Source organism: Sarcophilus harrisii, chromosome 3 (assembly GCF_902635505.1).
Source record: "Sarcophilus harrisii chromosome 3, mSarHar1.11, whole genome shotgun sequence".
Classification (NCBI taxonomy): domain Eukaryota; kingdom Metazoa; phylum Chordata; class Mammalia; order Dasyuromorphia; family Dasyuridae; genus Sarcophilus; species Sarcophilus harrisii.
The window spans coordinates 434,838,197-434,982,375 of record NC_045428.1 but is presented as its reverse complement, the minus strand read 5'-3'; the positions used below and the strand labels follow the sequence as shown (position 1 = coordinate 434,982,375).

Genomic DNA, 144,179 nt, shown 5'->3' with positions numbered 1-144,179 from the left:
TATATATTATATATAGTAACATCAATATTATGTTATGATCAACTATGATAGACTTAGCTCTTCTCAGCAATATGGTGATCCAAGGCAATTTCAAATAGACTTGTGGAAAATGCCATCCACATCCAGAAAGAGAACTATGGAGATAAATGAGGATCAAAGCATACGACTATAACCATTTTTGTTTGCTTTTTCTTGCTCAGATTTCCCCCTTTTGTTCTGATTTTTCTTTCACAACATGACAACTATGGAATTATTCTTAAAATACTATTGAGAAAAATAAAAGACTATATTGTGAGGGATGTTCCCTGAACTCAGTCTCCAAAAAGAGATTTGAATTCCTTCCAGGAAGAGAAACAACAAATTAGGGTCAGAGATCACCAATCTACTCATACTGGATTAGAATTGTATTGCTCTGATTTCTTAAATATTGTTAGTGTGGGGGATATGATTTTCAGGTTCTCCCTAACTTCTAATCATCATTTTCTGAATTGGGGGAAACCAAGACATTATGCTTTTGATATATCAAATCCTAATGTTTGACCTTTATTCTACCAAATTCAATTTTCACAATGAATCCACATAGAAGTAGCAAAAAACACATTTATTCAAATTGAATAGCAAAAACAGAAATCAGAATATGTATGAGAATATATAACAGGCAAAAGAGAGAGAAAGAGCTCTTCCATTGGGATTGAGGGAACTCAGCTCAACCAGGAGAAAGTCCTACATTGGATGCAAATATTCCCTGAAGAGTATTTATTGTAGTAAATTGAGAAGGGGACATGGTAGCTTCTTCCCAAAGTCTTTTCCTCCAGCAATCTGGAGTGGAATTACATTTTCAGTCTTCTTTATTGAAGTTGGAAGCCAGAAGTGCCCCAAATAACTACGGAGCCTGAAGAGACTCATCTTTAAACAAAACTTGAAGACAACTCAAAGCCAGACCAAAGATGGAAGACTTCTTATTTCTTATATGATTATCTTATATGATATCATATATTTCTTATATGATATAGAGAAAAAATGTTTTTTGACACTATCTAATACTCATTCCTATTAAAGCAATAAATGAAGTTTTCCTTCTCTATCTAAAATCATCAGCAAGTATTATCTGTATTGGGGATAAGCTTGAAGTCTTCCCAGTTAGAACAGGGATAAAGCAAGGATGCCCACTGTCACTACCATATGTACAATCCTTTTTATAGCTGCCCTTTTGTGGTGGCAAAAAACTGGAAATTGAAAGTATGCCCATCAATTGGGGAATGGCTGAACTAATTGAGGTATATGATCAGGATGGAATACTATTGTTTTTTAAGAAATGATCATAAGGATGATTTCAGGGAAAAAAAACAGAAAGATTTGCATAAATTGATGCAAAACAAAAACAGAATCAGGAGAACTTTGTATAAAGTAATAGCAATATTATACACAATAATCATTTGTGAAAGATAGAAACTCTAAGAAAAACAATGATCTAAGACAATTTCAAGAGACTTGTGATGAAAAATGTTATCTACCTGAAATCTAATTGAAGCATAATTTTTTTCACTTTCTTAATTTTCTTGTTATTTTCTGCAGCATGACTAATATAAAAATATGTTTTATGTTATTTCACCTGTATAATTAATATCACTTTTCTTGCCCTCTCCTTGGATGAGTGAGGGGGCAGGAAGGAAGGAGAGAATTAGGAATTCAATTTTTTAAAAATAAATGTTAAGGTCAGCTAAATAGTGCCGTGGATAGAGTACTGATTCTGAAGTTAAGAGAATCTGAGTTCAAATTCAACCTCAGGTACTTAACACTTACTAAGTATGTGACCCTGGGCAAATCACTTAACCCCAATTACCTTCAAAAAAAATAAAATAGTCTTTAAAATAAATGTTTAAAAAATAAACAATAAGTTCATTTGAAAGAGAGAGAAAGAATAGGGCTATTTTTTCCTATAAAAGAATGTAAAGAAATTCTGAGACCAAAAAAAAAAAAAAAGTGAGAACTGGTTTAGTGCATAGGCACACTGGATTTGAAATTGGGAAGTTGAAATCTCTTTTCAGACATTTATTAGCTAGATGATATTGAGAAAAATCATTTAACTTTTCTTGAGTCTCAGTTTTCTCATCTTTAAAAAGGGAATAATAACTACACCTACCTAAGAAAGCTAAAATATGAAGCTAAATTGTGAAGCTAAAATAAAATATGTGTAAAGCACTTTGCAAGTCTTATACCTCCCTATAAAGTTATTATTAGCATTGTTAGTCAGAATAGCCTTATAAGACAGGGAGTATAGTATTAGATTCAAGAAAAAACTGAAGACCAATGTCACCTAACTAAGAAATGGCAAGCAAGACTTTTGACATTAGGTATACTGTTCTTTAGTCCCATTTTACACATCTATTGGATAAAGTCAAAATATTTCTAACATAGCATGTATATTTGCTGGTTTTATTTGTTGTTGGCAGTCTTTTAAGTTTTGTTCCAACATTTTAAAAGATGGATGCCCATAATCAAATTCCATCATGAAAATATTAAATAGATGTAACTTCACTAGAAAAAGAGTTAATGGGCTTTTGTCTGAAGACAATAAGCATAAGACTGATGATGATGAAAAGACATATGGTTATCTTTGATTACTTTGACATTTTTTCAAGAATATATTTGATACAGAGTAGATCAACTAATCTTATTGTGTTGTATTTAATTCAATAGCAAACATTATGTGGAAAATTCATCCTTGCATCATTCACACTTTGACTTTCTAGTAAGCCCTTAGGAAAATCATTAGGTTGAGTGAGTATTGTCTTGAATTAAGAAAAAAAATTCCTTTTCTCAGTGAGCATTTACTTTTCCCTTTTTTAAAACATTTTTTTTTTACTTTGTTGCTTTTTGATCCTGTATCTTCACCATGACTAAGAAGAAAAAAATCTTCATAACAAATACACAAATACATAATGTCAAGTAAAACCAACTGATCATGTATAAAAATGTGTGTGTGTTACATCTTTAGAGACCACTACCAGGTATATAGGACAAAGAGATGAAAGAGAGAGGCAAAGGAGCTATATGTACAAAAGTAGTTACGCTAAAATGTACTTTAGAATTGAGTTTTCAATTATTCTAGACATTTTGACAGTTTTTAAGTTGCACTAACAAAATTCTAAACATGGTGGTGGTGGGATCCTATTTTCAATCAGAAAGCCAGCTAATATATATGTAGATATATACACACAGCTAATAGATATACATATATACACACAGAGAGCTAGTATATATGTGTATATATTACATAGAACTAGTATATATAAAAATATACACACAGAGCTAATATAAATATACATATATATATACATATATACAATTAGTATACATACAGATATATACACACAGAACTAATAGATATACATATATACACACAGAGAGTGTGTATACATACACACACACACACACACAAAGAGCCAGTATGTATGTATATATACATACACATACACATATACACACACACAGGTAGTATATATGTAGATATATACACACAGCTAATAGATATACATATATACACACAGAGAGCTAGTATATATGTGTATATATACACACAGAACTAGTATATATAAAAATATACACACAGAGCTAATATATATATATATATATATACATATATACAACTAGTATACATACAGATATATACAAACAGGACTAATAGATAAACATATACACACGGAATTAGTATATATGCATATACACACAAAGCTAGTATAATATACATATATACACACAGAACTAGTGTGTGTACATATTTACATACATTTAGATTTTGATGAGATCAAAATTAGATATTTATTTTTAAAATTATATATATTTTATACACAAATAGTATATATATGTACATACACAGAGTGCTTAATACTTAGATTCTGCAGTTACATAGCATGTAGGCACACACACATATACATGTGCACACAGCCCCTGGAATCGTGCTTACAGCTGAATAAGGCCCTGACCAAACGGTCCTCTGGGTTGATTTAGAGGGGCTGGCTGGAATTTGGAATGAAGAAATTAAATCAATAAGGTGTCTATGGAAAAAGAGGGCTTTGATACGCTGAGAAGAAAAGAAGAATGGTGACTTTTGTCCCGAATGCCTGACGTCTCTTTTAACATTAAGTTCTTAAACATCTGTTTCTGGAGCAAAGCAGGAAATCTCGGGGCAGCCTTGGTGCTTGGGTTCTGTCATGCAGCAGCTCCAGGCTGTCTGACTTTGTTTAAAAAAAAAAACCCTACCAGGAAATCTCCCCCCCCAAGCCCACCACCCGACGCCCTGCCCCCTCCCACCTGTAACCAGTTCAAAGCAGGGCACTTAACAGCAGTCTCCGTGGGGAGAATCCTCGCAGCCCCTTCACAAGGGCATCGGGAGATGAGTCATGGTCAAGGAAAGGATGCTGCCTAACGGTGATGAAGGGGGCTGCTGGTTTGTCTGTGCGGGTGAGAGAGTGTGTGCTTAATGAAAAGCGAGGCACCATATGGTGGATCAGCCTGGGAATGCCAGGTGTGCCAGGCCGCCCATCTAATGCGCTGTTACCATAGAGACCAGAAACTCCTTTCACACCGTGGGGCCCCGTGCGGCCCCCTCCCCCATCACGCTCACCGGTCTTCATAGGAGCAGGTGTTGTGTTATAGAGAAGGACTAAATCTTGACGATAGGCCCTTGCATTCCTAATTCTTCTGCTTTAAAGCTGGCATTTTTAGGCAAGATTTTCCCGTTTTCCCCAGAAAATTCTCTATTTCACCTCCTTTGTTTCCCTCTGAGCCAGGGACCACAGTGAAGTATGGTGACAGGTCTGAAAAGTTTCAGGACAACGTATTGTCTTAAATACATTGGTCACAGTCACCACCACCGACCTTTACATTCTGCTTTCAAGTTAGCAGAGGACTTTCCATACATTATCTCATCCGTCCTAAAAGATGGGCACTAGAGGTATAATTATTCCTATTTTTAAAGGGGAGAAACTGAGTCTCAGAGAAGTCTCTACCTATGTCTATGCAGCCAGTAAGAGTTAGAAAAGTGACTGGAATCCAGGTCTCCTCCTTCTAACTGCAAGACAAACAGAAATCAGCTTAAACTAGATGGGAAAAGAATACAGATTACTTCATATTAACAGCATATTAACTTGCTCCAAACCATGGCACTGACTGCTTGGCTATTCCATTCTGGCCATGTCATTAAGGAAGCTTATATATTGGTCAAATAAAAATAGCTAACATTTACAATATAGTAATAATAATAAAATAATGGATTTCATCGAGAAACAAATTTGGGGGTTCTCACATTTAAGGTTTTATCTGTTCTATTCCCTAAATTCCAGATTTGGGGAAGTAGGTAAGTGTATTGATTGATATAATTCAGTTTCCTCAGGGATGGAAAGCTAAAATCTAAAATTCCATTCTTCCTTGTTTTCATTAAGGGAAAGAATAATCAAATTAATGTTCCCTTGAACAGGTGATTTAAAATCCAAATTTTAATATTTTTGCTTATATATGATTCCCTAAATCTACCTAAACATAATATATCAAATTCATATTCTGTGTACGCTTTATAAGCTCAGGGGATTCTTATCTCAACTCAGACTGATAAACTGGGTCCCCACAAACCAAGGCTGGCTGCAACTCTACCCTTAAGATTTTAGAGGATTCTGAGGAATCAGGAGAGAGACAGAGAGGGAAGGAGGTAGGAAGGAAAAGTGGGGTGGGCAGAGTCTTTTTCTTCTTATATTATTAGTGGACCAGAAACAGTTAAAGAATAACCTATACAAGTTCTGAAGTCCATGGGGAAATTCTATTAACTAGCCACACTGCACATACTCATAAGGGCTAGATGTGGCCATCCCTCTTCTCTTCTTTTCCCAACCATCAAAATTGATCTTTGTCCCTATTTTACTGTATCTTACTATGTTTTACTCATCATTTTAACCTGTTGACATCTTTTGGATCCTGATTGCTATCCAGTGTATAAATATACCTAATATTTTTATATTACCTAGAGATTTGATGAGCAAACACATTATAGCTGAGTTGTAAGAGGGATATTCCCAGTTTAGTTCAGGACCCTTTTGAGATCACTAAAAATCTCAAGTAGGCCCCAGAACAACCTGGCCTGCTGAGATACTACATTAAGGCATGCACAGAATACCTATCAAAGTGGTGGCAATGCCATGCTGGGAGGGGGAGCTAATATGTGATTTGAAAGGGTCAGGACTTAAAGATGTCACAATTATTTGTAATCATGGACCAAAATCAACAAGACAAACATGGGGAGGGATAAATGCAAAGTCCTGCATTTGAGTTCAAGAAAATCAATTACATAAATATATGTTGTAAGAAACTCAGGCTTAACAACAGGTCTTATGAAAAACATTTATTTGCAAGCTTGTTTATGAGCCAATGGTGTGACTGTGACATTGCTGCCAAAAACACAATTGCATCTTGAGCAACATTAGTAGAAATAAAAATATAATACTCAGGAAAAGGGGAAGATGCAGGAGGGAGGAAAGCTCTACTGTACTTTCCCATGGCCAGACCACTTGAATACTACTTTAAGAGGGAAATTAACAAGGTCCAGTGTTTTCATGAGAGGGACATTAAAATGGTGGGAAGGACTAAAAAAAATGTCATATGAGAAACAGGATTTTGTTATACTGGAAAAAAAGAAGACTCAGGAAAAAGAAAAGCCCAGAAAAGAAAACTCAGAAGGGAAGATAATAACTATTTTCAAGTATGTGAAGGGTTAGTGTCCAGAAGAGGGAGAGAAAGATATATTTTGTGTTTTGTTGAATAAGATGTTAAAAAATAAGGTGTTGAAACACAAAATAAGGAGATAATAAGAGAATACCCAATAAGAGAGCAGCCTTCAAGGAGTAGCCTAACACAGGCAAACCATATTTCCAAGTACCAAAAGAATTGGAATATGCTGATCGCTGAGCCAGTGTTCGTCATTACTGCACTAATTAAAAATTAGTTAGGAAAAATTAAAGGGAGTGTAGTACTGAAGAACTGAAGCAGAGTAAAGTTTATTTCCATTTTTTTAAATAGGAGGGAAATAAAATCTGCAAGGTCAATGACCTTGACATCAATACTTGATGAAATCCTAGAATGCATTTAGAAACAGAAGTCATGATCACAGAGATCATTGACCTATATAGCTTGTACTGTCTAGAACACGAGAGGGAACGGCCCCACTTATACTCTTCCTTATTGTCTACTATTGGTGCCACATTTTAGGAAGACCATTGGTAAGCTGGAACATGTCCAATAGAAAAAGAATGGTGGCTCAGCAACTGGGAAGAACCCCAAAAGCCATTTGGCGTAGTCCAACTCCCTCACTTTAAAACTGAGGAAACTGATATCTAGGAAAGTACAATTTTTGTCTTAAGGTCACAAAGGTAGTAAGCTTCAGGGTCAGAATTCAAACTTGGGTTCTTTAGAAGACCAGAATAGGTACTGGGTTCCTAGAAAATCTCCCAATTCATGGAAAAATCTGTCTATACTTGCTGTTACCATTTCCTTTCTTCTCCCTAATCTTTCATCAATTCAATACTTCACTTGTAACCTCATAATTCAACTAAAACTTCCCTCTTTCAGAATTTACTTGAAAAATGAAAATTTCAAAAGAGGTCAGAAATAAAATTCTGAGTATTTTGAGTCTCCCATTATTCACCCCTTGGACACATTTCTACATTTTCTAGCAAACTGAATTCCTATATTGGCTATACTTAGAAATGTTTATTTGTGCATTTTAAGTTCATTACCTCTTTATCAGGAGGTGAATGCCAGGTTTCATCTTCATTCTTTTCAACTTCTGATTTACCATTACATTGACTACAACTTCCAAGTTTTCAAAGCTGTTTTTCACTACAATATTGTTAATTCTCCTACTTCTTACTTCACTCTATATCAGTTCATGGAGGGCTTCCCAGTTTCCTCTGAAATTATCCATTACATTATTTCTTAAGACATAATATTCCATGATATTTATATGCAACAATTTGTTTAGCCAAACTCCAACAGATTTATCCTCTTAGTTTCCATTTTTTTTTGGTTACCACAAAAAAAAAAAGAGTTGTTAAAAGTGCTTTTATACATATAAAGCATTTCCTCTTTCTTTAGTTTCTTTAGGGTATAGGCCTAATAAGGATATATAGTTGGATTAAAGGTAACTTTGGTAACTTTCTGGACATAGTTCCAAATTGCTTTTCAGAATTGCTAAACCAATTCATAGTGCCCCTACCAGTGCATTAGTGTGCTTATTTTCCCAAAGGCCCTCCAACAGTCAATGTTTTCCTCTTTTGTCAATGTGGCTAGTTTGATAGGTATAAAATAGAACCTCAGGTTCTTTTAATTTCCATTTCTCTAATTACTGATAATCTAGAACACTTTTTCATATCATTGATAGCTTTGATTTTTTTGAAAATTGCATATAGTACATGGTTGCAAGGGAATACTGCTGTGCTCACGATGAAATGATGAGCTCAATGATTTTAGAAAAATATGGAAAGATTTGCACAAAATAATGAAAAGTGAGATAAGCAGAATAAGTAGAACAGTATATATAGTAACAGCAATATTATTTTAAGACTTTTCATGATTAAGTTATTTTGTCTATTATTAGTACAGATTAATTTTAAGTTATATGAAGATGTTATTTGCATCCAAAGAAAGAATAGATGTGTGTGTATACATACACATATATGTTATTAATGGTAGCCTCAGAAGGGAGAAAAAAAAATTAACCATGATAATTTTGTTGTAATTTGAAAAGAATAAAAATTTGTACATAGTAGGTTTGCAGTTTCATGTACAATCTCTTTATTACACTGTTATGGAATAGCTTTCTTTATTCCATAAATTAAAAAGAAAATTGCATTTTCATGTTCTTTGCCCATCTGGTTAATTTTTTTAATATTTAGATGCTGAAACTTGCTACATTACTGAGTCTTGTATAAGTACTGATAATAAGTCTAATGTGAAAAATATGGGGTTTGCCTCATCAAAATTCTATTGCCTAGAGAAATATTCATTTTTTTCCTTATATAAACAAACCTAGACTGCATGTCTTATTGTGAAGATAACTTTTTAGAGAAAGGACTCCTGTACCTAGAATGTGTAAGAGGTTGACTTTCTTTACTTCTCTATCTAACCCTACTGATCTTGTCTGGTTAGTTAAGGTTACAGTTCTATATGAATTGCCCTGGCAATGACAGGGATCTAACAATGGGTCCCAGCCCAAACCCATAAGGTCATTATTGGGGCCCCTCATGACTCAGTGAATGTAAATAGCACACAATTTTGTTTTGGTCAGAAACCCTGAAGGTCTTCCCCTCCCAGGTTGTTTTTTTTTTTAAACTTGATAAAAGACACCCCACTCTGCCACTTAATTCAGCCTTAATCACTGAGTGGGTGCAGCCTCAGACAAACTGAGACTTGTTGAAAACCTTAATTTAGAAAGACCAAGGTCTCCCATTGCATTCAGGACCACCCCCAGTCCTCCTGATCTGTATCTGGCCACTGGACCCAGCTGGCTCTGGAGGGGACTGTGAGCCAGGTGCCCTTCCCAGCCTCCCTCACTGAAATCCAGTTCACTTGCATTTCATGGCATCATCTCCCTGATGTCAGGGGTCTTAGAGAACAAAGGACAAACAACATATCCAACAAGATATCCTATAGACATCTCAAATTCAACACACCAAAAACAGATCTCATCTTTCCCTCAAAAAATACCTCTCTTCTAAACTCTCCTACTTCTGTTAAGGATGGGGTTCATTCGTGTCCAATATACAGTCCCATTTAAGGTTTCCTTGGCCAAAATACTGGAGGAGTGTCCACCGTTTCCTTCTCCGGCTTATTTTACACATTAGGAAACTGAGGCAAAGAGGGTTGAGTTGAGCAGTGTTACACAGCTAGTAAGTGCCTGAGGCTGGATCTGTACTCAGGCTTCCTGTGTCTGGGCTCAATAAGCTCTCCCTACCTGCCTGAGGAAAAGATGCAATCGTGCTTCTAGATTCAAAACCCCAGTCTTCTGCTTAACTTCACACTCTCCCTTACCCCATATGCCATATCAATTGCCAGAAAGCATCACTTGTACTTCCACAAAACTTCTTGATTCCAATCTTTTCTCATTACTCCTGCAACCTTCACCCTCTCTTAACCTGGCCTCCAGCAATAATAGCATCTTAATGATTCTCCCAACTCAAATCTCTTCCCTCTGCAGTTCATCCACCACATGAATTACAAAAGTAATTATCCTTAAGCACTGGCCCGACCTGAAGCTTCCTTACTCAATAAATTCCGGTGGCTCCCTAGAACTAAATATAAACTCTGTATTCAAAGTACTTCCCAGCTTGGCCCCAATCTACCTTTCCAGGTTCAGTATACATACTAGTTTTCCTTCATACCCTGCATAGTGCCCCAAAAGTGGTCCCACTTCCATATTAGCCTCCGTCCTTTGGCTCTGTCCCTCCTGCATGCTGGGAATTCACTCCTTACCTCCACTTCTCAGAATCCTTCCAAGACTCAGCTCAACTATCACATGAAGCTTTTCCAGATGCTCCCCAAGGTTCTAGGGCTCTCCCTCCCAAAACTACCTTGTAATTATTTTGCATGTAATTTTAATCTGTTTTTATGTTATATGTGTTGTCTTCCCTGATGGAAGGACCGTGAAGATGGAAACTATTTCATTTGTTTTATAGCCCCAATACCTATCACCATGCCTGGTACAAAGTGTTTAATAAATGCTGGTTGATCAATTGGTTGATTGATTTCTTACCTGTACTAATTGTAGCTCCTGCTTGTAATTATAATACTCAAAACACCCCACAGGGATGTTGAGGGATCCCAAAGTTGAGTGAGATTGCTGTTATATGTAGTAATGTTTTCCCATGATTAATTAACCCTTAAACCAAAAGTCTATGGACCCCTTCTCAAGAATCATGGGTCTTTAGGTTTTTGTTTTTTTTCTGAGGCAATTGGGGTTAAGTGACTTGTCCAGGGTCACACAACTAGGAAGTGTTAAGTGTCTGAGGTCACATTTGAACTCAAATCCTCCTGACTTCAGAGCTGGTGCTCTATCCACTGTACCACCCAGCAACTTCCAGAATCATGTTTTTAAATGCATAAATAGATGTAAGACTTCAAAGGAGAGAAATTATTAAAATATTTCTAAAAAACAAGTTCATGGGCTCCCAGCTTAAGAATCTGTGCCTTACACCCTTATTTTATTTTGTATTTCACTCATTACAAGATGCTTTCATATCCATTTCCAAATTTGACCCCCATAATATCCCACTAATTCAATTTTACTAACAAGGAAACAAACAATTTCATTAATTTGCTCAAGATTATACAATCACTTTAGGGTAGCAGAACCAGGCTTGGGGCATATATGGTTTATCTTTATCCCCATTGTTTCCACCATACCAAATGAGAAACCATTCACATAAATGGAAACTTTTATTTTTATTCAACCAGATCTAGTATTTCTGAAGTAAGGACTGACACAGGTTCCCTTTCACTTGTAGACACAAACATTTCTGGCCTTAAACTCTTGTCAAATTCCCTTTCTTTCTATCTGGTTCCACCAAGAGTATTGATCAGGGGCCCAAGAAGGTCACAACTGACCCAGCTCCTCTGTGCCTTGGGATCTGCCCTGGCTGTTGTCACTGAATCAGAAGCAGGGTGGAGGAATGGGGATGGGGAGGCAGGTTCTAGTCCCACCTGTGAGCTCCTCATTGGAAAAAAGGCTACTAATCTCCCCCAGGATCACCTGTGTGCCCACCACACTGATGATGAATGCAGCCACATTTTCAAAATCATTTGAAATCAGATTAAAGGGAGATTAAAAGTACAAACTGTGATCATTAGCCCAGATTCACTCAAGTTTGTTATTAATAGACAGCCAGTTGCTAGCTTCCCAGTTTAAAGGGGATAAATTAAGGTGTCACTTTGTAACTGAAAACCTAAGGCTGTAATTGGGGCACATTACCAGACTGCCTGCCCACCTGCCCTGGGAATGCCTCTCTGCTTTGACTGCATTTTCATGAGGAGCTTATAGAGGAAAGCCCAGCTGGACTTAGGGTTAACCAGTCCAACCCCACCCCCCTTTCTTTTGCTGATAAGAAAACTGAATTGCAAAGATGGTGACTTTTTCAAGTTACACAGATATTAGTCACTATGGCTAAGGGTTGAACATGAGTCCTCCAGTTCCAAATTCAGCAGTTATCCCTTCTACATCAGAGGGGTTAGGGACATGGCATTTCTGAAATCTGGAAAATTCACATAAAATTTTTTGGCCCTCCATATCAGAGGAATCATCTGAATGTTTTCTTTTTCTTTTATGGGATGTTTATATTATAAAATATGGGTTAAGTATCTGGTCAAACACTCTGTGTGTGGCTTCTGCAAAGCTCTCTTAAAAAATCCCATTTGATTTCTTATGCTGACCTGAGATATATTGAAACCTCGACAGTGAAAGTTGCAATGTTGAAGGGTAACTTTTTTATAAAGCAACTTCTGGTCTCTTCCATAGCAAACCCTATCCCCACCCTGTCCTTTCTTAACTCTTCTCACTGACACTCTCTCAAAAAGTTATCTATTATAATCTATTATTTATTCCTCATCTGAAAAATGCATTTAAAGGCGATCTCTGGGGCCATCTGGTATAGCCTCTTCATTTTCTTGTTCAGTCATTTCAGTAATGTGATTCTTCTTGGGCTCTGGAGGAGTGAGGCTGGTGATATTGCACAGTCATCCCTCACTGAAATCCAAATCACTTCCAAGTCCTGCTATCACCTTCGTGAGGTCATAGTCCTCTTCCAAAACAAAGAACAAACAACAATCTATGAGTAGTGGTACCTGCCCCACTGGGGACCCAAATGACCAATCCAATTGGCCAATATTGCTCCTTCCTTCCTCCTTCCTTCCCTTCCCTTTCCTTTCTTCCTTCTCTTTTATTCTTCCTTCCCTCCTCCACTTTTCCTTCCTTCCTTCCTCCCTTCATTTCTTTCCCTCCTTTTTTCCTTCCTTCTTTCCTTCCTTACCTCCCTCTTCTTCTTTTCACATAGGGAATCATTACCTGCTGGAGCTCTACTCAAAGGAATATACATTTTGATTGTTATAACCTCCAGGGATATCTTGGGATTTACAGGCTAGATTTCTTTCTTGAGCACGATGCCTTAAATCCAAATCACTCTGGCTCTCATTGGTCAACAATAACCTCAGTTCATCATTGTTTGGGTCCTGATGGTTCAAAATGAGTGTAAACACCACTTATTTCTGCTTTGGCCAGAAACCCTGAGGAACTTCCTCTCCCAGAATGATTTTTGGTTTTGGTTTTGGATTTGTTTTGGTTTTGTGGGGTTTTTTTTGTTTTTGTTTTTGTTTTTTTGTCTAAGTGAAAGGGCCTCTCTTTGCCTCTTTTGCTACTTGGTCAATCTCTGAATGGATGCTGCTTCAGTCAAACAGACCTGCTGAAGATCTCAGCTTACAAAGGCCAAGGTTTCCCATTTCATCCAGGGCCATCTTCAGTCATCCTGGATCCAAATTTATCTGGAGGGGAAAATGAGGCAGGTGACCTGGACCGTTCTCCCTCATTTAAATCCAACTCATGCATGTCATGACATCACCTTCCAAACATCATCAACCTCTTCAAGAACAAAAGATAAACAACTTCATGACCCCATTCAAAGTTTTCCTGGCACAGACACTGGAGTGGTTTGCCATTTCCTTCTCCAGCTCATTTTTCAGACAAGGAAACTGAGGCAGACAGGGTTAAGTTGACTTGCCCAGGGGTCACATAGATAGTAAGTGTCTGAGGCCGGATTGGAACTCGACATGAAGAAATGGAGGCCCAGAAAGTTAAAAGAAATCTAATTACTCAGAAAACAAGTCTAAGTTTAAATTGTACCCTGATAGATAATAAAACCCAGGATTTATATCATACTTTAAGGTTTGCAAAGTGATAAATAATCCATTTTATCCACACAACTACCCTGAAAGATAAATATTATACACTCCCCAATTTTCAAGATAAGGAAACTGAGGTAGACAGAATTTGCCCAGGGTGACAGAGGTGAGAAGAGAGATGAGCTTGGGTAAGACAAGTCTTTTGACTCTATGCCTTCCCATTCTTCTACGCAACTTCTCAGGATCCTGATCATTTCTTCTCCTGTCCTTCCCCACCTCAGTCTCCTGGCAGTAGGGCTCAGAATTGTAGTAGATTGTAATAGGGATGGAAAAGAAAAGCAGAGGGAAGTCAGTCTCTTAAGGTCAAATGCAGAACCCTTTTTTTTTTTTTGGCTGCCTCCTCATGGGAGGAAACTTTCTCAGTTTTGTTAGTTAGGATCAACTGAGCACCAGAAATAGATTAGGACCAGAAGTGAGGGCAAAGTCACAGTTCCTACCCATCCAAATTACTTCTCTAGTCTGCAAGTTCATATAATTTTTTTTTTTTTCCCAAATGGAGGATGAAAATGAAATATGCTCTATGCCCAATGACTTCACATAGGTTATATTTTAAATCAAATAATACAAAATGTAGATGTATAAAATAGAGATGTAATTTGCTTGGGCAGTGACTTTGACTTCTCTGTAGGATTTAATAGCTCCTGGAGTTCCACTGATGCTACATAATAAAGCCAAACAAGTTCTCACTAATGAGAATGTGGATGAAAATCTGATGTAAATTTGAGGCATCCTTCACTCCAGCACTGTGTACCTCAGACTGGCTTTATATCTCTCTCCCAGGCATGGGACATTCAGGAACAATCAAAGCATGTTCTTTTGTAATTAGAAAAATAGTGATTGTCTTTTCCCATAGGTCCACAAATCTAATAAGACAAATGGAAATAATGGAAAATCAAACCAAATAGCTAAAACTAAACATAGAAAGTAATGAATAAATGTCATTGTGATATTTATAAGTATGCATGAACAGTGTGCTGAGAGTAACCCCATGTTTTCTTATTAGGTCATTTCACTTATGTCTGAATCTGGATGACCCCATTTGGGGTTTTTTTGGCAGAGATACCATTGCTTTTTCTTTCTCCAACTTATTTTACAAATGGGAAAACTGAGGCAAACAGGGTTAAGTGCCCAGGGTCACCTAACTAGTGTCTGAAACCAGATTTGAACTTAGAAAGAATGAGTCTTCCCAATTCCAGGCCCAGAACTCTAACTACTTTGCCACCTGGCCCCTGTTCTAAGAGGGAATATAATATCTGACAGGTGGACATACCAACTCTAGGCAGCAAATTAGTAGAAGAAAAGAGATGTTACACATAAGAAACGATGGGAGAAGTTAAATAAATATAAGTCAAACCTACCCTACTTAGCAGTCCTTGTTCAGAGAGCAGAATGGATGTTATTTCCAGAGCAAGGCTCACAGAACTAATAAGCTTTACAGTCTGTGAAAGGTCAAAATAAAAAAGTCCAAAACTATTTTTTTCATCTCTTTATAACTTGAGGGCACTTGCAAAAAGAAATTGCTATTAAGTATGAGTAATGTAAAATAGAAGGTGTGAATTTCAATCTGAAATGTGTGAACTTAATATACAACTGTAAATTAAGAAGCCCTTTTGATTTACATTGTAGGTTTCGCTCACAAGTGAGAAAAAAAAATTATCCTATAGACAGCTTTGGGATAGGATAACAGGTTGTACTTGGGCATAGAAAAATGAAGATTCCTGAACATGTAAAAAGATATTGTGAGTATCAATATGTAATCATTCATTGTATTTGAGAACAAAAGCTTGGGCAGAAATATCTGCCCCTTAAATGAAAATGGCTACCAGAATGAACAAATATTTTTTAAGTATAAAACATTATACTCAGCATTGGCAATACAGCTAGAAAGAAGGAAAGTTCTTACCCTGAAGAAGCTTGTATTCCAAGGAAAGAGATCCCTCAGCTGCAAATCAGACAAAAAAGTCTAGTGGTTGTTAAAGCAGAAGGGAATGGGAAAGGAAATGCACATTTATACGGTACCTACTATTTGCCAGTCTTCATGCTAAGTGCTTTTTACAAACATTATTTCATTTGATCTTCACAACAGCCCTGAGAATTAGATGCCGTTTCACCATTTTGCAACTGAGAAAACTGAAGCAGACCAAGGTTAAGTGACTTGGCCAGAATCACACAGCTAAGCTACTGAGGCTAAATTTGGACTCAAGTCTTTCTGACTCCACATTCAATCTTCTATCCACTGAGCCAAAAGTGTAATTAGGAAATATTTAACAAAATATAGAGGCTTCATTTCCATTTGACTCTAACCCATTGGTAAGGAGTATAGCAACCCTAAATGATCAGCTGTGTGGGATAATTAGAACAGACTTCCTTCTCAAAATACCTTAGCAGCTTTTGATGGAACCCTTAGGATCACTTTATTTCACTAATATAGGGGAATGCCAGGAAAAAAAATACAAAAATGTTAACTGAGGAGAAATAATATATGAAAATGATGAGATGTGAATGATGAGATTAGTGCTAATTGTGATGAGGTATGAGAAATGGGGTGGGGAATCCCCTCTGGTCAGCAGGTCCAATGCAAAAGAATTTGCAAACCCAAAATCTGTGTGGCAAAAAGGGAGGTATTGGCACAAAAGTCCTGGCAGAGCAACTTTGCCAACACAGCTACCTTGGTGACCATAATAATCCTGTTTAGGACTTCTGCAAAGATTTGGGGTTCAATTCAAAATTGAATGAGATTCCTTCAATGTTTTCATTGTCCCAGGTTTAGATTCCTAATTGAAAAGAGATTATTTTGGGAGTTTTGAGCTACTGGGAGTGGTTTCAGACTAATCTTCAACTGTATTTAATAGAGGGTGTGATCACATCTCTGGCCATATCTCCAACCCAATGAGACCACTTAAGTGGGTGTTGTCAGGGAAAGGTATGCTTTTCCCAGGGGAGAGCCTGAGACCCCAGAATCACCCTTTTTTTACAGATTAAAGAGGACACAATTTCAGGGTTCATCATCCCTCTCAAAACCATTATTAACCATTATCACTTAGAATTGATGACTTTAACAAATCAATGGCCATGAATTGGAACACAGAAAAGATCTTCCATAAGAGAATGGGATAAACAACAAGTTTTGATTCAGAGTAGGCACAAAGAGAAGTATATAGTATGGCCTTTGAAGGGCAAGCTCAGGTTTCTTTCTCTTGTAGGGAAGTCTAAACAATCCGGAAGAGGAAAAAAAACAAAACTTGTACTGACTAAAAGGAAGTGAAAACTATCAGAGACCAGAAGACCTAGAGCAGGGAATGGAGTCTATCCTACTGAAGGTGCAAGAGTACAATCCTGATCTAAAAGAACACATCTAGCCAAAGGATTGAGTGGGAAGACAGATTGCATATAACAAAACTCATTTGTAAACGTGAACCCAACCGGGTCATCTTCATCTACTTGAGTTAAAAAAAAAATGTGTGAATGAAGTCTTACTGGCTTCAGTTAATATAAATGTATTAGGAAGCCTCCACTGTGTCAGGATCTATGCTAAGCCCTGAAGGTACAAATGAAAAAGTCCTTAGCCTCAAAGAGCTTACAATCTAATGAGGAAGACAACTTATATAGAGAAAATGAAAATGGGAGTGGGAAGGGAAGTATAAAGGCCAGTATGTAATAATGAATCTCAAGAGGGAGCATTCATGGTCGCCAAGAGAAATTATTCTAACTCTCATACTTGGATATGTTTAGCATAATGTTTATAGAGGAAGGGAAATCATTGTTTCCTTCTTTCCTTGTGACAACTGAGAAGGCACTCTCAACACTGGACCATCCCCCAGACATTGCTTTGCCCTGGATTTGTTTTCTTTCCCAGAAAAAAAATTAGCTCTTCACCCAGGATGCTATAGCAGTTTAAAAATTCCTTATCTAGTTTTCCCTGTGTTTAATATCTACTATTTAACTGCAGTTTCAGAAAGTCAAAAAGCTAATGGCCTCAAGTAGGGTTATTGATAGCAGCTGATAGCAACTTCCCACACCTACTGAATAGGCTGCCTTAGCTCCAATTTTAGTAATAATTTGAATTTTTACTATTAATAGGGTGGAAATTTAAAGTATATCTCTTAACAAAAACCCTGATTTCTGATTTTGGATAATCAGCTCCTAACCAGAAAGTCTAGTTTAACTCTTCAATCTCTGGGCTCTTAATACTCCTGCTGATATTTTTCCCACTCTTGGGGATGCCTCCATCTTTTTCTCTTCTCTTCTCTGACAATAGAGTGAGTCTCTGATTCAAACCACTATTATGCGGTGCCTAAGACATGCTCACTCCTTGCTCCATTCTTCACTCAGAACTTATACCACCCCAACAGCGGCCTTCCCCCAATACCAGCCACCTCCCCATTCCTCTTTCCAGACTCCTTTTCATGTTATATTTCCCAATGAGAAGGCAAATTCCTTAAGGATAGGGATCATCTTCTTTGTGTATATATTCCCAGCACTTAACACAGTATCTACTATATAGGAAATGCTGGAGAAATGTTTTATCTTCATTCTTGGAAAGTGGCGAGTTGATCAATATAAAACTCAAAAGTTGCTAATTTACTGTAGTTACAGAAGGATGCCAATTACATTTCAATTATTTGAGGATCTAGGATCATCTTGATGTGAACCCTGCGTTTCCACCTTAACTCGTTACTCTATAGCTTGGATCTTAAAAGTTGCTGTTACCCTAAGCCCAACAAGGTCTCAAGATTCTCCCAATCTAGGTAGGCCCAGGATGAATCACGTCCGAACTGTCGCTCAGCTTGCGCCCATGTTCTCTTTTGATTCATCAATATCCATTTCCTTTGTTTTCCCATCGACTTTGTCTCTTTTGCTTTTTAATCTCTTACTAAGTGGAGCCTAGTTACCCACTCTCTTCCTATCTGGCTCCATTTTGGCCAAATGATTTATTCCAGTCACACACTCTCGAAACTTTTGTTGGATGAGTCATCCTTGGCACTGCCTATCTAAGGGAGGGAGCCCTGCTGCCAGTGCTTCGGAATGACCAGAGTGCCAGTCAGAATTAACACGATTAATTGCTTAATTGTGCATGGCACTGTTGGGCGCTAAACCAGAGAACTGAACTGGCTTAGCACTTAACCAAGACACCATGTATACAGACACATAACCATGCAGACCAGAGAATTAAAGCACCAAGCTACTATACACATGGACAAGCAAGCATTCACATCCTATCTAGAGGTAAAGGAGAAGGGCTTGAGGCTGCAGGGGAAGGAAAAATCTAAGTCACAACTGGACTAGGAGTGGGGAAGAGTAATCACACAAGTTCATTTCTTGATTGCTCAAAGTCAGAAAATAACCAAGTGCAATGAGAATTGGGACAAATGAAAAGACAGAGGAAGGGGCCCAAAAGAAACAGCCTTTGCCGTTGAGTTTACAACCCAGCCAAGGAGCTCCATTGGGCGAGGTACAGCAGTGTTATGGAGTTAAGATGCATTCCAGAGAACCCAGAGTACCTCAGCACCTGGGCAATTCCCTGTTGCCCCACCATGCTCTCTGAGAGGTATCACTTCAGGTGTTTCCCCAACTACAAAATAGGGATGGGGTAGGGGATGGAGAGAAGTTGGAGTAGATCATCTCTAAGTTTTAATATTCTATGGCCCACCAGTTAGTTGGTCAGTCAACAAGCACAAGAAAAAGTATCTCGGAAAGTTTTTGTTAGACAAACTAATCTTGTCAAATTTTGTTTACTTGGATTGTGAGTTTCAAGGAGTATTATTCTGAAAGATATAGTAGTATAGTGAAAAGGACACCAAATTTGGAATTTATCGCAGACTCCGTAAAAGTTACCAGCAACATAACTGAACAAGTTACGGCCTCAATATGCTCATCTATAAAATGGTGGTATTATTTGCAATATCTACACTATTCATAATTGTTGTGAATCAATTTCTTTGAACATTATAAAATGTGCCACTAACATTATTACTTTTTGTTACTAACAAATAAAATACAAATTAGCAAATTAACCTTGCTCATAGATCTTTTAAGTATCTTTATCCTTTAGCTATCAGAAGAGTCCTTCTAAATAGAATAGCTACAGAGGCTCATGGATAATCCTGTCGTTATAACCAGATCATTTTATCTCTAGGGGTCAGGTGAAATTTAAGGACTATGTGATTTTAAAAGAAATGTTAGATATGTGTGTGTGTGCATGCTTGTGTGTATACACAGACATATTCACATGTAATATATATATATATATATATATATATATATATATATACATACATATACACAGATATACTATGTACCTCACATATATATGTATATATTATATATGGTACAAGATATACATTCCTTCATAATGTATACAAGACAACTAAAAGAAAGATTTCTTTTGAAGACAAAGAGCAGAAAAATAGGTTTGCTGTGATAGTTTCACACTTGACAAACAGAGGAAAATTTATATTTCTTTAAAGAGAGAGTCTGAGGATTTAATTTTATTGGAAGATATTTATTTTTTACATTACTTACTTCAGGTAGGCATCAAATACAGCACTGTCTTATCTGAAACATTTCTGAACCAGGATCTTCCCAACTCCAAGGAGTCTCTGCTTTTGTTTTTGGATATTTGTAAAGAAAGGCTTCCCTAAGTCACTATGTATGATTCACTACTTTCTGCCCAACTGGATTTTAGCACAGTGCCTTTCACCTTTACTGTGCTTACCTTAGTTTTACTAAGAAGTTAACAGTTTGTTCTATGACATCCATACTGATCCAATGCTATGTAACAAAAACCTATTGAACCATGACTTCCTATAGAAAAAAAACATTATGTCTAATGTGACATAAAAACACTTCAAAATAAATTATAAGCATAAACCAATAATGTATTATTACAATTTGCACATAGGTGGGTAAAAGGAAATAAAATGTTAACCTCCTTTGAAGAATACTTTCTTTTCAGTATTTTATACCAAAATTTTATGATTTAAAAAAATAGCACCTAGCATATTACAGACACATAATAGACAGAAAAATAGTTTTTGGCTTGATTTGTCCATTTCTGAATTTGGTGTCAATCAGTTCCCTTGATATTATCCCCATTTGGGAAAGTGCTATATATTTCAATGTGATATAACAGGAGTCTTGGATTTGGAATCAAAGGCCAGATTCAAACCTTGGTCTGTGGATTCTTGGGCTAACAAATAACCTTTACTTCCATAGTTGTCAAATTAGAGTTGGGGGTAGGGATAGAACAATTTATCTCTAACATCTCATCTAGTTTCAAATCCTATATATTCCATGTTCTCAAAGGGGCAAAATGTTTCTAGCCCAGCCTGCTTTGTCATACTTAGCTTTGAGATTTTCCTTAAGATATAGAGAATTGATTATGCCAAATTCAGTATTCACTCAGGTTTAGAAATATGGACTCTGGGATTTTACCTATGTTCTTTAAGGAGAAAAGTAGTGATTCCAAGGTTTTGTTTTTTTTTTGTTTTTGCAAGGGTGGGTCCTTTTAAAGGCAGACAGAAGTCATGAGAAAGGTTCCTAAAGCTTCTAAATTGTTCTTACAAAACAACTTTGATGAATTAAGTGCCAATGAATTAGAAACATACAGCTTAAATTTCCCTTGAAATACACAAGGGGTTTAAAATAAAGGGAAATGTGTTTGGTAAAGTGTGTTTGAAAAAAAGTTACAAAATATGCTTCAAAATGCTTGAAAAATGTACTGAGGAGATCCACAAATCCCAAATTGTGCGTTGGGTTTGCCCATTTCTAATTGTATTACAATAACAGAGAATCATTAGCAGTGTAGTACAGGATTTATGCTATGAAACACCAATCATGCCGTGATGAATTATTTGTATAAAAAATGAATTAAGTTCTACCATAATGAAAGACATTTCAAATACTTCAAACAAAGCATGCCAAGGCAAGGCACATAACTGGGTTCTCTGGGTGGGATTTCAAATACTCATTCCTAACCCATACAGAGAGACTCAATAACTATTAACACAGAATAAGACTACATCTAAATAACTAGGAAGAGTTGCCATCTGGTTATTATTGCCTTGCTAACAATTAAACATAAACATGTAAGCAACTATTTGGATGGATCTTTCATATCTATCTAAGGCACTCACAAAAGTTGTCACTTCATTATGCCTTCTTTGGTAAAAAGAAACTCAGTTTCCAATTCTGACTAATTCTGAGTTAGAATAGTAATATTCCCACTTTCCATCTAGCCCTTATTTATAAACAAGTACTATTTGTTTACTGAAGGAGAGAGGTTCATCAAAATTAAGTAGCATGACAAAAGATTTCAGTGATCAAAATAAAATGCATGAGTAATTCTTAAATTCAGAAAATAGCTTATATAGTCAACATATTCCAAAACATTTTCCTATATATTAATCATCTTGTGCACAAAAGTATTATTCTTGGTTCTCAATTATAATTTTATATATATATATGTATATATTCACACACATGTATATACATATATATTCTGCACTGGTCTGTTGAAAAGTTGAATCTTCGATTAATATTAAATACTGGCTGACACTGACTTTTTAAAAACATTGTCTCTAATAGGTCTTAATCTCCACCTCTCATATCCATTTCCTTTTCTCCATTCTAACTAACATCACCAGGATACTGCAGTAGTCTTATGTACCCTTCTGTCTTAATTCCAATTTTGTCTCATCACTTTTCAGTCCAGTCAGTCAGTCAGTTGAACATATACTGTATGAACTGTACTTTCCCATCTACTAGGTTTTGCTTAGGGAATCCTTATGCCTGGAATATCCCTTATTATTCTTCATCTGTTGAATTTGTCACCTCCTATAGGAAGCCTTCCCTGAAGTCATTCTCATTGAGGAGGATTTTCCTATCTCATGTAGCATGTTGTGAAATTCAAATGCATATGTCTTGTGTGTTATAGCAATCTTTATGTTTATATTGCACCTCTCTGCTAAACCACAAACTTCTTGAGAGCAGGGGCTGCATCTCTTCCCAACTTTTTCTCCCCTCCAGTACTCAGCACAATGGGTTTTTAATAAATGCTTTTTTATGATGCAAGACCATTGAACTAAGAGACTTGTGTTCTACTCCTGGCCTTGACATATTAAGGTGCGGTCTCTATAGGTCACAATTTCCTTACCTATAAAATTATACTAGCTCATTCTAGCGTTCCCAATCTCAAATTAACCCCTAAATTAAAATAGGGAAAACATTGTAAGAACCAACACAAGAGAGGTGAAGATTCCTCTGAAAAAGCTCAAGGAAGAAGCCTGAGCACATAGCCAAAGAAGTCCTAGCTGGGCCAAGTTCACCACATGGATACTACCACAGAGGCCTCCGGGTTTAATCCTTCCCCAAGGAGGCGATCCATAGAGCACAGGCAAATGTATCACTGTCACCTTCACAAAATGAGGGATTGTGTTAAGAAGGCAAGGAATGAATTCTTTATCTTGGTTTAAATGGACCACTCTTGTTAGCTAGTCATTTTAGTCCCATTCACTCTTTGTGACCCCATTGGAGTTTTCTTGCAAAGATACCAGCATGGTTTGCCATTTCCTTCCCCAGTTCTTTTTACAAATGAGGAAACTGAGGCAAACAAGATTTGGTAAACTGACCAAAGTCACACAGCTAGTAAAGTGTTTGGGGCCAGATCTGAACTCATTAAGATGAGTCTTTCTGATTCTAAGCCTAGCAGCCCCCCCTTATACTGCCAGAAGTTGTGAAATTATTGTCCTACATAACAGATAAAAGATAGTCTAGAACTCACACCCACGATGGGAACCTTTAAGTCCCAATACTACATCCAAATTATATGGAAGTGGCAGGAACAACTGATGCACTGAAACTGGAGTGAAGCTGTAGGAAAGTGAAAGAAGAAGGCGAAGGACAAAAGAAGAGGTTGGCAAGGAATGGGAAAGGCAGACATCTTCTCCCTTTTGCAACCCAGACTAAAGAGGTATTATTTCATATCCCTTAGGCAACTAGTCAGTTGCCCCAAGGAAGGTACCCGAGTTTGAATTAAGAACCCCTGCATCCCCATCACAGACTACTAAACTTCTAACTACATCTCATCTCCTGAACTCTAAACATCTATCTACATCATTTAAAGAATGCCACAAATGGAATGAGGACCAACCCTATTTAGGCAAAGTGGGAAAATCCCCCTCTATAGATGACTTCGAGGGAACTAGAAAACCACCCTCGGTCATCTTAAAATATCTTCTAACTCTACGACTGCATGATTTCAAAATTCAGCAACTTTAATTACCTGAAATACAAGTGAGAACCAAGAATCAAGCAAATAGTAACACACATCTATATGGCCCTTTTAAGGTTTACAAAGTGCATTTTTCAAGAACCTACAAAGTAGTCAGTGCAAATGTTATCTTCCCCATTTTACAAAAACAGGTTAAGAAAAATGAAGTAATTTGCTCAAGGCCACATAGTGGATGTTAGTCAGGATTAAAATCTGGTTCTCTGGATTCCAAGGTCAGTGTTCCTTCCATTAGATCCCATTCCCAAACAGCTAAAAGATGTCACAAAGTTCAAGCACAGACACTATTAATGTTTACTCATAGAGGAGCCCATGAGGATATCTTTCAATTTCTAATTACTCTTCTCATAAACATAATTCTAATGAATGTGGTTAACTGGTTTCCTAGCCCAAATCAGAAATTATTGCTGCTTGAAAATACCTTATAAATCTTTAGTCCAACCTTCTCATTTTATAGATTAGGAAAGAGAGACACAAAGTTGTTGAAACACAGAGAATTAGTATGAGAGCTGAGACAAGAACTCAGATCCTTCTGTTCTTATTTGGTGTCCTATTCTATTCATCCTCTCTCCCTTAAGCAGCAGCAAATTAGGAGAGAAGTGGGGTAGATGGCTTTCTAGATTGATATTTCCAAGAACTGACAGGTAACAGATAGTATGACAGTTGAAAAATAGGAAAACTATAAAAAGCCAGATAACTCCAAAGATACAGTAGTATGGAACCATTTAGCATAAAAGCAAACAGTCCTTCCTTAAGAGGTCCAGAAGGTATCAGGGGATCATAACACAGTGATATATAAAGTGATATTCATAATGATAACCTTGAGTCATTAAGAAAAAATTTAAATTATATTTGATATGTTCTGTTCAAGAAGGCAAGTAAGTATGTGATATACTTCAAAAAGTGATTAATTTTTTTTAAGATAGCACTTAAAAGGATAAGTTTCAATCATCTGGAAAATTCATTTACCTGGAACAATTCATTCATTCTCAGATGGTGTTATTTAAATAAGGTGTTACTGAATTTCTTTAATGATTTAATGTGATGTAATTGAAAAGTTACTCTTGGCTTACCTGCAATCAATGATGCGAATTGCATGTTTTTTGTCTCCTCAGGAAAAAGTTCCAATAAGAGGAGAGATAAAATGTCAAGTTTAAAATGTATGATTTATACCTGGAGTGAAAATTCTCTAATATTCCTTTCTTATTCTCAAGAGAACTTTGGCAACCTGATTGTACTAGGATTAACCACAAGGAAAAGACAGACAACCAAAGAACACTCTAGAAATTTATTACCAAAATACAACCTGAATGCAAACACAACAAAACTCATGAGACTAGCAAAGTAGCAGCATAGAAATATTAGGAAAGACATTTAATAAATACAATTTGGAGACGTCTTTTCCTTTAAATTAGGTACAAAATACTGAGAGACAAACACTGAAACAAAAATTCTTGGAAATACACTAACAGATTATGTCAGTAGACTACAGCTGCCCCATCACAGAACACATTACATTGTTAATGGAAGGCTGTCCCCAACTGCTGCACCATGAATGAGTCTGAGCAGAGGAGACATGATAATTAGTACTACAGATATACATATATACATATACCTATCTCTGAACTGTTCCTACATAGAGTCTCAGACTAACTGAAATGAGCTGTACCTCCAAGAAAGGGAGCCAACTTATTGCTGACATTCTATATAGGCTTAAGTTGTAGTCTCTGAGCCTATCAGCTGGAAGGAAAGGTAGAATCCAAGGTAAATGGGATGATCTGGATTTTCTTTAAAAAAAAAAAATCAATTGGGGCACAACAGAAAGGGGAAGACCCTATGGAAATAAATCTGCATATATGATGCTATATTTATCTTAGACATTCAATATTCTGTGTTCTACAATTCTTCCATTATTCTCCCTTTAAATTTAGGCCTAGTTTAACTGAGGTAGAATTTGGATATAAAATGTGCAAAAGTTCATGTATTTGTAAGGAGCCATATGTAGTCACTTCAGATTATTTTGGAGGTCTGAAGCAATAAGCAAGCTAGATAGCTGTTGGAGGAATGAATTGCTTTGGGACTGATGGCAACAATGCAAAAGACTTGTATTACCTCACCATCTGTTCTGACAAATTATTAAATGTTACTTGCAAAGAAATCCTGTAAGTATGTGTTTGCTCAAATAACTAATACTCATGGTGAAGAAATATTAGTAATAGAAATTACAGGGCCTGATTCAAGGAAATAGATATACATAAGAAAAGCAACAAATCAATTTTCTACCATCAGGATTTCTTCATTTAGTTGACAAGACACCTAATCATTAAGTAACATTTTTGAAGCCATGGATTATTCTTGAAATTAAGAAAAGGAAAAAAATAATTATAGACTAAGGAGGGGAAAATTTAAAAATAATATCCTGTTTGCTATAAGCAGCACCCCAAAGACGTATTATTCTTACAAAACTCAGATGATATATTTTAGAGAACAAGATGAAAAATATGAAGCTTTAAAAATACATGTAAATCAACTCACAGTAACAAAAACATTTATTTCTTCTTTCTTATTAATATTTACCAGTGATTAGAATCAAACTTTTGTCTGAATATTTTTATCTTCTTGATCTTCAGTCTTAATAACTCAAATATCTTTTTCTACTGTTACAGAATCTCAGTCTCACATAAACATTAATGTGTCATTACCATTCTGTAATTTGCAGAAAATAAATTCTGAACCGCAGAATAAAAACAAACCAAAGTTAAGGAACTTTTAAAAAATGTGTGCACACGCTTATACATATGTGTACATGCATGTGTGCGTGTACACACACACACACACCACGTAAGGCTGGTATATGATAGAAGAGAATCCCATGTTCTTTTCTCTATTCAGGCTTTCTGAATACTCCCTATCATACATAACATCATCTGCAGCACCTTTAACACAGGGCATATTCTAAGGTGACATTGCTAGGATTAAGAGGCAGGAGAAACCATCGCTATACAAAATTACTGGCAATAACAACATCAAATAATGGCAGACAAAGCATACAGAGACAACAAGCAATAAATTACACAGGTCATCTAGGTTACTGTGGGCAAAAATAAAGATATTTCTATTAGCTAGTTTTTCCTTTTTAAGTCTCTTCATTTTCAAACAGTGAAATGACTGAAGACTTATTTGACTTAGTAGATGGGCAATGTCTATTAACTTCACAAAATTATACAAATTGATCCAGATCATTCAGAATATAAAGTTTCAATTACCCTGGAATCAACCAGGTATCCAAGGAGAATAACAATTATTTGTTAAATTTAAGTTTTCTCTGAGTTAAATGATCTGGCCATCTACCACGTTCAACTTTATCAGTTATCTACTAATTCTACCCTTCATTTTATGTAATGTAGAAATAGACAAAGTTTTAAGTTGGTGATCAAAAGCTTCTTAAACAATTAGAAGCCAGAAGTTTACAAAGTGCAAGTGGAAAGAGTGCAAGAAAGGACAAGGACTATCTCTCATATAATTCTGCATTACACACAGTGCCTAATAAAGTGCCTCACAAATTCCTTGTGTTCAATAAATATTATTGAAGGAATAAATAAAAAAATAAAAATAGCTTAGAACTTAAAAAGATAAGCTAATAAAATATAATTCTAATCAATATACTGTAGAACCTGAAAGTTTTAACAGTTTCAGATGAATAAAAGGACCTAAATTCTCATAACTTTTTATTGCATCTACTGCTAAAACATAGTAATAAATGACCCTTATTATTTCATCTGAGGTCAATCTACTGTAGTTTGATACCAGGAAAAATGTAAACCATGATTAGATGAATCCATATGCAATTTGCAACCAACAATAAGGAAAGGTGGTTAGACTTCTATTCCATATCCTGAATGGGGTCAATATAAATGTATAGTCACCTTTCATTGATGAAACAAAATGAGAGGAAATGGTATAAATGAGCACGATTGACTTAGGTAAGATATGAAAGAAAAGCATCTAGGAAGCAAAGAACCAGAGACTCCAAATGCTGCTTTACTTATAAAAATCAGAATTAATAATATTATCCACATAGAATTCTGAGAAAGAATTATAACATGTAAGAAATAACACAGAATTAATCTACAAAGGATAGGGTAGTATAAATTCTAATTAAAACTAATCCTGCCAAGCTATATTGCACAACTTTACATACAGATTTTGAAAATCAAAATACTAACAGGAGTTAGTAATCACCTCAAGTAATCTGAAAAGGAAAAAAGAGAAGTAATTAGTTGGATATCAACACCAGAATACCAAAGGGAGTGTATACAATTCCCTAAGAAAAGATCAATGCCATTAGGAATACATATCAAGACAAAAAAAAAAGTGGTTAAAATTATAATAAAGTCATGATCCTTTGAGATTCTGACTCCTGTAATATTTGTGCCTCATAGAAGCAAAATGAGATCATTCATAGGACCACAGATAGTGGTAAATCAAGGGGGAAAAAATACAAAAATTGAGCATCAAATGATCAGTACTGATGTTCAGAAAGAATATCTGAAAACAACATGTGGACTTTACAGGAGATGGTAAGGAGAAAAAATGAATTCTCTCCTCACCTAGCTTTAGCATTCACACAGAGCTTTGTGTGTGTGTGTGTGTGTGTGTGTGTGTGTGTGTGTGTGTATGTGTGTGTGTCTTTAATTACACATTTTATATATAAACAACTCATATATATATACATATAAATATGTGTGTATATTATATACACATATGTATGTATGTATGTATAAAAATAAGGGCTTTTGAAGTACTGCTTTTTGGTTTTAGCTTTTAACCAAGATGTACCATTCAACATTAAATAAAAGCTCATCATCAGATGTAAATATGAGAAAAGCACTGGTTACCTAATGAAAGCTGAATAAATACACCCAAAAAAGTGTATTATCTATGTATAATTTAGATATGTCTAAGCTAATCCTTCCACTAGGTACTTTCTCTATTTTAGGAACCTTGTTAAACTGATAAAAATTAAGACTTATATTCAATTTCTAATTCAGAAGTTGTAGATTAACTTTTCAAACTTCCTTATGTAGAATTATTACAATATCGAAAAGTAAGCTGTTCTCCCATATTGAGAATAATAATATTCAATAGAATATTCGCTGTAATTCTCCATGGGTATAGTTATCATTCATACCTTCTTATTATGAGATTCTTGTTTGTGGCTTTCCATAAATGATCTATCCCACATGTTAAGGTCTTCCTATAGCTTTTTAAAACCTTATTTATAACAATGCATTACTTAGCCATTCTTTTCTGCTACATGACTGACCCACCTCTTTTTAGCATGAGTACTTAAGTCTTTTTTTCACCAAGTCTTATATATATTATTGTTGGTAATATGCTGTAATCCATTTACATACACAATGCATTTTTTGTTAGCCTTTGCTCACCAATAATTTTTATTCTTCTGAAATCGTAGGGTTTTATGACTTAAAGCCATGTGGCATTACTGTATGAATATTAGTATTTAAAGATGAGCTTTATTAATATCTTGGAATCACTAAAAGCATTGCAAAAATTTCTATATGTAAACCAGCCCAATCAATCCTCCTTTTCAGTTCTGGGTCTAGTATGTATGAATGTATGATCAAAAGAAATAATTTGTGTTCCTTTCTGTTTTTCCAGAAGAGATAGTTAGGCTGATATCGTGGAGTAAAAAATAGATCTCCTCGAAAAGGATCTATTATGACCCAGGGCTCCATTCAATTAGGCCAATGTCAGTGCCAAAAAGGAAAATGGAGAGAACATCTCCAATGAAAGGTATAATTTTTTTATGGGAATTTGTAGGGGACTTACTCCATGATGCCTTTTGTATGCATCTGGCTCCCTCTATTTTGTGCCTCATTTAACACTGATATTTAGCACATCAGTGAACAAAATTATATTTGTGGCCACATCTTAACATATATAAAGAAACTCATTTGAGGAGGCCCTTTAAGATTGTATTTGCTCAAAAAGTAAAAATTTTTATGAGTAACAAGCAACTAACACCATGGGATTTACATTTCCTATATCTGAGTCAATTTTCTAACTGTGAACAGATAATATACGATGAAAAATGTCTACAAAATAGCTTGCCTCTTAATCATTTTCTCTGCAAGAGAATGCTCAATTCAGGCCCAGACCATCAGGCACACTGGAAGCTGCCAGCTGTCTCTTTTTCATGGCAGGACCACCCTGGGAAGCTTTTCCATTCTTTTTGGCACATTCCCCTCTTGAGACATCTTGCTATCTTGCAGATGGATACTGTAGTGCCAACCCTGAAGCACAAACTTTTCTCTGGGTATGTGATCTCTGTAACCTGCTCTCCCCCACCTGATCTTCTTTGGTCTCAGTGCCACTACCACAGGCAGCACCAAGGTGGCAGAACCCAAACGCAGCAGCACCCCCACAGTCACTAAAGAGAATAAACTGAGGCCAGAAACACTAGTGGAGCTCTAAATCTACATCTACTTCTTGTTCTCCTTCCATTTTCATCAACAAATGCTTTTTAAACACAGCTGGGTCTAATGCCATGTTCCCTGTGGGCTCCTTTCTCTTCTCGTGATTTTTGGCATATTTTCAAGCAATACTTATAAACTTGCATCATTGTCTCTATAGTGTTTTACAAATGGGTTCATTATACTAAATTTCCTTTAGTTGCCATATTCCCCCAACTTAACAAAGAGATCAAGTATTTCCGGGCTGAACCTATTTCTGGGTTCCTTTGTCCTTACTCCAATGACTATTTTTTCATCAGTTAATCTTCTGTAATAAGTGGTGACAGAGTAAATGTCTTCAGTTTTTACCATTGTCCTTTTTATTTTCAGACAACAGTCTGTTTAAACAACTCAGGTTGGAGCTACTGGAATTGTAACTTTTAATACTTATTATTTTTTAAATTTGTTAATGATTTTGATCTTTCCTCTAACTAGCTTATATTATTGTTCCTTCACAGACAAGTGATTCTAAAGTGACTGACAAGTAATTAGGCACTTTCTGTCCATTAAGAAATAGTCAATTTTAATTTTCCTAGCTTGTTTGGTGCTCATGTCTGTCATGAGCTCTTCTTTAAAAGTTTTCTCTTTAAACTCTTTTCTTTAAAAAAAATATCCATAAAATAGAAAAACAAAGGCTTCTGATCAGTTATAGATTGTTGGTCTCTCATTTCTTGAGTCTGAATTATATTTTCCAGCAATTTTAATCATCTTCCTCAAAATTCACTTTTGCACAGAAGTTACCAAGAACCAACAGACATTGACTAAATGTGGAGAATCTTGTCAAGTTCTTTATGAAATTTCTCTCTTCATTATTTACAACAGATGTTGACATAAGCTGCCATTACTTTCATGGTGGTCTGATTGCTTATATTTATTCTGAGTATTATAAATCTAAGAAGCTTAAGTATTCCATAAGATTACATCTTACCTTTAGGCACAAGCTAAAGTCAAATCTGTCAACTCCCTTGCAGAACTCTCCAAGGATAATTTAAAAGTTCCTCTTTCATTTAGATACAACTCCTTTCTGCCAGTGAGAATGTCAATATGGATGTGGTTCCATTCGTCCAGGAGTCTAACAACTGCCTTGTCATTAGACAGGGATTGCAGATTAAAACAATTGTTTAGTAAAATGATTATGCATAGACAGTCTAAGAACTACGTGATTCTTGGCACTTTCTGCCCCCTTTCCATTAATCTGACTAGACAGGCAGAAAGGAGCCAGCCACATGGGCTGAACAGCCATTTTGTATGTCAATCTGCTTTGTGATTCACTATGGCCACATAATTCCTATCTCAACCTGGCTGGAATGGCCTTTAACAGCAGGGCAAGCCTCCCACTGAGCCCATACCTGAAGCCTTTCCAGCCTTTAACAGCAGGGCAAGCCTCCCACTGAGCCCATACCTGAAGCCTTTCCAGGTTGGAACAAATTGCTAGAACCTGTACTCTACTAGCATAATCTGGGAGAAGCCAGGGTCATCTCTACAACCTTGATGATTTCAAGGTCAAGGGTTCAAGTCCTATTTCTGACACATAACAAGTCTGTGACCCTAATGACCTCAAACACCCTTTCTAACTATAAACTGGAAAATAGTTGCATATCTATAGATCTCAATTGTTATCATTACCTCCCCCTGAAGCTCCACCAAAAAACAAAACAAAAAAAAAAAAAACAACTCACATTTATATAGAGCATTGAGCCTTAACAAAGTACAAGAACCCTTTGAGGTAGGTATTACTTTTGATTTAGCCACAAATGTGTGTGGACAATTCACGAAAAAGATAGAATAGTTTAGTTTGCCAATAAAATCTATCAGAATTGAAACAATGGTAGGAGTGAGGAAAATAAAGGATCCATTTGTCGAAATAAATGAAAATGAAAATAAATCTAGATATTAAGAACATTTGCACATTTTGTTTGGAGAACACAAAATTTCCTTCATATCCTTTCCATATTCAATTTGATAAGCAAAAAAAGTAGGAATGTGAAATTGTATTCTTGATTTGATGATTCAAAGACCAAGCTATGGAAAGATATTTCTAACTAAAGACCTAAAAGAGACCTAAAAAATGGTTAAGTTGTTTAGGCAAGGACAACCACCAAAGCTATACTCTGGTACTTACAAGCTCTGAGAAAACGGAAATGGAGATTTATTTGTCAAACTCACTACTTCCAACAAAAACTGACTCAGAAACTTCTTTCAGCAACAAAACATAGATTTCCCACCTTGATACAAACCAATTTCTAATTTCAAAAGTTAACTTATTAGATTAGTTCCTGATGTACTTTTAATGTAGTAAAGAGAACTTAGGCAGTTCCATGAGGCATAGAGAAATGGATTAGAGACAGTTCCCTCTACATTAAGTGTAAACAGTTTTCTTCTAAAAGAAGACAGAATACTTTGTTAGTTCCTTTCACTGCTTCAACTTCCTTGACAAGCTGACCAGCAATCTGAAAGCCAAGGAAAAGCTGGGAACATCTGCCCAAGACCCTACTATGCCACAATGAATCTCACTTTCTCCAGAGGCTCTTCTTAGACCTCAAATACATCTTCTATTCTTCATAGTTTGTGTTTCTTGCCTTTAAATGAAAAGATGTTGAAAGAAGAAATCTTCCCTATGAAAAATTCAAATCTTTTAAAAGATTTCTAATACTTTCTTTTGCATTTTACAAACAAAATATAAGTCTCAATATAACAAAGAGAAAACAACATTAAAATTAAGCAGACCCAAATTCAACCATCCACTTTTCATACTTCTCTAGGTCTGCAGCAGACACAGACTTAGAGATTTTCTTCAATGCCAACTCAAAATCCCCTTTTGTAACAGGCATCTGCAGCTCTTCCTTAGAAAGGGCTCGGATCTCTTCTGGGCTTAAGCCATGGATGCGCCGTCTCATTGCCATTAGAGAAGCATCCCTGAGAGTACATAAAAATACATTAAAACAACTGCTACATATGCTAAAAACAAAATGAATGACTACTAAAAGAACATTCAAGAAAGGACCTGTTTTATAATGCTACGAAGCATTTTCCACCTAAGGAGTATGATGGGGTTCATAATAACAACAGTAATAATAATATTCGGTAGCTACAATGAGAAGCAGCAGATGTAATGGAAAGAGCACTGAAATGGCCTTGGAAAGCTGAGACTCAGCTCTGACAGCTGGCACTATCCACCTGTGTGAGATGGGCAGTCACTTCATCTTTGGGGCTTAGTTTCCTGAACAGTAAGAATGCTGAACCAGGTAACTGCTAAGATTCCTTCCACCTTAAAATTTATAACCTGATCTAGAAAGTCTCCCCAAACCTAAATCCTATAATCTTAAAATAATAATGGCATTCATTTATATAGGGAGGCAACCATGGCAAAGTAGATAGAGAGCTGGTCTCCATGCCAGAAGACATGGGTTCAAGTCCTGACTGCTCCTCACTCTGGCTATGTAACCTTGGGCACATCACCTTGTATCTCACTGTGCCATGCGACCCTCTAGGACCCTCTAGGCAGAGAAGGTGCCAACCTGCATTGGTAGAGGGAGTTTCCTCATCCAGGGGCTCCCTAGATCAAAGAACTCACAGGCCCAGTGAGGATCCCTATACCTTTCTTTTATGTAACTATGCAGTTTAAAAATAAATTTACATAATACCTCCTCATTTATTCCAGCAAAGTAATTCATACAAACATGATCCTTACTAATGGATGAGGAGATTAAGGTTCAAAGTGTGGCCTGGCCCTGGGTCACATGAAGAACAGGTGTCAATGGGTTTAAGGCATCAAGTACTCAAGCTCAAGCTCAGGGGCTCCTCTATGTCTAATGCTCTTACAACTCAGTTATGGAGTGTCTTCCCAATCAGCAAAACAGAAATATGATGAGAGCAACCTAAAATTCATGCTGGACAGCCCTACTTTTTAGTATCTACTCTAAGTGGCAGAAATCTTGAGAAATACTCCTTTTCTCATGAGCCAAACTTTGAATCAGATTGGTTTTGGTTTAAGGCCTGGTCTTTAAGAAAGAAATATAGCCAGTAAATCCCAAGGTATATTTAGAGGATTCACAGGTACAAAAGAGGGGGAAAGAATGCCTTAAGAGCATCTGCAGGGAAGAAAGGGGAAGGAAAGGAAGGAGGGGAGGGAAAAAGTAAAGAAAGGGGGGAGAGGGAGAGGAGAAAAGGAGGAAGAAAAGGAAGGAAGGAAGGGAGAAAGAAAGAAGGAAGAAAAGAAGAGAGAGAAAGAGAAGGAAGGAAAAAAGGGAGGGAGAGAGGAATGAAAGGGAAGGAGGGAAGGAAGGGAGGTAAGGAGGGAAAGAAATGAGAAAGGGAGGGAAGGAGAGAAGAAGAGAGATGGAGGGAGGAAGGAGAGAAAGAGGGAAAAGGAAATGGAGGGAGGGAGGGAGAGAAGGAGGAGAGAGGGAGAAAGAAAAGAGGGATGAGGGGAGAAAGGAAGGAAGGATGAAGAGAGGAAAGGAGGAGGGAGAAAAGGAGGAAGCTTCATTTGTTACCTGGTCTTAATCACAGAATGGGTACAGCCTCAGTCAAACAGGGACCTGTTAAAGACCTTAAACAGGCCAAGGTCTCTCAACTGCATCCAGGGCCATCTCCAGTCTGGCCACTGGACCCAGATGGCTCTGGAAGGGAAAGTGAGGCAAGTAACCTCGCACAGCTTCCCTCACTTAAATCCAATCCACTTGTATGTCATGGCTTCACCCCCCTGACAAAGAACAAGAAGCAGCTTTGAATAATCTATACTTAAAAGACACTTAAATAACAGGAACAGTATCTGTCTATGGCTTAATTTAATCAGAGGGGTAAAGCCATCTCTTTCTTTATTTGGAACTTAAATCCAAGCAGGAAAAAAACCACCAAAGCACTCTCCAACCTGTGGATTGTGGAGCCTTGTGACTGAATCTCTAGAACTGAGGAAAAGGTAAAGGTAGAGGGGCCAGCTTCTCTCTCAAGCCTGACTGAATCCCTGCACTGGCTAGTAGACAAAAGGTTACTCTAGGTGCCAAGCACTGTGGACTAAGAAGGTGCACAGAGAAGAGTATGGATCACAACAGATATTCTGAGAAGAAAAAATAGACCTGGCAACAACTGGCTGGAGGGACAAAGAAAACGATACCCTCGAGATGGAAAGTAAGAGCACTGCCTGGGAGGAAAGACCAAATGAAACAGATGCCAGAAGAAATCCTTGGCAACATTATTTCAGAAACATTTATCTCTATTATAACTCTATACCTCCTCTACTTAGAGACTACACAAGTGGACCCAGAAGAAACTAAAGAGGCAGATGAAGAAACTCAAGTCTGTTGAGGTGAAGTGATTGCCTGAAGTCACCCAGTAAGCCAGCAGGTGAAGGGGGTCTCCACATGCAGCTTCTGGTTTCCAAGTCCAGGGCTCTGTCCACTATGCCTTCATGCTGCTGTTTAAACATCTGCACTTTAATGCCACAATATACATACAAAGTAATGATTGTACTGATATTGAAATCAGCTTAGGCACATGATTTAAGATTTTTGGGATTTTAGTTTTTAAACTAATGGGAAAATATAGTGAAGAGAGCTTTATGTCACTTAAAACAATAGAAAAAAATAAATTCATAAAACATAACTCCTGTTTATTTATTTCAAAGTGTTATGCCAGCTTTAATTTCCTCATATAGACATTTAGCCATTAAGATTATTATGTGACATCATTTAAGTGTAAGGAGGAAAGGTGCAAGTGACCAAAATGTAGCAAATACAGATCAGCATGCAGCCCTCACCCCACTCATTCCTCCCTGAAGCCCAGAGTTTACTCAACATTGTGAAAGAGGGCAGGAAACCAAATGACTACCAGAAGAATATTCTAATTATGACCAATGACATTAAATTGTAAACAACTGATACAAAGTATTACCTGAAAAGAGTATTATAATTACGTTGATAATTATGTTTAATTCCTAGACAAACTTTTTTTACTTCAGATTTTCTGGGTTTTTAAAAAATAATTACTAAGTTTTGTTTTGATTTTTTAAAATAAAGAAATACCTGCAAACGTTTGTTATATCAGCACCAGAATAGCCTTCAATCTTCTCTGCTATCTCTTCTAATTGAATGTCAGGATCTAATTCAACTTCACGAAGATTGATCTTAAGTAGCTCTGCTCTACCTTTTGCTGAAAGAAAATTTCTTGTTAAAGATTTTTACAAACTTTTTTTTACTCCAGAGCTATCATAATCACGGACAAAAACCTGGGAAAAGAAAGAAGTACTGTGCAGAGAATAATTAATTCTGTGGCTCTGACTCACTATATCATGACTCAGGAACCCTTATTCACAGCCTTGGCTTTTGTATCTGAAACAAACATTGCTTGACAACTAATGACAAGCAGGTGCAGAGTTCTAATAACAAAGCTTGACATCAAATGAGAACTTAACTAATTCCTGGTGATTGCCTGATTTATAGGCAGGAATTAGGTATACCTATAAATTATCAATTAATTAATCAATAAACATTGTTAAATGCCTATTTGGTACCAGAGGTACTGTGCTCAGGGATGATAAGAGTCAAGAGATAGATCCAAACCTCAAGGAGCTTACAATTTAATAAAGCAGACAACATACAAATGCATACAAAACAAGCTAAATACAGCCTCAGTAGGAGATAATTAAGAGAGGGAAGCACCAGAATGAAGAGAGGCTGAGGAAGGCTTCCTGTAGGAGGTCAGATTTGAAGTGAGACTTGATGGAAGCCAGAGGCAGGAGTGGAAGTAGGCCAGGGAAAGCCTTTTGTGCATTCAGGACAGGCAGAGAATGTGGCTGGAGCTGGGGGGTGGACTATCTTGTTTGTGGAACATTCAGGTGGCCACTGTCACTGGGCTGAGAAGCATGTGTCCAGTCAAGTGTAAGAAGTCTAGAAAGTGGAAAAGAGGCCCAGTGATATGGCCGTTATGCTCGGACCCCAAGCAAAGAGAATTGTGGGTTTGTTCCCAGAGGCCACTGGGCTCACTAGGGAGACTGGTTTCTAGAGCTTATGAGTAGTAGGGCACCATAAGGAAAATCCCTTTTGTGGCTATACAGAGGAGAGGCTGAAATAGAGCAAGGCTGGAGGCGAGCAGGCCCAGCTACTGGTTGTGGTAACGGGGGCATGGGACCGCACCAGGGTGAGATAGTAGCCTCAGAGGAGAGAAGGGGGTAAGAGATGGGACAGAGGTAAAATCAACAGGTCTGGGTGCCGACTGAATGGGGTAGGGATAAGACGGCCTTCAATAACAGGGAAGTTAGGAGCCAGAGAGGGTTGGGGAACACTGATTTGGAGATGTCTCCTGAACACCCTGTTCGAGGAGTATGAAGAACAGCTAGAGATATATGATTACAAGTCAGCAGAAAAACTGGGACAAGAAAGGTCTGGACTGGAGAATTGTCAGTACAGAGACAGTAATTAGAGCACATGAGAGGGCACCAAGCGAAGTCGCACAGAGGAAGAAGAGGGCTCAGGACAGAACTCTGGGGGACACCTACAACCTGGAAGGGGAGACAAGAAAAGAGAAGACAAGCAGATGCAAAGGGAGGAAAACCAGGAAAGCAGGGAGGAGAACCAGGAAAGGGAGGCATCCCCAAAGCCTAGAGAAAAGAAAGCAGCGAGGGGGAGAATAGGCACAACAGGGTCAGAGCCTTCAGGGACTTAAAGGGAAAACTGAGGAAATACCATTGGATAGGGCAACCAAGAGATGCTGGTCACTAGAGTCAGAAGCTTTGTTGGGATGATAGAGAGGAAGCCAGATGGGAAGGGTACAAAAGAGAGTGAGAGGAGCCCTGGAGAGGCATTTCACCCCAAAGGGCACAAGATACACAAGAGGATGGAAGCACAGTGAGAGTTTTCTAAGGGGACACATGGCCAGGTTTCTGGGCAGCACAGAGGAGAACACTGACAATAAGGGACCTCTGTCACTCATCAGGAATGACAGAGAGAGTAATCTGGGGAGGAATGAGGTCACCTGGACAGATAGAAGGTATAAGCTGGCTACAAAGGAAGGCCACTTCTTCATGTGAAACAGGAAAAGGAGGAGATAGTAGCCAAAAGAGTCTGAGTGATTGAAAATGATGAAGAGAAGAAATGAGAGAGTCCATGGTAAATGGTTTCAATATGAGAAAGCACAGGCTTAAAAGGAAATCTTTCTGAAAGAATTTTCAAACTAGTCTATAAAAATGTAAATATTAGTAAACATAAATGCTACTCTGGAAATCAATGAAAATTAAATTTTGCTAAAAACCATTTTGCAAAACTACACAATATAAAATATTTTATTCAGTCTTTATTCTTTTTAATAGATTGGTAATACTATCAACCGTTCTTTCCTCTCTTGGCTTTCATGAAAAGTTCTCCTCTTTCCTGTCTAATATTCCTTCTCAGTCTCATTTGCAGAATATCCCACTCCCTAACTGTGAATGTCCCCAAAATTTCTATCTTAGGACCTCTTCTTTCTCCTAAAATACTCTTTCTGATCCATTATTTCATCCATGTAAAAATCTCCCTCTGCTGATGAAAATCATGACCTCTGTGCTGTTGACAGATGGCTGCATGAGTTGCCATGGCCAAAATAAAACATCATCTGACAGCTAATCTTTTGATGACAAGCTTCTGAGTTTAGTCTGGCCCCTAGATGAGACACACATAGTTCATCAATAGGACTTAGAATCAAACACTTTCAATTTAAAAGGATCGAAAGCATTCTTGGAAATCTAAGTATCCTCTTTTGTACGATTTACTCCAATATACATACACAGCCAAAAGGATGACAATCAGTGGGGTTAAATATTCACTATTGGACAATTAACTCTGCTAAGTCCTGGACATACAAAGAAGGGAAAAAATAGTGTCTCTTCTCAAACAGCTCACAGGCTATTGGAGAAAAATGAGACCTAAACAAACAGGTATAGAATAGAGAAAAATTAATCTGAGAGGGAATGCTCTGGTGCCTAAGAAAAGGCTTTCCTGCAGAGGGTGGCACTGAAACTAAGCCTCTAAGGAACTAGAAGTCAGCTTCATGCCACAATGAGTTTCTGGTATAGGGCTTCACAGGAGGCATAATAGGACATATCAGAAAACTGACGAAGAAACAACTCAGGTTCATACATATTTGTGCCCTGGCCACTGCTTCTCCAGGCACTGCAATTACAACTACTGTAGACAAGAAAACACCAAAATCCTTGGCTCTGACACACTGCTTTATCATTGGAAAAGACACTTTAAAGGATGCACTATCTTTGGCTTTCATGCTCCAGTTAAAGGATCTAGGGCGTTTGCATGTGAATTGAAAATTTCTATTGGCTCCCCCAATAAAATGTGTGCTCCATAAGGGCGGGGTCTGCTTCTACTTTTCTGTTAGCATTCCCAGTGCTGAGCACAATACATTGCACATACTAAGAGTTTAATAAATGCTTTTTCCTATTTAATCCATATTTCTTTTTTTTTCTTTAGAAAAATTAGGTGGATTAAAATTAAGTTTCCTAGGAAAGAAGATTCAGAGGTCTGGGTCTCTGTGTAACGGATTTCTGTTACAGTAACTTACTCTCCTTATGGCTTTATCATAGTCATGGGACACAGCAGCAGAGCCCTCCACAAATTTCACAAGTAGAAAAAAGACTTGTAGCCTTCTTTCTCATGATAACTAGGATCCAAATGTAAAACTATTTCCCAAAATAAAATGTGATCTTGAAAAATGTAATTTAAAAATTCTTAGTTTTCCAAGTTTTACCCTTACCATATCACCTACCTTAAAATTAATTCCACAAACATATGAAGTACCTAACATATTCAATACTGTGCCATCTGCAGAGGACACAGAAATGAAACAAAGAACAAATCTTGTCCTCAAGGAATTCACTAGATAATGAGGGAGGTGATAAGACACACACTTGTCATTATGGTACAAGGCAGAATGTGAGAAGTGTCCAAATTAATGCTATGAAAAATTTGAGGGTTAATAACTACTTTTGTAAATGCTATATTGGTTCAGAAGTGCTCTCCCAGTAAGCAGCCACATCCAGGCAATTCAAAGCACTTTGCATTTTGTGTAAGACCTTTAAGCTGAGAGGCAAATAACTGGATGATAGTAAAATTACATATCTAGTTGAATATAACAATGGTATTTTTTAAAGTTGCATCCACTGGACTAGAGAGAAACTTCAAGGAAAGAATACTATATTTTTTATATCCCTTGATATTTTCTTTCCAAATTGATTCATTCAAAGGCTCAAGTATATATCACTAGGATTCTAAGGCCTTTAATTAAAAGTCATAGTTTTATCAATGATTGTTGGGAGACTGCAAGTAGAGAATCTATCACTTTTATACAAATGGATTAAGTATATTTAACTCACATGTTTGTTCATTTTTTTTTTGTTCATGCATAAAGGCTCTAAATAAACAAGGTGATTTATTTAGCTATTTCAATTACAAAGATACAAAATATTAATTGGCAGATATGCTTATTGATCATTGGTATTCATACAGCATCAATGAATTGATCTATCAATAAAAATAAAACCTCTGCTATTATATTAAGATCTGTTTGACACAATAAGAAAACGTGCAGGTAATTTCAAGGGTTGCTGTTCTCCAGAACCATACAGTTAGGAAGACAAAATTGACATATGAGAATGGGGTAGAAGCAATGCTAAACATACCATCATTATTGTAACAAGAATTCAAATGATATTCCAGTAACACTAAAAAAACTTGTTTTCAGGGAGATGAGATTTAAGCTAAGCTTTGATTTAGTTAGGTAGAGGGGAAGAAAGGATATTCCAAACAATAGGAGAATGAAAGATATGGAGCCAGGAATGCACCTAGTGTGCATTTTACACTACACTACATTAGTGAGATAAAGTGAGGTTGTGAGGGATAGAGGTTGAGGAGTTGTGGGAAAGGCAGGCACAGACAGATACAGTGAGACTATATACAGTGTATATATGCTGTATATATCAGTGAGATCATGTAGAATCTTGAATGCAAAGCAAAAATCCAAATTTGGATCTGATGAAATACAAAACAACACCAGCACAAGTCTTCACACAGGAGAATGTCTCAGTATTTTAGGAGGATCTGTATTTGGACTGGGTAAAGAAGTCAAACTCTTGTAATCGAGACCCACTGTGAGGTAATAAAGGCAAAGAAGTTAGTATCTGTAGAAACAGAGAGGTTTAAAAAGCAAGTAGTCTTAACTTGTAAAGTTAAATTACTGAAAATTAAAAGTTCATTTTACTACTGTGCTTAATATTCTGATTTCTGCTGATTTTTACCATGTTCAAATTTTTTCTTTTCTTCTGGAAATTTCCATTAATTTTTCTGGGTAAAATGGCATTCTTGATGTGGTTCTCTTTGTTTTTCTGGTTCCTTCCAGATTCTTCTCCTTTCCATATTTCTAGTCCTTACTTTTAGAAAATAATACTGTTCCCTTCATTGAGTCTCCTTTTGTTATGGTCCTCTTTCCCATAAGATCATCTCCTAGTCTCTTCTCTCCATCTTTTCCTAACAACTTATCTTCTATGTACTATTTTGTCTTTTAGCTCTTTCTGGTACAAAATCATAAAAGCTCAGGGCTGGAAAGGATATCAGAGGCCAAGTCTAATAAGATCCAGAACAATAGTCCTTTTTTAAATGCCTGACAAGTGTTTTCTTTGATTTAAGCCTCCACTGAAGGAGCACACTGCACATGTGTAAAGCTTTAAGAAATATTTCCTGGTATCAATCCTAAAATTGCCTCAGTACCTTCTACCCACTATAAGCAATTCTTCCCTCCAAGAAGCAGGGAAGACTAATTCCTCTTATCCGTGAAATCCTTTCAGTCACTCAAAGACAGCTATCATCTACCTACTGAGCCTGCTCTTCAACAACACATCCCCAGTATATCTTCACAGTGTATGTGTTCAAGGTCCTTCATCACCCTGGTTACTGTCTTCTAGACTCTATCCAGATGACCTATGTTTTTCCTAATGTGACACCCAACCAAGAATTCTCTACCAGAAATGGTCCAACCACAATACAATAGGACTATTGTCTTTCTCATGCTAAACACTCTTGATACAGCCTAGGACTGTTTCTCTTTCTTAGCTATAATAGCTATAATATAATATTGATTCAAAGTGATATACTGATTCATAGTGAACTTGCAGTCCACTAAGACATCCAGAACCTTTTAAAATAAACTGCTGCCTAATCATGCTTCCCCCATCTTTTGTATTTAGATACTGGATATGGGGTGTGGTTTTTTTAAATCCAAGTGAAAAACTTTCACATTTATTCTCATTTAATTTCATCTATTTTGATTCAATCCAATGTCCCAGAATCACCAGTTCTTTCCAAATACATTCTCTGTATACCAAGGTGTTAGCAATCCCTTCCCAACTTTTTAATATGCAACACATTAACACAATAAAGTTACATAGATTTTTTTTTTTCAAAAAGGCTAACACTGGAAATGAAGATAATTAAAGAAATGTTATAATAACAAAGTTGCAAGAAATAACATAAAAAACTCAAAAGCATAGCAAAAGATAGGAATCATACCTGTTGGTAAAGGTATATAAATTCTTTTCTCTAATCTCCTTCGCAAAGCTTCATCAATGTCCCATGGGAAATTAGTGGCAGCCAACACCATAACCATTTTAGAAGGATCATCATTTTCTAGAGCTCCTCCAACCCCTATTGGATTTTTTTTCGTCAAGAGAAAAATTTTTTAAATTTTAGTAATCTAACAAAAAATATAATATTTTTTATTCTGTCCTTTATCATTTGTACTATAAAATATACTAAGATGGGATTCTCTCACATGTAGTAGAGGGAAGACTATTATATAAGCTGATAACTAAAAAAAAGATAACTTTTTAAACATATTTCCTTATGAATCATTTGGGAAAAAAAAATTATAACAAAAGAGAAAAATCACGAGAAAAAAAAAACAGAAGAAAAAGGAAAAAAGTGAACATAGCTTGTGTTAATTTATATTCAGTCTCTATAATTCTCTATGAATGCAAATGACATTTTCTATCCAATGTTTATTGTGATTGCCTTGGATCACTGAATCCCTAAGAAGAACTAAGTTTTTCATAGCTGATCAACACAAGATTTTGCTACTTCTTACTGTGTACATACAACATATTCCTGGTTCTGCTTATTTTGCTCAGCATTAGTTCATGTAAATCTTTCCAAGTTTTTCTAAAATCAGCTTGTTAATCATTTTTATAGAACAATAATATTCCATTACTTTCATGTACCATAACTTATTCAGCCATTTCCCAACCGATGGCATCTACTCATTTTCCAATTCTTTGCCACCACAAAAAGAGCTGCAAACACTCTCACATTGGAAGGAAAAGTAAAGTAACATTTATATTTTCTCCACAATAAATGTTAATAGAAAAGAAAGAAGTGATGAGTGGAGAGTGATAGATAAGGAAGATATTCTGTTTCTATTTCTTTCTTTCTTTCTTTCTTTGGCCAGGAAGCTTTTTTAATTTCTTAATACTCCTAAAACCTTAAAATATTAAAAATGGACCTAATGGTTATTCATTAATAGAAACATTATGTCATTCATTGGCAAGGTTAAAATAAGTGTAAGATAAAGGTAAGGTAAAATAAATGTTTATGGTGTTTGATTTTCCTGAATGAGTTTTTTTTAAACAAAATATCTTTAGCATAAGCAATGCTGCCCAGAAATTATACAATCAAAACTCAAAATAACTATATGTTATTAAGCTTCTACTTCTCTCAACCTCAAATAGTCAAATAGCACAATAAGGTTCTTAAATTCACCATTCTCCAATTCACCATCTCAATAAAAGACTAAATCAATTTATAGCATGATTTTTTTTAAATTAACAAAATTGTCAATGAGGTTTGAGCTCTACCATTGCACCATCTGCTACCTATATGCAATATACCAGGCCAAAAGAAAACAGCTGTATTGATTTTATATAACATGGGTCTCTATTTCCTTTAACATCTGAACAAGGAGGAAATAGTAAGCTTTTTTGTTGACAAAGACTAAGTCCTAAACTTCTATATACTTTGTAGTGTCCAACAGTGTAAAAGGCATAAAGGATATATAAACAGTACTACCTTGGATAGTTACTTAATAATGTTCTTTGGACAATATTTCAACAAAAGAATAAAAATAAAAGTTATCTTCAACATAAAATCTAAAAAGAAAGCAGCTTAGACTTAAGAAAGTACTTAAACATTTATTACCATCCATCTGAATGAGTAGTTCAGATTTGACTCTTCGACTTGCCTCGTGTTCATCAGAAGTGCCTCTGCGGCTACAGATGGAATCAATCTCATCAATGAAAATTGTTGTAGGTGCATAAAATCTAGCCTTTGAAAAAATATTTTTTAAATTGTTGTAGAAAAGACAGATAAAATATTTTAGAAAAGTTAAAAAATTGGAGGAAGAGGGAAAAGGTTCAGAACCAGCACTTTCATAGTTCTTGTTTTTAACATCATACTGCACAGTTATTAACACTGGGAAACAATGAATTCTGAAACTAAAGTTACGTTGTAAATCTTTAAAATAAAATGTAATTTACTGTTAAAAGATGTCTTTCAAATCTTGTTAGATAAAAAGGATTGTTATAAATTTTTATTTGATTTTATGAATTTCCAAAAATTATTATTGTGATCATGGAAAAGAATCACAAATTTAAAGGTGAAGCACTAAGCCAAGCTGCTTTGCCAACAACAGCATCTCTAAAGCAGGAAAAACAAAAATCTTCAGTCCTCCATGTCCTGGACAAACAACAAGGGCACTTCTCTAGCCCTCACTGGAGGAGAGAGCAGGGAAAAGAGTACTTGTCTGGAGGTCGGAAGAACTGTGTCCAAATCCTACTTTTACTATTTACTCCCTGGGCGTGAACCTGAACTGTCTGAATCCCAGTTTCTTCAGCTATAAAATTAAGAAAATATCCTGGCTCCTTTGCAGTATTGCTAGGGCATCAAAAGGGATAGAGAACGTGAGAGCATTTTTTTTTAACTCTAAAAGGTTACATATATAAAAAGTGGTGGTTGGGTTTTTTGTTTGGTACCATCAAAGCTTTCTTTTAAAACAGAAATTACAGGTTCTGTAACAAAAATACAAAGTATTTCTCTCTACCTCAAATACAATCATTCTAGGGTTTTAAGAATTATTAAAATATTACTTCACTTGATATGTTTTAAAATAATTAATAATAATAATGGGAGTTCACCTTTGAAAATGTTAGGGAACACAAAGGAAGGAAATTTGAGAAGGAAAACAATTGGCTGTCATTCTCTGCAACATAAATGACATAAATCTGAAGGTATCATTCTCTACTTACCATTTCAAACAACAGGCGAACTAACTTCTCAGATTCGCCTCTGTATTTAGATGTCAGAGTAGAGGAGGAAACATTGAAGAATGTTGTGCCACATTCAGTGGCAACTGCTTTTGCGAGCATCGTTTTACCAGTACCGGGGGGTCCAACCATCAATACACCCTAAAGTTCCACAAGAAATATTATTTTTTTATCATACAAGCAGTTTGATCACAGTACTGCCAACAATTCATTTATTTTATACAGGTTTTCACTGCAAGATTAAAATTCAATTTTCATAGCATTATAGATACAATGATTGTCATCATTTATAGAAATGGGAAATGAAGAGATCATAAAATTTCTTCCCAATCCCAAAGAGAATGAAAGATACAGTAACAAGGGATGCGTGTGGTAAGGAACCTGACTATCTCTACTGACTTTGGCAGACCATCTCTGTATCTTTCATCCTGGGGTAGGTAAGTGGCACAATGGAGAGCATACCAGGCCTGGATTCACTAAGATTCTCCTTTCTAAATTCAAATGCAACCTCAGACACTTACTAGTTGTGTGACTGGTCAGTTAGCCCTGTTTGCCTCAATTTCTTCATCTATAAAATGAGCTGGAGAACAAAATGGCAAACCACTCCATTATCTTTGCCTAGAAAACCTCAAGCAGGACCATGAAGACTCAGATATGACTGAAAAACAAAAATAGCTTTTCATTCTTGACTGCTACTTATGTTTGTCATTTAATTTAATGAAAATACTCATTTGACAGCATATTTCAGAATTATGTACTCTTCACTAATATATTGTCTACTCCTTTTAGAAGAAAACCTACTCTCCCACAGAAATGTTCATATTACATAGTTTCTATTAAAATACAAGCTCTTCATGAACTTAGAAAGTATAAACATATATTAAGCTGTATTTCAAACACAACCAAATTAGTTTAAATTTGATTACAATATAATATGCTAGTAAATCAGTAACTTACATGAAATACTACTAGCAATGAAAGAACTATTAAATAGGATCTCCACTGCAAACAACATTTTGATTATGCTTTACCTTTGAAAATTAACAGGCAAAGCTATCTCCTAAAACAAAACACTTAGAAATATAATTGTTTAAAATTTTTGTCTTTCCAGCCTTTTCAAATGACAGCTTGCTGATTCTTTAATTTGATGTTAATGTTCTTATTTCTGTCAGACACTTCTTTATGTGGGTTCAGATATATGTTTATTGTAAGATTTGGCATATAAAATTTCAATGATTTCCAATAAGGAATTTATATGCCTTTTTTTTTAACCACCTAGTTTCTTTCAATGTAGTTTAGATTATGCTTAAAAGTCACATCAAGGTCAAATTCCAATTCAGTTAATTAAGATTGTTCAAATTTTCTCCCCATACTGGAATTTTGCTCAAATAATTGCTGTGCCAATTCTTGACCATTTGCTAGGGCTTAAAAAATACTATTTTTTATATAAAGATTTTTTTTTTTAAAACAATAGAGGCAGTGTGATTTTATTAGAGAAGATTTGAATTCAGGAAAGAACTGAGTTCAAACTCCATTTCTGATTTGAACAGTATGATTCTGGGCAAACAGTTTAACTTCTCTGAATGTCAGTTTCCTTAATGGTAGGAAGTGCCTGAGACACAAGGCTATTTGAAGATCAAAATGATTACAAATGTACAATATTCTGTCAAACTTAAAATGCTATATGAATGTCAGATACGTTATAAGTATAATAAATATAATAAGACAAGTGATTAAGATTTCCTGATTCTGAATATTAATAATGTACTGTATAGTCATAAATAATTAAGGTCATATGCAATCAATGCAACAAATACACAATATATATTTCTACAACTCTCACTTTTGAAAGTTCTTTTAGTTGCTTTTGTCATTTAAATTTTATTTTTAATTATGAATTTAACAAATATCCACAAACATGAACATTTCAATACATAACTCTTCCAATTTTATCTATTGTTATATATCAGGAAGAGACCATATAGAAATGGCTAATTTTCCATTTAACTTGTAAAAGTTTGGCCCTTCTTTTAGAATGTTTCTTCTAGGTACAGTATCACTTTTTATTTATAGTACAGTATTTATGGATTTTTGATATTCAAAGGAAATCCCTAAAACTTATCCCCGATAAACACAACTGAAATTTGTACTTACTATGATAGGATTAAATTTCATAAATTTTTTAATTAGTAAGAAATATATTGGCCCCTCACACTTAATAGCACTTTCTGTGCTATCTTCTGAATACAATTCAAGTGTTGTCTTTCATCAATTATTAATTATTTGGGACCCTTCAATAGTTAAGCAAATTAAAATTAACATATTCCTAGATCCTAAAAGAAAATCAGGACAGACCTAAGAAGAAATGGTAAGATCTTTCTATTACCTATAATAATATAGTCAATGCAAAGATAATTATTCTATTTAGATAACTATTCTATTTAGATATTTAGACCTGACCTATCATCTATTCTATTTAGATAATTCCCCAATCTATCTACTTTGACCTGACCTATCATCTGAATTTCATTCCTACTTTTCCAACAATCTGCCAAGAATGTCCACTTAAATGTCAACAACCCAATTCTCCTACTCAAATCCAATCTATAAAAAACAAAGTCATCATCTTCCTGATCTGGACCCCTTCCAGGTCCCAAACCAATTCTTCCTCTTGAGTACCCAATTTCTATTAATGGAATCATGAGTTTTTTCAGTCTTCCATACTTGAAACATTTTAATTGTCTCTCTTTTTTTCTAAATTCCCTCTTTCTAATCAGCTGCCAAAGAGCAACTGTTTCAAGTCATTCCCTCTGTTATTACCCTATATAGGTGTTTATTACCTCAGTATTCCCAACTGCCCTCCCCAGCTTGCAACATCTTCTCCATGTGATCTATACTTGACACTATCAACAGATCAATCTTCTTAGAACATCCATCTAACTATACTCAAAGATCTCTAATGGCTTTCCACTTCATGGAAAACAGAATTCAAACTTTTTAATGTGAAATTTAAGGATCTCCATGATCTGACTCCCAAATTACTTTTCCAACCTTATCTCCCATAGCTCACCCATATTCTGCAATCAAACATCTACTTGGAGTCCCACAACCTTACCAAGTACTTTTAATACCTCCACACCTTTGCTGAGGGCATTTTTCCTGTCTAAAATATTCTTCCTAACATTAATTCTACCCACTGAATTGCAACTCATTCTTCAAAGCTTAGCTTAAATCATGCTTCCTCTACAAAGATTCCCTAATTAATCAAACTATTTTAGCACTTACTGCCTGATTATCTCATGACACCTAGCACAATGCTTTTTACCAAAGGCATTTGTGTATATGACTTGATTATTCAACTTGACTACAACTTCCCAGACAGCAAACAATCTTATATAATTTCTGTCCCTCTCACTCTGTCTCTCTCTCTGTCTCTCTCTCTCTCTCTCTCTCTCTCTCTCTCTTTCTCTGTCTGTCTTTCTGTCTTTGTCTCTCTTTTCATACTGTTTCCTGGAAAAGATGAATACTGAATGGGAGTAGAATAAAAGAGTGAATCTAGCAAGAATGACAATGACTGATTTAAATATGTTTGATATAATTTTTAATTTGTAGGCATTTAAATTTTCTTTATATAACATTTAATAGAAGATTTTTTTCTTTCTCTTTCCATTAATGCTATTTACTAATAAATATTAAGAAGCACTCTAGGAAATAAATATTTTGGTGAAGTCACTACAGCATTTTATTATAGCATTGTAACCCTGATGTGGGAAGTAATGAAAAACATGAAGACTACTGATTTACTGGCAGAAAAAAAAAAAAAAACTTATTCATAAAATTATCTTAATCTCTTAGAAGTTCAGAAAATTATAAATTTATAATTATAATTATCTGTTATAAAATACATTCTGTGTATCTACTATGAAAGCTACGATAGCCGATGACAGCTAACTAGGGAATTTTACCTTCTGATAGTTTTCAAAGGACATAATCATAATTATCAAATAGTATATCCATAATTTTGACAAATGACCATCAAAACAAGAACATAACTCCCAAATCAAAAACTTGATAACTGACTACAAAAGGCCTCCCTATCCATTTTTTCTTTCTACATGTTAAATAAGAAAAAAAAAATTATAAATGATATTCTGAGGAAATTGCTCCTTTAATCATGCCATGAAAAAGTAACAAATTTATAACCATTAGGCTACATAGTTGGCCAAAAATAGTAAAATTAATTAATCTCAACAATTTTAGGGAAACAGGATAAATCTGAATATCATGGATTAGATGTCACCTCTGAAGAATACTAGATGGTGCACAATGCTTTCCTATCATCTTGTAGTTCAATGAAAAAGTAGAAGATGGTAGATGAAAGAAAATGGAAATTTCCTAAACTATAAGTGATTAGAAGTCAAGTCACATCAATAGACATTTATTAATTGCCTTCTATGTTCAGATACTGTTCAAAGTATAAGAGATTTAAAAAAGGGAAAAAATAGTCCTTGTCCTCAGGCAAAGAAAATCTAATATATTCATTTATCAAGGTAGATAACCTACATATGTCTTTTGTTTTAACCATGTAAAAACAGAAAGGGAAGTCAAGGCAAACCACTGAATAAATAACTTAGCAGAAAACAATACTTTTTTAAAATTATTATTTTAAAACAGCTTGTATAAATAACTAGAAACCTCTGTGGCTCAAAGAAAAACCTCTAATGACTATGAAAAGCTGAAAGGGCTCTTGAAGCCACAATGACTTGATTGTTCAGAATAACTTCAAGATTCAAGAATAATTGGAAAGAAAGTTTAGAGATAAGATGAAGGTTAGATTTCTTTATGATCAGAGTAATTATGGAAAAGTGAGAAAAAGACCATAATATATATATAGATATTTAAAATTAACTCTACTACACTACAAGTAAAAGTTGATATATGTATGGTTCAGAAATGGTGAGGGGTCACCATTTAATAAAAAAGCAAAACAAAGTTTATTATACATTCTCTAGAGAAGGGCATCCTACCCATTGAGCAGACAATGGAAGGGAGGAAGCACCGCAGGGGACAGGGTCAACACTTTTAATCCCTAACACAAATACCCACTCCCACCACTGACTCTCATCCTTATTGGCTGAGGATCTTACATTCTAAACGCAGGAACTACCCAAGAAATTGAACTTGACCATAAGTACATGCCCATATCTGACAGAAACAGGGAGACACTGATGTCATAAGAGGATAGCAGAAAGGATGACTTAAGTATGCTCTTGACTCAATGCTTAAAGTCCTTCAGGCCTACTCAAACTCCAAAGGAGATGAAGCCTTACTCAATTTTCACAACTGTCTTGAAAAATCTCACCTCATCTCCTTCACATACTTACTGTTTAAGGTGAGTTATTTAAAAAAAAAAAACAAAACCAAAAACACTGTGTGAAATGAATGGCCAAAAAAAGCAATTTTCCAATAGATAACTAATCTAAGAAGATCAACAAAAGGTTTATAAAAGAAAAATTGTTAACCATTAACAATCAAATTACATCAAGAAACACTGATCTCAGATATAGATAATATTCATACACACACATACACATTTATGAGAAAACTAAGACATTCAACAAAGGGAAGGGATTAGCATTAAGAGGAAATCAGGAAAGGCTTTTATTCTTGGAAAACATGAGGTTTAAGCGGGACTTGAAAGTAGAAAAGCCAAGAGATAGAAATGAGAAGGAAGAGAATTCCAGGCATGGCAGACAGTGAAAATAAAATAAGTCAAGAAATGTAAAGTCTTCTGCATGTAACTGCAAGGAGGCCAGGGTCAATTCCAGAGTATTTGGAAGGGAGTTAACTTATAAGACAGGAAAGCCAGAAAATGGCTACATTTGTTTTTAAAAGCCAAACAAAAGATTCTGTATTTGACTCTGAAGGTAATTACAGAGCCACTCGAATTTGTTAAATGAAGGCAAGAAGAAAGTAGGAAACATGTCAGATATGAGCTTTAGAAAGATCATTTCAACAGCTGAGTTCAATGGAAAAATTGGAGCAGGGAGAGACAGAACAGGCAGACCCAGCAGCAGACAAAAGTATTCCAGGTATGAAGTTATGAGAGAGCTTATACAAGAGAAATAAGCTTATACATTGGAAATAAGGACTACTCAGAGAATGACCTCAAATTTTTCAGTAAAATATGAAGCAAAGTTCTCAGCTAAGAAGGCAAGGTAAGCAAAAAATCATATGAAATTTTGAGGAAGGATAAATAAAAAGATTTCCCAAAGTCACTACGGTAAATAGAATAGTGAATCAATTAGGACAGTGTAAAAGCATTGCCTTGCCACAATGAGGACCCAGAAAACATTAAATTTGTAATGGACATAACATGTTTCATGATTTTCTTTAGCAAATGTGAATAAAAGTGAAGGCAGCAGATGATGGGTGAATTCAAGACTACTTTGGTAAGAGAAGATCTCAGAAATGATAAAAAAAAAAAAGACAGAAGAGGACAGTGTAGTTCTAAACAAGGTCACTAAGATTCAAAATGGGAAATAGAGGAGTTCATTACATTTGTTGTGAAGGAGATGAGGTGAGATCTTTCAAGACAGTTGTGAAAATTGAGTAAGGCTTCATCTATTTCAGAGTTGGAGTAGGCCTGAAGGACTTTAAGCATCAAGTCAAGGGCATACTTAAGGCCCCTCGCTGCTATCCCCTAAGGGCATACTTAAGTCCCCTTGTTATCCTCCTATGACATCAGTGTCTTTCTGTTTAGGTCAAATATGGGCAACTATGTACTTATTGGCCAAGTTCAATTTCTTGGGTAGTTCTGGAGTTTAGAATGTAAGATCCTCAGCCAATAAGGATGAGGGTCAGTGGTGGGAGGGGGTATTTGCGTTAGGGATAAAAAGTGTTGACCCTGCCGACTACGGTGCTTCCTCCCTTCGATTGTCTGCTCGATGGGTGTGACGCCCGGTTCTCGAGAACGTATAATAAACTTCGCTTTGCTTCTAGATATTTCTCCAGCTTTTTTTATTAAATGCTGTCTGAACCACACAGTTTCAACAAGTTAGAACTGGAAATAAAGTAGGTATCATTATTGAGAAATGGATAAACAAATTGTGGCACATGAATATAATGGAATGTTGTACCGTAAGATTTTATGACCCTAAAAACACAGAAAAGCATGGAAAGACATATTAAATGATGCAGTGAAATAATAGAATAAGAAAAATCATATATACAATGATTTTAAATGAAAAGAACAAAAACCCAGAAACTAAATCTGCATACTTATAATAACCAAGCCTGAATCCAGAAAAAGGTTTAGAAATTCATTACCCTCCTTTCTTTGCAGTAATAAAAATAAAAGGGTTGTGGGATCTTGTGTATGCTCTTATATAGTTCATGTATCTTTTTCAATTTTTGTTACAATAAATGTTTCCCTAAATAGGAAAAGTGAAAAGAGGTGAAAGAATACATTTGGAAATTAGGATACTATCTTCCACTATAATCTCCATTTCCCCTTAGCTTCAAAATTTTGTTCCCTTCTCTAAACAAACATGTCTATATCTCTCCATCCCTAAAAACTTTCAATCAGTTATTGTCATATCATTTTTGTGATTAAAACTTCTTAAGAAAACTGTCTACTTACTTTCAGCTCACCTTCTTCTAAACCAGGAGTTTTTAAACCTAGGATCCATGACCTTTGTAGGCAGTCAGATAGGTATGTAGATAATATTTTTCTTTACAATTCTACATATTTTATGCAGTTAAAAACATTCTGGGAAAGGATGCATATGCTTTACTAGATTGTCAAAAAGATTCAAGGCACAAAACTGGAACTATTCTCTACAAAATTCCTAATGATTGCTTTTTGTGTGTGTGTGAGAGGCAATTAAGTGACTTGGCCAGAGTCACACAACTAGTAAGTTTTAAATGTCTGAGGCCAGAATTGAACTCAGGTTCTCCTCCAACTCCAGGGTTGGTGCTTTATCCACTGCACCATCTAGCTACCTCTCAATGATTATTCTTAATTGCCAAATTAAACAGCTTTTTCTCAGTCCTCAGATCTTTCTGCAATATTTGATCGCCCTTTCCTCTTAGATACTTTGCTCTCTCTGGTTCTCCAACTATATAACTTCTTTAGCCTCATTTGATGGCTAGAGAAGGAAAGAAAAGGATAAGTATCTGGCTAATCTTTCTGGCTTACATTCCATCAGTGCCTCCCAGTGCCCACATCACACCCATTAGCCACATGTATCCACATGAAAAGTTATCTCACCTTCCAAGGCCGTCTAATCCCTTTGAAAAAATCAGGCATCCACATTGGAAGAACAACAGCCTCCCTTAGTAATTTTTTTGCTTCTTCTAAATCTGCTATGTCATCCCTTTGCAAAAAAGAAGAATTTTTCAAAAATTTACAAATGTTTTAATTTTCACAGTTAACATTATTTGTATATATCCTTTCCCTTAGTTATTCAGTTATACACATGTAAATCCATTTTAAAATTTTATTGCCTACACTAATTTTTGGTGGAAGAATAATGAAACTATTTTATAACTAAAGTAAAAAATTATTTAAATATACTCTCATCAATATCAAAGTAATATCTAAAAATGTATTGTTACAGTTATAAGTACTACAAAAATATTTCTAATGGTATATTCTATTTGTTATGGATGAATTTATAATCTGAAGCTTATTAAGCTTATAAAAATTTTTTCTTACAAATACCCAGTCATAATAAGTCATCCATATATAAAAGTGGACGCAAGAGTGGAATTTAAAATAGATAAAAAAAAATCCTCATACCAATGAATGCTAGGATTTCTGGATACTATGTCCCTTTCAAGAGCTTCAACTAGATCTTTATCATATCCAGCACCATCAAACTTTTGAATTTCCCCATCACCTGCACCATCTGGCAGATTCTTCCTTCCCTACAGACATAAATTTAAAAAAAAATTAAGTCAACAATGGAGAATTTGTCGTTACTAAATAATGAGATATACAGTACTGAAAGATAACCTATTTTGAACTCCATTTTTATCATATTATGACAACTTGCTCAACTTCTAAACAGTGCTGAGAAATTAATACAAGAAAAAAACAGAAAAATCTAATCAATCTTATTAAGAATTTCTTCAACCTCATATTCTTATTTTAACTTATTTTTTATTTTATTTTTTATTATAGCTTTTTATTTACAAAACATAAGCATGGGTAAATTTGCAAAACCTTCTGTTCCAAATTTTCCCCTCCTTTCCCCCACCCCCTCCCCTAAATGGCAGGTATTCCAATACATGTTAAAATATATGTCAAATCCAATATATGTATACATATCCACACAGTTATTTTGCTGCACAAGAAAAATCAGATTTAGAAAGAAAAAAAAACCTGAGAACAAAAACAAAAATGCAAGCAAACAACAACAGAAAGAATGAAAATGCTATGTTGTAGTCCACATTCAGTTCCCACAGTGTAGATGGCTCTCTTCATTATTGAACAATTGGAACTGGTCTGAATCAATTCATTGTTGAAGAGAGCTACGTCTATCAGAATTGATCATTGTATACTTTTGTTGTTACCATGTACAATGATCTCCTGGTTCTACTTGTTTCACTTAGCATCAGTTCATGTAAGTCTCTCCAGCCTTCTCTGAAATCATCCTGTTGGTCCTTTCTTACAGAACAATAACACTCCATAACATTCATATACCTACAGTTTATTCAGCCATTCTCCAACTGATGGGCAGCCACTCAGTTTCCAGTTTCTGGCCACTACAAAAAGGGCTGCTACAAACATTTTTGCACATGAGGGTCCCTTTCCCTCCTTTAAGATCTCTTTAGGATACAGGCCCAGGAGAAACACTGCTGGGTCAAAGGGTATGCACAGTTTGATAACATTTTGAGCATAGTTCCAAATTGCTCTCCAGAATCAACCTCATTCTTAAAAGTTATCTGCTTTTAGAGTTAAGAGGTTCTTTCCATTATTCCAGAAATCTTAAGAAGCTAAACTCTGAGCAGGGGATTCTGATCACCCTCATAATTGTAAAAAAAAAACAAAAAAAATAAACAAAAAAAACCCCTCTAAACTTATTCTCTGTCAATTTTGTCATGAAGAAAGCTATCTAAGTTTTAAAGAATAAGTTCAAAATTTAGGAGCTGGTTGCTGCATGTTGAAGAGTGGCCTTACATATATGCCCTATACCATCCCCAGTGTTAAAGGGTCTTTTGAACTTGTCTTTTTGAGTTGCCATATTTCCAGAAACACTGGACCCAGAGTAGGTAGGAGGCCCTAAACGTGTCAAAGATGAAGCCCCCTACCAAGTTGATATAATTTGTTGTTTGCACCCCAAGCTGAACTTCCTTGTGTGTCCTTGGGTATCAAGACAGGCTACCAGTCAGTCTGCACCAGATGAGGAAACTGCTTATGCAGCTAGGAACCTTGTAGATAAACAAACCATTGTATCTTCACAGTATTCTTAATTATTCATGATGTCTTCTCCTTGCCACTCCCATTTAGGTGGTGATTTCTGGTTTTTTTGTCTTCTCTTTTTCACAATTTCATAAATATGCATGCTTCTGTTTCAATTGTGAACTCTTTGCCCTAGCTTAGGATTCCACATGCAGATTCATTTTTTAAATAATATACTCTATACTCAATTTTGCTGAGTTTAGTAAGAAATAACAGTATCCACAAAAAAAAAAAAAAAAAGTTTAAAAGTATTGTACTTCAGTGCCAGAGACAGCTCAAAATTTGGAACCACTGCAGCAGATATAACCAAGTGCTTTGCTGGAACTCTGCTCTTTGCTTATTTTTTGACATTAAAAGGAAATAAAATGTCTAAAGGGACTCAACTCCTTAAAGTTTCAAATCCTACCAGAGAAAGAAAGGGACAGTATGAGCCTACTCCACAAAAAAATCTTCCGAGATAAACAGACTTGATTCTAATTGGTGAAAAAGGAGTAAATTGCTACCTTTGGAGAAGCACTTCAGTGGTTTTTTCAAGCCATTAGGGTTTGATTTAGTAAAATACCTAAATCACTACTAAACAGTACCATAGAGGCTGGTTTCTCTGAAATAATGCAAGAAAATCAAGTCCAACTTCAGTCAAGTTTTTTGTTGTGACAGATGTCAACAGTAACAAAGCTATGCCCAAAGAGCAAACTGTGAAGCCCTTTGATCCAGCAAAGTACTAGGTTTGTATTATCTTAAAGAGATCATAAAAAAACAAAAAGGAACCATATATAAAAATATTTATAATATCTTTTTTTTATGGTGGGAAAGAATTGGAAATTGAGGAAATGTCCTTCAATTAGGAAATGATTAAAAAAGTTGTAGTATACAAATGTAATGGAATACTACTGTGCTATAAGAAATGATGAGCAGGTGGATTTCAGAAAAATCTGTACTTACATGAACTGATACTGAGTGAAATAAGCAGAACCAGGAGAATACTGTACATAGCAACAGTAACATTATGCAATGATTAAATTACTCTTCTCAGCAATACAATGATCCAATACAATTCCAAAAGATTCATGATGGAAAATGCTATCTACATCCAGAGAAAGACTATGGAGTCTGAATGCAGATTGAGATATAGTATTTTCATTTTTTTGTGTCTTTTTTGTGACTTTTTCCTTTTGTTTTGTTTCTTCTTTCATAACATGTCTAAGGTAGAAATGTTTCCATGATTGTACATATATAATCTATAACAGACTGTTTGCCATCTTGATGAGGAAAGAAGGAAGGAACGGAAGGAGGGAAAAAAATTTGCAACTCAAAATCTTATAAAAGTGAATGTTGAAAACTTTTTACATGTAACTGGAAAAAATAAAATGCTATTTAAAAAAAAAAGAGATAGTTCCAGTATGTTTGTCCAGCAAATATATCTAAATGCTACCTAGAATCAGCCTTTGTAATAATGATAACCAGTACAAAGTTGTATACAGTCACACTGAAGCAAAGATACAAAGAATACTCCATAATCATTTAAATAGGTTTTTGGAAAAGGAAGTGAAAAAGACTGGCAACATAAACTGATATAATTTGAGCTTAGGGAATTCAAGTGAGTACAGTATAATAACCTTAAATTTTCAAAAGCTAAACAATAGGAAATATAATCATGGAAGAAGGAATGGAGGAAAAAAGGAAAACTGTGAGAAAAAAGGGAAGAAAAGTGAAATAAAGAAGGAATAAAGAAGGGAAATGGAGAAGTGGCACACCTGGAAAGAAAAGGGTAAGGAAAAGAAGGAAAGAAACTTATTTGTATTTTATTATTAAAACTGAATAGACTTTGTTCCAAGTAGGAAGGCTCCAAACCTGTCAAACTTTTCACTATAACCAATTCCTGAGATAATATACTCTCATCTTCAAAAAAAGAAAAAAGGAAACATTATTACCTCAAAACTATAAACCTTGTTAGTCAGGTGGACATTTCTTAATGACTCTAGTAACATATTTTTTCTCAACAAATTGCATTTCTGAGATCCTCCACTATATGAGGAGTAAGAATATTTTTAAAATAACCACTCTATTAAGTATAACTATAATGTCCTTAATCTCACCAAGAAAATATGTTAAAAATATAAGATTTTCATAGCATCCAGTGTTCTCAGCAACTTTTAAAAAAAATATGAATCAAATTGAATAATTGAATACATATCCTTTCTTCAAAGTCCATCTCAATAAAGCTATCAGCACTTGACAGTAGACTGAATGGTGTTTTGTCAGATGAAATTCTATTTATAAATGGAGTAAAACTGGGCTGTGGAATCACACACCTGCCTTCTTTATAACTTGCATTTAAATAACCTGAGTCAGCCATTAGATAATTAGATGGAATATGCTAACCATAAACAATGGAAAGAGAAGCCTCCTTTTCTATGCTGATAAATACACTTTATCTCAAATAGAAGTAGCAACCTGCTGGCTAATTTGTCAGGAAGAACAGCTTAGTAAAACTTCTAGTAAAATGAAAATTCTTATATATAGCAGACATTTGCCAATATTTAAATAGATATCAAAATCAATCCCATATAATAGATCACTTCATTAAGGGTACATTTTGTGAGTAACTCATCCTAATAGGCAAGTCAGAATGCTCCACAGTGGGGTGAGGTAGAAGGGTTGTAGTTGAAGTAGCTTATCAGTAAAATGTTCCTCTATAATTTTTAAGGGCAATATTTTTTCTTCCATGCTTTATAATGCAGAACTCTGGAGTCCAAATCTGAGTCTTATTTGGAGTCTGAATGCCTGAGCAGATTCAAAGCTCTTTATATACCAGAAGATATCCCTGTCAAACATCCTACCTGTGGAAGATAGATGACACTCAATTCAGACTAGAATGCAAATCAGATTCCTAAACAATCAGAATAAAATGTCAACTTTGTATTCCACATCCAGATTTAAATGATATGAATCCTTCTTTAATCAATAACAAAATATATCAATACTTCAGTTACTCATCAAAGAATTTAACTATAAATGACAGCATTTATTGAAACTTCTTTCAATATGTGATATTTGCCAAAAGCCTAATGGTCATTTTGATGACTTTCCATAACTGTATTATACATGAAATTATCAGAAAGCTATAGATTTAGACATAATATTTTAGTTCTCTATAGGAAAGGTTCCACTAAGTTTAATGTTAATACCCTGGGCTTTTATAAAGAGTCAATATAAGAAATGTCTATATGTTTTCTGTGTGTTTTACAATACTAGTTTAAGACACTGTATATTATGTTAACTATTACTCCTCATATGAGGATTCTCAAAATAAATTCCTCCTAAAATTCAAATGTTGGAATAAATTTGTATTTTCACCTAAACCTGTATGATTCCTTTTATCTGGTAACGAAAACTTTATAACTCAACATAACTTTATTTTTTATTTAGCTGTCAAGAAGCTTAAAGCTAAAATCAATGACCAACTGCAGGAACTAATACAATCCATGTTGTCAGTACATCTCTGCTCCCTTTACTGGGTTTTGGTTTTAGGGTAATTTTTAATGTCTTGTTTTACATATTCCTTAATAAAGCTAAAATACATGGTCATTTAATGGCAAGAAAATTAGACTTGTTATCATTGGCAGTTTCAAGTACTGCTGCCTCCAGCAATTAATAGTTGAGTGACTAAGAACAAATCATAGCATTGTAGATTTAGAAATGAAATGAATCTGATAGATCATGTCTAAATTTAATGCCTTTATTTTACAGAAATGGAAACTAATGCCTAGGCTAGTATTGAATTTTGAGGGTCATATTGTGAAGCAGATAAACTAGAGTTTGTCATATAGAGGAGGGTAACCAATGTGGTAAGGAATTATGAAAACCAGGCCATGTGAGAACCAGTTCAAGAAACTGGAGATACTTAACTTTATATGGAAAAAAAAACTCCTAATGTCTCATCATAACATATGTCCAAATGCTTGAAGAGATTAAAAGTTTTCAAAATTCTGTCCAGGAAAAAAGATAAGGGCTCACCATAAAAACCTCATCATCTCTTCTCAAGTTTTCACTCTATCTCCTTCACAAAGGATCTCAGTTCATACTTCATTGGGGAAAAAAAACAAAACAAACAAACAAAAAAACAGACCATATGTCTTGACCTTCAATCTATCTGATTAATTCCTTAATGCCAAAATATGTCTGTAGCCTTAAAAAAAAAAAACTCTCACTTGAGCCCATCCCCACCAGCTCTCATCTTGTCTTTATCCTCTGTGCAGCTAAGCTTTTTAAGAAAGCTGCCTAAACTCGTGCCTCCATATCTTCTCCTTTTACTCTTTCATAAAACCTCTCCAATCTGGCTTCTGATCTCATCAGATAAATCTGCTCTCTCCAGCTCCCAATGACCTCGTACTTGACAAATGCGGCAGCCTCTTCTCTGTCCCCAAGCCTCCTCAACCCTTCTGCAGCCTCGGATTCCCTGCCCGGACACTCTCCCCCTGCTCTCTCCTGGCTCTCAGACCTGTCTAACCACTCCACAGTTTCCATGATGGCCCTTCAGCCTGGTCATACCCACTCCTCAGGATAATCACTTAGAGCTCTATCCAGGCCAGGTCTCTTTTGCCATAGAGTACTCCAAGGGGTGAGGTCAGTACATCCCACAGGTTCAGTTATCATCTTCTGCAGATGATTTCCAGATCTAGATATTGAGTTCCTCTCCTGAATTCCTATCTCATATTACTGACTGCCTTTTGGCTTCCTCAAACCAAATGTACTAGAGCATCTCAAATCTGAAATACCTAGAACAAAACTCTTTTATCTTTTTCATGGCTAATTTGAAATCCCTTGAAAATTTACTTAAATTTTTCTAAACTATTCCCTTTTCCCAACTTCTCTATCACTATCAAGAATACCATTATCCTCATAGTTAGTGACCTTTTGATCCATCCCCTGTCTGACTTCAATGACTCAGCCTCCAGGTCAGGTTCCCATCAACTCTTTTTTGCTTGAACAACTTGAACTGCTTTATGAGTCTTCTACATGTCTCCCTGCCTCAAGTATCTCCCAACTCCAATCCATCCTATATTTACATCTACAAAAAAAAAAATTATAAATTAAATCAGAAAGAAACTATCTGACCTAATACACCAATATCAAAAGGACTGCAAATCAGAATAGATATTTTAATGACTTCCACTAGTGATAAAATCTTAAAGACTAAATGTATGAAATGAGGTCTTTTTAGGAATAAATAAGAACACATGTCTAGTCTGTACATGTCCTAGAATGGCACTAATCTTCCACTCTTAGAAAAGATCTCCAATCGCACTGAAAGAACTACTCCAATTTAAGCATTCTTCTTATAAAGAAAAAAAAAAGTACTAGTTTAGACAAACAGATGTATTTAGGTTCCTTTGTATTTTTCCAGTTGTAAAAGCTGGCTGCATGACCCCTGAAGAACACAACGGGAAGGAGGGGAGGAGAGAAGAATTAGGTGGCATAAGGAACTTTTGTATAACCTTATTTATGACACTTTTGCTTCAAACAGGAGACCTGGGCATAATAATGATGATGTCAACCATTATCATGGAGTACAACAGATAAAATATAATTTTTTACAAGAATATAAACAGCATTAATTTAATTTTTAATTTCTTTTCAGGATTCCAGTTAAGCATTGAAGCAAATTTTAAAATATTATTCCTAAAAATAACTTCAAAAAAAATTCTGTAAAAAAGGTGCTGATTTGAACTGCATAGAGGGAACTTCCTCAACTGGGAATTCTCTATACCAATGAAATAACTGATCCAAGTCCTACCACTGTTCATAAACAAAAATAAAAAAAGACATTGAATACTGAGCAATTGAAGAAATGAACAGATTTATAAATTAAAGGACTATTTATATCTCAACTGTAAAAGCAAATTATTTGTTAATATAACTAAGCTATGCTTTCTCTTGATTTACAGCTACACGGAAGTGATCATGATCCTGAATATTTACTGTTATTAGCAAACTAAGAAAATCAAGCATATTTGTGATAACTCAAACACATTACTATTATTTACTTATAGTTAACAATAATTTAAAAGGAGGCAAAAACAACTCCTAACTAAAAGAGATGATACAATCATAGCTAATTTGAAGTTCCTTGGAAGTTTACTTAACACTTCAAACTATTAAATGACTAAATAACAAACAACAATGAAGCATGTTGTTGCTTCATACTTTGGTTTTTCTTTCATATAGAATTGTGATGAAATAGAAATACTGAGTCATTTAATTATGCAGAATAAGATTAAGAATAAGATTTCATGAGCAGAACCAGGAAATCATTATATACCTCAACAACAATACTGTATGAGGATATATTCTGAAGGAAGCGGATTTCTTCAACAAAGACAAGATCTAACTTAGTTTCAATTGATCAAGGATGGACAGAAGCAGCTACACCCAAAGAAAGAACACTAGGAAATGAATGTAAACTGCTTCCATTTTTGTTCTTCTTCCCAGGTTATTTATACCTTCTAAATCCAATTCTCCCTGAGCAAACAAGAAAACTGTTCGGTTCTGCACACATATATTGTATCCAAGATCTACTGTAATCTATTTAACATGTATAGGACTGCTTGCCATCTTGGGGAGAAGGTGGAGGGAGGGAGGGGAAAAATCGGAACAGAAGTGAGTGCAAGGGATAATGTTATAAAAAATTACCCTGGCATGGGTTCTGTCAATAAAAAGTTATTTAATTAAAAAAAAAAAAAAAGAATAAGATTTCACAAGCTCATTTGCAAGACAAAAAAAAGCTTCTGTGAAGAGGTCTATTTATTTACTAGAGATTTCTTAGGTAAACAAATGCATAAAATCAGCTTCAAACAAGTAAAATTCCTTCAAGTAGGAAAAAAATTCTGGTTTGAGTATGAAAATCTGTGAATCTTCTTCCTTATATTATTCTTTATATAAATCTATTTTCTCCTAAAAATTATTTTCCCAGTTATTTTTCATTTACAGCTTTGTGTAATTCAAAATATTTTCCCTGCAAATATTTTTCAAAGATCTATTTTCTCTTTTATATTGGGTATGTACTGAAAAATAGTCTATATTCAACAGAAGCTTAGAAAATTTATTTTTCCCATTCATATATTTCTATGCTCTGAATTCCATTTTAAGATATTTTCACTGAATTTTCAAATGCTTGAAATATCTCAGTATTCAAATTACAAAACCCTCTTGGAGTTTACTACCAAACCATATTTTTCTTTGACCTAAACAACCATGAGAACCTATAAGAACATGAGAAGCTAATAAAAGCAAATTTTTATCTACCAAAAGGTGTGAGCTTTCAGTGAGATGATTAGAAAAATATATTCTTGCCTTGTCGTCTCTCCCTCTTGCTCTAAAATCCTTGTCCCTACTGGAGATGGGTTTTTCGCTCTTTGATATAGGGTGTGCTCTGCCCACAGGTCCCCGAGGTCCTACTCCTGGTATTTCTTTCCTCAGGGGTCTCACTTCTCGATTTGAGCGCCTTATCTGAGGTGGAGCCCTGACAAAGAGAAAAACAAACATTAGTAAAAGTAAATATGTATATATATACACACATACATATGCATGTATATTTTTAAAATATCTTTGATGTTACCTTAATTAATAAACCTGTTAAATAAAAACACACAACATCTCAAATGTCTTTCTCTTCTATTAATCCATATATATCTCTGTCAGGCATATGAATTGTTTTAAAGTGCTTTAAAAAAAAAAAAACTTTCAAATCCTTTCAACACAAACAGGTTCAATAATTGAAGACTTACTGGACAATTACCTAATTTATAATCATATTATTATAGAGGATAAAGTTGACTCTTCTCCATTAAATAATCTTAATGGCTCCATGGAAACCTATTTTATTTAGTCTTTTCCTATACCACCAGTATGCAACTTAAAAGAATGCTTTAAAAACTGTAGAATGGCAAAAAGTAGAGGACTATCAATGTACAATTTAATTACCTTCCCAATAATTATAAGTAAATGATTTTCTTCTACATTGTTATAATAAACCCAGTATTTCCTTAGTCAAATGTCAAGTAGTAGCACTTCAATTCAATTCATTCAACAAACGTATTAAGTCTCCACGAAGAAGGCACACAGCAAAAAGAAAATAGCCCCATTCTCAAGGTTCCTGAACATTATCCTGGGCTGAGGGAGAGGAAGAAACTTTTCATGTACAGAAGTAAACATCTATCAGGTAATAAGAGATTCTAAAAGGAGGAGGAGTCCATTTTAGCCATGAGGGAGGGACATCACTTGTACAGGAGCAATGATATATACTGTACAAGTGCTAGCAAGCAAGTCTGACTAAAACGGAGAATGTGAAGGAAGGAAGGAGTTTAACTGTAGAAAGATTTTAATGCCAGGGTGAGGAATCCATGTTTCATTCTGGAGACAACAAGGAACTACTGAGAATTTCCAAGAGGAGGAGGCAGAGACATGAGGGATATGAGCAGGTGTTACGGGCTTTGTTGACGCCTAGCCTGAGGAAATGAGAAAATACCAAGCTGGGGTAGTGCAGGGTCAACCTATCAGGTTGATGGATGACAGCAGTGAATAAGAATGGGTACAGGCAGGACTGGTGCTGGTACTTACAGACCTCATTGTACATGTGCTCAGGGCTTGTTTTCTATCAAACTAAGATTATGATTGTCAACCCTTACTGAGGACTTCAGAGTGTTTGCTGTCAGGCTTGAGAATACAGGTATAAGCATAAAGATCTCAGGAGATCCTCTCCAACTTTAACTTGGCTATAGTTGTTTAGGTCTATAGCTCTCACGGCACTGAGAGTTATAAGGTATAAAAAAGGAGGTAGGCGAAGAGGGAGAGAGAAGTTCCTGAAGATGTAACAGACTGGCAATAAAGCCGTCTTCTCTTTCCCGTTCCTCTGGCTTCGGATTCTTCTCAAGAACACGGCTGGCCATGTCTGTAGTACTCTGAAGACCAATAATGGTAAGACCCTAGCTGTCCCCGATGGTAAGATCTAGACAAGCAGGGCAAGGACAGATTGGAGCAGGGAGAAAACAGGATACACACTCAAGAGGCTATTGAAAAAAATCTAAAAGTGAAATCATTTTGGAGAACAATTGGAACTATGCCTAAAGAGCTATAAAACTGTGCATATCCTCTGACCTAGCAACTACTAGGTCTGTACACCAAAGAGATAAAAGAAAAAGGGAAAGAACTCATATAAACCAGAATAGTAGAACAATTATTTTTTGTTGTGGCAAAGGATTGAAAACTGAAGGGATACCCATCAGTTGGAAAATGGCTAAACAAGTATATGATTATGATGAAACACAATTGTGGCATAAGAAGAAAAAAAAAACCTTAAGAAGACCCATATGATTTGACAGAGGAAAGAAACAGTACCAGGAGACTATTTTACACAGTAACAACAATACTGTAATACTGATCAACTGTGAAAGACTTGGCTGCTCTAAGCAATAAAATGTTCCAAGTCAATTCCAAAAGATTTGTGACCAAAACTGCTATCCACCTCTACAAAAAGAACTGATGAACTCTGACTGCAAATTGAAGTATAATTAAAAAAAATTTTTTCTTGCTTTTTTTTCTAAAACATGGTTATTATAGAAATACATCTTACAGGATTCCACATGAATAATTGATATAGTTAGTCTTCTCAATTGATAGGGAAGGAAAAAATTTCTTAATGTTAAAAGTATTTTTAAAAAATCTAAAGGGCTCGTTACAAAATATGTGAGTAAAAAGAATATGACTGACAGGAGAGATGTAGTCATTACACGATAAACAACATTTTGTACTAATTAGATATGAAAATTCAAACTAAGGGAACATTAAAATTTAAAAACAAATTGAAAGTAAATGAAATTCATATTCTGAGATTTTTAGAAGAAAGTTAGAATAGTCAAAACAATGCATTTATCACCTGTATAAATCAAAGCTTGTCCACCTCTCAAATTAACACAAATTCTCAAACCAAACCAAATAAGAATTTTAATAACCAATGGTACAAAAAGGAAATTTTATTTTATATAATGCGAAATATATCTCTGATACAATTCCACAAATCTAATAAGTACAATTATAAGAGGTCTCTTTTGCCTCTCAGTAATGAATCTGTTTCTCTGCTCTACTCTACCTTGGTTCTTCCTTTCTCTGCATCTCTGTCTGTGATTCTCTTTGAGTATATCTATAATCAGTTTCTCTTCTTTGCCTCTGCCTCTGTTCTTTTGATCTCATGTGTATTAACTTTATCCTCGTGTACTAATCCTTTGTATCTCTCTTTTAGCCAGGGGCTTTAATTCACTTGTGGAAACATCAGAGCATTTCTCTGCCTTGGGCCTGGTATGTGAGTACAAAGGTGCCACTCTTCAATTAATGGAACAAGAGGAATAGATGTTTATATAAAAAGGACATTCTTGGAGCAAAATATACATAAAATATATAACAAACTGACCCAAGACACCAACAAAGCACTTCTGTTTAGATTACTAAAGCCCACTGCCACAAATCAAACTATTTTTAATAACAGGAATGGAAACAATTATGAACTAATAAAAATCTGATAGCTTGTAGTGGAATCTATTTTCAAAGTTATGATAAACTGACAGTAAGAATATAAGAAGTCTTAATAATTTAAAGTAAATTAGATCTAGCTAGCTAATCTAGATTAACAAATCCCTACCTTGTTATATTCTCATTGTCTCAGGGATCCTGAATTCCCAACTGTTATGATTTGGACCATATTCATTCACATCCTGACTAATGCCTTATTACTATCTCACTCTTACCAGTGTTATACTCTAAAGCTACCCATTCTTGCCACCGTGTTCTCTGGAATACTTGCTCTATAGGAAACAAATTTGGCTTTCATTTGAAATTTTCCTTTCTCACTCCTTTGCTCAAGCTCTAACTTGGCTCCCTCATGATGACATAGCCTGCCTGGTCATCCTTTACATCACTGATTATACTTTCACTCATTTCCCCCAACTCTCTGGTCAACATGAGGGAGTTGGAATACTTCTTGCTCCTCATTACTACTTCCAGACTCTCTAAAATCATCACTCAGTATCTTCTCCTCCTCGAAGGTTCACAATCCATATCTACCACCCAATCAAAATTCTGGTAACTCCAGCCTCCAGGACATGTACCTTCTTTCTTGATTAAGCTCAATGGTTGGTTTCTATCTTCATTACTGTCTTTATTACTAGGGGACTTCAATATACATTTTCCTACTCCCTCAAACATCCCCGTCTCCAATTTTTTCAATTTGGTCATTTCTAGTGACCTTCTTGAACATCCCAGTACATTCTCAGTTCTTCTTTGCTAAACCTTCATCCAAGTCAAACCTACTAATCTGGGGCTTTGGCTTTGCCCTGAACACTATTCTTTTTTCCTTCTTTACCACTCTGCTTGGTAATCTCATGAAATCCCATGGATTCAATTATTATCCCTATGATAACGATTTTCTATTCTACTTACTCAGACTTAACCCCTGTTTTCCAACCATATATCTATAACTGCCTTTTGGACATCTCAAGCAGGACAAGTTAAATTTAACATATCCAGATTTGAATTTATTATCTTTCCTACCAGACCCTGACTTCTTAATGTTCCTCCACCACCCACCCAGTCACCCAGAATTACAACCTAGATGTTAATCTTAACCCCTCACTCTCTCCCCACCTTATCACACAAGACAACTTATGATCTTCAGGATAACAGGAGCTGATCCTTATTGGGAGCTCTTCTTTTAATTCATAACCAAACTCAAGACTCCTCAAAAGGGGAGACTATTGCATAGAGCTACATGCCTGTTAACAGTCATGCTGTCCCAGCAGTTCACACACTTGCCTTCTTGCTTAAAGGTGTGCTTCAGTGAAATACAGACATTTTTCTTCTGCCCTCTCCACTTGTGACTGCCCTACCTCATGAAATTATACAACTGATTAGATTTCCTGCTCTCATCTCCTCTTCACACAAGTTCACCCCAGCAGAGTAGGGCTGCTTCCATGCTATCACAAACTCCATTTCTGTCAGGTAAGTCTTTTGCCATTTAATAATCAGGGTAATGTTGTAGAAAGAGAATTAAACTTTCAAGTCATAAAACTTGAACTCAAATAAATGACTACTACTCAATATTACAAGACAGGGATAACCTCTCTGAACCTTGGTTTCCTCTTCAGTGAATATCTAAACAATGGGTGCATATCTAAAATCCAGCTGTATATCCTATGAGTTAAACTGAATTAGTAACAAAATAGATGTGTCATTCACTGAGTCCTGGGTAGTGAACAGGTGAGAACATGTCCAGTTTGTGAACTTCTGTTTCTATCTGGCTGGAGGGAGATAGTGATCACACACCCATCAACTCCTGTCAACTTCCCAGAATGTGGCTTTCTGGATCCAGTTCTTTATCTCTTTTGTCTATCAGTGGATTAAGAACTGGGTGAAGCTTTCAGATGTGTGCAAAATAAAATGTAAATGCTACTCCAGAAAAGTTTCTTGATACTAAAGATGACTATCAATATGTATAGTTCAAAAAACCAATGAACTTGGAGTCCAAATTCAAACCATGAATCTGCTGGGGCAAGACACTTAACAAAACTGGGCCTCAGTTTATCTCTTTCTTTGTAATATGAGGAGGCAGACTTCTAAGCTTCTTTCTTGCTCCAGTTCTGTGATTCAGTATGAACCTAAACCAGGAATACACAGCATATTCATCAAATAACTTTCTATCACCAGCTATTAAATATGATGAAATAGCAACTGCAAGAGTGAAGTCATTTAGACTTGAGAGTAGAAATTCTATCAATTGACAAGAATTTGTGTTAATAATGTGAAAAAGAAAGGAGTCTATAGCAAGGTAATGATATTCTAATGATTAGAGCAGTTTTATGTGTTTTTTTAAAATAACACTTAGAGGGTAATTTTAACAATTTAAAGTAAATCATGAGTTCTAAATAATCTAAATATTAGATATACCAACTATTTACCACATAAATTTTTCATTAAAAGGACAAAAATTTCTAAATAAGTAACCAGAAAATTCAAGGAATATATCACTAAAACTTTTAGGCTGCTTGGAGAAGCAACTTTCTAAACATGGAAAAATTTTACATGAAAGAAAAAAGTGGGACTATTCAGTTAAAGCTACAACATTTAAGTAACAATATCTTAAAATCTTATTTTCCCTCCAAATCACTTATTCTTCAGAAGCTATGATTGGAGCCAAAAGTTAAAAGAATGAGAACTTTGATAATGGAGAGATAACACTATTAAGAAACCAAACTTGGCAATTTCTATAAACAAAGAAATAAAATTCACTATCCACATTCAGCCTCTACTGAAATGCTAAACAAAAAAATGATTTGGTCTGATGGATGGCCCACTATGCTTCCACAATTCTAGGAGTCAAAAGGAAACAGCCTTTTCATAAAGAAGCAGCCTTTACATCAGTGCATTGCAGAAAATAAGGAATTGGTTTTCCAGCATGTTATTAACACCTCTATCAGGTCCCAGGCTCAGTATTTCTCCTTAAAGTTCTTAGTTTTCTAAGAACTAGAGCTTTCTTAGTTTTCTCAGCTTTTCCCCGTTCAATGCTTCTTTCCTATGAGTTCTTTGACAATACATCTATAGCAATGCCACTTTGAACAAATAATATCCAAAACATATAAAGTCAGTTTCTAAACAGTGAAAGATGTTCAATTGTGACAGACTTAGCTACTCTAATCAATATAATGATGCTAAAAATTTCAAAGGACTCAAAAGAAAAATCACATATACATACAGAAAGAGAATTGATTAATTCTGAGTACAAATTGAAGCATACTTTTTTGCTTTCTTTATTTTTCTTGCTTTTTTTTTCTTTTTTTACAATGTGGCTAATGTGGAATTGTTTTTAATATAATAATTTAATATATAACTGATATACCACTTGATATACAATAATAATTTAATATATAACTGATATGTCACTTGCCTCCTCAAAAGGTGGAAGAAAGGCAAAACAGAGAGAGAAAAATAAGAACTCAATATTTTACTTATTTTTTTTTTAATTATAGCTTTTTATTTACAAGTTATATGCATGGGTAATTTTACAGCATTAACAATTGCCAAACCTTTTGTTCCAATTTTTCCCCTCCTTCCCCCCATCCCCTCCCCCAGATGGCAGGTTGACCAATACATGTTAAATATGTTAAAGTATAAATTAAATATAAGTATACATGTCCAAACAGTTATTTTGCTGTACAAAAAGAATCGGACTTTGAAATAGTGTACTATTAGCCTGTGAAGGAAATCAAAAATGAAGGCATACAAAAATATAGGGATTGGGAATTCTATGTAATGGTTCATAGTCATCTCCCAGAGTTCTTTTGCTGGGTGTAGCTGATTTAATTCATTCCTGCTCTATTGAAACTGATTTGAGAACTCAATATTTTAAAAAATAAATGTTAACATGAAGCATAATTATTTTTAAAAAAGCTAGATATGGCCTATGCCATATCTATTACATTTTTTTTCTCTATGACCTGTAGGGATACGAAAATAAAGATTTAATTAAATGCCTTCAATAAACAGGTGGGATGCTAGATGATAAGTATCTCAAAAAGATTATATTAATTCAGCTTGGTCTGTTAATAATCAAATGAAGAGTGAGACTGGACCTATGATAAGGAATTCCAAAATGAGCAAATTCCCTCTACTAAGGCAGGTGAGCACCTTGGTTCAACAGATAAATGATATTAAGCCAAGACAATACAAGGGTTTATATAAAAAACATAAAATGTAGTAGTAGTTCATATGACAGAGAGAGAGCACTTTAGTCAAGGATAATCAGGGAAGCTTCAATGAAGAGGTGAAATTATTATCTGGGCCTTAAAGGATGAAAAATTTTAAAAATCAAGTATTAAAGTGTGGAAACAAAAAGGGCATTCCAGAAATAACAAAGAATAGGACAGTATAAAATATGTTTCAGAGAAAGAAAAGTGAATAGATCAGATTAAAGCAGAAAAACCAATGGAGGCAAGATTCTCCATTTGAATGAGATAATTGTTTGGATTCTATTCCCTCCTAGAATTTAAGATTTTCAAAAAGTAAATGAATATGGGGATGGGGATGGGGATAGGACGGATGATTTATAGTCTGTAAATTGTAAGTCTTCTACAAAGAGTATTAGCCTCAAAAGCACCTTACTTCATTCACTATAAAAACCCAAACAAACACAACTTCAATGTCAGATCAAGATTTTCAGTTACTCAAAACTTTAACAAATAATATTAATTTACAAAACCTGGCTTCCTGTGTATGTATACAGATAACATGGTTCTATTTTTTTCCTACTGTAAAATTAAATAGTATTTAAAAAAAACTAAAATTAATATTCAATGTCACATATGAAAAATGAAAGTATCTGGCTTGAATAACTAACTTGGGTTGGTTAAAATCCAACCTAAGGAGTATATAATAAGTTTTTTCTAAATGTGCAAAACACATAGGAAAAGAAAAAATGAAAAGTGATCACTACTTTCAGAAAATTACATAATAAGTATACATGATTTTTTTGAGGAGGAAGAGAGAACACTAATGACCAAAGGGTCTAAAAAGCTTTCTTTTAGGAAGTCTTCTCTGAACTAGTTTTCTCACATTCACTCCACAATCCTTCATTTAAGGCAATTGTGACAGGGCAAGGGATATGAAAATAAAAATTAAAAAATCTCTGATTTTAAGGACCTCATCTTAGAAACAACAGATACAAATACAAAATAACATACAAAGTAATTTCTAGAGAAGAAGGGAAAGCGCATGACCCACTGAGAGGATAAGAGAAGGCTGTCTTTCTGGAGGAGTTGGCACTTAATTTGAGCTGGGAAGTCTGGGACTGTCTGACGTCAAAGTAAAGAAGTACATTGTGCATTCCAGGCATGAGGCAAAGGCACAGAGACAGGAGATGGAAACGTCACACATGAAGAACAAGAAACGACCAGTTTGTCTGGGCTCTAGACTGCATGCAGGGGCATAATATAAAAGGAGGCTAGAAAGTTAGGTTGACAGGAGATTATATACTTCAACAGCGATACTGTATGAGGATATATTTTGATGGAAGTGGATTTCTTCAACAAAAAGAAGATCTAACTCAGTTTCAATTGATCAAGGATGGACAGAAGCAGCTATACCCAAAGAAAGAACACTGGAAAATGAATATAAACTATTTGCATTTTTGTTTTTCTTCCCGGGTTATTTTTATCTTCTAAATCCAATTCTCCCTGTGCAACAAGAGAACTGTTCAGTTCTGCACACATATATTATATCTAAGATATACTGTGACATATTTAACATGTATAGGACTGCTTGTCATCTGGGGGAGGAGGTGGTGGGAGGGAGGGGAAAATTAGGAACAGAAGTGAGTGCAAGGGATAATGTTGTAAAAAATTACCCTGGCATGGGTTCTGTCAATAAAAAGTTATAATTATTTTTAAAAAAATAATCATTTAAAAAAAAAAAGAAGAAAGAAAGTTAGGTTGAAACCAAGGCCAAACAGAGAATTTGTACTAGATTCTGGACATAACAGAGACCCCAACAAAGCTAACTAAGGGCAGCAAAATGAAATGATCAGATGTGTGCGCTGGGAAAATTACTTTGGTAACTCTCCAGAGGAAAAGCTTGGAGGGGAAACTTGAGTAAAGGAGACTAATTAGCAATATTCAATTGGGAGGCGGGATAAGTGTAAAGAAGATAAGAGTATGAAAGAGATACTGTAGAGTTTGAATCAACAAGCCTCGACACCTGGCTAGAGTGTAGAGTGAGGGCAGGTAAGAAATCAAAGTGATTCAGAGGCTGACAACTTGGGAGACTGAAGCAATTGGTGGTACTGTCAACAGAAACAGAGCAGTTTGGGAGATGGGACAATTTGGAAAAAAGGGATAATAAACTCTGTTTTGGTCACCACCTCTCATTTCTTTCTTTACAATCTGACTTCTGACCTCAGTACTCAATTAAAACAACTCTTTACAAAGTTACCAATGATTTATTAACTTTCACTTCTAAAGTATTTTTCTCAGTGCTCATCCTTCTTGATCTCAACTCTGGGATTTTTTAATGACAGTGCTAGGTTCTCTTTCTCCTAGTCTGCAGCTTCATTGCCTCTGCTAAACCAACATCCACTCTCCCCAAGGCTCTCTCCTGAGGCCTCTTCTCTTTTCTCTCTGTAGTCTCACATAAATTAAACTATCATTAACCCACATAAATTAAACTATCAACTCTATGTAGATGATTCCCACACTACCAAATAGTATTTGGTGTGTTCTTTTTACTTTTGATACTGTGTTAAAGGAAGCATTTTTTTTTTCAACTTTGAATCAGTTTTCTATTACCCAATCTCTCTCCTGGGCTCAAATTCCATATCACAAACTGCCTATCGGATATTTTGAACTATGCATCTCAAAGGTATCATGTCCAAAACATGTTCATTAGCTTTGCTCTAAAACCTATCCCCTTATTGATTCTACTTATTAAAGTTCCTGTTTCTAAAGACACTACCATACTTCAGTTTACATAGTTTTGGAGCCCCAGTGTCATCCCTAATTTCTAACTCATCCCATTCCCACTCATCCCACATATCCATTCAGTTTAGATTATTTCTACCACCAGAAAATCTCTTAAATTTATTCCCTTCCTTCCACCAGAGACTAGGCCCTCATAATCCCCCATGTAGGCTACTCTGCAATGGTCACCATACACATCACATGAAAAGGGAAGGTAAAAACACAAAAACCAAGTTAGCATTCACCATATATAAAAAGCCAATGGAATAGAATTCATTCCTGAAAAATTGTACATAAAGAAAAGCTAACACAGTGAAATCTTATTTTTCTATTAATTTTGACTATAGAGCCATTTTCCCAAAGAAAAAAATCTAACCTTTGACATGTAATAAAAATTACACTTAAAAGCCCTGAGAAGTGGTCAAAGGATATGAAGAAAATAGTTCTCAAAAGAAGAAATGCAAACTACAAATTACATATCAAAAAATTTTCCAAATCATTAATAATAAAATGTAAATCAAAACAACTCTGAAGTTTCACCTCACATTCATTAAATTGGCAAAGATGACAAAAGATGAAAATTATTGGTGTTGGAAGGGTTATGGAGACAGGAAAACAATAATGGCTGAAGAAGCTATAGATTGGTACAACTATTCTGGAAAACAATGTAGATTCAAACAAAGTTAATAAAATGTTCATACTCATTGGCCCAAAGATTCCAATGCTAAGCAAATATCCCAAGGAGAAAACTTTAAAAAAAAAAAAAAAAAAAGACTCCATATATCTCTCAAATATCTATAGCAATACTTTTTAGCAAAGAAGCATGTGAATGTAATGGCCTATTATTACAAGCCTAATGAATACAGAAGCATAGAAAATGCTTTTGTGAACTGATGAAAAGTAAAGCAAGGAGACTTAGGAAACAATCTACAGGACAAAAGTGATAAAATCAATAAACACAAAAAAATCTAAATTGAATGATGCAAAATTATAAAAAAACAACCTTGCCTCCCCCCACCCCAAAAAAAGGGATATAACAAGATATTTTCCTCACTCCTTTGCATAAACAAGCGATTCTGAGAGATGGTACTCTAAATAAAATGTCAAATTGTTTTTGTTATAGTTTTACTAAAGATTTTTTTTCTTCCTTTGTTTCTTTTTTTAATTCTTTGTTAATAGTGATGGCTCTCTGGGAGGGAGAGATAAATTATAGTTATAGTTGAAGTCTAAATAACAAAAACAAAATAAATCTGTAAAAATCTATTTTTAAAATTACATTTAAGACTAATGTTTATTTCAAATATTTGTAATGTCTGCTTTCCCTCCTCCATAATTTACAAGAATTAAGCGAACAAAATTTATGTAATGCTGAATACTTATTTAAAAGTGCCCAGAGGTATATAAAAACACAAAGCACAATTAATTTCCATTTTATTGGAAATTTTTACTGTCTCTTTGAGACACACATATTTAAATAATCACAATGTGTGTGACATAATTTTTCAAAAGTACTTAACACTAGATTATTTTGCAGTTGAGTTTTAGGATTTTTGTAAAATTACTAATGAAGGCATTATTTCTGAAGTGTATTCGTTCCTCTACTTTTACAGCCAATTTACAATCAGTGAGGTACTAGTAAAAATATTGTATTCAATGATGATGCCAGAAATGGAAATGAAGTGAACCTCCGGAAACTGAATTTGTCATAGATAAAAAAATAATTTACACTTTATTTTGAATCCTGTAACAGTTAAAAAAAAAAAAAAAAGACCTCTGAAACTAGACAGGAAACAGAGTTCTTTAAAAAAAAAATGCTGTCAACTCAAGAAAGGAATTCACAAATTAAAATTCTGGTGATGAAGTTGTCATCAGTTCCAAGGAAGAAAGCAAAATAGAAGATGTCTAAAAAACCCATCAATGTGGCTACACAGAAAGTTCATCAATAAATCAGATTTCAAAAGAACAAAACCAATATATGGAAATGAGAACACACATGTGAGTGAAAATGGATAAAAAAAGAAGGGTAAAAGTGTTTTAAGAATATTTCAAAACTGTACTCGGTCTGTGACCCCATCAATGTGGGTATTTCCACCAGAGACACAAGGTGCTCATTCACTCTATATTTTCTATATAGGTTGCACCCAAAATGCTGAAAGCCTTCCTCAAGCTCTTTTCAATAGGATTAACTAATGCAGTACTTAAAGTTACACATTTCTCCTCTCTCTCATGCCTTGTGACTGCTTGCTCCCTCTTCCAATTTTGTACTTCCTAAAACATATCTTTGCATTATTTCTTTCATGTGCATTATTACTGAAAATATGCTGCTTGATCACATGCAAAAATTGATGTTTTAAGATCTACAATCATTCAGGATATTTATGTTGAAAAGACAGATCTTTATAAAAAACAGTTTGACATCATTAAAAACACAACCTGATTTACAAAAACAAAATCAAATCTGATCTCTTCTTCCCATTCAATTCTAGATATCCCTGCCCATCAGCAATGTTTATTACAAATATATACACTGAAATAAAGATGCAGTAAATCAGCCATCCAACTGCATTTCACAATCAAGACAAAAGGCATTTTCACTCATTTAATTTTTTTAATATGAATTATTAGGTCAATTATCTCTCAAATAATCACTATAACAATAAATAATGTCATCTGTAAACATGGATATCTGAAGATCTTTGCTACATTTTTTGCTACAGTTATTCTTCTATCATCCTCCATGACAATGGTACACATCTTTGGCAAACACACATTTTTCTTTTAAAATAATCAATGGATCACTAAAAAGTTATCTTCATGTCTATTTACACCAAGGAATTTTTTTAAATTATATGTTCAAAAGAGATTCTTTGTTGGAAGCAAGCATTCAAAGCTACAGTGATTTTTTTTCCTATTCCCTTGAGGGGGAGGGGAGAGAAAAGTCCTGGGAAGGGATTGATAATCAATAAACAGTGAACATAGTGGGATTACATATGAGTTGTACACCAGTCAATTGTGTATCTTCAAAGAAGTGAAGTGATGGAGAGACAGGTGTTGAAATCTGCCTCTTCTCTTTGGGCATTTTCATTAAGGATATCCCTTAATATAGGATAATTTTCATGAAAATGAGAAAATAGCTATATTTTATCTGTGATGTACAAATGACATATCTTGGATTATATATACCTCATGTATATACGATATCTATATATGAAAGAATGTCAGTATCAATTACCTTGTTTGAATATTATTATCATCCATAGTTTTGTCTTCTTTTGGTATCTTCTCTCCTCTCTTTTAACACCTCTCAAGTCTTTAAAAATCATACTGCCTCCAGCAAAAATTTCTTCCACATAAGCTTAGCATGGTTCAGTCACTGTTTCTACCTTCCAGAGAGTCATTCTTACTCCTTTATATATCACCTCTAAGAATGAAATGCTAGAGTTCAAATGTGGTAATTCCTGTCACTGATCATGAAAACAGATCATTAAAGAAACACTGATAACTTTGATCCATTTGGCATTAATTAACCTGTCACTTTCATTTGCAAGTCTTGTTGGTACAAAATATTTTATTTGGCTCTCACGTCAAGTTTTCTTTAGAATTATGTTTGCTCTCTTTTTTCTTGTTTTATTTTAAAAAATTGCATAACCTGTTATGTTCTTCTGAAAGGCTTTACCTATGAATTTGCATTATAAATCAGAACTGCTCTTAGTTTCCATCTCTTTACAATGGACAATGCGATCAGGAAATTCCTGGCTATGGTGCTTTCTCAGTTGACTTGGTCTCTACTTTATGACAAATTCAAAAGTTATACTTTTTCAAGAAATGGTAATATTTTTGTCTTATTCCACTTCTTGCTGTTACCAATCAGGGATCATTTTAATAAATCAGTTTCAATTTGTAGCTTTTGTTCACAGTATCTTTATTTGCAATCTTTTCTTTGAATTCAATGTTGATTTTAATCTTTTTTTTTTTCTGAAACAGCTCATAATTTAACTACCCGAAGCATCTACCTCAGATATAATGCTCAGATCTGTAACCATTTTTCCTATTAATATAAATTTCATTTTATTATTTATGACGTTGGGGCTTACCATATCCACAGTCTTTCAACTCTTTTTTTAGAAGAAAATATAAGACACAGATGAGAAACTAGAATATACAGGGGCAAATAGGGGACACAGTGCAGAGAGTGCTGCAACTAGGGTCAGGAAATTTCAAATCTGGTCTCAGACACTTACTGGTTTATGTGACCCTAGCTAAATCATTTAATCCTGTTTGTCTCAGTTTCCTTTCTGTAAAATGAGCTGAAGGAAGAAATGGCAAGCCATTCTAGTTGGACATAACTGAAAAATTACTGAAATGGAGAAGCTACTGGGTTGACCTTATTCATTTCTAAAACCTAAGAAATAAACTTTCAAAATACTTTCCACCATTTCCTCTGTGCCAGATTTCTACCCAAAGTTAACCAAGTTTAAACACTGTTAAATGTCTTCACTTTGTCAGTAGGCTTTATTTACTTGGTTGTATGTGTATGTGTGTGTGTGTGTGTGTGTGTGTGTGTGTGTCTGTGTAATACAAGGCAGAGTTCAAATGATGAGGATGATATATTGGGAAATGACTATAAAAAATACAAAAGGTATTAAATAAGCTCTAAAAGAAAAAAAGCATGTGTTGACTTTGAAGGAACTTATCAAGTTGTTAGTACCCTTTCTCTATTTTATCCTCTTCAGTAGATACTGGTATATTTATTAGTTATGATTATCTTCATAGTACCTTCTTATCTATGATTTCCATGAATACTACAGGTTAAGATGACCATGTATTCATGAAATTATGCTTTTTGTTATACAATAAAAACAACTCCACCAATTTCTTTGTATCCTTTTCCAAGAACACCCAAATGGCTGCAATTTCCTTCTATCTTTTGGTTTATCAAGACAAAGATGTCACATTCAGAGTCTACAACTGAAGTAATATTTATATAAATTAACAAAAAACATCCTTTTTGGCAGCCCTTTTCACTTTTCCATAATTCTACCACCATACTGTAGAAGCATACAAGGGCTGCACAGGCCTAAGAGCCAATTTTTTTGTTTTTCTTTAATTCATCATTTGCCACGGACAAACAATTTATCACCCAGAAGCCCATCTGAGACTCTCTGCTCTTAACTATGTCAGTTCTTGGATAGTACATTGAAACTGTCTTCAAGATCACATATAAAATCTGAACATGGTAGGCTATTGGAGCTTGTGTTCTACCAACAAAGCCTGCAGGAATCCAGAGTCACCTTCATGCCACAAGGAGATTAGAAATAGGGCAATTAAAAAAAGGCCTGTTTGGTTCGAATTTGAGTTATTTTGGAGGGAAAAATAACAGACAGAACTTCTGCTTGCTCTAGGTAAGATGAGAATGGATTATGGAAAATAAAATAAAGGCAGAAATATTCAACTCTAATTTGGCTTCCATTTCATCTACCAAGGAGAACAATCTTTAGACTGATAAAAACAAAATGAAAATAGCCCACAAATTTGAAAAGCAAGATAACTGAGAAAATGACAGAGCACCTACGTAATTTAGAAAGGATTCTAATTACCTTGGTCTGGACAAACTACATTACAGGCTAATAAAAGAACTTGCAGAACACTGGTGACTTTTAGAGGAAATGAGGTAAATGAAACAGGTTCCAAGCAACTGGAAGTAAGAAAATGTCCCAATTTTTTTAAGGAAAAGGCATATGCTTTAATCCATAGACTAATGGGCTTAATATAAATTCCTGGTTTAAATAATTCCCATTATTAAACCCATTAAATCATAGAAGCTATATATTCAAAAATATTTATAGAAGCCTTTTTTGTGGAGCCAAAGAATAGGAAACTGAGGGGACATCCATCAACTGGGGAATGGCTGAAACAGCTATGATATATGATTATAAGATATCCTGTTGGATTGTAAGAAATGGTGAAGGAGAGTTTCAGAAAAACCTGGAAAAACTTGCATGAACTGATACAGAGTAAAATAAGCAGAATCAAAAGAAAAATTTACATAGTAACAGCAATACTGTAAAGATAATCAATAATGAAAGATTTATAGTTAACTCTGATCACTACAGTAACCATCATAATTCCAAAGGACTCATGATAAAACAGATGGACAACTGATTGATTCAAGTGTACTGACTAGAACATATTTTGTTTCTCTTTCTTTTTATAATACCAATACAGAACTTTACTATAAATAAGAAGTCATACAAAATTTCTATTTCTTGCCTTCTCAATGAATGGGGAAGGGTATTGTCAATGGAAGAAAATTTGGCACCAAAAAGAAAACTGAATTAAAAAAATGAAAGGATCGTTTGTAAGCAATTAGAGAAAAATGATATTATGGGTTTATAAAGATTAAGTTGTACCACTCTGATAAAATTTCCCTCTTTTTACTCACTAGACTAGCAGATTAAGGAATGCCAGAGACACATTAGGTCTGGGTTGCAGAAAGGCATTTAAAAGATATTTTATAAAAACCTATGGAAAAGAAAAAGTGCTATGTATTAAGTGATTATTTTTCAGGCTGTCTTATTGATCTTTGAAGAATCTTATTCCATAATACATGAATCTTATGGCTGGGGATCTCTAATTGGAAAAAAAAAAAAAGATGCAGTATTCAAAATCAGATAATCAGATAAGCAAATTGTCACATTGTTATTCTTTATCACATCAATACAGCTGAAATAAGGGTAAATGACTATACTCAAAGCAAGATTTGTCTTTACAAAAGTAGTATACCTATGCAATGTAGATGGTACAATACTTTTATGTGATTAATCCTCTTCTCATCAGAATCATTTTTAAACCCAGCAAACCATATGGAATAGTTTTTGATATATCCACATATGTAAATGGAGTTGCTGACAAAAAAGGTATTTTTGTTAATGCTAAAAACAAAAAGCATTATTCAGGTTTTTTCAGATATATATCCTTTTCATCCTTAAAAGCATTTATAGTCATAACAAGAATTAGAAAAAAATATAGAACAAAAAATCCATAAGCTACCTGTGTTCTGCTGGAACAGGAGGAGGCCAAACCGCAGGATCTCGGAGTGGTTCATCTTGGTATGATACAGGAAAATCTGGGGGCTTGTCTATCTTAAAACTTTCTAAGGTATTGACAATACTCTTAACTTGTTCATATTCTTCTAGCAATTCCTGTCGAACCTTTAAAAAAAATCAACATTTATTTACAAGACTTAATTCATATTTACCAAACTTCTAAAAAGCATAGTTCTATTCGAATTTTTTTACACAGATTAACCAAATGTAATAGAGTACTGTTTTGTGTAAGAAATGAAGAAATAGGTGATTTATGAGAGACATAGCAACTGTCTGACAGACTTAAGTAAAGAGAACAAGAAAAATTATTTATATTATAATATCAATATTAGAAAAACAATTTTGAAGATTTGTTAATTATGAAGAATGAAAAGGGCAAAACCAGGAAAATAGTTTACAAATAGCTTTCAAAGTAATAAGAAATTAGATCAATGGAGGAAGCTATAAGAAATTAGATCAATGAAATGACCCTCTATGATTTCAGAAAACTGATAAAACATTTTACCCACTTCCTGACAGAGATGAAATGGGACTCAGAGGTACAGAATAAGATATAAACTAGTCATCAATGAGGGAATTTGTTTTGCTTGTCTCTGCACATGTTATAAGAAATTTTTTTCTTTTTTTCCTCCCCACAATGAGATAAGGGTAGGAGGGAAAGAGGACAGCTAGGCGGCACAATTGGTATCAATCCTTCAGTCTGGAGAATTTGAGTGTAAATCCAGCCTCAAGACACCTAATAGCTGTATGACTGGGGAAAGTCACTTAACCCTATTTGGCTCAGTTTCCTCATCTATAAAATGAGATGACAAACCTTTGCCAGAAAAAACCCAAATGGGGTTAAAAAGGGTCAGACAAGAGCAAAATGACTGAAGGGAAATAATTTATTTGCATTAAATAAATCATTGCTGATATATTCAGAAACTTGAAAACATTTTTGTCAGACAACCAACATATCAAGTTGTAATTTCCCAACTTTTCCCTAATTTAGAAGGTAACTTAAAAAAAAGTTGTTACCTAAAGCTCAACAAGATTGGCTCGTTTTAAATTAGAGAATTTAAAACTAGAGAATTTAAAATTAGAGAATTTAAATTTAGAGAATAGGCAGCTAGTAGGCATCAAGAGGAATGATTTTAACTCTAGGTCTTTCTCACTACGATTTTTTTTTTTGAGCCTCCAGGCTCTTCAAAAATAATTTGCAAGACATACTATTTATGGATTTTTAGTACAACTGATACTATTAAAAAGGAATAATAGCTAGCTAGCTATATGGCATTTGAAGGTTACAAAACACTCTACACATGTTTTTTTTCATTTAATCCTTAAAACAACTCTGGAAGGTAGGTGCTATTATTATCCCCATTTTACGCATGAGGAAATTGAGGCTGAGATTTACCAGGCTCTGAGACAATTTTGGAACTCCAGTCTTCCTGGCTTCTAACTCCAACAGTCTCTATTGTACTACCTAAAAATCATCTGTAAATGAAGGCACAGGCTAGTTTCCACAGGAATGGAAACATAATAGCATAGAAACCAAAATAATCTTTCAGCAGAGATAAAACTGGGTAAATAAATATGTCTACAAAATAAGATGAAAAATTAAATTTTTCCTCTTCTATTGTTAATAAAGTTCTCCTCATCTTTATTCTCACACTTTTATCTTTTTGCTTACAGACTGGAATGACCATCTTTCATGTACCCTTACACAATGGGTCATTAGGAGGAACTCGCACACTAGCTCCTTCTTCATGGCCACCTCTCACATCCACCATCTGCCATCATCACTCAGCACTCTCCCCCCTTCCTCTGAAACTCATTCTTTTTTTCTATATTATCTTGTTGCAGTTATTTACCATCACCAAGATAATATCCTTTTTGTTCTCAAAAAAATTAATGCCGAGAGCTCCCAGCCTTCTTCTCTACTCTAGCCCCTTACCCTCAAACTTAGGGACTTCAATATAGAAACTCATCTTCCAATTCATCAGCCTCTTCAGCACTTATGATCTTTTATTCTTTTTTGTATTAATTCTCAAGACCTCTGACAACAGCCTTGCTGTAACTCTCTTTCACAAATGCTCCAACTCCAAGATCCAAAATCTAGAATCTCTCTTTCCACAATCTCCCATTCTTCTCTCTCTCCCTCCTTCTAACCCAGTAACTCACTTATTCCCCAAGCTTTGTGTGAGCGCCCGCTGTGTGATAGCACTGAGCTGCAATGAAAAGAGCAGCGACTCTGGAGGCAGAAGGTCTGGCTTGACTGCGTGACTTTCAGCAAATCACTTCAGCTCTCTCACTTTGGTTTCCTCATCAATGGGGGGTTTGGACTAGATGGTTCTTAAGGTCACTTCCGACTCAAGATCTGTGATCACTATGCTATGTGGTGAGGAGACAAAGACAAAAATAAACAAGTCCTTCCTCTTGAAAAGTTCATTCTACTGAGAGTAGGGAGATGGGGGCCAACACAAACCCAAAGTAGTAAATGTAAAATAAATGCAAAATAAGGAGAAAATAAGTGGAGAGAGAGGCTTTTACTTAGGGAGTTGGATGTCAGACAGAATGCAGGAGATAGACTTTGAACTGACCTTTCAAAGAAGCTGAGAATTCTACTAGTAATAAGGTGAGGTCCAGAATGAGTCAAGAACAGTTACATACAATGAAACCAAGAAGACAGTTCAAGAGTGAGATTATGATGGGCTTTAAATACCATGGGTGAGTCTGTGCTTGATCTTAAGAAATAGTAAGCTGTGGATTCCTGAACATGGAACTGAACAGGTTGGATCTATTATATGAAGGGGCAGATGACAAAGGAGAAAGTCTAGGTAGGAGGAGACCATTTGAAAGTCTATTGCAATAGTACAGGAAAGCGATAAGAACCTGAACTAGAATGTCTGTGGAAAGAAGGGGACTAAATGAAGAAGCAAAAGAGATAGGACCTGCATAGTCATCACAAACCTTCTGTCTCCTCAGGTCTCCTTAAGCAGCTTTCCCCAATCACTCACCCTCCTCCTTCAATAACAAAAATGGCCATCTGTCACAAGATCCTTCTTCTCCCACTTCTACAATGAAATTCCATCTATATCAATCCCCATTTTACCCTTCTTTGTCCCTACTTTTCTTTTTGCCAAAACCTATGTATACCTTTGATCCCTTCCCCTCTTATTTCCATTGAGTAGTCCTGCTGACCACTAATTCCTACTGAATGATCTCTCTTCATCCTTGACCTAGAAATATTATATAATCTCAAAGGTGGAAGAAACTTCAAGAGACATCTTGGATGTCCTTTACCGGATAAGTTGGCTACCCAAACCTTTACTTGGAGATCTCAAGACTGTGGAACTAATGATTCCTAAGGCAGACAAATGCACTTCTGTAGAGCTCTTACTATTAGAAAGTTTTCTCACAACAAGATAAAATGTGTCTTTAGAACTCCCATACACCATTTCTTTTTTTTTTCAATCTGGAGCAGAGCAAATATAATCTTCCTTCTATATGACAGTTCTTCTAATATTTGAAGATAGCTCCCATGTTCCCCCTAAGGACTCTCATGATCCTTCACCATCCCAGCTGTCATCCTCTGGATAGTCTTCAGTTTATCAGTGTACTGCTGATGGAACCAAATTCTCCACATGTGTTTTGGCAGCAGAGCAGAGTAAAATGGGAGCATGCCCTTATTCACATAAGCCACTCAGGAGTTAGTCAATGATGACAAGTCTCACCAATGACAAATCCTATATGAATCTGGCCAAAACATTTAACGACTCAAGTCCCTAGGCATTTACCATCTGTACTGGAAGAAGTTCTCCACTGGGAGGTCCTTACACTGATGAAATCACAAATGTGGACTAAAAAAATCATCTCATCATTCCTCAGTGTTAAACTTAAACCTCTCTTAATGAACCCTAAGATCATTTTAGCTCTATCAAAGGCAACTGCTGCTGTTCACCTTTCATTTTCAAAGAGGACAATGACATCACAAGGTGATGAATTGGACTGAAGTGAAGCCCAGTTGAACAAAGGCGCCAAACTCACTCTTTTTCAGAGTCATCAATGTCTAGTGGGAAGACAAAAATTAGGACACCAACCATGGCCAGGGTGCAGTGGGCGATCTGGGTATCGTCAGGGTCTAAGCTCTAGAGCTCCACAGTGCTGCTTCAGCCGCCTTCACAGCCTCAGCTGCCCAGACCGCCAGGGGGAATTTTCAGATACTTGGGGAGACAATGAGTCCAGTGGAGCCTGTCCGCCAAGACAAAGACGAGGCTGCTGTGTAAGCTGCACTTTCTTGGAGCCCTCGGTGAGAGGGAGGGATGAAGGGGGTCCCCAAAGTGTACAAGCAGCACCCAAAATGCTCAGCAGGGCTTTATACCAGAGATGCTAGTTCTCCCTCAACATCCCCTACAACTGAAGGCAAAACTAAAACCATAGGGTTGGATCAGATTGAGTTTGTAGTTAAAAACAAACAAAAAGAAAGACCCAGATTTCATTCAGATGAATTGTTCAGAGAATACTGTTCTCCTTGTACAGTTAATTTTTCAACCAAAGTAGATTTTACTTTTATTCCTGTTAAACTTTATTTTATTGGAGTCAGATCAATGTTCTAGTCTTAAAGAGTGTGGAGAAAATGTTAATGATATAAACTTAAAAATGTGTGCAAAAATGTTTGTAAAAGTCCCTTTTGTAGTGGCAAGGAACTGAAAACTGAGTGGATGCCCATTGTTTGGAGAATGGTTGAATAAGTTCTGGTATAAGAATGTTATGGAATATTATTGTTCTGAAAGAAACGATCAACAGGATGATTTCAGAGAGACCTGAAAAGACTTACATGAACTGATGCTAAGTGAAATGAGCAGAACCAGGAGATCATTGTACATGGCAACAACAAGATTATACGATGATCAATTCTGATGGATATGACTCTTTTCAACAATAAGGTGATTCACGCCAATTCCAATAGACTTTTGAAAGAAACGGTCATCTCTATCCAGAGAAAGGATTAAGAGAACCGAATGTGGATCACAACATAGTATTTTCACCTTTTTTGTTGTTCATTTACTTTTTTTCTTTTTGATATGATTTTTCTTGTGCAGCTAGATGATAAATATAGAAATATGCTTAAAAGAATTGCACATGTTTAACATATATTGGATTACTTGCTGTTTGAGAGAGAAGGGAGAAGGGAGGGACAAAAATGTGGAACACAAGGTTTTTGCAAGGGTGAATTAAATGTTGAAAGCTGTCTGCATATATTTTGAAAATAAAAAACTATTATTAAAAAATTTTAATGTGTCATAAACTTAAAAAATATGTCATAAGCACTTTTTTTTTTTCCTGGAGAGCTGATTGCTAAACATTTGCCAGCATATCTCTGGTTACAATGAAGAGAGTTCTCTATGAGAATTCAGTGACTGGGCAAGTGAAAATTACATTAAAAAATTAACAAAGTATTATTAAGTTTTTAAAAAAGCTATTAAGTGATAGAATGAGAACCAGTATTCAGATCGTCTAACCTGAAATACAGCACTATATCAAAAAAGATTAGAATTAAAGAAAGACTACTGTTTAGTCATTTCAGTCATGTCTGAATTCTTCATAACCTCATCTGGGGTTTTCTTGGCAAAGATGTTTTTCTCCAGATCATTTTACAGATGAGGAAACTGAGGCAAATAAATTTAAGTGACTTGCCCAGAGTCATATAGTTATTAAGTGTTTGAGGCTAGATTTGATTTCAGGAAGATGAGTTTTTGACTCTAGCCCAGGCACTCTAATTAGTAGGCTACCTAGCTGTCCCAGAAAAGACTAAGATTTGACAATTGAGAAATTGTTGCCAGTAATTTGTAAAGTAATCGTTCACTTGAGTTCTGAGGCAAGAAGATAAACTTCAACAAGAATAAGAAATGAGTGGAAGGGGAGGAAGAAAACATAATTTGCATAAGTAGCTAATTCTAAGAGTTTTACTGAAAAACTACATATAGAAGTATAACTGAAGATAATGGTCAGATCTGGCGAAGGTTTTTGGTTTGATTTGGTTTATGAGGTTAAAGGAATAAGGGAATGACAGATTTCAACTGGATAGAAAAGACAAAAGAAAATGTGCAAAAGAAAAGAAAAGGACACAAGCAGAGGGACTGACCTTGGCTAGAAGGGCTACCTTATTGTCAGAGACAGGGAAAGAAGAAAGGCTTCAGTTTTTTTCAATACAATAAAAAAGTAAAGTATTCAGCTAAGGTGATACAGGTATGGAAGGTTAGGGTGGCTTGAAGACAAAGGACTGAAACAATTTCTGTGGAGAATGAGATAGGAATCAATAGAGAGAACAAAGGATTGTCATGCTGCAGTTAATTCTGTTAAAATTAGAGTATACAAATTTATAATATACAGTCAGGATAGTTGTGTGGCTTGCTCCAGTTCTGCTCACCAACATGTGGGTAGGAGCAAACAATGCCCAAAGAGAAAGAATAATCTAAGCCTGAAGTTTTGCAAGGGATAACTGGCAACAGAACAAGGGTAAAATGCAAGAGTAGTAATAGTTGTTCAGTCATTTCAATCATGTGTGATTCTTGGGATTTTCTTGGTAGGGAAGTGGTTTGCCATGTCCTTCTCCAGTTCATTTTATAAATGAGGAAATTGAAATAAAGAGAGTTAAGTGTCTTGTCCAAACAACTAGTAAGTGTCTGGGAGTGAATACAAACTTAGGTTTTCCCAACAAGCTAGGAGCTCAGTGGATAGAGTGTCAGGCCTAGAGTCAGGAAAACTCTTCCTGAGTTCAAATCTGACCTCAGACACTTACTAGTTATATGACCTGGGTAAGTCATTTAATTCTGTTGCCTCAGTTTCCTCTTTGCCAAGAAAACATCAAGTGGAGGCACGAAGAGTCAGACATTACTGAAAGACAACTACTCCTTCAAAAAAAATAGAAAGACCATTTTGCCATACAATCACTATTACACAATAAAGTATTCAAACTATAACTAACAACAAAAATTTAATCAAACTAAAGCTACTGCAACCAAAATAATTTGGGCCAATGAGTTATGGATCCCTTTCTGCCAAATGGAAAAATCAGAATAAAAGTTGGGAACTCATGTTTATTTTTAATAGAAAATGTTTTAAAATTCTTGACATTATTCTTTTAACTTTAAAAAATATTTAAATGGTAAGGATTAGTGGAAAAATTTAAGACAAAATTTTGATTAATTTGTACTATTATCATATTATTTTAATGGAAAATGTTTTAAAATCCTTGACTTTGTTCTTTTAACTTCAAAAGGTTTTAAATGGTAAGGATTAGTAGAAAAATGAGAGATCAAATTTTGATTAATTTGTACTATTGTCATATTACTTTTAATAAAAAATGTTTTAAAATTCTTGACTTTGTTCTTTTAACTTTAAAAGGTTTTAAATGGTAAGGATTAGTATTAAAATTAAAGACTAAATTTTGATTTATTTTGTACTATTGTACAATCAATAGACAAAAACAAATCGCAATTTCTTTATTAAATTACTGTCTCATTTACTGTATTTGTATGAAGTCTTTCACAAGACAAGAAAAATTACTCAAGGGGAAAGTATCATAAAAATTGCATTGTAATTGTATATGTTGTAGCTATGATATGAATTTTTTGTCAAAGTTATCACTTGGGGGAAGGGGAAGGAAAAGGCAAACTATTGTTATACATTAAAAGATCAAAAATGAAAATAAATCATTTTTAAAGTCAATGAACTAAAAGTCTTATCTTTCCTTTTAAAAGCACAAAAAAATTAACTAATGCCTCCTAATTAGATCCATGTATGACAATCACCTAGATAATACAATACTCAATTCTGATGCTGCAGATGAAAATAATTTTAACAGTATATGCTTCCAAAATATATAGTCACACATAATTAAAAAGAAATGAGAAGAAAGTGAATTCTATTAGAACTAAAAATATTTCAAATATGTCTCATGAAATATCAACTAAGTATCAATAATTTTCATGTTAAAAAATTCAAGGGACAATTACACGTAATTATTGGCTCCTTGTTCTTAATTGTTTGCCTCCTTCGACAACTCTTCTACCATTTCACATCTACACACCACTTCGGATTTGAAGCTGCAGCCTGATATTGACACTTTGTAGATGTCGTATGACTATTTCTATATGTTTCCATCTATGATGAGGCTCCTATTTTTCTAGTATAATTAGTACTACTGATTTCCAATCATTAAGTTCTGGGTAAAACCAGAGAAAAATAATTACCCTAATATTAACCCTCCTAATCAACTCTGCTCTGGCAACCATCGTAGTCCTTATTGCTTTCTGACTACCACAACTATATTTATACCTAGAAAAATCCAGTCCTTATGAATGTGGATTTGATCCTCTAGGCTCAGCCCATCTTCCTTTCTCAATAAAATTTTTCCTAGTTGCTATCACATTCCTATTATTTGACCTAGAGATCGCCCTTCTCCTACCCCTACCCTAAGCCATCCAACTATCTACTACCAGCACCATACTTATCTTACCATCATCATCCTGCTCACAGGAGGTCTCGCATATGAATGGTTTCAAAAAAGGCCTTGAATGAACCGAATAGGTTTTTAATCTAACTAAGATAATTGATTTCAACTCAATAAATCATGGTTCTACCCCATGAATACCTTATGCTCTCTATTAACCTAAACCTAATTGTAGCCTTTCTATTAGCCCTCACAGGGGTTTTAATCTACCGATCACACCTAATATCCACCCTTCTATGTCTGGAAGGAATAATATTGTTCCTGTTCATCCTTATAACACTTCTAATTACCCACTTCCATGTATTCTCAATATCTATGACCCCTTTAATTCTACTAGTCTTCTCGGCTTGTGAAGCAGGAGTCGGTCTCGCACTATTAGTAAAGATCTCAACAACCCATGGTAATGACTACATCCAAAATTTAAATCTACTACAATGCTAAAAATTCTTATATCAACCTTCATGCTTATTCCCCTAACATGGTGCTCCAAAAAAGCCTGAATATGAATTAATACCACTACACACAGCTTTATCATTAGCATTTGAAGTCTAACCTTGTTCTATCATAATTCTGACTTAGGCTACAATTACAATAACTCTTTTTCCCTAGACTCTTTATCAGGCCCACTACTTATTCTATCATGCTGACTCCTTCCACTAATAATCATTGCTAGTCAAAACCATCTAGCAAAAAAAAAATAAATTTCAACATTTCACATTTGTGCATCATTTAAAATTTCAAATTAAAGTCTATAGTGTAGAAAAGGCTACTGTGAGAATAAAAATATTACATTATCATACCTGTTGCCATTTGCCTTTGACAGCTGGGTCTCTGACTGACTGACAATGTCTCTGAATCTGCTGTATTACCCCCTGATAATATACCATTGAAGAATCATAATTTCCAAGAAGCGCATATTCTCTCCCTTTCTTCGCATTGTCACAAATCTCAGCCAAATTCATCTTTTTTTCACAGATCTGAAAGAAAAAATAATCAAATGAGAAAATCTCTAATGATTTAAAAATATGTTTATTTCTCTTATTGATTTTAAGCCTTAACTTACAATTTTAAACCCAAAATATGTATTTTCCTCTCTGATATTTAACTACATGTATCTTTTCCCTATTACGCATATTTTTAAAAAAAAACCTGAACACAATACCAAATAAAACGAGCATTCCCAAATGTACAGTAGAGCAGGAAAAAAAAAAGAACTATGTATAATGTGGAATCTTCATAATGTGTGGCTTGTTTTTAGTAAAAATTCTAATATATAACTTTCAAAGTTGTCCTACTTGTATGTGAATCCTTTTGGCCTTGGCCTTTGTAATTTTCTTGCACTAAAACAAAAAACAAAAACAAAAAACCTCAAATGGTTCTTTTTTCTTTTTTTCTCCTATTTAACTCTTCCTCTTATCCTACTCTCAAACTAAAAAATAAAATATAAAATCTGTAATACAGTCAAGCAAAACAAATCTGCAAACTGACTGCACGCAAAAATATGTTTTATTTTGCTTAAATTCACCATATATTTGTCAAGAAGTATGTAGCATGTTCCAGCATCCTGTGCTTTCCTGTAGAATTGTGGCTGACTATTGCAATGACCAAAATTCAAGGGTACTTTTCTTTAAGATACTGTTATTATGTAAATTGTTTTACTGGTTCTGCTCACTTCACTCTACATCTGTCTTACAAATCTTTCCATGTTTCTCTGAAACCATCTCTTTCATCATTTCTTATACCACAATAATATTCCATTATAGTTATGTAGCAAAATTTCTTCAGCCATACTCCTTAGTTTCCAATTCTTTGTTATAAAGGGAAAAATAACTGATAAAAATATTTTTGTACAGGTGGTTCCTCTCTTTGGGGTTAGAAAACTAATAGACTTATAACTGGGTCAAAAGATCTATACAATTTAGTAATTGAAAGAAATAAATTCAAATTGCTTTCCAGATTAGCTGGACTAAATGACAATTCTATCAACAGTGGGTTAGTTAGTATACTGAATTTCCTGTAGTCTTTCTTAACAACCGTCATTTTTATTTATCCTCTTTGTCAATATAATGAGTATGAAGTGGAACTTCAAGTTTAATCTGCATTTCTCAAATTACCAACAATTTTAAGAAAATTTTTTATGTTAAAAAATTTCTGTTTTGCTTTGCAAAAAGTATGTAGTGTGATCTTTTATATCAAAACTATGTATTAGTGGAATCTATTTCTGTATATCATGTGAGATATTGGTCTTTATCTAAACTCTATCAGACTGAGTTCCAGTTTTTGAGGAGTTTTTGTCCTTACCATAAGAGTTGGGGGGTTTTGGACTTTGTTGGATTTTTTTTCATGTGGTATACTTACATTAACCTCTATTTCTAATCCATGTCGAATGGTTTTGATGATTATGACTCTGTAATATGTTATGAGATCTATATGGAATCCCTGGGAAAAATACTGCCGATGTAAATAAATTTATTCAAAATTTCTCCATTTGCTAAGACCAATGGTTCCACGTAGGGTGACACAGTGCTGAATGGTGTGGTTGACACATGCCAGGGCTAGCTCAGTGTTTGGGAAGCTCCAGAAGAAAGCATGGAAGAGAAAAGGTATTCAGCTGCCTCCCAAACGGAAGGTCTGCAGCGCCCTTGTGCTGACCTCCCTGTTTGGTGCCTGAGAAATCTCCAGTCTGTTAATGCCACACCAGAAAACCAAACTGCCTTTTGAATTATCTTAGGAAGATTCTGAAGATCACCTGCCAAGGTGAGGCCTCTGGAATTGAACTGCCAGTGATTCAGTCTAGAGTTCCCAGAGTGCTCAGAAGCAATCTAAGGACCCTCAAGGTGTTTCTGAAGAACTTGAGAATCGATTGGGAGACATGAGAGAGGCTGGCACAGGACACCCAGCATGGCATGCCCAAATCAAAGATGGTACTTAGCCCTATGGGCTAAGAAAATTACAGCAGCATAAAGGAATCCGGGAAAACACACATCTAGAAACATCTCCATCCCAGAGGCTGAAACAAACGACTTGTGCCTGACCTAGTAGAACTTTCCAAGCTCCTACTGAACTGATCAGCCACAGCTGAACACAATGTACCTTACCCCCAACACTATGATGTCACTGGTCCTTTTTGAGTATGAAAAACAATATTTTGATATCAGCAACTACTAGAACAGCACCTTTCACACTTTCTTTTCATTGTCTCCCTCGAGATTCTAGACCTTTTGTTTGTACAGATAATATTCACTATTACTTTTATCTGTGTATGTGGTAATGTAATAATGTAATTCAAAAGTGACTCTTTGGTAATGAATATGTAAAAAATTAATTTTTATTGGCATATTTATTATATAGAGTTTGTGTATGAACAATACATATTTCTCCAATTATTTATGTCTATCTTTATTTCTATAAAAATATTGTGTAATTGTAATTATACAGTTCCTTTGTCTAGGCAAACAGACTCCTAAGTATATTCTGTAGTTATTTTGAATGGAACTTTTCTGTGTATCTCCATTGGGTTTTCTTGATAACACACAAAAATGATGGTGACACATGAATTTACTGTCTGAAACTTTGGTGTTTCCATTAATTTTAGTTGAATCTTGTGGTTTCTCTACATAAACCATCATATCATTTATAAAAAGCTTTACTTATTATAGTTAGTTCCTCAAATTCTCATTCTTATCATATAGTTAACATTCCCAGAACTAATAACAATGGTAGATATTGAATGTCCTTGCTTTACTAACCCTACTCTTACAGAGAAAGTCTCTAGCTTTGTAGAGCTACCATTACTCTAAATGGTAGAGTACTTTTACTAAAAATGCTAGCTCTTGATTCTATATAGATACTACTTATCCTATGGAAAAAAATCCCATTTATTCCTGCTTCTTAGCATTTTTTTTTTAACAAAAATAGATGCTGGGTTTTGTCAAAAGCTTTTTCAGCTTTCAATATTTTTTATTTATTTTATAGCTTCCTTATATTGAAATAATCCTGAATTCCCGGTACAAATCCAACCTAGTCATCATACACAGTCTCTTAAATGTGCTGTTATGCTTTCTTTGCTAATATTTTATTGAATATTTTTGAGGCAAGTTCATCTTCATTCAGGATGTTGATCTATAGATTTCTCTGATTGGTTTCTTTCTAGTTAAGATAAAAATATTATATATTTGTATCACAGAGTGTGAAAGAATCTCTTTTTTTTCATTTTTGCAAACAATTTATATAATACTGGAATTAACTGTGCTTAGAATGTTTGAAAGAATTTTCTTGTAAATCCAGCAAGTGCTAGGTCTTTTTTAAAAAACCTCTGGGCACTCATTTATGATTTGTTCAACTTTTTTCTTTTTTTTGAAATTACATTATTTAAATTCTCAATGTATCATTCTGTAAATCTGGGCAAAGGATAAGATATTCATGAAATGTTCAAAAATAAAGAAAATTACCACAATGAAGCATCTATGGGAAGATAAGTGTTAAGAATTAGATAGGATTACAAGTTAATGATAAATTGTCTTAAATAAAAAAGGGACGTCAAGAAAACCAGATTGGCATAAGTAGTAACATAAATATCAAATTATATTTTCTCACCGACTACCATTATAATTTTCAAAATTCCCACTAAAAACATATGATCTCAACATTTACATTACAGTTCAGTCCTTCCATTTGTGACCCCATTTGGGGCTTTTCTTGACAAAGATACTGGAGTGGTTTTGTCATGGAAACAAAAGAAAACAGGGTTAAATGACTTGCCCAGGATCACAGAGCTGGTAAGTGTCTGAAGCCAGATTTGAACTCAGGAATCTGAGTCTTCTTGACTCCAGGCCTAGTATTCAATGGCAGCCATCCCATCTAGCTGCCCTCATTTTAATCTAAGTTTCTAGTTAACTGTAAATCTCATGCTAATTTTACAACAACTTTTATCTATTCACACCCATAACATTTTCAACTTGGGCACTTGATTTTTTTAAAAACTCAAGTAAGGATTTTATATTTATTCCTCCTTAAATTCACTTTATTATGTTTAACCTGTTTTTTGGATCTGTCTAGATCTTTTAGAACCCTGACTATGATTATTACCTCTCCAAATTTTTATCATGGAGTGGAAGAGACCCTAGATTCCTATCTCAGACACTTATCAGTTGTGTGAGCCTCAGCAAATCAACTTGATTTCCCTTAGTTTCAGTTTCCTCTTCTGTAAAAAAGAGGAAAATACTACTTCCCAGAGTTATTGTGAGGATTAAAATGAGAAGCTGAAGCACTTTGTAAACCTTAAAGTGCGACATATATGCTAACTATTGTTGCTATTATTGTAGTTAAAGCTTCATAGAGAGTCCTCATCAAGGACTGGGTTAATCATTAAAGAAATAGCTAAATTATGAAAAGCTCATTGCCAGAGGCTAATAATTTTTTCAACTACACTGGCTCATGAAGACTATCTGCACACCTCTTTTAAACTTCATGATATACCCTTCATCAAAAAGGCCAAACTCCCTATACCAATGCAATTGCTGTTTATACTTTTCCAAAAATTTCCCAGAAAAGATCTACCCAATGTCCATGAAAGAGCTTCCTCATTCTTTTATCTTTATCAAAGTCCCATATATCCCAATGGTCTTTGTTCATTTTTAAAAATACATATAACTCATCTTGAAATCCACAAGGATCACTGCCTTCTGCTTAGCATGTATACCTTACCGTGAGATAAATTACCATATACTAAAGTTTTTTTTTTTTTAAATGAATAATACAGCTTAACCAAAATCTCAGAGATAACAGAAAAGTCAACTAAAACTATAAATATTAATGGCCTGAGATTTTACAAAGGAGTAAGGATTTAGACAGTGGGAGAACCAGAATATCCTAAATGTAGAGGGAGAAGGGACTACAGAAGCCATCTAGTCTATTTCCCTCATTTTACAAATAAAGTGACTTACCCAAGGTCTCACAGGTAGAAAGGATCAAAAGAGAGATTTGAAGATTGGAGCCTGTGACTCCAGAGGCAGAGTCTAAACCAGAATGTGTCAGTTCTTGTCGGTTTGCTCCTACTTCAACTCCTTCAAAAGCAGTATTCAGTGAGAAATAAAGCTATAAAGCCTTAAAGCCTCCCTCTTGAAGCCAACGTAAAGCTCCATTAAAATGAAACCTTCACAATAAACTAGGAAAACATTTTTACATTCAAAGGCTCTGATAAAGGCCTCATTTCTAAAATATATAGAGAATTGATTCAAATTTATAAAAATTCAAACCATTCTCCAATTCATAAATGGTCAAAGGATATGAACAGGCAATTTTTAGGCAAAGAAATTAAAACAATTTCTAGTCATAAGAAAAGAAAGGTGCTCTAAATCATTATTGATCAGAGAAATGCAAATTAAGACAACTCTGAGAGACTACTACATACTTCTCAGATTGATTAAGATGACAGGAAAAGATAATGATGAATGTTGGAGGGGATGTGGGGAAACTAGGACACTGACACATTGTTGGTGGAACTGTGTGAACGGATCCAACCATTCTGGAGAGCAGTTTGGAACTATGCTCAACAAGTTATCAAACTGTGCATACTCTTTGACCCAGCAGTGTTTCTACTGGGCTTATATCCCAAAGAGATCTTAAAGGAGGGACCCACATGTGCAAAAATATTTGTGGCAGCCCTGTTTGTAGGGGCAAGAAACTGGAAACTGAGTGGATGCCCATATGTTGGAGAATGGCTGAATAAATTATGGTATATGAATGCTATGGAATATTATTATTCTATAAGAAATGATCAGAAAGATGAATTTAGAGAGGCCTGGAGAGACTTACAGGAATTGATGGTAAGTGAAATGAGCAGAACCAGGAGATCATTGTACATGGCAACAACAAGACTATAAAATGATCAATTCTGATGCATGTGGCTCTTCCAACAATGACATGATCCAGGCCAGTTCCAATGATCTTATAATGATGAGAGCCATTTACACCCAAGGAGAGGACTATGGGAATCGAGTATGAATCACAACATAGCATTCTCACTCTTTCTGTTGTTGTTGGCTTGCATTTTGTTTTCTTTCAGTTTTTTTTCCCCTTCGAACTGACCTTAAAAATCACCCATGTATATATGTTTTGTAAATAAAAAACTTTAATGAAAAAAAGAAAGAAAGAAAATGAACCATATCTTGGTAAATGATGTGTATGCAATTTATACATAAAGGGTGATACCATAACAAATTAGGAGTGCAAGGAATAGTTTAGTTGTCAGATCTATGGATAAGGGAAGAATTTAGGACTAAACAAGAGATAGAGAACATTACGAAATGAAAGTAGACAATTTTGATTATATAACGTTAAAAAGGTTTTGCACAAACAAACAAATGCAACCAAAATTAGAAGGAAACAGAAACTGGGGGAGGTAGGGATTTTACAGCAGGGATATCTGATAACACCTTATTTCTCAAATACATAAAGAACTGAGTCAAATTAATAAAAATACAAATCATTCCCCAATTGATGTGTCAAAAGATATGAACAGAAAGTTTTAAGACAAAGAAAACAAAGCTATCTATACTCAGATAAAAAATATTCTAAATCACTAGTGATTAGAGAAATGCAAATTAAAACAAGTCTGAGGTACCAACTCACACCTATCTAATTAGCTAATATGACAAAAAAGAAAAATGATACATACTGGGAGGGGGCTGTAGGAAAATTAGGAAACCAATGCATACCTGCAAGAATTATGAACTGCTCTGACCATTCTAGAGAACAATGTGGAACTTTGTCCAAAAGGCTATAGCAAAATTGTATAGCCAGCAATATCACTAGTAGGACATCTCAAGGAGATTTTCATAAAAGGGAGAAAGAACCTATTTGTACAAAAATATCTTAAGAGCTCTTTTTTATGTCTAAGAATTTGAAATTGAGGAATACCCATCAATTGAGGAACGGCTGAATAGGCTGTGATAAGATTGTAATAAACATTATTGTGGTATGAGAAATGACAAGCAACATGATATTAGAAAAACCTGAAAAGACTTACACAAACTGATACAAAGTGTCAGAACCAGAACAATATACAGTGACAGCAATACTAGACGATTTAGAATTGTGAATGACTAAGGTATCTTTAGTAACACAGTTATCCCTTCCACATTGTGACTTTCCCCATTGTGATTTCAATGTATCCTGGGTCAGCTTAAGAAGTTAAATGGGAATTTGGGAGGAGCTTTACAGAAGTTGCAAGCAATTCACAAAGGCCAAGAGATGACAAAAAAAAAGTTTAGAAACTCAGAAATGAATAAAATATATGTATATGTAATATTATATCAATCCAAATTTTACAATATGGAACCATAAACACCCCATAAAAGAAAAAATTAGACTTCTATGGTACAAAGGGAAGGCCAAAAAACTTTATGTGGGTTTTCTAGATCGCAGGGGTACTGCACTCCAAACCCCTGTTATGTAGAAGGGATAACTATACAATGACTCAAATCACCAAAGGAAATGAAAAATGTTCTCTGCCCTCAGAAAAGAACTGATGTCTGAATACAAAGTGAAGTACACTATTTTTCACTTTTTCTTTCTTTTTTGTTCGAGTCTTCCTGTACAAAATGTTATATGTTGTATGATATATGTACATGTATAAATTATATTAGATAGCTTATTGCCTCATGTTATATGTTACGTATATATACACAGATTGCTTACAGATTTAAGAAGGGGATAGAAGAAGGAAGGAGGAATAGAATTTGGAGCTCAAAACTTTTTAAAAAATTAAAAATTGTTTTTACATGTAATTGGAGGAAAAATTATCATTTTTTAAAAAGGACTGACAATGTAGATTCCTTAAATGTCATGCTAAAGAGGTGATATTAGCCTATAGACCAGTAACTCCAAACTTTTTTACTAATCTTTAAAATGTCTAGAATTACATAACAGTAATTATTCTATTAGAAGTATCCAATGATATTTTTTAAATCATGAGAAAAAGCTACCATGAGTATATTAGCACTATTAAATTCATTTATATTTTTACATAAAATACATATTTAAAATAACTCACTAATCTCAACTGCACAGATGTACTTTTATTCAGTCTACAAAAAATATTTATGGATTCTTAATGTCCTTACAAAGAGAAGAAATACGATATAGTGAATAGAGCTGCCTTCATAGCCAGGAAGTCTTCAAGTCAGGTCTTGGCTCTGACCCATACTGGCTTTGGGGCCTAAAGTTAAGTCTAATTTCTCAATGTTACAAGGAACTCTCTAAGACTAAATTGCAGAGAAGATGCTAACCTGTACTGACAAGGGAGATTCCCCTTGGGAGTTCCCTAAACCATTGAAATCATAGGTCTATCCCTATCCTAGACTCCTTAAAAAAATATTTTCAGTCCCTCAGAAGAGCACAGTACATTCTAGAGATTACTGCCATAGTCAACAGTGAACAGCGAAGATTTTTGAGTAGGGAAGTGATACAAACAGGCCGTACATTAGGAAAATAATTCTTGAGAAACAAATGTGTAAAGAATGCCAAGTGAAATCAATTAGGAAGTTATCATAATAGTTTAGGCAAAAAAGAAATAAAGGACTTGTCCTAGGTTGATTGAAGAGAAGAAAAAACAGGACTGATGTCAAGATTTAGTAAATGCCTAGATATGGAAATTATGGGAGGAATGAAAGAAAAAATTACAAGGAAAAAATTCCATGACTAAGTGGAATCATAAAATTTGGGAGGTAGTTAGAATCTCAATGAATTACTAATCCAACAAGACAGAACTAATCTTCCATGTAACAGACCTGACAGCCTCCTCTTGAAGACAAGTGCTTGTCTACACCACCCATTCCATTTTCCAACAGCTCTAACTGGTATCTTTGCAACTTCAAATATCCAAATACCTTTGCAACTTTTCTACCTGCTCTTGGTTCTGCCTAGAAAGACCCTAGGGAGGCAGCTAGGGAGGACCTGAATTCAAATATGAGCTCAAATACTTAACACTTCCTAGCTATGTGACCCTAGGCAAGTTGCTTAATCACAATAGATAGGGAGGGAGGGATTATTGATATAAAGCCCAAGTATTCTCCTCTCCAGAATAAATATCCCCAGTTCTTCCAACCATTGCCTATATAACCCAGGCTCAAGGCCCTCACCATCCTGGTGGTCTTCTGGACACTCTCAAGTTTATCATGTCTTTCTTAAACTGCAGTGCTCTGAGTTCAACACAATACTCTAGACATGATTTCACAAGGCAGAATAACCTAAAGACATCGGCATTGTGGATCTATATCAGGCTTGCAAATGCACTAAAAACTCCACTCCTTTTTAAAAACTGCTCTCTAACCATGTTTCCCCAATCTTGTAAAGCTTTTGATAATCAAGTGTCATACTTTACCTTATCTTTTGCATTTCATTTTATTAGATGCAGCCTAAGGATCAAGATCTTTTTAGGTCTTGACTCTATCATCCATTATGTTAATTATCCCTTGTAATGGGCCAAAACTCTGAACTTGAAACAAAGGATTCTTACAAGGTGCTAAATCAGTGGAATTGACAATAGTTATCTAATTTAGCATGGTTCAGTATGATTGATTTAATCCTACAAGATGTTATGGGCCAGAACTTGGAACAAGGTACTAAGTGGAATTGAGGAGATAGTAGCTAAATCTAGTTTAGCATTGATCTAATCCTACAACAAATAATGGTTTCCTAGTAATATAATGATTGGTGTATACTCAGTGTGGGGCATATAAACTAGAAGTTCTTGGGGCCAGAAAGGACAGGCTCACTAGAAGCTCTCAGAGGTTGAGACAGATTCATTCCATCTTCCACCTTTGTGCTGGCTGGAAGCTGAAGCACAATCCTTTGGATTCAGAGACAGGGAGATTCAGAAGCCAAAGAAGGCCACCGGGAGCTCAAGCTTTAGGAACCAAGGAGAGAGACAGGCCTCCAAAAAAGCCGAGCCCCAAGTGAAGGAGACAAGAAAGGATTTGGACTTTAACCCCTGGCTACTCACGTGGTGATTACTGAACTGGAACGAAGGCTGCTCCCAGAGACCCCAAGAAAATCTCAACAGAAAACATTACATTTTTAGAGAGAATATTACAATCCCTCTCATCTTTGTGTCATCTGAAAATAGATGAACCTATCATCTGTGGCTTTTTTTAAATCCAGGGGGAAAATTTTTTTTAAACTATCAAATAGCACATTGCCAGGCCAGAGAAAGAATGAAAGTCAGTTTGCAATGCATTATTTTTGAAGGAGGTATGCTACGAGTTTTGGTAATCACCACTTATTTTTCTAAGATGTTAATCATCTTTTTTGATAATTCAATGCTAGGAATCCAATTCAAGCTCATTCATTGGTCTAGATGATGAGAATAAAACTCTGCCTGATCTGAGTGAGCCCTATAAAATTATATAAAATCACCAAAAAAAAATCTCCTTTGATCTACAAACCCAAATGGTCTTGCATCCTCTGGAGCAAGATAAGCTTTCTTGGGGGAAGTCACAGACCCTGGCAAGATTTTACATCCACTGGAGACTTCCCTTAGATTCCTGCATAAAATGGGTCTTCAGAAAATGACTCTTTGCAGATCATTTCTCTCATGAGAATGATATGCCTACCAACCAGACTCCCTCTTGGTGTTTCTTTAACAATAAGCTTTTTTTTTTTTTTACCATAGCCTTTAGGTTTAGCGAATTCCTTCCTCCAAATAGCACCGTGGAATGTTGAACCTCACCCACTCCTGCCTAACCTCTTTTTCGGCACCCTCATCCCTCATCATGGAGTTTGCAGGCTATAATCTTTTTTTTTTTTTTGGGAGAGATGATAAATTCAAGTCAATAACTATTTGTTTTACCTACTATATGAAAGAAACTGAACTAACTACAATAGATGCAAAGGAAAAACAAAGTTCCCATCTTCAAGGAATACAAGTTCTGTTGAAATGATCCATGTACAAAAATTAAGTAGAAGACAAAATAAATTAAGGAAAAGAGCAGTAAAAGTGTTGTGCCACGGTTCTCTTATTGTCCTGACTCAGTTTCCCAAATTGTCCTGCCTCGGTTTCCCTGAATTGTTCTGCCTCAGTTCCTAACTGTTCTGGTCAATCCTGCAAAACTACCCCTCCCCCTTCTAGTCATGATGATCCAGATAAGGAGAAAGACCTTCTGTTTTAGACATCATGACCCCAGCCCTTCCCTACTTATCAAAATGCCTCTGGGGACCCTGTCAGAACCTGATTGATGATAGCCCAGTTCTTGCTCTCAGCACTCTGACTTCGCCCCTGCCTCATTCTACCCCTGCGTCTGAGCCACGCATGTATATATATGTTATTGAGAACTCACATTGTTTGATGGATTCTTGGAGAGGATAGTCTCATTCAGCCCTGGGACCAAACCATGGATCCATTTGGTCCCAGTAAATCTCTCCCTTTCAAATTTTTCCAGCATTACAAAAGGAAGACTAGAGTAGAACTTCCCAGAGAAAGTGGCACTTGAGCTGAACTTTGAATACAAAGACAAGGATTTTTAAAAGTATAAATGAAGAGAGATTGAATTCTATGCCTCAGGGAGACTGTATATAATACACAGAGGTAAGAGATAAATATTCAAGTTCATAGACAGTATGCATGAGAGAGTTCATAAAGAAGAGTAGTATTAAATTAAGCTGGAATGATTGGTAGGAGTCAATCGGTGAAAGACTTTAAATGCCATACTTTTGAGTTTTCATTTTACCCTAAAGGCAATGGGAAGTTGAATTTTGACAACATGTCCCTTTCAACAGATTGCTCCCCCTGCCCCCATCAATCCCAAAACAAATCCCCAATTTATCTTCAATCTTTTCCTGTCTAGTGGTTGCTTCCCTACTGTCTATAAGCATGTCCTTGTCTCCCCATTCTCAAAAAATGTTCACTTGATCTGTCCATCCCCACTATTACCCCTTTCTTCTCTCCCTTTTGTAGTTAAACTCCTTTAAAGCTCTCATTTTCTCTCTATTTCCTCTCATTTTCTTCTTAACTCTATGCAGTGTGGCTTTCATATCTCATCATTCAACGGAAATACCTCTCTCTAAAGTTACCAAGGATCTCTTGATGCCAAATCCAATAACTTTTTCTCAGTCCTCATCCTTCTTGACCCCTCTGCAGCCTCTGCCACTGTTGATCCCCCTTTTCTCCTTCAATCTCTTCTCTATTGTTTTTTCGGACACCACATTACCATGGTTTGCCTTCTATCTGTCTGACCACTCCTCAGTATCTCTGGCTAGATCTTTGTGTAATCATGTCTGCTAACCACGAGCATCCTCTCAGACCTCCTCCTCTTTCCTTCTAGTTTTCTTTGATGATTCTCTGATCTATTTATCCCATCCTAACCTATTTATCTCATCCTTTATCTTCCTTCCCAATCTCCAGTCTCACATCTCTGTCTATTGAACATCTCAAACTCCATTCTTATGGGCATCTTAAACTCAATAAATTCAGAACGTTACTCATTACTTTCACTGTCAATTTTACTTCTGTGACACTTCTTCCCCCTTCTCTCCTCTTACCCTAGCACACTAACAGTCCTGGTGACTTCACACCTGGACTATTGCAGTAGCCTTCTGGTTTATGTCTCAGTCTCACCCTACTGCAACCCATCCTCCCCTCAGCAGTCAAATAAATCTGCCCAAAGTTCAGGTCTGAGCACATCATCTCCCAACTCTCTCCATAAAATACAGTAGCTCCCTATCACCACCAGGATCAAATATAAAATCCTGTTTGGCATCCAGAGTGCTTCACAATCTTTTCTGTCTTATTACCCCATAGACCTCCCCTCCATACACCTCCCTATATACTCTGCATTCCAGTGACCCTAAGTTCCTGTTTATTTTTCACATTAGATACTCTATCTCCAAATTTCATTTTCAATGGCTGTCCCTTTCCCATGCCTGGAATATTCTCTCTGCTCATTTCTACCACCTTCCCTGGCTTCCTTCATGTCCTAGCTATATCTTCTATAAGAAGTCTATACCAATTCCCCTTAATTCTATAGTGGCTTCCCATAGATATAGATATGGATGGATAGACACACAGACAGATAGAAGGGTTGAATTTACAGATTTTGGAAATATTTTCATAAAGAAAATAATTTAAGAAATGGGATGGAAAAGATTGTCAAGGAAGACCACAAGAAGCGAGTAGAAAAGAGAAACTCAGAACACAGGCAGTAGCAAAGGAACCAAGAAGTAGTGGCTATGTCTCAGGAGATAAGGCAGCAGTTTCCAGAATTAAAGAAAATGGTCAAAATTATCAAATATTACAGAATAATCCCAAAGAAGAAAAGGCTATTGAAATGTGCAATCAGATGTTCAAGATGGCAGCATGAGCTAAAGCTGGATTTATGTATATCTACATCTAGACATAGACATAAATATTTTAGAGGAAACACTATCCTAAGGGTATCCTTTAGTATATGCCAGAGTTCATTAAAATCAATCATCTACTTCAGTCATCAGAAACAAATGATTTGGAAAAATTACTTCATTTCCTTCTACCAATAACAACAACATTCCAATGTTTAAATTAATTATTAAATATCCTCAATTTTATACTGACACACCAAATGATGTTGTTATATTTAATGATCTCTACAATTCTTTCCCTCTCTGAAGTGCTATACTCTTCCATGTCGTATTCATCTTAGATGGTGTGCTGTAGTGTTTTGTATTATAGTAGACAGAATACAGGGTTCAGATTCTGCTGCTCATATTTATTACTTTTGCCACCATGAGTAAGCCCCTAATTTCTCTAAGCTTCAGTTAGCTCATCTGCAGAACTCACTTCATAGGGTTGCAGTGAGGCTTATATGAGATATTATTCTTTCAGAGTAAAAACTTTTCTTATTTTTGAGTTTACATTTACATTAAGCTGAGGTCTGTTGAAGTGAATTTAAAACAAAATTTGAATCTACTATGGACAAGACACTTAGGTGGATTATTCTCACGTTAAGAGCCTACTGCGTCCTTAAGAAATCCTATCCTGAAAGTTAATCTTAGTCACACTTAGTAACTGAGCATTAAGTAGCAATGATGCAAAGGCATACTTGAGTGTACTTAAATATTGTTTAGCAACAGTAAAAAGGAATTGTTTATGGAAAATACTTTAAAAGAAACCAAAGAAAAAGTTTAATGTAAACAAACAATGGTTTCAAATTAGGTTTTATATTTCAGTTGGCTGCTTAAGAGGAAATTTTGATAAACAATAATGTGCAGAATTACAGAGTTGGAAATGTGTTTTTAAAAGGTCATCTAGTCCATCTTCCTATTTTAGTCAGGGTGACAAATCAACAACAACAAAAGGAAAAAAAAAAGAAAAAGAAAATTTTAAATACTATCAAAGGAAGTTATTCAGCTTTCCTTGGAAAACTATCCCATGAATTAACAACCTTTCAGTCAAGATATATCCTGAATTCTTCTTAACAGATGTTTGCAGGGCCAAAAACCAAATGTTAGTTTAAAAAAAAAAATAACTTCAGCAGGATATATTCTTTAATATGGTCTTTGAAAGCATAAGAAAACTGCTTTTGAAAAAAATCACAGATATACTTGCTGACATTCCACCATGGCTGAAAAGAACTGTTATTGTGACTGAATGTTTAATTGCCTCCTTTCTGCCCAAATAAGCCAGAATTATTCTGCAAAAGCACAACAATTTTCTTTCACAGAAACTGGAATGTGGCCCCTGGTATGTATAACATTTTGTGCATGCTAACATTCTGCAAATTTCAACAGAAGTGAATGGACAATCAAATGATATGTTTCAAAGTACTGAACTGATGATATGCCCCCAAAAAAGTATAATTTTTAGAAATTAAATCTCATTTCCAAATTTTTACTGTAATTTCCATTTTGACCTGATGATGAGACCTAAAAGAGTTTCCAATAAAGGAGAAAAAATAGCATACACATTTGCAAGTTTTACATAACTGATCCCCAAACAGGGTGCTCTAGCACCTAAAGGGTTCTCTAGAAAATGAATAGTATCTTTAAATTCTCTGATTCTATTATTCTAAAGGACCAAGAATAGCTGAGTGTCTATCAATATTATCCTATCTGTTGGGAGATCAAAAACATTAATCTATGTGCATGCCTCTCACTACATAAGAACAACATAGACAATACTTTAAGAAAGCACCAGACACCTTGATTCTTCACTCCATACTCTCTAGCCATAGCTTTCAAAGTCTCACCAATAGCCTTGTAGTCACACATGGACCCTCTCCTCATCCCCACTTTTCTGGATCCATAAACCGTAATCAAATCAATTCTACCATTGTTACTAGCAGGAATTCTTACCTTTTGTGGTATATGAAGATAATGAAATATTATTGTCCTATGAAAATGATAAACAAGCTGATTTTAGAAAGCCCTAGAAAGATTTATGTGAACTGATGCTGAGTGAAACAAGGAACCAGGAATATATTGTACAAAATAGCATCAAGAAGGTCCAATGATCAACTATGAAAGACTTGGTTCTTCTCAGTGGTTCAGTGATCCAAAGCAATCCCAATAGATTTTGGACAGAAAATGTCATCTGCATCCAGAGAAAGAACTAAGGAGACTGAATGTACATCAACACATGCTATGTTCACTTCTTTTTCTGTTTTTTTTTTTTGTTTTTTAATTCTCTCATGGTTTTTCTCTTTTGCTCTGATTTTTCTCTCCCTATATGATTCATAAAGTAATGTGTATTAAAAATAAATTTACTAGGGAAAAAGATGAATTCTTAACTTTTCTTGTCATCCTGAGACATTCTCACAATACAATTTTTTAAAATTTTAGCTGAAGCAAAAATTTAATTTCAGTTAAAGTTAGTGAAAATAAAAATGGATTTTTTTTGCCATCCAAGTTTAAGGACCCCATATTAAGAACATCTGTATTGAAGAGAGAGCTAGCAAATGTACAAAGGGAAATCGTAACTAGAAAAAATCAGCATGGCTTCATCAAAACCAAACAATAGTTATAATAATAATTAATAATAACTAATAGCTATATCATGCTTACTACTATCAGGCATTATACTAAGCACTTTACAATTAGTATGTCATTTGATCCTTACAACAACCCCAAGAGGCAGATGCTATTATTATCTCCATTTTATAGATGAGGATACTGAGGCAAACAGCAGGTAAATGACTTGTCCAGGGTCACACAGCTAGTAAGTATCGTAGGCTGGATTTGATCTACACTCTTCCTGTCTTGAGACCCAATGCTCTGTTAACTACACCATCTAGATGCCTCTAACATTTCTAACATATCAAGCCAGGCTAATCTCATTTTCTTTTCTGATAGGATTATTGAACTCACAAAGAAGAAAATACCATAGATAGAATTTACTTAGATTTTAGCAATGTTTTTGATAAAATATTTCATATGTTATTATTGTGGAGACGATGGAGAGACAAAGACTAGACTGCAATAAGATACAACAATAAGACAATAATACATCAGATGAACTAAGTAACATGAAAAGTGATCTCCAGGAGAGGACCCCAAGAGAGATCAGTACTTGGCCCTTGATTTAATCAATCAATCAGATAATGGTTCATCAAGTTTGCAGATGACAAAAAGCTAGAAGGAAGAGTGGACCACAGTGCAGATCCAAAAGGATCTTGACAGACCAGAGCAGAGGGTTGACTCTAAATGAAATACAATCAAAGTAAATGTAAACCTGAAATGGGATACAAAAAAAAAAAAAAAAAAAAAAAAAAGCAATCTGGCAAGTATTGGATGCAGGAAACAGCAGCAATTCTGCAAGTGACAAGGAGGTTTGGGTGGATTACAAACTTAGTATGAATCAGCAGTGTGATGTGGTAGCCAAAGAAGTTGATGAGATCTTTGGCCACATCAAGAAAGGCAAAGTTTCCAAAATAGAGTTCAGAGAAGGGAACAAGCATTTATTAAGCACTATGTACATTAAGTACCATGTACTAGGTATTATGTTTAACCCTTAATACATTTTATCTCATTTGATAATTTGAAACTAACCTTGAGAGGTAGGTCCTTCATTATCCCTATTTCAACAGATGAGGAAATCAAGGCAGATGGAGACTAATATAACTTGCCATGGGCCACAAAGCTAATACGCACCTAAACCAAGACTTCAACTCGGGTCTTGCTGACTCCAGGTTTAAAGATCTATCCAATGTACTACTAGTCCCTCTGAACTCTGCCCTGTACCTAATCTGGAATACTGCATTCAATTCTGGGAACCATGGTTTAAAAAAACATTTATAAACTAGGGAATATCCAGAGTGAGGAGTCATTCAGAATACTAAAAAGGCCTTCAATCCACATCAGATGAGCACTGATTGGAAGAAGAGGGGTTATTTCTTCAGAAGACAGAAAACTCAGGGTAGTTATAATACTTCAAGTACATGAAGTGCTGTCATGGAGGGGTACCTGTATTTGTTCTTTTTGGCCCCACAGGGCAGAACCAGGAGCAAGTGGAAGTTGAAAGAAGGAAACTGAAGCAGCTCCAAAGTGGAATGGGCTGACTAGGGAAGCCCTCCTCAGTTAAAGCAGAGGCTAGAAAAAAACTCGTGCAATATTTCATGATGAGGAATATTCCTATCATGTATGGGTTGGCTTGAATAGCCTCTGAGTTCTTTATCCCTCTCAAATTCTGTGATTTTGTGATTTATGCCTCCATGATCCCAATCACCATCTCAATAACTTTTTGAATCAAGTATTTCTACTACCACCACTCCACTATTGTGGCTGGGCTTCCCCATTAAAATGTAAATTCTTTGAGGGCAGGGGCTATCTTTCTGTTATATCATCAACACTTAGTACAATGCACATAATAAGAGCTTAATATTTTTTTCATTTACTCCTTATCTGTAAAATAGTGTTAACATTTTACAGAATTCCTGAAGGTCAAATTAAATCAGGTATTTAAAACACACGATAAATTTCAAAGCCCTATTTACTAACAATTTCTGTTGCTACTATTATTATTAATTATCAGTGTTGCTGTTATAATTATTATTAATTCTGAGCGCTAGGACTGTAATCCAAATTCCTGATCTCTAGTCCTGAAACTCCACCAACATAAGTTCCAGAAGTAGATAAAACATGTGATAGGCTCAGCTGTTCCCCAGTAGCTTTGTGCTATTTCTCCTGACTCTCCGATCTCATTTAATATAAAGTGATAGAAAATACCAATATACTGTTTAAAAACCAGACTAATTCACTTTTTGTATTGAGAAACCACCTAGAAAACTCAATAACTCTTAAACTTTACTAACCTAACAATGATTTATTTTTGGTAAAAATGTTAGGAGTGGAAAGGGGATGGGACAAAGAGTCAAGGAAGTCAAGGTCTAGTACCATATCTGAATCTATTAGCTGTGTGATGCTGGGCACGTCATTTTTCATGTTTTAAATTGGGGGCAGGGGGTTGGACTGGATGACTTACAAAGTTTTTCCAGCTCTAAATTTCCCTAGAATTCTACTTGTACCTTCCTTATGCAGATTATCTCCAATTTACCCTACCCGTACCTTGCTTATACATGACTGTCTGCACGTTGGTCTCAGAGCGTGAAATCTTTCTTGTGAGCTGGGAACGTTTTAAGAAACAGCTAGGTGGCACAGCAGAGAGAGTGGATGGACCTAGAATTAGGAAGACTCGTGTTCAAAAATCCAACCCCAGGAATTTACAAGCAGGGTAACCTTGGTCAAAGATAACAGCAACAAGCTCCCCAAACTGTTGGGATACGAGATATTTATAACGTGTCTGGCACATAGTAGGCACTATATAAAACCATTATTACTTTTTGTTTGTTTTTCTCTTTTAATCCCTATGTCCATCAACAGAGACTTGGAAGGAGCTCTTAAGGGCGGGCTCGTTAAATTTTTGTTGGCATACTACACAACCAATTAATAAAATAAGTATGAAAGCTTTAGGCAATCTGGAATAAACAGAAGCAACTAAACCACCTTAAATATAACCCGCCTTTCCTTATCCTCCGAAGTGGGACATCCCAAAGGCACGGCAAACAAAAAAAGGGGTCAATCGCCTCTTGGCGGGTCCAAGGGCGCGCCCACGGGGCGTGAGGGAGGGAGGAGGAGCAGCTTCATTTAGGTTAGTAAGTAGGGCGGTGGCCCGGAGAGAGGCTGCGGAACAACTGCGGGGGGTGGGGGGGGTGGGGGATGGGGAAGTGGAGGATAGGGATGGAGGGAGGGGAGAGTGGGGGGCAAGGGACAGCCCAGATTACACTCCCCCCATTCCCTCTTTAACATTATTAGATGACCATCGAAATAGCCACTAGGAAAACGGATAAAGGGAAAATGGGAACGCTTATCCCTACATAGACATCTCCCAGTCGGCTCCCGCACTTCGCCCCCGTCCCATCACGCTTGCTGGGGTTCGTAGTCCTCTGCCTCGGTCCCCCTAGCAAAAGAGTGCGAGACGACAAAAAGAACGAACTACATTTCCCACAATCCAGTGCGAGCCCCTTGAGCTTCTCTCTCTCTCTCTCTCCCGCAAAGCCGAGCCCCAAACACCGCAGCACTCTCGGACTGTAGCCCAAAGCCCGGGCCGAGACGTGGAGGAGACTAGGAAGGGGTCAACTTTCTCCTCCCTGCCCCCCACCCGTTTTCCAGTAGTCCTCAAACTCCCCTAGTCTCTTTACCTAAATGTTGCGGCCCGGAGAATAGTACGTGCTGTGGTCCGGTGATGTGGGGGGCCGCAGGTCCGTACCAACGATTACGGCGATTCCGTTAGTCCGCGAAGTGCGCGTACGGTTACCATGGCAGCAACGGGCCGGGCGTGGCGGCCGCGGCGGCGGGCGGGGCAAAGAGGAGTCGGCACGAATTGAGTCTGATGAAGGGGCGGAGCCACAAGATGCTCTGGGGAGGGTGAAAGGAGGTCCAAGGGGGAGGGTAAAGAAAAGGGGAAAAATGGGAAAAGGTGATGGAAGCGAGGGGAGAAAAGACGCAATGGGAAACTTGCCCAAGCGAGCCCCTCCTCCATAATGCGCCATCCCAAGCTGCAGGATTGGCTCCCCATGCCCCCATAAAGGGATTTCTATTTCTGCCCTATCCTAACACTGCTGTAGTGACTGGCAGCTTCTATTTTTGGCTTAGCTTGCGAGGGCTGGCAGGCTTGGGAGCACAGCCAATACCTCGGGCGGGTCAAAGTTCCGTCATTTGTAAAATGGGAGCGGTGGTATTCAGTTTCTCCTTCTTGCACATTAAATTCATCGGAACATAGACGAAAATCAATCCTTTATAAGACAGTGTGGGATATTCTTGGAGTACTGTGCAAGGCTTTTAAAAAACAACAAAGTGATATCATTACCATGGAACAACACATCCATCTGAATCTATCGTGTTTGTCACGTAGTCCTGTCAAAAGAGCATCCCCAAAGAGGAATTTTTAGAAGTGAACTTAATCTAGCATTTATCAAGTACCTATTGTGTTTGTGGGAAGTGCTGCGGATACAATAATAATGAAATATCATCCCTACTCAAGAATTTACCTCTTTTCAGAGGGAACCACAGGTATAGGGATGTGTATATATGCATACATATGTACACGTGTAAATAAATATATATATATATATATATGTGTGTGTGTGTGTGTATATATATACACTTTTGTTGTTGTTCCATTCTTTCAGTCATGTCTGACTCTTCCAGTCCCCATTTGGGGTTTTTGTGGCAAAGATACTGAAGTGGTTTGCCATTTCCTTCTCATTTTACCCATGAGGAAACTGAGGCAAACAGGTAATGACTAGCTCAGGCTAACCGAGCTGGTAAGGGTCTGAGGACGGATTTGAACTCAAGAAATGAATCAGGAAGATTCTAAACCCAGTGTTCTGTCCACCTGCCGCTTAGCTGCCCTACCCCATATACATAAGCACATACAAAATAGAAAGCAATGAGGGAAGGAGAAGATAGCCGGGGGATCAGGAAAGATAGCTTTCAAAAGGTGGCCCATGAGCTGAGTCTTGAAAGAAACCAGGCATGCTAAGAATCAGAGGCAATGAAGGAGTGCAGAGCAGATAGGAAGAATAACTGTTACAAAGTGTAAAACATATGGTGCCTTATAGGGGGACCAGGAAGAAAGGCAGATTGACCAGACCATACATTTCATGAAAAGTAGTACTATAATTAGGCTGGAAAGGTAGAGGTTGTATGGGACTTTAAATGCCACAGAGAGCATTTCATAACCACTAGAGTTCACTGAGTAGGAGTCAGAGTTGTGGTTTAGGAAGATCACTTTGGCAGCTGTTTGGATCTATTTGGAGGGTGGACTGGAATGAGGAGAGATTTGGGACATGAGATCAATTAGAATGCAAATTTAGCAATTTAGACAAGAGATATAAGGCCTTGAGCTAGGATAGCTGTGTTGGGACAGAAATGGGGACAGATGTGAAAGAGATGAAGAAACAATGGGATTGAAAATGATTGGATGTGGTAATAATAAGTAGCATTCATATAGAACTTTATAAATTTGCAAAGCACTTTACAACTATTCTCATTCTATTGTCATAAACCTTAGGAGGTAGGTGATTTTATTATTCCCATTTTACAGATGAGACACAAAGTTTAGTGACTTGCCCAGCATCATACAACTAATCAGATTTCAAATTCAGGTCTTCCTAACCCCAAGCCCAGTATTATATGCACTATGGAGGAATACCTCCCCCTATATGGAGGAATTGAGGACTCTAGGATGACCTCAGGGTTGTAAAGCTGAGTGACTAGAATAGGAAAGTTCAGAAGTGGAACAGAATAAAGGGAAGGGGAGATAAATTCCATCCAGGACATATTGAGTCTTAGATATCTACAGAAAATCCAGTTCTAAATGTTTTAAAAGCAGTTAAAGAGGTAGGATGGGAGAAACTTTTCTACTTCACAATTACTGCTCAGCCTAGTTTCACCCCCAGGGAACAAGGTGCTCTTCCCAGGAAAAACTCCTTACTTCTAATCTCATCATCTGCTGCTAACTCCTAATTTAATTGACCTCACCTCCCTCAATCTCTTCTCCCTTGGAGAGAGCTAGAAGGTGCAGAACCAAACTTCTCCCAATATCTTTCTACAAAGAGGGAAGGAACTGGACTTGGCTCACTCCACTTTTCATCTGTTGCTCTGCTTGGTTTCAACTCCACAGAACAATAACAGAACTGGAGTCTTGGTCACATATACCCCTTTCTTGTCCCTTTTTATGTGTTTTCTCCCCTGATTAGATTGTAAGCTTCTTGAGGGCAGATACCATCTTTTATTAATTGTACCCCCAGAACTTCAAATAGTGGCTGGAACACAGTAGGCACTTACTGATTATTGGACTGGACTGGAGAAACTAGCCTATATACACAGAGATATATATGTGTTGTTTACATTTATTCATTCACATATTTATGTGTATATAGAACTAATCTATGGGAAAATGGTAATTAAACCATGGGAGTGTACTAGAGAAATGTATAAAGAAAAGAGAGCCTAGAACAGAGCCTTGCAGTTTACTCATAGTTAGGGGATGTAAAACAGATGGTGAAACATCAAAGGAAACTGAGAAGATAAATCATATATGAGAGAATCCAGGAGGAGAAGATGAGGGAGATCAGCAGTCAGATGCCAGGTTGATGCCAAGAAAAAGGCCAATGCATTTGACAAGAAATCATTGGTAACTCTGAAGGGAGAAGTTTCAGATGAGCATTGGTATCTGAAATCAGATTGCTAAGGGCCAAGAAGTGAGGGAGAGGACAGGGAATGGAAGTCATAACTATCACTGGCTTTTCTAGGATTTTGATTGAAAACATTTTGGAGAAGAAATATAGACAACAGCTTGAAGGAATCAAGGTGGGGCCTGGTGAACAGTTGTTGGGTTTTTTAAAAGATGGGCTAAACCTAGATTTGTTTGGAAGCTGCTGTCTGGAAGTAGATTGGAGAAAAGAGAAACAATTATGAGGACAAAGTACTGAAAAAGAGAGGAGTGGTGGGATAGAAGGCACATAGAAACAAGCTGGCCTTGTCAAGAAGAGATATCTCATAGACTGTAATGAATGAAAGGAGAATAGGGGGTGATGTTAAGGGATTGTGAAATAGAGCAACAACCAGTATTTGATTTCATGTCGTTAAATCCACCCCTCCATGAGATCATCTGAGGCCTTGAGATTTCAGTGGATACAAGGAAGGAAATCTCAACCTCTAGGCTACTTTCTGGAAATTTTTTTTTAAATAGATGAAAAGACAGATTTATTGTTTCTTTGGCTAGGGAGCTCTTTGCATATCAGCTACTCAGCACTTTCTTAGTATTGGAGAGTTGCCTGGGACACTGAGATGAGAAGTTAGCCAGAGAATAAGTCTGTTTCAAAGGTGGGACTCTAAACTGGAATCTGCCTAGTTCTCTATCCTCAAAAATGCAGTTTCTTATTCTGTAAGAATTTATATAGCCAAAAATATACATATGAAAATATGTATAAACTACTTATGATACCCTACAGTTCTAAGATAGTTAAAATTTTTGTTTTTCAATAGCTTGAAAAATAAGAGGTGGGAGAATTTTTACCTCCATTTTAAAGATGAAGAAATTGAGGTTTAGAAAAGTGATATTCAAAAAAAAGAAATATAGCGTCTAAATACAGATTGAAGCATGCTATTTTCACTTTTTTCTTGTAGTTTTTCCCTTTTGTTCTGATTCTTCTTTTACAACACGATTAATATGGAAATGTGTTTAACATGATTGCACAGGTATAACCTATATCAGGTTGGGAAAGGAGGAAGTAGGGAGGAAAGGAGAAAATTTTAGAACTCAAAAATCTTATTAAAAAATAAATGTAGAAAATTATCTCCACATATAAGTAGAAAAATCAAATACTATTTACAGAATTAAAGAAAAAAGAAAAGTGACTTCTTCTTAGTCACACAAATGTTAAGAGCCAGAGCCAGGATTCATACTCAAACTCCAAGGCTTATGCTTACTGCACTATGCTAGTTACCTACTAGCATTTTTTACTTTATGGTTCCTCTGTAAATATTAAACTGATGAGTATGATCTTACTAGACTTTTTTTGTGTTGAGTAAAATCATAAAAACCATGTCCATGTGCCCATAAATAATTAATTGCTCTATTTTCTCTAAATGAGCAGGTGGCTGATAATAGTTCCTGGCTAGAGTTTTTGCTGCCTCCAAGGGAGAAAAGATACTGGTCCAAAGACTAACAATTTCCGTTTATATTGAACAAAAAGGAATCTTAACATACAAAGAATACAATCCAAAGGGAGAAAAAGATATTCCACTAAGCAGTCACAAAAAAACACCCTCTTTAAAGAGGCAAGAGGTGGTCAGGGGTTAATGTGTAGTCTACATACACTAAATGCATGTAACATTGTCCTCTGGCTCTATTGTTTGATCTTCATTTTCAGAAACCAATGTCCATAAGGGTGATGTCTTCTTGTCTGACCCTAGTGATTTACCATCAAAAGAACTTGTTCTGTGTTACTTCTGTAGTAGTGATGGGTTGATCTGGTCCATTCCCACTTGTCTATGTGATACCCCTTGTGAGCTTTAGGGTATACCTCCAATACAGCTGGCCAACTTTTAGTGGAGTCTGAGGCATGAAAACTACTTTAGAGGTCAAGTCTCACAGCATCCTCACTGCTGTGTGAGTAAGAATATATGAAAACAGAAAGCCATAGTACAGTCAATCAGCTGTGAGGTTAGTCACAGGGAAGGGAAACTGGATGAACTGCTGTAGTGATATAGCAAAGCAGGTAAACAGCTGGAAAAGAACCCCATTTGAGAAGCACATGCTGGTTTGGGGTTTTCAGAATTTCCTGTTTCCCAGATCAAGTGTTTGTGATAAACATCAGAAAGGGCTAAAGGTGGAATTGAAAGTCACAGCAAACTACGGGCTACCAGCACATTGATCACAAGGACATAGCACTGATATGCTCTGAACAGACCTCAGAACCTAAACCAGTTCACCTGATCATCAATTCAATTGTCTTTCTCTCAGATTTTATGTCCTTTACTTATTTGACATTGTTGAGTCATTCTTGAAACTCTCCTGACTTGACTAGCATGAAATCACTCTCCTAATTTTCCTCCTACTCTTTTGACCATGCTCTACCTCCTTCACCAACTCTTCATCATCTTGTTCTCCCAGTGGCATTCCTCTCCTTCCAGTGGTCTCTACAGCCCAGTGCTCACCTTTGTACTCCCTTTCTTTTTATACTCTTTTCAAAATTTCCATTGGAAGATGCACAAATCTACAACTCAAAAAAGTTAAATGGTCATGCCACTGGTAAATATCAGAAATGAAATTTGAACTCAACACATCTTACCTGAATCAAACACATCCACAATTCAAGCTGTCTCTAAATGTCCAGAATATACTCTCAGTTCTTTCTACATTAGAAAAACCCCTCTGTTCCATGAAGATGACATTTAAGCACCATCTTCTACACCAAAACTTAACTGCCTTTTAAGGAAGGACTTTGTGGGCTTCTTCTTAGAAGCTTTCTCTCCCTCCGAGGACCCCTCTCTGAAGGGAATGAGAAATATAGTGTCTCCTCCCTCAAGGCTGGAAGCCAGAAGAACAAGGATTTTTCCTTCTTCTCCCCAGCTTTCACCAACTCACTTCTCCTATAGCCACAGAGTAGTTATCAATCTCCACCAACAGAGTCCTGAGCAAATGGGCTTAAGCTTGAGATTTCATTCATATTTTAATTGGGCATACACACACATATATATATATATATATATATATATACATATATATACACATATATACTTATAGATCTATAGAGTCTCCCCCAATAAAATGTAATCTTGTAAACTGGGATTTTCCCATTTTTTTCTTCTTTGTCCAGGACCTATCATAGTGCTGTTAAGTAATAGGTACTTAAAATACTCTCAGTAACTGATTAATTGATCCAATCTATTTTTTTCAATTCCCACTGTCATCCCACTAGCCTTAGGGTACAGAACAGATATTAGCCTGCCCTGGTAAAGAAAATTTCCTCTCCAAGTATTTCCAATACTGATGAAATTGTGATTTCATCACAGTAAAAATCCAGTAAGAAACAAAAATCCACCAACAAAACACCCTAATTCAGGCATCCTGGATGGCACACCTATCTCCCTAACCTTTAGTCTTTCTACAGTAAATAAATCAATAATACATATTATTTTGGTTTCACCATCACCTCAAAGTAAAATCTAAAATAGTCTGGTATAAAAACTCTTTTCCAACTGTGTCTAGCATTTCTAACCTGCTTTACTGGCTCACAAGGACTAGCCAAACATGTCACCAAATGTACGGTGAAGTAGAAAAAACCCCAGAGTCCGGTAGCCAGAAGTCCTGCGGGGCATTCCTAATGGCCACTTAGCAGCTGTGTGATCCCAAGTAGATTATTCAGGTACCTGATTTTCAGTTTCTTCATCTGTATATACATATATATACACATATAAATATATAATATTTGAACTGTCAACTGACAGGTGAGTTTTAAAGATCAAATAAGATATATGGAATTTGTTACAAAGTACAATGGAAATTAGCCAGTTTTCTCTTTTCCTTTCCCCACCTACCTCTCATTGCAGATTTAGAAAGGTTTGATATACAAGGACAAGAAAACATGAAGTGTGTATATAAGGCATACTATGAAGGGCAACTGGAGAGAATGATAAACATCAGGTCTGTTGGTTGGGGCCTTGGATGGAATTAACCACTCTGATGGAATCCCAGATGAAATGGGGCACACCCACCCAGTAAAATGGATTTTGTTTTTTTAAAGTTATTATCTGTAAGGTTTAAACATTTGGGAATCAAACAATGAGCATGGACCTGCTAGTTGGGAGAGGGAAGCCTCCCAAAAAGGGCTTTGGCCCATTAGTACTGATCTTACTTTGCTCTGAGAAGATCACTCAGGGATTTGAGTTTGTAGAGTGGGGAAGATACTGAAGTCATTATAGTATCTAAATCCTATTCATCTTTCAACAGCCAAATGAATCCCACTTCACATAGCTTTACCAGATTAATCTATCCCAAAGCTGATGTCACCCTCCTGCAAATAGAATAACAATCACCTTTTGCCTTATCATACCTCTTTGGTTTTGTTAACTGTTAGATTGCTATTTAATTTTTCATGTAGTCTGATCTTTGAGATGAAAATCTGGTTCTTAACCTCCTCTGTTCTTCCACAATTTTTGTTCAACTTTTGATTGCTGTAAGCAATCAATAAATATATGTTAAGTATTTTTCAATTTTTTCTTATTAGCAGACTTACTCCTAACAGCTACCACGCCACTTGCCAGCCATCACACTAGGGGTTTATTATTGTCTCTGAATTCTATGATGAAATAGATAGATCATCAGGGTTAGGCAGACTATGGGTACTCTCAGTTCTAGTTAACCATTATTCTGTTGCTATGAACAAAGTATGATAAAGCAGCAACACTGGGGTGCCAGAGTTCACAGCCATCCTTTGAAGATAACTATAGCAAGGACAGGTGACACCTTTCAAAATCAGACATTATATGCAGAAATACTTCCTTGAGGTTTAAGACCATTTAAAGCTCTTTATAAATGATTTCTAAATATAGTACCTCTCTAGATATGTAGGCATGCTCTTAAGAAGTGTGAATTTTTATATATCAGTTCACATTTGAAATTTGGTAAGAGAGGACTATTTAAAGGAAATAAATGGGGTGATTCTTTGAAAAGTGAATAATCCTTACTTTTATCTGCTTAATGGAAATAAAATAAGGACATGATCTAATTTGCTACAAAGCAAGCCCTTTATGAACATTTGTATGTCAAATATTAATAAATTCAACTTATCAAGTAATTGGTTACCTACAATATATAGTAATATACTAAATGGAAAGAATTAGAAATACAGGTTGACATCAGAGTAGAAGGCCTAAATGACATAAATTTGGTAAATAAGTGAGCATTCAGAGATTTTTTTTTTAGTGGAGAAATAACAGGGCAATCTTCTTATACTCCCCAAACTAGTAAATGCTATTGAAGAAAATCTTTAAAATATAATGCCTGGGTCCACTACACATTTATGTTATTTAACTTTAACTGAACCTTCATTGCTACACAATAATCCTTTGATTCTTAACTCTTGAACACAATCCTCTGTTCCAGACATTCTTCTGTCCTCTCAAATCCTCAATACCAGAGGATTCTATCAATTTCTATTTTACCTTCTAGTTCTAAAATATCAGGACAGTTATCCTGGATAATTTCTTGAAATATGATACCTAGATTCTTTCTTTGATCATAGCTTTCAGGTATTTCAATAATTCTTAAATTATCTCTCCTTGATCTACTTTCCAGGTTATTTGTTTTCCCATGATACATTTAACATTTTCTTCTTTTTTTTCTGACTGTTTTATTCCTTCTTGATGTCTAATGAAGTCATTGGTTTCCACTTGCCAAATACTAATTTTTAAGAAATTATTTTCTTCAGAAAGTTTTTGTACCTCCCTTTCCATTTGTCCAATTCTGTTTAAGATGTTTTCATCAGGATGTGAGTATGTATGTGCATACACATGTGCCCGCACATATATGTGCACATGCCTCTTTTACCAAGCTATTAATTGTATTTTCATAAGAACACTCTCTTTTATTTTTCAAATAATTGTTTTAGCTCTTCCAGGAATTCTCTTTGAGATTATGTCCAATACACATTTTTCTTTTAAGACTTTTGCTTGTAGATGGTTTAATTTCATTGTCTTCTGAGTTTGTGTTTTGATCTTCTCTGTCACCATAGTAGCTTATGGCCAAGTTCTTTTTCTGTTGCTACTCATTTTCCCAACCTTTTTCTTGATTTGAACTTTAAATTTGGGCTCTATTGGGGGGAGTAATGGGGAATGAAGGATAATTTGTATATACATATATACACAATATATACACACATTTGTTTTCCACAGACACACACACACACACACACACACACACACATATATATATATATATATATACACATATGCAAATATATCTAAAACATTAATATGGGTAAATTTCTCTCTCTTGATTGAATCATTTTTCTTTTTTTTTTTTTTAGATTGTACATATACATTCATTTTATATATATATATATATATATATATATATATATATATTCCCATATGAGTAATGTTGGGAGAGAAAAATCAGAACAAAAGGGAAAAACTACAAGAAAAAAAAAAAAGCCAGTGGGGGGAGATGAAAACAGTATGCTCTGATTCACATTGAGTCTCCATGGTTTTTTCTCTGGATTCAGATGGCATTTTCTAGCCAAAGTTTATTGGAATTGCCTTGGTTCACTGAATTACTGAGAAGAGCGGAATCTATCATAGTAAATCATCACACAATCTTGTCACTGCTGTGTACAATGTTTTCCTGGTCCTGCTCACTTCACTGAGCATCAATTCATTTGAGTCTTTCGAGGCTTTTCTGAAATCAGCTTGTTTATTTTTTATAGAACAATAATATTCCATAACTTTCATATATCATATTTTATCCAGCCATTCCCCAAATGATGGCCATCCACTCATTTTCCCATTCTTTGCCACCACAAATAGAACTGCTGCAAATATTTTTACACACATGGGTCTTTTTTCCTTTTCTAATCTCTTTGCTATACTGACCCAGTAGAGACACTATTGCATCAAAGGTTATGCACAGTTTCATAGTCCTTTGGGCACAGCTCCAAATTGCTCTCCAGAATGACTGGATCAATTGACTGAATCTTTTTAAAATTTGACTTTGCTTAAGACCAATTATTACTATTCTTACTTTTTGTTCTAATAAATTCTATACTTGATCATTATTATTGTGTTTTCTATCTCTGCTAACTCTCCTACTTCTGTTAATTTGCTTTATTGTTTATTACTTAATCTCCCTCCACCCTAAAGATCCCTCCCTTATCCTCTAGCCTCACTTTTCCTTCCTTCTTTCTCCCTTTTCTATCAATCTATACACCTTGACCCACTGCTGCAACACTCTTCTATTTCTCCCCCTGCATTATCCTATTCCTTCTCCTTCTTTTATAGATTTTGGAGAGTTTTATACCCTTCTGTGTGTGTGGGTGTGTACATGTATATGTATTGTTCCCTCTTTAACCCATTCCCCATGTGAGAAGGATTTCAGAACTCCCAGCCCTCCTCCCTCATCAAATGTGTCAGTTCTTGCTCTAGAACCTCTTTCTTTTAACACACTCACAGTTTTTACCTTTTCCTACACAGCTTTACTTTTTAAAAATCATATCATACTCAGCTCTATCCCAATCTTTCTTTTGGACTACCCAATTATTAAGGATAATCTTAGACATATGGTTTACATCTCCACCTATAAAACTTAAACTGTCCTTATTGAGTTCTTTGATATTAGTCTTTGGTGTTGACTGTAATGTGTCAAATTTTCTATCAAATTCAGTTTGCAATAAAATCTTGAAAATCTGGTAAATCACTGTCTTTTTCCCCCATTCAATATTATACTTAATTTTGTTGGATATAATATTTTCAGCCACAGCCTTAATTCTTTAAATCTTCACAATATAGTATTTCAAGACCTGTAGTCTTTTATTATATCCACTGAGATGTCTTTTATGTGATCCTGATTGTGTCTCCAGTGTATTTGAATTAGTTTTTGTTGTTTTTGTTACATGTAAAATTTTTTCTTTGATTGGGGGGTTTCAAAATTTATAATAATGTTCCTGTAAGTTTTCCTTGTAGGATCTCTTGGGTGATGGAAGGATTTTTTTTTTTAATTTCTATTTTTCCCTTCTTCTAACACTTCAGGACAATTTTCTTTAATTATTTCTTGTATTGTTGTATCCAGATTTTTTTTTATCATAACTTTTAGATAGTCCAGTTAATTCTTATGTTTTATTATTTCTTGGTCTCTTATAATTTCACTGGCTTCCTTTTAACCAATTCTAGTTTTCAAAGGGTCATGTCCTTCCCTAAGACTGGATTTGACTTTCTTTTCATGATCTTGTATTTCTTGGATGAGTCTTATTTTTTTTCTTTAATTTTTCCTCAAACTCTCTCATTTGATTTTTTTTTTTTGTAGGGGAATAACACCTTTAGCATCAAGTCCTCCCTCAGTTGTCCCCTCTGACCTAGAACCTAAAATCCACAGGGTAGGTAAGAAAATTCTAGGCTCTTTAGATTTCCCCCACAAATAAGGCCAAAGCGTGCCTCAAGGTAACATGGGGGGGTTAAAAACAAATAGAAGTTGGGGCAGACCCATAGTCTTCCTGGGATAATCAGACAAGATCCTAAGAAAGATACCAGGAGGATAGTTTGTGAAGTATAAACACCTCCAAGTTAGTTCTTCTGAAACAATAAGCAACAAAGCCCTCCCTTTAGCTCCAGATACAGGAGCTTTTACTTCTTGGACAGTGGAAGATAGATGTGTATGGGAATGTAAACAATTATGTACAAACAAATTGGATACAGATAAATGGAGGGATAGAGATAATCTACAAATAGAAATAAATCAATAAAGGGAAAACATCAGAATTAAAAAGCATCAGGAAAAGCTTCAGGAGAAGCTAGAATGTTAGTGCAGACTTAAAGGAAACTGGAAAGCAGAAATGAAGGATAGCCTTCTAGCCTAGGGCCAGTCAATAAAAATGCCTGAAGCCAACAGATGGCATGTCACTGCATCAGAGAATATGTGGTCAGGTGTACAAGGTATGGAGACCAGAAGAGTGGAGAAGGGATCTGAGTTATGAGGGCTTTGAACACCAGAGGATTTTTATATTTGATCCTGGAGGTAATAGGGAGCCACCTGGAGTTTAATGAGTAGGAGAGTGACATAGTCATTCCTGAGTATTAGGAAAATCAGCATAATGTTTGAATGGAGAAAGGACAGACTTGAGGGAGGAGAGCCATCAGCAGGCTATTAAAATTGTCCAGAAGTGAGGTTATGAGGGACCCAGGATGGTCCCAGTGTCAGAGGAGAGATGGAGACTTGAGATGTTGCAAAGATTTAAGCAGACAGGACTTGGCAACAGATTACATACATTGGGGTGAGAGATAGTAGGGAGATAAAACACAGGTCGTGAGCCTGGGGCACTGGGAGGATGGTGATACTCTCTACAATAAGTAGGGAAATTTAGAGGGGGGGGGAGAGGTAGAGGGAATGATAAGCTCAGTTTTGAATGCTTTTAGTTTAAGATGTCTCAAATACATTTGGAGGTCAGTAGAAAAATTACAGTAGGACAAACACATTTGAAAACCATCAGCATAGAGATGACAACTGAATCCATGGTAGCTGATGAAATCAACTGAAGTGGATATAGAGGGAGAAGAGAATGGCCCTGGATAGAACTCTGTAGGAATTTACAGTTAGAGAGCTTGACTTGAATGAAGATCTAGCAAAGGAGTCTAAAAGGGAGCAGTTGGATAAGTAGGAAGAAAACCAGGGGACAGTGATGACTTGAAAACCTAGAGAATTAGAAATGACTGGTTCCTTTGGAGAGTGTGGTTTCCATTGAATGATGAGGTCAGAAGCCAGATTGTAGAGTTAAGAAAAGAATAAGAGGAAGTGGAAGCACCTATTGTAGAAAGCCTTTTGAAGGAGTTTAACCACAAAAGGCAGGGAAAAGATAGGGTCCAGAATTAGTCGGGACGGAAGAATCAAGTGAGGGTTTTGTAAGGATGGGAAAGACATGAGTATATTTGGGGAGATTAAAATTTAGTGAGAATAGGGATAAGAGAAGCAATCTACTAGAGAACTGGGATAGCATAAGATCACTGATTTAGACAGAGGAGTTTGCCTTGACAAGGAAAAGAGCCATCTATTTCAGACAAGAGTGAAGAAGCTAGTGGCAGAGGGCATCTGAGTGACTTGAGATGAGCTTGGAAAAAGAGGAAACTTCTGATGAATGGCTTCAATTCTTTCAATAACAGAGGAGGACAATAAGCCATAGGAGGATTGAGAGGAGAGAAAAGATTTCCAAGAGATGCTTTCATTAAGAGGAAAAGTGAATTAATAAGGAAGGTGTAGAGCTTTGAACACTAAGGGTCCAGTTGAGGTTCTGTAGCATAAATTTGTAGTGGACCTAGTCAAAATGATATTTTCCCTACTTTCATTCAGTAGCATGTATATAGGCACAATGGAAATTGATGGTGGGAGTGATCTAAGGCTGAGGCTTGGTGGGGAATTATCAATGATGTGGCAAGGGGATTAGAAACTCAAGAGAAAAACTGAACTGTTTTGCCAAAAAGTCAAGATGAAAAAGGAGTTAGTATAGCTAATGCAGGACTGGGAGAGAACTGGCAGGTAAAAAGATGAGAAGCTAAGTTATTAGAAGACAAAACAAAAAGTGAAAAACCAATAAAGTCCGATCATATAAGGGAATCTCAGAGTTCATAAACACAGAAATGGTGCATTTATGAGTGACAGAAAGACCAAGAGTTTTACCTTCTTCCCATGTAGCTGAAAGAGTAGGTCATTAGAAATGAGGCTGAGGATATTTGAGAGAGCATGAATATGTATTTTTAAGTCCCTTAATATGAGGGCAGAGAAGAGAGAGTGTGAGCCAGGTACTGAATTCATTAAGGAAGATAGAAGAGTATTCTGGAGGTAGGAAAAAGGCAGCAGTTTGGATTTTAATTGGTAGGTGTGAATTGCATGAACCTCAAAAGAGGAGAGATTATTGAGTGATAATTAGAAGGAGAACCTGGAAGTGACAATAAAGAGCAAGGAGCATTTTAACTCCCCATCTCTATCCATGAGTAGATAAGAATGAGTAAAAGTACAGCCAGTGTTGAAAAGAGTGGTCAGGAAGACTGTCAGTAGGAAGGAATCACGTCTCAATGAGAGCCAGAAGATGAAAAGCATTAGAAAGGAAAAGATTAAATATGAATACCCCAAAACCAGAGTTCCCAGACCTAGTTCAAGCACCCAGATAGCTTCCCTCCAGCCCCTTCCATGGGAAGGGAGCAACCTCTCCAAGTGTGACACTCACGGTTTCCAGGAGAGACAAAATTCGGGGAATTGGTAAATGGCTTGTGGCAAAAGGGAACAAACTAAAGACCTCAACCTGGACTTAGCCACAGCATCTTCCTACACTTTCCACTTTGATGCCAAATCTTGATTCTGTATTAACTGCTCCACTTTCATTCTTCAGTCTCATCTGTCTGCTCACCTCGGGTACCTGCTCCCGGTCAGAGATATAGTCTCATCTCTGCATTGTCAACATGAGAAATTTCTGCCATCCCAGAGTAGGGTCTTTCTGCTCTGCTTACCATCTTGTATATTCTCCAAATCTTTTTTTTTTCATTCTGTGTTCTTGAAATATCCATAGCACCTCTTCCATTTACTGCCTTACCTGAATCATTTCTGCTCCAGTTCTTTACACAGAGGTTTCATAGATAAATCCAACCTAGGATAGAGAGCCCTCATGAATCAACTAGGGAATATGCACGATCCTTTGTAAAAGGATAAAATAAAATCATGAAAATTAATGCCATGTTATTAATATAATAACAGGGAAGAGTTAAGAAAACCTACCTCCCTACTCTCTTTGCAAAAGTGCCATTGGGCACAATCAATTTACAGGGTGATTTTGCCAATTTTTTTTTCTTTTCTTTCCTAAATCTTTGTTTTATAGGATAGCTGGCAGGGCAAGGAATGGGGAAGAATATATTCAGAAATGAAGGTGATGACTTTGAAAGTTTTAGGGGGCTTAATCAACACAATGACCAACCAAGATTCCAGAGGGTTCATGATGAAACATACTCTGTTGACAGAGAGATGAGTGACTTAAGGTACAGAATCCAATGAGGGAAATTTGTTTTCTTGACTATGCATACACATGAGTTATAATTTGTTTTTTTTTTCTTTTTTCAGGGGGGGAGCAGAATAGGAGTGAGATCAAAATGGATTTTCAATCACTGAAAAATAAAACTATTTTTTAAATGAAAGTAATGTAAAAATAGAAAATATTCACAAAAATAAGATTTAAAAGTATATATATTTCCATTCCTATTCCATTAAACCCTATGTAACTATTGTTCCAAGTTACATTCTGATATAATCTTGTGTTTGTAGCTAGAATTAGATATGGCTCCTGAAAAGGCAGAAACTTGCAGTCTTCAAGGTCTGATTTAATACTAATTTAATACTAATAATACTAAAATGTTAAATTATCTCACAATATCTGACTTAGCAAAAGAAGATGGGAAGAAATCCCAAAATAGATCTGCAAGGTCAATAAGGAATCTTCAACTGATTGAGATAAATATCTCCTCAAGATTTCACCAGAACTACTGTACTTAACTTTCCTGGTAATTTTTCTCAGAACTTCTGCCTAGAGCATGAAGAAACAATAGTGAGAAGCAAGAGAGACAAAAAGGAAGGAAGGAAGGAAGGAAGGAAGGAAGGAAGGAAGGAAGGAAGGAAGGAAGGAAGGAAGGAAGGAAGAGAGGGAGGGAGGGAGGGAGGGAGGAAGAGAGGAAGAGAGGGAGGATTTCTATTTCCCTAATGGAATTAACAATCTCCCAAACACAAACACACACCCAAGCACATGGGTGGAGGAAAAAAAGAGAGAGAGAGAGAAGGGCAGACTTTGAAGAAAAAGCAATAACTAAGAGAGACTTGAGATTATTTAAGATTCTGGATACTAGACTTTCTCTCTGGGTGATCTTATCTACTCCCTAGAGATTAATTATCATTGCTATGTGGGAAACTCCCAGATAAACATATCTCACCTTAATTTCTCATCAAAATTCTCATCCCTTATTACCAGTTTGCCTGATGTGCTTGAATATCGCACTTGGGATATCAAACTTAACATATCTGAAATAGAATCACCTCCTTCCTCCAAATTTTCCTATTTCTGCTGAGAGCCGCTAAGTTTATAAGTTTCTTCCATTCACTGAAGTCTACAACCTCAGGATTACCTAGTATTTTTACTTTCCTTTACCAGGCAGTTGCTTGGTTGTATCCATGCAACATATATAAAACAATATGATTTTAGACAAATCATGTAACCTCTGTATAATTCTCATCTATCCCTAAAATGGGAATAATGGTATCATCTGCATCTCAGGGTTGCTTTGAGGATCACATGAGATAATATTTATAATGTGTTTTGCAAGCTTTAAAGCACTATATAAATGCTAGTTATTATCATTGTTGTTGTTGTTATCAAAATAGGGATAATTATAGTGTCTATTTCCCAAGGTGGTTGTGAGGATAAAATGAGATAATATTTGTAAAGAGCTTTGCAAGCTTTAAAATGCCACGTAAAATGTTAGCTATTTTAAATTTTTTTAAAACTAAAAGAAAAAAATCTCAAACCCAGTCGTTTTTATACTATAGCACCTCTCATTTAGTACTTTAAGGGAAATAAATTGTCTTCCACTTACTACTAAACACAACTAAAAATAGCATCTATCTAGATAGGTGAGCACTTGACTAAGCAGGTAGGAGATTTTAACTCCCAACATGCAGAAACAACTTGAATTTAGACCTGTGAGTACAGGTAGAATTCCAGGGCAATGAAAGAGGATTACAAGGAAAATTCCATTATAGCAATCATTGTCAAAACCAAGAGTCATCTGGGATAAATCTTTGGTCTTTTTTTTTTCCCCCAGTTGCTCAGGTATTGACTGTTTTGGCCAGAAACTTGAGGGTTGTCAGAACACAACCTTCTATCCTTTAGACATGTAGAGATTTTGACTTCTGTTTACATATAATAAGTGGGGAGAAGCCAAAGAAAATGATGAATCAGAGAGAAAAAGCCGGGAGGGAGAAAAGCTGAGAAAGTGGAAGTAAGGTAAGTGAAGTAAGTGTTAAAGGGATAGCATTAAAGAAGAGGAATCCTTTCCTCCTACAAAAAGGAATATTTCTTTTTCTTTTATAAATAATAATTGTAATACCTAATATTTACAAAAGTAGAGATTGGACCTAGGATTTTATTGTTATAGAGAACACTTGGATGAACGGAAATCTCTGCCCCCAACCAATGCAAGTTGGCAAGTTCTTTACAACTTATGAGTTTCTCTAAAATACTGAGATGTCAGGTGAATTTTCCCAGTGTCACATAGCCAATATGTGTCAGAGTCAGGATTTGAACTCAGCTCTTCCTGGTTTTGAATATAACTCTATATCCATTATGCCACATGGGCTTTTAGCTCATATTTATATAGTATTTTAAAGTCTGCAGTACATTTAACATACATTATCTCATCTGAGCATCATAATAACTTGTGAGGTAAGACATGCATCAATTTTTTCCCTATTATTTCCCCCATTTTTAGGTATAAAACTCAGACTTCCAAGATTGGGGTGTTTTGCATGCTACTGCATATTTGCAGGAGACTCCTAATTGGTGGAGAGATTGCTGATGCAGTACATATCTGCATGAGGAGTCGAATCCTTTCCAGAGCTTGGTAGGGAGAAGAGAAATATGATTTTGAGCTGGATCTTCTTTGGGATTGACTCCAGAAAGGAGAAATAGAAAGATTTTGGAAGCTTCAAAGATATAGGAAAAGCTGGGTCCTCATCACATCCTTCATTTCCAGCTTGCCACCATGGGGCCATCAGAAAGAAAATCTCTCATTAGGTGAGAATGGGATCTTTCTCTCTGAATTTGAGCTAACAATCTTACTTCACTCCCATTAGAAGAGTTCGTTCTTTCTTGTGTATTTTTCTGGTATGTTCTACGCTATGTAATTTCTCCAGTTTCTATGTGCTGTGCTATTTTGTTTGAATAAATCATTTTACTCCCTTTTCAATATTTGTAATAGTCTTTTCTGTAACCAGCATTTGATGGAAGTGGGCAGGTATAAGCTGAGAGCTAACCCTTCCTCTTTAAAAGTTATCAACCAGAAAAATGTCTTTTGTTTTAAATCAGGGATTCTTAATTTTTCATATCATGACCCCTCTGGACAGTATCTGGACTCTTTCTCAGACTAATATTTTTTATATGCATTTTAGAAATCAGTGAATGTTACAAATCAGGCCTGGATACACCATTTTGTTGATCAGCAGGACTTAAGAAAGAGATGGATATAAAAATGCTAGAATTAGAGAATGCTAATTAAGGATATTAAGCTTAATTTTTTATTTTTACATATATTTTTATATTATTTACATATATATAATTTATAAATTAAAATTTTAATTAAGCACAAGTGTGTTGTGCTTACATTTTTATTTTTGACAGTTAAATGTTTACCTGTATGCCTCTAGATATAATTCTAGTCCAGTATTCATTTCCAAGAGTGGAAGAAAGAATTCCAAGCTTCGTGACCCTTTCAATTCAGAAGGTAGAGCCTCCCTTGATAAGAGGCAGGCAAAATCCGTAGAGATATACAGACACATGTATCTTACATGGGCATACGGTCTTATAAAGATTTAAAAATCCACGGCTTAGAAAGGTTGTGACTTGCCTCTGAGTGCACACAGCTAATAAGTATGAGAGAGAGAATTTAAACTCAGATTTCCTGATTTCAGATATAGGATTCTGCCCACTAAGCCTCTCAATAAAAACCAATTCCTATGTGATGCCCAAGCCAAAGTGAGACTTTTCCTTTCACATAATACTCCCTGTTTGCAGGAAATGTCTGTACTTGAACTCTAATACCCTAGAAGACTGTGTACTTTTTTTTTTTTAAGACTAAAGCCATCAGACCAGTCTCACTTTTCCCCATATTCCTAATGAAATGGAACTGTAGTACTCTTTAACAACCCAAAACATTTCATGTGTGTACTGAAATAAATAGAAAGCCTCTTGGCAGTGGTCTACGGGGATTCTCCTTGCTTGTGATTTTGCATTTATTTATGCTAATTTAGAACTCTCAACATAAAACCCAAGATACTAGGCTGTTCTGTGGATTTGTAACACCCTGGAGTGTGGCAGGTACATAACTCAGTGAATGGGTCTGCAGTCTTCTGGATTATTTACAATGGTCGTATTTTTCCTTGAGTAAGTCATTGCATGCATAGTCTCCTAGCGTTGCATGGATTAGCAATTATTCTTGTTTCCCTTCTCTGTTTTAGGACGCTGCATTCAGCAGAGGGAAACATAACCAAATGTGAACTACTCAAGCAAAATTTTGGCAGGAGCTGCTCTGTTGATGACATGTGGTCTCTCGACTAGAGCTGTGAAAGGCACGTCACCGAGTAGTTTGCCCACTGAAGCATATTATCAAGGTGGCAGGTCACACAAGCAAAGCAACCTGTAGAGAGGCTTTCTTTTCTCAGGATGGTCTGCCACATGCTGAGAAATAAGTGACCTTAAATGCAAAGTATGACAATACTTAGGGGAAACTAGCAGTGTCGCTATAGTTCCATATGAAGTTTTCTAAAGATTTTAGAACTAGAAAGAGCCTGAGAGATCATTTAGCCTTACCTGCTCATTTCCCAGGTGAGAAAGCTGAGGACTTGAGAAGAGGAGCTAAGCTGTCTTAGGATACTAAGGAAGTTAGAAAGTAGCTAAAACAGGACCTGCTCTCTGGTCTTTAGTTGACTCCACATGGTCCTCCTCCAAAGAGATTACAAAGGGCATCAGAAGTATTCCTCAATATATACTCTGAATCTTTCCTGCCTTTTTCCAATTTTCTCATTTCCTTTAAACTTCTCATGCCTGAATCTCACCATAAAATGAAAGACTGAGACTACATGAATCCTTTCAGCTCTAAACCCTGTGATCTTTATTCTCCCAGAGAAAGAAGAAGGGACATAGTCACAATGAAGGTGATGGGAGTTAATGGAGTAAAAGGAATTATTCCCATTCCTTCATGTCTCAAACTGAGTAGAGCACATGTGTGGCAGAGAAATTTTTTGCATAAGTGTTCCCAAATCATTCTCCAAATAGGATTTAAGAGACTTCATATCATCTCTTACTCTCCTTTTTATGCTTTTGTTTCCAAAGTCTCAATTCCACAAGAAATTAACACTGACAGGGTAAAGTTATGTAATGACTTCTAAATAGTTGCAAGCTGGAATTCCCTTAGCCCATTTAACCTCTGACTACTCTTTGTTCCTTCCTACACTGCTCAATGAGTCTCCTCTTGCTGTTTGAGAATGAAATTAAAAAAACAGCACAAAATAACGAAAAAAAATTCTTAGTTTGGAATCCAGAAATATGGTGTCTCTTAAGTATGATCTTAAGGAATCCCTCTTATCCTTTCCTCATTTGTCAAAATGGTATTAATATCAAACCACTTCCCTCAGAGGGTTATTGTGAGGATTAAATGAGCATACAGACACCAGTATAAAGCGTATATGTATGCAAGTACATGAGTATACCAGCACATGGATACAGTAGCACACACACTTATATATACTCATGTATACATAAGTATGTGGATGCACTAACTATTAACTAATCTACTAATCCAATTCTGTTTCTATATTGGTTACTTCCCAACAAGGAAAAGAAATATGGTACAGTGGACAAAGTATTAAATATGGAGTCAGAAAGACCTGAATTCAAGACATTTGCTAGTTGTGTGACTGGGTAGATCTCCAATGGAGTACAGTACTAATTGATGTTTTTATTACAGTATATTGTATAATATTTATATAATTATATTATATATTATAATAGTATATAAGCCTGTACTAATTAATATTTTCTCATTTAGATAAAGCCATATATGATATGCACATCAAATCTAAACGTGACACACTAAAAGTGACACAGAGATGGGAGAGATAGTAGACTCTTGATAATAGAATCAAGATTCCCCAAAAGCTGAAGCACTGGACTAAATCTAATAAAGATGAAGTCCAGTAGCATTAAATATAAAGTCTTACATTTGGATTAAAAAAATCAACCTCATTGGTATAAAAGAGAGAAAACATAGCTAGAGAGTAATTATTCTAATGTCCAAAGGGCTATACCCTTTGATCCAACAAAATCACTACGAGGTTAGTATTCCCAAGAGATCATTAAAAAAGGGAAAAGGACCAACATGTATAGAAATATTTAGTGCAACTCTTTCAGAGGTGGCAAAGAATTGGAAATTGAGGAAATGCCCCTTTATTGGAATGGTGGAACAAGTTGTGGTATATGAATGTAATGGAATACTGTCCAATGAGAAATGATGAGCAGGTGGATTTCAAAAAAACCTGAACTGATGCTGAGTAAAGTGAGCAGAACCAGGAGAATACTGTACATTGTAACATCAACAATAATGATCAACTATGATAGACTTAGCTCTTCTCAGCAATGCAGTGATCCAAGACAATTCCAAAGGATTCATGATGGAAAATGCTATCCATATCCAGAGAAAGAAGTATGGAGTCTGAATACAGATTCATACATACTATTTTCACTTTTTTTTTTTTTTTTTTTTTTTTTTTTTTTTTTTTTTTTGCTTTTACAGATCATTTGATCTATTTGGCTTCACCCTGGAACATTGGGCAAAAGGAACAAGCAGAGAGATCAGAATCTTCACAGTCAGTTAATATCTTGAGCTGCCAGGACAGGACAAAAATGGGGATGGGAGAAAAACAGCAGGCAGGTTGCCTGGGAAAGGGTGTTAAAGACAGGAATCAATAGTATCTATACAAGTTTCTTCCTCTCCTCTGGCATCTGTAATGTAGCAGCTTCCTTAAACCACAAGGCTTGCAATCATTAATATCTTTGTTAAGCACTAACCTTAGAAGCTAAACACGTAGCCAACATCTGGCTGTTCCCACAAATTCATTCCACTGAAGATTAAGGAGATAATTATTCATTATTTAGTGTTTGATTCTTACATAAAATCCCATTGAATCTCTTTTTTTAAATTGTTTGGTTCATTTTTTTCTATCTTATAGTTACGAAAAATGTTTAGCATCCTTTCTAGACTATTTTTTAAAAGAAAGTCAGATTTGGAGACATTTTCTAAGAAAATAGGAATTTATTTGGCTCCATTCCCCTAAAGGGGGATTATTTGCAGAATTGTTTATTTAAAATCCAGCATGAATCTTAGGCCGACTTCTGACTTTTACCCATTATAGCAGACAAGAGGTGGTAAAACTTCTGAGGTCCTCACACTCAAAATTCCTCCCTCTGACTTCCTACTCTCACTCTAACTAAGAAAATCATGAAGGCATCAAAAGCCAAGGGACTGAATCTATTTCTAGAGCTGCACACTCCTCTTTTGGAATTAAGCTCTTTTCCAACTAGATAATATTTTTAAATTTCTCAATAATTGGTTGTTTATATAGTTTTTCTTGATCACTTTGGTTACAAGACTGGAAATAATTGGGTTGATGTCGCTTGTGGGATAGGAACCTCCTGTTATAAGACCTAGAGATTTAAATAATGAAGGGACTTATCTCCAGTTGAAGAAAAGTTTATGGTCCACAGTCTTAGCCTGGAGACAAACACTAACACGTCTGGGACTCCACAAAGGCAGTAATTAGGCGGCATTTTATTGTGATGCAGCAAGCGGGCAAAAGATGGAGCTGGACTACTCTCATGAGCATAGAAACAAAATTGGCTTCCTGGAGAGCAAACATAAGAAATCTGGCAACCCAAAAATATTTAAAGAGCTTATGACTCCCAGGGGAGAATTTCAGGCTATTGAAGTGAAAAAATCTGAGCATTTGCTAGGACTGAAAAAGAGGTTGTTGTTGTTGTTGTTGTTGTTTCTTTAATGAAAAATGCAACAAAGTGCACAGGTTTGAGGTATGGTATCTTAAGAATTAAAATCATTCTGATCAAATACAGACAAGTCAAATTAGGAAACATGAGTCTTCAAGAGTTGGAGAAAAAAAGAAAAAGATCTAAAAATAAATGCTACAAATAATAAACTATGTAACTCATTTTCCTAATTCTTTAGCATCCAAATTTCTCCCTGTTGCAGGAATCAATGTCATACATCTCTTTCAAGCCAGGGAATCTTGATGTTATCTTAAAGTTCTGCTCTCGCTCTCTCTCTCTCTCTCTCTCTCTCTCTCTCTCCCCCTCCCTCCCTCCCTTTCTCCCTCCCTTTGTCTGTCTGTTTGTCTCTCCCTTCCACATTTGTATGTCTGTTTCTCCCTCCCTCCCTCTCTCCTCTCCTCTCCTCTCCTTTCTTTCTTTTCCTCTCTATTTTCCCCTTCCTCACTCTCTTTCTCTTTGTTTTCCCCTCCCCACCTCTTTTTCCCTTACTCCCTCCCTTTCCCTATCTCTCTCTCTCTCTCTCCTTTACTCCCCCTTCTCTCTTTTTCTCACTCTTTCCCTGCTCCCCACTCCCTTTTCAAGTTCTACCACTTCTTCAGCATAGTTTAGATTTCACTCATTCATTTAACAAAGGCAGAGTAACATATTTAGCCTATATCAGATTTCTTGCTGCCTTGGGGAGGTAAATGAGGGAGGGAGAAAAATTTGGAACACAAAGTTTTACAAAAACAAATATTGAAAACTATCTTTACATGCATTTGGAAAAAAACTAAAATGTGATTAGAATTAAAATAAAAACAAATGTAGTGCAAAAGAGAGCATTGGATTTGGAATCAGATCTGAGTTCAAATTCTATTTATTCCCTTTTTTACCTATATTACTCTAACAAGTCATTTCCCCTCTCTGGTATTTCATTTCCTTGTCTATAAAATGAAGGAGTTAGATTAGTTGACCTCTGAGGTCTCCTTCAAGCCTAAATCTAGGATACTATGATCCTTTCTTCAAAGAGTTTGCTATCATAGTCCTAGCTTCCGTCACAGTTACTTCATTTGAAGCATAGGGAGAAGCAAATATTTATGGAAGCCCTACCATGTACCTAGTCACCATGTAAATCATGAAAGATACAGAGAGAGATCCAGATAGATTGTCCCTGAACCCAAAGGATTTAAGTGAGATTATGCATTAAAGCCAAAAGAATGACACAGACACTAAAAGCAAAGCTCAGATGATAGAAATTATCTCCTGAGAGAGGTCAGATGAGCTAGTAAATAAAATTTTTGGTCTCAGGACTCCTTTAAACTCAAAAATTATTGAATAACTTTCCCAAAAACTTTTTTTATGTATTATTATGTTATCACATAAAATTAAAATTGGCAAAAATTTACATGTTAATTTGTTTCTAAACTGATATAATAATAATTTAAAATAACAATATGTTCATCATATGTTAACATAAATAAAATTTTTAGAAAAATTAAATCTATTTTCCAAAAAATTAGTAAAAAGAGTGGTATCGCTTTACATATTTTTCTAAATCTCTTTAATGTCTGGCTTAAAAGAGCTGGATTCTCATAATTGCTTGTATGTTCAATAAATAGGAATATTTGGTTTTGATTGAAGTATATGAGGACAATCTGACTTTACAAACATCTGTAGTTGGAAAAGGAGGGGTATTTTAATAAGCAGATGATGTATTTTTGTTGTTATTATTCAGTTTTGTGGGACTCTTCATAACTCCAAGGACCACACTGTACATGGGGTTTTCTTGTCAAGGATATGGAGTGGTTCACCATTTCCTTTTGTAGTGGATTAAGGCAAACAGATTAAGTGACTTAAACAGTAAGCATCTGAGGCTAGATTTGAACTTGAGTTTTTCTGTCTGGAGACCTAGTGCTTTATTCACTGAGCCATCTAGTTACCCTAATAATGTCTCAGTAGTGTTAAAAATTGTTTCTACATTTTGGGGGACCCCCACTGGAGTAGAGAGTTGCCTGTTAGGTAAATGGCAGATAAGGCTGGAAGTACAGGCTAAGAAGGAGAGTAGCACATTGTAAATACAATGTTAGGATATTTAGATGTCCTCTCATTAAAAATAAAAAGTCATTGAAAGTATTAGAGCAAAGGAATGAACTGATAAAAGCTGTACATTAGGAATTTTGTTAATAAAGCTGAGGAAATAAGAAATAGATTTAGTTATGACTATGGATTTTGCTGGAAAATGTTTCTATTTTGTTCTTGTAATTAATTGGATAAATGTGATATGAGATGGAATTTTGAACAAAAGAAGTTCTGTAATCCTGATCTATTAGTAACTTCCAGTTCCATAAGTTGTGAAGGATTTCATTTTGGTGGTTAAGATGTAACTTACATATAAAAAAGAGTAATGATGCAGACGTAAGCTTAACATTATAAATTTAGTTAGTTGTATTATCTTAAGAATCAAAGTATTTTATAACACTTCCTTTATTAAACAAAATAATCACATCCATGAAGTCACAGATCCAGTGAAAGATGTAACTAGAGTGTTTGATAACAACTGTTACTCAGGCTATGTAGTAAACTGAAGATTATGATAATAATTTTGTAGAGCTGATAAAATTATTCATAGAACAATTATTATATTTTGTTCTTTTTATACAGAATTGAGATTGGGGTTAATTTTTGTTCTGAGGAAGTTTGGTTGATCCCCAGTCAGGTTTTTGTTTAGACTTCAATTAGTCTATTTTTAAACTACTGTATGTAGTAGTATTAGTCTACTATTAGTAGAATAACAATTAACATACTGATTTCCAAAGTTTTGCATTTACTTATCTGTTTACATCTTACATTCCTGACGCTTCCTCCCCTCCAATAGCGCAAAGGGCAGAAATTTTCATTCATGCTTCTGCATCCCTAGCTCCTGGCACAGTCCTTCATATGAAATATGCACTTAATGTTTCTACAGCTGTATGGAACGTACTTTATAAAATTTTTCTTTAAAAAAATTTAAGAGAGAAAAAGCTAAGCTAAAATTCATTGATACCTATGTAATCAGACTTTGCACATCTGAGATGGAGGTATACACGTGGGAGATGGCACACGGTCCCCCCCCCCCCCCCCCCCACTTTCTCTCCATCCAGAGACATTAATCAGTCCATCCTCCCTGCATTGTCAGAACTTTAATCCATCCATCCTGTTCCTGTTGTCACACACAAAGGCAGGCCAAATCCCTTAGACTGTCTCCTTAGTATATCTAAAAAGCATATTCTACTTTCTCCAGTCTCTTTGTACCTGGTCAAGATGTCAGTTTATTCCTGGCCAAGCCTCTCCCTAACTCCTCCCTAATTCCCTAGACCCCACTCTTACTTCCCTCCCCTGCTTCTGTCTGATTTTAAAAAGCCATATCACCAGCAGCATCTTGCTTAGTCATATTTGATTTAGCCTGTGAGTCATTTCATGCTAATAAATGTCATTCTTTGTGACTGTGATAAATGTCTCATGAATTCTTCACATTGGGAGCTGCGTTCCCAGCACTGGGATCTCACTTGGTATCTGGATAATTAGTGTACCTAATACTTCTTCAAGAGTATGTTATCATGAATTGATTAGGGGTGGGGGGGTGGAGAAGAGCTATCTTCCCTCCCTCTTTAGATTCTGTGTCCCTGAGCCTCAGCCTTCAGGTTTTGGTCTGTTTGATTTTTTCTTTTCAATTCTAGGCACAGATAGTGGAGTCCCTGGACCTAGAATCTTGAGCCATGCTGACCTTGGAGTCAGGATCCCAGGTTAGATGTTGCTACCAGCCCAGCAAGGAAGTCTTGAGAAGGCAGGGTTCTGGGACACAAGCCCAAAGAGATTTTGGACTTGAGATTTGGTGGGCCCATGCTATATAGGAACAGAGTTCCTGAATCTAATCCCTTTCTACTCCCCCCCCCCAGACTAAGGTGATATAAGAAGCAGTTATGGCCCCCCAGTTATTGGGAAAGGATGTTGTATATTTGTCCTTGCTCATGCCTTTGAGGTAAATATTTCTTGTAAAAGCAAATCTGCCCATTACCTGATCAAATGGAACTAGAACACAGGAACCCCTAAGATTAGAGTAACACAATTGGCTTGAACTAATATCAGAGAGATAAGATATCCAAAACCTCCTTTTGGGTATCAGAGAATCCTGGAGGAGGACTCAAATGCAATATTTGACCTTCAAATAGTGGGGGCCAAATAGTCACTATTACACCTAGGTAAGCATAGTGTTGAATGATGAGTAGGATTTAGAAATACGGAATGGGATGAGTAGGACTTTCCAAATAGGGTAAATGCCTTGAGAAAGGACTTATAGGTGGAAATTCATCTGTTCAGAATGACAATGAGTAGACTTGTCTGGCAGAACATCTGTTTAAGGGAAGACAAAATGGGAGACAAAACTAAAAAAAAAAAAAAAAAAATTAGAGACATATTGAAAAGGTTTTCAAATGCCAGCTTTCCTTTTATGGATAATAGGAAGCCACAGAAGGTTTTTGAACAGGGAAGTGACAAAAGGAAAACTATTTTATAGAAATCGATGTCATAGGAATAACTGGGATGAATTAGAGAGAGAAAAGACTGGAAGTAGACTAATCAATTAGGAGAGTTTTGCAACAAGTCCAAGTGTGTAGTAATGAAAGTCTAGATTATAGTGAGGAGATGTGGATGGAAAAAGAAGGAAGAGACAGGGTAAATATTTAAAAGATTTGCTCTTTTCTACTCTCAGAATCAAATTCTTCCCAAGGCTATACCACCTTCATATTGCAAGTTAAACAAATTCCCACAATGCTAAGTCACTAGGCAGAATTTTCAAGGATGTCAACTTTCTGATGCTTCCTTTTCTCTTTTACAAAAGTTCAAAAAGCACATATTGCCCAATAGGGCAAGAGAAAAATGCTCTAATGTCCTTCTGTATAGTCTGACTCTGTCTGAAATCTGTTTCCTTTTGCTCTCCTACCTCTACCATCTCCCTAATAAGTTCCAAATGGCATAGGAAAATCATCTCATTGTTCCACTGCTTTAATCAAGTCACATGCCTTCTCAAAAGTCTCCCAATCACTCTCTACATCAGGGGTGGGAAAATAGTTTTCTAGTGAAGACTGTCGACCCACAGTGGGGGAAATCATTTCCAATCAAAAGAAAAAAGTAATTTATTTTTTAAAGAGTAATTTGTGGAATATCTCACATTTCTCTTTTTGAATTAAGAACAGGATACATAAAAATGTTCATAGCAGTATTTTTTATTGTAGCCAAGAAATGGAAACTAAGGGAGTGGCCATCAGCTGGTGAATGTTTTGCTACATGAATGATGATAGACTATGAATGTAAGAGAACATTATTACATATAAGAAATAATGAAACAGTAAAATAGAAAGAAATCTGGAGAAATTTGTATGAGCTGATAAAGCATGAGGAGGGTAGAACCCAAAGAATAATTTATAAAATGATTGTTACATAATGAAAGACAACAACAGTAAAAGACTTGACTTGCATGAGTACAATGACTAACCATGACTCTAGTCATCCAAGGATAAATCTTGTTTCCCACCTTTTGAGAGAGAAGTGATATACAAATATATAAAAAAGGAAACATGCACTTTTGGACACAGCCAATATGTGGATCTGTTCTGAATAATTATACTAATTTCTAATAAGGAAATTTTATGGGGAAAAGGAAGAATTAGAGAAGTATTTATTGATGGCAATGCAAGAAAGAAGGAAGGACAAGAGGAAAGGAGGAGGAATGAAGAATTAAATAAAGTAAAAGGAGAAAAGAGGAGAGAAAGGAAAGAAAAGAAGAAAGGGAAATATTTTTAAATGCATAAAAGAGAACAAAAGGCAATTTAAAAGGAAACAAACAAGCAGGATAGCTTTTGGCATTAACATGCTGAAATTTAGTATACATTTTTAAAAAAACAACCAAAAATAAGCTGCATGCAAAGAGATTTACAGTTTCATATACAACACTTTTTCTAATCTTTGTGTAAGGAAATGTTCATGTCTGATGGTGTTTGTCAAGCCCAGAATAACAAAAAACCCTAGATGGATTGGAAAATATAGGGGGGATAAAATGGACATAATACACAATTTCATACATAATTTCACAATTTCATATATAACTCTTTTCTGATTTTTGTGTTTTGAAATGACCATGCTTGGTAATGTATGTTGTGTTCATAAAAAAAAATGAAAATAAAAATTTTTTTCAAAAAAGAACAGGATACAAAACCTCTATTAAACAAATTCAGTAAAAGCTAAATAATCTTGAAAAATGTGTTTTAGATAATTGAGAGGGAAGAGAATGAGGGAAAAAAGAAGGGGACCTTTCTTTTAGCCCCTTCCATATATAAATGGGGAAACAGAATGGTACCTGCCATAAACAAACCTGAAAGACTTTGGAAGTACAGGCTGAAGCTGAGAAAAAAAGGCTCCTGGCCACAGGTTTTTACTTAAGGAAAAATAAGAAATATCAGAGTGGACATACAAAGCTGGAGTCAATTACTGGAGATATGAGAGACAGAGAAGAGAGAGATAAAATATAGGATCCATAACAGAAACCAAAATGAGGTCATGAAGAGTGGGAAAGGACTAAACAGCAACAATTCAAAAAATTCCTTATCAGAAGTAAGAGTTATTAGTACCAGGACTAAATAAACTTTGACCAAGTGAAGAAGCCATTGCTTTAAAGTTAGAAACAATCTCAGAAGTCATCTAGTTCAAAACCTCTCATTTTACAAATGAGGAAACTAAGGCTTAGAAATGCCATTTAAGACTTGTCCAAGATGACATAATTAGGAAGCAGCAAAGCTGAAACTTCCACCTGGATCCTTTGTACTCTGGGTTCATAGGGCTAGTTTCAAGGGTCAGACAAGTGATCAGGTCCTCTTGTCATTCCTCAATATTTAGTGGCTAATGTTTTCTAAGAGCTCTATAGAGCATTCTTCCAAGGGAGGAAATAAACACCTCCCTTCAAACAAAACCCAATATATTATGTGTAATCCATTGAAATTATCTGTGGATATCCATTTTTGCATAAGTGAATGACAGTCAGTCAGATCTTCAGTGGATAATAATAGGTGCTAGGAGAGCAAAACTGCCCATGAGCCCCTCAGGTACCATCAGATAAATAGCTACCTCTTTTGGGTCCTACCTGCATTCTGATACAAGTACCACTCTCCAGGTGAAGGTCACAGGATGAGTTCTCAGTAGTGATGCGATGTGAGATACAATTACTCTTGCTTACCTAGAGACAAAGCATCTTCCCAGCTACTAGTTCCTTCCCCCTCAAAATAACGTTTTCAAAACAATGCTGTTAGGCACTGGCTTATGTTAGGTGTATGTATGTACCCATGTAATATATGTATATCCACATGGATTTTTGAAGTGCAATTCACAGAAGACATTGATAAATATGAATTGACATCTGAATTAGATATGAGAAGAGGAGGAAAGCCAGCACAAAAGCTAAGGAGATGAAAATTGGAGGAATGACAAAGGCAAACAAGCTCTTGAAGATCAGTAGAATAGGTGATCTTTCCTTCAAAACAGTTTCCAACTAGAATTACATTTACCTTTCCCTAATAAATAGTGATGTTGAGGGGCACAATAGGCTCAAAACAGAAGTTACTTTTTTGATTACTCTTAAGGGAGAAAGTTATCCCAAAATTACACGCACAGGTTTAACTCTTTCACATAAAATGCTGATTACAGAAAAAACCATCACAGGTGTCGAATAGCAAATAAATCCAATTATTCAAGCAAAGGGCAAACAGAAGTTTGAGAAAATTATACCATTATAATATATATCATATTGTATAGACATATTATGATACATAATATATTATTACTTAATATATGGCATTTTATGTACAATATGATATATGTGGCATATGTAGGAAACACATAGAATGAGCTCTTTCTCTAATGAGATCTCAACTCAACCAAGAAAGAGGTCCCAATCTCACCAAAAAGAAAAATTCCCTGAAATCTTTAGAGAGGCAAGCTGGAAATCAAAAATACAGTGAGGAGCCACATCCCCCTCCATGTTTGTAGCTCCCAATGCCTTTCTTTCTCTTTCATCTGTCTGGAATTAGTCTTGAAGACTGTCTGAAACCACATATATTTCTCGAGAAGAGGAATAAAAAGAATGTTTCCCCTCTCCAAAAGTCCTGAACAAACTCCTTTCACACAGACACACAGCTTCATGTCAGCATTCTTTCCACTAAATTAGAAGTCATGCCTAAGCAGCAACACACAAAACATCCTAAATTTAGTTGGAAAGCTGGATTACATTTATATGTACATGTATATACACATGGTTTTCTTCAATAGATTATAAGTTTCCTCAGAGTAGGGGATACATCACATTTTTTATTTTATATCTCCAATGATTAGCATAATGACTAGCATATATTATTTATTAATTAATAATGTTTATTGATTGGTTGATCACAAATCAGATTGAGTAGGTTGATCCCCTACTCAAAGATTATAGGATCATAAATTTAGAGTATGGCAGGACTTAAAAAGTCATCATCTAGTCATCTCCCTCATTTTACAGACAAAGAGACTAAGGCCCAGGGAAATTAAATAACTTTGCTTAGGGGCATACAGGTAGTAAAGAACAGAACTAGTACTTGAATTCAAGTGTTCTGATTTGATATATTCCTTTATAATGAAGATAATAATAATATCCTTTAAAATAATAATATCTTATATATTATGTAATGATGTGTAATAATTATACTACAGGGCTTATTACCCACAAATACATAATACTGCATAACAGTTATAATACAAAATAAATGTAATAAAATCATAAAATAATTACAAAGTGCCTTTGTAGATTAGAAGAAAGTTCTATGGATTTTTTTTACCACTGCCCCAGCTGCAGACTCAAACTGGAGATTACTCTATTTTTTTTAACCTGCCTATCTTTCTATTGCTGTAAAACAGCACAGACAGCAAAGAAATAACTTCAATAAGTCTTCACTATCCTGTAGCTTCTCCACTTCACTAACTGGGACACGCCTGATATATTTTCACTGAATCAACTAACACCAGGAATTATAATCCTCTGTTGATATCCATAGTATATAAACCATTTCTATTTGACTTTTTCCAAAGTATCTCATACTTTGGACAGTATAAAATTTAGCCTTTAAGAAACATGCAACACATGTTATATAGTTCTGTTATCAGACTGGATAACTTCCTTTTAATAGGAATCTTTGCTTGATGTAAACTCCTAGTATGTTGTTTTTCCTAGTTTACAGTCAATCTGAGAGATGGCACCAACTATAACTTTCCAATACATGGGCACATTGCCACTTGTTTATCTTTCTAAGGCTTTTTAAATTTTCATTTAACTCATTTATTTTCATTTTCATTCACATGATTTTCAGTTTAGCCTTCCTTTGATACTTTCAACTCTATCCTCTCCTTTTCTTTCTCATTACCACGTAATTCTGGTGCTTATCTCTAGTCTTTCTGTTCTCCAATTCATCCTGCCCACCATTGCTAAATTATTTTAATATTCCAATCAATTGATGACTCACCTTATCAATAGGTTCCCTCAAACTCCATCCATGCCCACTCATCGTGTGTTACTCTTATCAATGTCTCTCTTGATATGGTTAAGAGAATAGGCTTATTTGGCCAAATTAATCTTTCTAAAATTACAGCTTTCATCTTGTCATTTACTTTGTCAAAAATCTTCAATGGCTCCCCATTACCAAGAGGTGAGCCCAAACTTCAAGTTATTTCACAATCTGTCCCCAATCAGTACTTCCAACTTCACCTGCTCTTTCCTTGATACAGACTCATGCACTCACTGTCCTATATTACATGTTCTTGCCCCAATAGCTGTTCAGTTCACACTGTACCTCCATATAAATATTTCCTTCCCTCTTCCACCAGTCCATCCCTTACCTTTGCTTCAGTGTAAGTCCCATCCTACAATGATCCATTCAGTCCACAGTGATATCTCCCTCCTCTGATTACTTGTAGCCTTTCTTATCCATTCCCCTCCCCTGGCATTCAATCAAATTACTTTATACTTTCTCTTTTGCTGTTGTTTATCATATTTCTATCTAATATAAGTTCCTTAAGGACATGGCCTTTTTTTTAACTTAATTCTTGTATTTCCATTACCTACTACAGTGATTCACATATACTAGCTGAGTGCCAGATCATCACTTCTCTCATGAGACACCCCATTTCTAGTCTCCATGCTTTTGTACTGCTTGTCCCTTATGTCAAGAAATGTCCTTGCTCCTCATCTGACCTCTTAAAATCTTCCTTGTGTCCTTCATAACTTAGCTTCCAAGCTATCCCCTACAAAAAGCCTTTGCTGGTCCCCTAGCTGCCAGTGCCTTCCTCTCAAAGAAAGATTTCAAACTCATAATACATATTTCTGTTGGACTAGAACCAATGACCATATTTTCATAATTATAACTTTAAATTATGCAAATTTGAATATAAGATTCATCATTCATACTAATTGGGATGTGACTGTGTTTAACATGTATGTGATGTTTCCCCACAATAAAACATAAAGTCACCAAGGCAAAGAAGCTTTTTTAATTTTTGTTTTATAGCCCCAGAACTTAGTAAAGTGCCAGGAAAACAACAGGTGTTTAATAAATGCTTGTTATTGAATGATAACTTAATGTTTTATATATAAATCTATTTATATATCTTGCCTTTACAATTAGATTAAAGCACCAAAAACTAGGGGAAAAAAAGGTAGCTTCTCATCAATCATCAAAGGCTAAACTGCAGCC

General features: G+C 35.6%; 1 protein-coding gene across 2 annotated transcripts; it reads right to left on the bottom strand.

The window, feature by feature from the left end:
* Positions 1–33,459: 33,459 nt before the first annotated feature.
* On the bottom strand, positions 33,460–110,742 carry KATNAL1 (katanin catalytic subunit A1 like 1). 2 transcript variants are annotated; one of them, XM_023499602.2, is made up of 12 exons: positions 110,455–110,742; positions 109,322–109,432; positions 90,589–90,765; positions 81,236–81,396; positions 63,987–64,155; positions 54,969–55,096; positions 54,438–54,543; positions 46,148–46,306; positions 45,042–45,168; positions 43,362–43,496; positions 36,840–36,966; positions 33,460–33,732 (listed from the first exon to the last, which is right to left on the bottom strand). In XM_023499602.2, the coding sequence occupies exons 3-12, from the start codon at positions 90,748–90,750 to the stop codon at positions 33,534–33,536; spliced, it is 1,473 nt and encodes a 490-aa protein (XP_023355370.1). In that variant the 5' UTR covers positions 90,751–90,765; positions 109,322–109,432; positions 110,455–110,742; the 3' UTR covers positions 33,460–33,533. The 2 variants fall into 2 exon arrangements, with proteins under 2 accessions (XP_023355370.1, XP_003764540.1); XM_003764492.4 differs by lacking the exon at positions 109,322–109,432 and having other exon boundaries at positions 110,455–110,741.
* Positions 110,743–144,179: the final 33,437 nt, after the last annotated feature.

Coding starts and splice junctions, on each gene's coding strand:
- KATNAL1 (XM_023499602.2), bottom strand. CDS start 90,750: ATGAATTTGGCTGAGATTTGTGACAATGCGAAGAAAGGGAGAGAATAT. Junction 81,397..90,588: donor TCAAAGGCAAATGGCAACAG/GTATGATAATGT, acceptor TTTTTTTTAAAG/GTTCGACAGGAATTGCTAGA. Junction 55,097..63,986: donor CAAGAGGGAGAGACGACAAG/GCAAGAATATAT, acceptor TTATGTCTGTAG/GGAAGGAAGAATCTGCCAGA.